Source organism: Puntigrus tetrazona, chromosome 5 (assembly GCF_018831695.1).
Source record: "Puntigrus tetrazona isolate hp1 chromosome 5, ASM1883169v1, whole genome shotgun sequence".
Taxonomy (NCBI): domain Eukaryota; kingdom Metazoa; phylum Chordata; class Actinopteri; order Cypriniformes; family Cyprinidae; genus Puntigrus; species Puntigrus tetrazona.
Genome location: NC_056703.1, coordinates 4461223 through 4593722, shown reverse-complemented (window position 1 = coordinate 4593722; position 132500 = coordinate 4461223). Strand labels below are relative to the sequence as shown.

The 132500-nt window shown below is 37.6% G+C and overlaps 2 protein-coding genes across 5 annotated transcripts in view; both read left to right on the top strand.

The window, feature by feature from the left end:
• The first annotated feature begins 35878 nt into the window (after nt 1–35878).
• Nucleotides 35879–105882, top strand: galnt9 (polypeptide N-acetylgalactosaminyltransferase 9). Of its 3 annotated transcripts, XM_043238165.1 has the most exons (11): nt 35880–36729; nt 46556–46736; nt 56297–56463; nt 62027–62201; nt 75059–75256; nt 80454–80571; nt 96810–96995; nt 99160–99297; nt 100322–100417; nt 103648–103815; nt 104961–105882. In XM_043238165.1, exons 1-11 carry the CDS (start codon nt 36489–36491, stop codon nt 105105–105107), a joined length of 1815 nt encoding a protein of 604 aa, XP_043094100.1. In that variant the 5' UTR covers nt 35880–36488; the 3' UTR covers nt 105108–105882. The 3 variants fall into 3 exon arrangements, with proteins under 3 accessions (XP_043094101.1, XP_043094100.1, XP_043094102.1); XM_043238166.1 differs by lacking the exon at nt 75059–75256 and having other exon boundaries at nt 35879–36729; XM_043238167.1 differs by lacking the exons at nt 35880–36729; nt 46556–46736; nt 56297–56463; nt 62027–62201 and adding an exon at nt 70889–71081.
• Nucleotides 105883–131305: 25423 nt separating this feature from the next.
• atad1a (ATPase family AAA domain containing 1a) overlaps nt 131306–132500 on the top strand; it is a 5599-nt gene continuing 4404 nt past the window's right edge. For both annotated transcript variants that reach the window (XM_043238426.1, XM_043238425.1), the window contains exons 1-4: nt 131306–131388; nt 131725–131953; nt 132087–132185; nt 132434–132500. The exon at nt 132434–132500 is cut by the window's right edge and continues 54 nt beyond it. In XM_043238426.1, coding sequence (XP_043094361.1) covers nt 131783–131953; nt 132087–132185; nt 132434–132500 — 337 coding nt within the window. In that variant the 5' untranslated portion in view covers nt 131306–131388; nt 131725–131782. The remainder of the gene's footprint in view (nt 131389–131724; nt 131954–132086; nt 132186–132433) is intronic.

Below are 132500 nucleotides of genomic sequence, written 5' to 3'. Positions count from 1 at the left end.
GTTTTAGCACACCTGGAGTCTTGTTAAGATAATAAGTTTGGAGGTGTGGACTACAGCTACTTTGACTGATAAAAACCCCTCAAACCTTTGGAGTTTGCTCTGCACAAGAAGAACATGATTATGTGAGCCATGCCTCGCCAAAAAGAGCTTTCAGAGGACCTACGATCAAGAATTGTTGATTTACATGAAGCTGGCAAGGGTTACAAAGTTATTTCAAAGACTTTAGAAATTCACCAGTCTACAGTTAGGCAAACAATCTACAAATGGAGACGATTTGGGACTGTTGCTACTCTACCTAGAAGTGGGCGCCCCGTCAAAATGACACCAAGAGCACAACGAACACTCATCAATGAGGTAAAGAAACAACCCCGAATGACAGCCAAAGAGTTGCAGGCATCATTGGAACTTGCTAACATATCTGTTCATGAGTCTACAATACGTAAAACACTGAACAAGCAGGGTATCCACGGCAGGACACCGCTGCTTACTAAAAAGAACATTGCTGCATGCCTTAAGTTTACTTAAGTTTACAAAGAGCACATTGACACTCCACAGCGGTATTGGCAAAATGTTTTGTGGACTGATGAAACTAAGATTGAACTATTTGGAAAAAACACACAGCACTACATCTGGCGTAGAAAGGGCACGGCATATCATCATGAAAACATCATCCCAACTGTAAAGTATGGTGGAGAAAGCATCATGATTTGGGCCTGCTTTGCTGCATCAGGGCCTGGCCAGCTTGCAATCATTGAGGGGAAGATGAACTCCCAACTATATCAGACAATTCTTCAGGATAATGTGAGAATGTCTGTACATCAGCTGAAACTGTGTAGAAAGTGGGTGATGCAACAGGACAACGACCCAAAACACCGGAGCAAGTCCACAACAGAATGGCTTCAGAAAAACAAAATCCGCCTTTTGGAGTGGCCAAGTCAGAGCCCAGACCTCAACCCAATAGAGATGCTATGGATTGACTTGAAGAGGGCCATACACATGAGACGTCCAAAGAATATGACAGAGCTAAAGCAGTTCTGCCAGGAAGAATGGCCTAAAATTCCTCCTTAGCGATGTGCAGGTCTGATCCACAGCTACAGGAAGCGCCTGGTTGAGGTTATTGCTGCCAGGGGGGGGTCAACCAGTTATTAATTCTAATGTTTCACTTACTTTTTCCACTTCTATTTTGAATGTTGAATGATTGTGTTCAATAAAGACAAGAAAGATCTGAATTTTTTTGTGTTATTATTTTTAGACACATTGTGTTTGTCAATACCAATGAATTAGATGAAGATCAGATAAAATTTTATGACACATTTATTCAGAAAACCATGAAATTCCAAAAGCTTCACATACTTTTTCTTGCCACTGTATATATATATATATATTTATTTTTATTTTTTATATACAGGCTTGAGGACAGATTGAAACAGACAGCACCCTGAAAAAAAAGATCCCTATTTTTGCGTTAAGAAAGTCCATTTAAACATGTGCAGACAGCCAGATAGAGATATTGTGTGGTAAGAGAGGGCCATGTCATCTCACGCCACTAACAACCGGCCTACCATTTCCCAAACAACACGCTGTCTGACTCAAACCCATAAAACTGTGCAGCCGCTCTGAACATGAGTAACAGGAACGGTTTCATGCTCATTTCCTCTCTGGTTATTTTCTTGTTCGAATCTTATTTTTGAAAGCAGTAATTGCATTACATTCCACTTCACCATATTCCTGTGCCTGCTTTCGTCTGCTCCGAGAGATGATGTTCATCTGATCACGTTCACGACACTGACGGCGCCAGAATCAGAAGCTAATGAAATAATGTCTGAGAAACGACTTCTATCGCTCAAAGGTCAAACTAATATTCTTAAAACACAGGAAGACCCAAAGGAGAGAAACCATAAACGACAACTGTTTAATATTTCAATCGCTCTTCCTTGACGGCAGTAGGATTGAGTTTTTCTCCTCATCTGCTTATTTTTTCAATAAAACGGACCCTCATAATCTCTCTCCTCTAAAATTTAGATACCAAAGTCAGACATTTCAATATGACCTCCAACATTTTTCAACAAAATCTTCCAAGACAAAATTATCGGAGCTATGCTCTTATTCACTTTACACGTCTTTTATCTCTGCAGAGGATAAAAATGATACTCAAAAATGTACGAAAGAGCAACCTCTCAGCAACAACACTTTTCTCTGCGGGGACGCTAAACCAGACCAAGGTGACAATTGCAACTACAGGATATTGAATGTAGTTTTAGAAACGGCAGAAAAGTTCACGCTTCTACTGCAGGAAAAGCACTGTAAAATGTAATTAGGTGTGATATTCCATGTCGTGGAGCATTATGGTTAAAAGCCAACGACTCTAACTGTAGACTTCTAGTGCCACCTGGTGGTTTACATGTTGAGCATTGACTGTTGCATAATATTATTGCATGATGATTGACTTTCGCAGTATATCCAGGATAAAATCAGGAAACTCATGTATTATGACATGTTGGGGATGTTCAAACCCACATACCTACAATGCATGCAAATATTTAAGGTTAAGAAGTACCGAAGAGACCCCTATTAAACAGCGGCTGGACTATGCTAATGTCTCTAAATGTTGGTAAATAACATGATAATGTTGTCTCACGAGAGCATCTCCTAAGCAGAGGCATCAGCCTGTAATTTATTTCCTGACACTGTGAGTGTCAGCTCTGAAGGTTACACCCCACACTCCCGTTAATGAAGGATTAGTGCTCTTTTGAAGTCTATGATTCAAATCCACGTGGGGCCAACGTGTTCCACAAAGACAAAGCTGTTGCCTGCATTTCCATAAAATCTGTGTTTGTTGTTAACCGGAGAGTCTCGGGAGAAGCTCTCAAATATTCAAAGCTAATGGTGGAGTGGTAGTGAAATATTTCAGGGACCCAAGAAGTACTTATCGGAGAGCGTGATTTCACCAAATTTCACCAAATACTACATGTTCCTGGATCAACATACCCATCAACCAATCACTACCGAGGGATGATGTTTTTAGGAAATATCTGTTTTAGGCTTATGATCAGAGTTAAGTGCTTCTATTCCCTTTTAAATCAGCTATCATTTATAATATCACCGATTTTAGGAATAATTTATGGGTAGGGTTAGGTTCAGGGGTAAGGATTGAGGATTGGGGTAAATCTATATTTTTTTGGATAGTAATTTTGGTCCAGAATCATCTGGCAAAATCTACTTATTAGAGAGCGGACTGCAATTTGTAAATCTGCTTTCTCTGCTTTGTTCTAGCATTGCATTCTGGCTTTAAGGCCTTCTACTAAGTTTACGTCCAAAAATGTGGATAAATAACCATTTTTTCTCCTCCAGGGTGAAGAACTGACTAAAAAGTCTCACCTCAGCTAATCAGGGGATTAGTTAAAAAAAAGTTGACGTTTCCTAATGACGTTTTCTGTCAAATTTTCCATCTCAATGCAAATTGTTTGGCCGGTCCACAAGAAACTATGTCTTCTCTGAGCTGTAAAGTGAAAGGCGGCTAGTTAATGTTACACACAGTGTATAGCCACCTGTTACGGCCTACAAAAATGCTATATTATCATACATATTTATTAACATGTTTTTTTTATATATATTAGCACTGAGGTGCATACACTTAGATCAATAAGCTTTAGAATCAAACAGCTCCAGAAAGAAACACATACTGGGTGCTAATGTAAAGAAAACAAGCTGACAAGCACAATTTCACCAAAGGGGACTTTTTAGTAAGCATCAAATGAAAATGTATTATTATATAATGCATAATGCATTTTACAAATTATACTGTTAACAATGTATCAATGTGTGTGTATATATATGATTTTTTTAGCAGTGTCTTACAACATTATTGTTTCTTGCTGACTAATACAGTACTGACATCTCTGCTTGATTTCCTTCCTGTGCACCTCTTACAACAAAATGTAGCATAACTAATTCATTTCCTTAAATAGCACTTCAATCACTCAAATCAAGCTGTTCAGGGTGCAGACCGCAGATTTCACAAAAAAAAAAAAAAAAAAAAAAAACTCATCTGGCAACAATATTTTACCACAGCTTGTGATTTCGCAATTACCTCGCAAAGAGAGTTTATGATCTCATTTGAGTTGCTAATGTACTCCCCCTCTCCTTCCCACCTCTTTCTGTTATCTCATGGGAAAAAAAAAAAAACATTTTGTACAGAGGCCAGTTATTATTCCGTATTTACAATGTTTAATTTGAATGCCAAGAGAAGTGTGGCAAGTTGAACCATATGTAGATTTAATTACACTCCTATCTCGGTAGCAGATCCCCTTCGCGCGGGATTATTAATAAACACGGTCGCCTGCTAATATCCACTCGTGAACATAGCAAAGGTCAAAAGAATGCTTGTTTCTTACAGTACTATGGCTTGATGGAAAATGAAATTGAGATTTATTCAGTTAAAGAGCTTTTATATCAATGTTGTTTAAATCAAATATTTTTATGATTAGTCGATTTGTACGTTCACATTTATTTTTGTCCCATTTAGCAATAAGATAATCAGCTTTCACTGCAAACTGTGAGACAATATAATGGAAACACTAACAAAAACGGAAGTTCTAGATATGCTGAAACAATCGCTTTGCACCTCAACTAAAAGACCAGCGATGAAACTATTAATACAAACGATGGCAAATCTTGCTATAGGGCCATGTTCCACGAGGAACATGAATTGCTGGGATCTCAATCAAAGCTCAAACGATCACGGCTTAGGTCTGAACCCTCAACCTTTCAAAGCTGCCATCCCACTGCGCCTCACCTCGTGTGTTTTCTGCATCTTACAGTGTGAATAAAAGGTGACAGAGTCATGACAACTGTTGCCCGTGAGCTATTAGATGAAGTAAACTGTTTGGGGTTTCTTTCCCCCTGTCCATCCGGTCCGCCGAGCTCGACTGGAACATTTCATCTCCACTCACCCGCAGCCATCCTCACATTAGCCAGCATCTGAGCTCCGAGGTCATTTGATTTGCAGTCCACTCTGGTGGAGCTAATGTTTTCTAGATGGCCTTATAAAACGCACATCGCTCCTGGCTCCGTTACCGTGGATACCCGCGGTCCCCGATATGCCACTCACTCCTGCTTCGGCTTCTCGGAGCGGCCTGACAAAACAACCTTTGGAAATGTCAACAAGTTAAAGCTGCACGGTTGTAGACGAGCAAGGCCAGGTGTGTCAAACACCATTAGCTTTGATCCTATGTGTGTGAATCTTCACTTGGAAGAACGCACATCCGTCTCAGCTCATCAGCTATGCTTTGTCCGCACAATCTCTTGTTTTCCAGGAGACCTTTTCTGTTGTCAAGAGGCAAAAACATCTTTGACTTGTCGAGCTCTGAAGAAGCTGGCATCAAAACGGGTAAAGGTTATATATCCTGCTAAAAAAATAACTCCTGTAGCTTGCATGGGAAACCTGTCTTGGCAAAGTTACCAACAAGGAGTAAAAAACCTCCTTGACCTTCTTCTCTTGCATATATATATTTATTGGATCTATTGCGATGCATTGCAAATCGAAACATGTTCCTTTCTTTTTCAGCAATTTATGCCTGTTTTGAAAGCTCTATTGAAAATCTCTCTGTAAAATCTTCTCATTCCAACTTTCAGTAAACGGGTAAAGCCTCAGCATCGAGAACAAACGGTGACTGCATGTTTGTGCTAGTTTATGAATAACAGGATTTCTCTATCAACATCCTCTTTGACTGCTCGCACAGCAGCCCACAGACTGTCTACGCCACTTCCTCCCTTAACTACAATAAAGAGATTACCACAACGGTTTCATTTCTCCTTCCTCGGGGGAGGTTGGTTTTCTCTGAGGATAAGTCGCTCTGGGGCCCCGGAGCCACAATATAGCTGCTAGTACATCAACAGAGAGATAGCAATGTTTGTGCATCCAGAGATGAGATATCCTTTTGATTACGCCGCTGCCTGTTTCGTGCATTTTGAACAACAAATGCTTGAGCGAGGTAGAAAGGAAAAAGTTTGTTCGGTTTTAATTGCCTAGATCAGACCTCTGAAAACAGGGTCCGAGACGCGCACTTTTTTTGCTCTTCCCCGAAGACACAGCCTCAGACTGCACAGATGTTCAGCTAAACGTTATAACACACGGAGGTGAATATGTGATGTTGCGGTTTGCACCCGCCTTTTGAGCGTTCGCCGCAGGGCCGCTTTCTGTAATGTGTGTGATCTGCACTAGCAGGACTGCATAACTAACAACTTCTCTAATTGCCCGTATCGAGAATAATCTTTCCCCCTTGTAGCGTGAGCACCAGATGGTTGTTTGAAGATCCACCCTACCAGAGAGAAGGGAGTTCAGACCTTTGGACCACGAGCATAGATTGAAGCACCTGGCGCTTATGCGTATGAAAATATGTTTTGGTGGATGCGGCCTACAGTAATGGGTGGGTAGCACAAAGGTCGCAGGTTTGATCCTGGGCTGAGGTGACTCATGAAATTGAGCTTTGCTTTGACGCCCCATCGCTGTTTGTAGCCTGGAGCAAAGCACTTAACCCAAGGTCACTTCACAGTGTATCAGCAATTAGTGTTTCGTGAGTCCTGCAATAAAAGAGGATGAACAAGCATCTGCAAGCTTATATTTCTTAAAGATTCTTAAAAATGCTGCAATTCACTCACCCTCATGTTAATCCACCTCCATTTAGCTTTCACAAAAACTTTAAGAATCTACAGGCAGTTTTCAAAATCTCTTTTTTCATACAACGAAAACGAAGGCTTACTTGAGCCAAAAAGCACCTTAAAAGTGTATATGGCTAATATGATAACTGTGTATGAGAAAATGACACCGAATGCATGTTGTTCCTGAAACTCATTCTCTCCATCATACCTTTAAACTCGCGTCTTGTGCTTTTCGTTGCAGGTTTCTTATTCACTACTGTTTTTGTTCGTTTGTTTTGTATAATGTCTTTAGACTGGAGTAACAGCTGCTGAAAATTCATATATGACTAACCCAAATCTTAGCAATTAAAAGTGCCACAACTTTCAAAGACCTGACTTATGCAAATTTGCATCAGAAACCTATTAAAAAGCAGCACGGTGGAACATTTTTGTGTGTGTCTGTGTACTGACCTTAAAAGTGTTTTATCTTATAGACGGTTTCGTCAGCCGCACGCGCACGCGCACGCGCACCAAGTTAACTTCCGGTCTGTGTTTGTTTATGGGTATGGCTAACGCCGCCGGCTACAAACTCAGCTAATGATGAGTAACGAAATTGGTCTCAGGTTATTTGTGCTGTGGGGTGTGTTTGCCAGACATTTATTTATATATAATTGTGGCGACCCGCCACGATATATATAAACCGTTTCCCCCCCAAAAAAATCTTTGTTGAATAAACATGAGCTCATAATGCACGTTTAAAAATCAAACCGAGGCGTGGGAGTTTTTACATGGCTGTATTTCTGAAGGAAGATTGTCTTTAGAAGATGTCTTTTTAATTTCATCCCGCGTGTAAGGAGCGTTTGTAAACTCAGGGCTGCTTTGTCTACGGCAGTTACCGCGAAACCTTAATTTCTCGTGCTTAAAGCACCTCCTGCTGGCAGAGAATTCATTTGCATTTTTAATAAATCCATCTGATTTACGCAGCAAACATAAGCTTGTTATCATAAGAAATAATCTACTCTAAAAGGACTTGTTCTTCTTATTGATTATAATGAGACATCTACCGGAAGTTATGTTAGGGCCACAAAAGCACGCATGCTCAGTAACGTTTGTTTATTTTGTCACGTAACCGTCTATAGGTATAGCATAGCCTTATCCTGTTAAATCTCAGTAAAGCCCCTAAAAGAATTTTAAACAGTTGTAAACCTTCATTTGAAATTCAATTTTCCTGTGCTGTTTTATACAGCTTTTATGGAAAGCTTGTAGTGTCATGCAAGATTACATGAAGTCTTTATTTAAGGTCAAAAAGATTTATACTGTTGTAGATCCCTATCACAATCTATGTTTCCATTCGGGCCGCGAGTCACTTTAATGGATGCTGAGATGAAAAACTGGGGATGGAAAACAAAACATGAGGGAAATGGTTATTATTATCAACTTAATGCTGACATGAGCCATTTTCCTTCAAAAACCAATAAAAAACATAACAACATACAATCTATCCTTAATAGACTCCGAATAATGGAATGAATTATACACTCACCTTGCAGCAGGGTAAATCAAATATGAAATAGCATATTTTCCTGCAAGTTAAACACATACTGATTGAAATGCAACACTTATGAATGCACTGCCTCACAAACTAATTTAAACACTGCGCAGGCATACTGTTGCCAGCATTGTCAGAATTCTGATGTACAATGTCTCTGCAACTCTCAGCGCTGAACACAGAATTGTTTATGCAAGCAATATGCAACCCATTTCTTCATATTGCAATATGTGCGCTGATTGCTGGAGTCAAAAGTATTTGTTAGATGTTGAATGTTGCATAAACACGAGCAAAAATTTACATATTCATTACAAAACGCCATGCCAATTACAGCGGCGCAGGAGGGAGCACTTTTGCTGCTTTTATGTTTTAAAATTCATTCTATTTAAATGTATGCAGACCCCACATTCCACAATTAATCTAATCATAAGTATAGCTTGTACTGTTTGACAGAGAGTGAACTCAAGGCTTAAGCCTAGCCCTAGTCATGTGAACCTGTGCTGTTTCCACCGAAAGAAACTTGCACTGACTGATCTCGAAACTTCTCAGTGCCTTTGTTTTAAGACGTACACCATTTCTTATTCTATGTTTATCTCTTTTTTTTTTCACGTTCTGTGTCAAGTTTCAGTTTAGCGTGCACCAATTTTAGGTACCGTGTAAGGAGCTTAGCTGTTAGCTGCATTCATTGCCATAGTAACTTAGACTGCACAGCGTATTATATGCAATTTTAGTTATTATGACTAAATGATTTAAAATGAACGTTAATATATAGCCTACAGCTCGTATGTAATAATACATAAGCTGTAGAATCAACAGACAACACTTTAAAAATGACTGTGACCTTACATGTTTCCGTCTCTATTGCTGTATATGTCACTTGTGACTGCAATAATAAAGCAAGAAAATGTGTTTGTCCTCTTTCACGAACAACTACTTTTTTCATTGCAAATGCAAATAAATTCTTCATATTCCTCAATCTCTTTTAACCAAGGCTTGTGACGTCACACATTCACGTGCACGCGCTCCACAAACTCGCGAGTTTGGTTCTGTTAACTCGAAACTAATCTTATAACTCTAAATTTGCTGAAGTCTCCTAGTTATGTGTTAGAAAACCGCTTCAGTCGATCGAGGGCGTGAGACAACTGTCCTAAAGATTCAAACCGAACTGTGAATTGATTCAGACCGTTTTGGACATTTCATTGAAAAGAACCTTCAAGTACTTGAGAATAAAGTCATTTATGTAGAATCACTCGTATGAAGGAATCAGAGGGAATCGCTACCCATTCTTTTTGACGCGTTAATTAAGGGCCATTTTGATCGATTCTTTGAAAAGAACTGATTCGCAAGACCGATTCACTCACGAATCGCTAGTTCGCTGATTCGTAAAGGCTGACATGGCGCCTTGAAGCGTTTAGATAGAAGATGTTTATATGAGTTTATACGGCAATCTCTTCCTTCAGATAATACTTTAGCAGTAAAATGTGGCTAGCGGCCCAGCTCGGCCCATAAGGCCATCTTTCTCCACTGAATCTGTGAATTCAGAAAGAAATAGTAACACTTCATTTTTAAAGCTATAACTGGGGACGAGAGTGTTCACTGAAGAAAAGTATTTATACCAATTGTAAGTCTACGTCTTTGATACACTGTACTGTATCTATAGGCCTATCTGTGTTGTGAAAATAAGTCAAGGATTTGTTATTATTTATGAACTTATGCATTTATTATGTTTATTTATATGAGATTATTCTGGTATTCTAATACATTCTGCAAAAATGCATTGCGTTGTTGTTTTTGAAGTATTGAATGTGTTTTTAATGATAAAGTTGAACAGCAGAGGGCAGCAAATACTTACACTCCATCTTAAACACTCCCTGGCCTAGCATGTCTTTAATTATCCCAGGATAAGACTCCTTTTAGCCACCAACGAGCCATTTTTAAATTATTTTTAATTAAATTTTAGAGAAATTACAGATTCGTCAAATGAGGTCAACATAAGCTGATTTTTCTGTTCTTATTCTTCATTCCGCCGTTGAAGGAGCTTCTTTTTGAACTTCCCCTGACAAGATGACTTTCCTTCAAGAAAATCTCATCAAAGCAGAGACCCCCACCCTCACACCAAGCTGTGAAATATGCTTGAAGACGAGCGAGTGTGCATATGCGTGTGTTGGTAAGATTAATCTCTTCTTTAGCGTCTTGAGTCATCTTCCCTGCCTCTCCGCTGTGAGATGCACTGACTTCACCCCGGATCAGATCGCACGAAGCCATACCTTTTCGTTAGTCATTTAGAAGATTCAAAGTAACATACGGTCCACTGGAACCGACCCGGGGTTCATTGAATTGCATGGGCTTTATGGAAAATCAGATATCTGCTGATCTTACGGCACACCATTGGAATATTATTTTTTCACTCATGCCAGAGTTAATGTGATGCATCCACCATCCTGAGTTCACGGTCACCTTTATGAAAAAAGCATGATTTTTACACTTTTGAACTCATGTTATCGCATTTGTGCACATGTTAAATTCATGTGTTTTTGCATGTGAACGCATCGAGGCTCGGAATTTAAAGGTGAAGTCACTCTTTATTGCGATAGACAGAATAAGTAATAAATATAAGCATTACTTGGTAATGTTACATATATAATATTTAATATACATTAATGGTAGAGGAGTAAAGGAACAATTAAGATTTCTAATGATCTTTTAAAAGCCTTATATTCTCAACATGACTGCATTTATTTGATTAAAATTTATTAAGATTTTGTGCTCAATCATCAAAGATGGACCATTTCTACATATAACATATCATTTTAGTGGAATTATGATACGATGAATCGAATTTTGAAAAGAACATTGTTCATTTGAAATAATTTTAGTGTTGTAAATGTCTTGCATATATATATATATATATATATATATATATATATATATATATATATATATATATATATATATATATATATATATATATATATATATATATATATATATATATATATATATATATATATATATATATATATATATGTGTGTGTGTGTGTGTGTGTGTATGGGTATTTGCAAAACATGCATATTCTAAAACCAAGACGTGCAACCGATGAGGCTGCTTCAGAAACGATCTTGTTTATTTCCCTCCAGTCGGAGGCAGGTGGTTTTTACCTCTACATCGCTTTCTTTACCTCAGTCACAGTAAAGAGCGGCATTCACTTGAGCCTCAGTCTCAGACAGGCTTGACAAGACCCCCAATGGGTGACTGACTGAATGAGTCAGCTCGGTTCGTATCAGGAGAAAGACGCTGAATGCATTTGCTGTCAGCATCCTTGCGGGAATGTGTGTGTCAAGATGTCAAAGCGTCCGTTTCTGGGTACTGCGTGTGCGTATGTGCGACTTTCCATGTGGCACGTATCTACGTGTCAAGGCTGTGCCTGTCGTATGTTATTTTTACGTGTCTGTGGAGCCCATTTACTTTTTGTGCGTGTTCCTGCATTGACATGGTGCATTGCAGTTTATGTGTGAATGGACATTGACAGCATGATGTACCGGCGCGTGTTTCTAAAGTACATACGCAACGCATGAAGGAGACTGTTAATGAGCAATGTACTTAGTCTTTATAAATGGAATAATGCTACTTTAATGCCATGCTTGTCATTTATTGATCCTCAGGATATTAATGGTGGAGCAATGTTAATTAGGAATTCCCACTAGGTGTGAATAAAAAGGTCTCGAGGCGGCCCCACAGCACTCCAGACATGTTTCATGCCAACAGGAGGTTTGATGGATGCAGGAAATGGACGTAAAGAAGGCCATTAAGAGGGTAGGAGATCCTGTTCAGTGTCTATACAGTCGAACACCATTAGCATGCAGCAGAATTATAATTGTATAAAATGAGCAATCTCACGGTTGACCAAGTTTGTTTATTATTGAAAGCGCAGCCATATATAAAACCACTGTTTTCACCATTAATAACTAAGGAATGTCATTTCAGCGCTAAATCAGCGTAAGACTGCAGTAAATGATGCTGAAAATTCTGCTTTGCTATCACAGGAATCAATAATAAATATATGTATGGTCAGTTTAAATATATTCCATCAGAAAAGTGTTATTTTGCTGTTATTTATGTAAAAAAATATTGACTATAATTCAGTTTGAAGTTTTTTTTATGTGCTGATAATGAAAGATACAGTAGCGATAAACCTTGCAAGAAGACTTATATCCATCTTTTTCTTTTTTTTTTTTGTAGGAGTATTTAAATTAATTTATACAGGCACCAGAAACCTTGATGCTATGAGCATGCAGAAAGGAAACAACTCTAGTTTTTCACCACTTCCTGCTTTGAATTGCACTAATTGATAGCTCCATTCTTTACACGGTGGAAACTCGATGCTTCAGAGTCTAATATTTCATTTTTGTCACATAAAACCGGCTTCAAAGATTAGTGCTGCTTTGTTGTTCCTGTCAACATTTCCATGTGACTCTGACATCAAAGCTAATTTTATTTGAAAAATCTGATTCGGAGTCTCGGGTCTTAACAGAGATTCAAAGAGATCGAAGGCTTTGAGTGAGACGCTACACGCTGATCCTGCTGTTGACTTGGATTTAATTTTAAATGAATGTTGTAGTGTCTTGTTAGTCAAAAGCAGAGATCACGGTGCTGTTTTGAGCGTACGCAGAGCTTTGGGGTGCCTCGTAACCTTTCGCAACCTCGTTCGATCGCATGTAGGACCCTGGATCTGGCAGCTGCATCCAAGAACGCTGCCTAATGGTGTGTGAATCCATACAGGGCATCAGGGGCAGGTGCTGACACAAGTCATCCTGAAACGGGTAACAAAAATCCCCTGTAGATACACAAAGAACCATAGATACTTAGGTTGCCGTTATATTTACCCCTTTTCTGGCTCTATGATTGAATCTGGACGAGGTTGGGTTTACAATCACAGTCGCCGTGGTTACGGAACGACTCTGACCCTCCTCTCTGCTGACAGGGATTGTAATGATATGCTGAAGCATTCTGGGTAATAGGAAGAGAGCCCTGTTAGAGAATGAGGTGCAACCTTGGGATTGAAAATCAAATTCTGTGCTGAACCCTTAAACAAATTGATTCCTTAACCTGGCTCACTTGCGAGATATGTCGTATTGAATAATAAAAGATCACTATCGCAGACTGACATTTTGGATAGAGGAAGCCGTCCGCTAAAAGCCATTGATGTTTTGCCGAAGTTACAATTGCAGTTTTTAATAGCAGCAAAACAGAAGTAAAAATGCATGAGCACGCGTTAAAGCTGTGCTAAAATCAAATACGGACATTTATAAATGTAGATGAGTGTGTTGCTTCATCAGAAACAGATTTGGAGAAATTTAGCATTCGCGCAGCAACGGATGCTTTGCATTGAATGGGTGCCGTCAGAATGAGAGTCCAAACAGCTGATAAAAACATAGCATTCCACGCGGTTCAAGGCTATTAGTTTACGTTTTGTTAAGAGAAAAGCTACATGTTTGTAATCCATCAAGACGTATTTAGCATCAGAGCTTTACAGTAACACTTTACAGTAACTTTACAGTTACATTTCTAGCTAAAATATGTCCTTTATCCATATTAATGTTTATTCTAGTTAGTAAGTGAAGTCGCATGCGCAGATCTAGTCAAGTCATCTGTATTTATACAGCGCTTAATACAATTCGAATGATGTCAAAGCAGCTTTACGGTAAAATAGGGTGTCGAAGGACAGTAACAAACACTCAAATTTCCATTTAAAGTCAGTTCATCGTTCATTCAGTGATGGTGTCATCCAGCCCAGTCCAGTCCAAATAGTATATATCCAATCAAGTCAGCAATGGAGCCAAAAAATTAAGTGCAAGTGATAACAGTCCAAAACAGTTGTAAACAAATGTACCGGTGTGAGAGGACAACGCAGGATGGGCTTTTTCACTGAAGAAAACATCATTATGGATTATGGAATCATATTTTGGCCAGAAGTCACGGTTTACCACAGTTAATCACATGTTTCTTACAAACATTTTGGGGTCAGCAACGCTTGAGTTCACATTTATGGCTCAGCTTAAAAATATAGAGAGTTCGGGGTAGCATTGCGTGAAGTCCGCATGGCGTATTTAATTCTGTATTTAGGTGTCTGTAGAGTTTCAAAAGAGCATGCAGGAAACGGGAAGATTTTAGTTCTAGAATACTACAATGGTTGACTCTTGATTCTTGTCAGTAATGCGGTAGAGAACATTACTTTCAAAGTGCTGAGGCTTTTCTTTTGCTTTTCCCTGTACACCTGGCCCAGTTTCATCTACAGATTACAGACAAATTAAAGCTCAATTCTCACACCGCACACAAACACGGGCGAAATTCCACATAATAAATTACCATTTCAATTAAAAGTGACGGTGTAGCTTATTTTAAACCGCAAAATGAACGGTAACCGGTTAGTGGAATTGGGGAATAAGCAAAGCTGCGGAACTGCAAATATAATTTTCACGCCATGAATAGTATGCAATGCCTCCGCCGATCATGACTTACATGCACAGTACTCATAAACAGATTTTGGTTGTACCTCAGAATTTTAGCATCACTTAGTTTTTACAAGAAATGGAGTGTTGTCCACTTTAACCTGCGACCCTGTTTTTTTTTCAAGATGAAATGATGAATCAAATTAATTGTCTTTAATTTAATGGGAAATTAATCAAATTAAAATTATCAAACTACAAACCAATATTTGGTTCCAAATTTGCTAGCTCATACTCATACTACTAAAATGCTTGTTACCAGTAAAATTTCTTCTTTAGTGTATTGTATTTATTTAGTCACATACACAAACTGGATGTACTAGTGCTGTTAATTGATTAATTGCCATTATTTTACACAAATATTTTACATGATATGTGTGTGTACTACGTCTGTAAATATATATATATATATATATATATATATATATATATATATATATATATATATATATATATATATATATATATACATAATAATTATACACAATACACACACATATATGAAATTAGAATTTAAATATTTATATTTAGTATAAAATGTATGTTTATTTGCAACAATAAAATGAACATCCCAGCTGAAGATAATGAGGAAATTACATCACTTCCGCAGACAAGTGCATTCCAGATTACTTCATAATGAAACGCACATGCTCAAGTCTCCACTAAAAAGGGAATAGGGATGATCACTTTAATGATTTAAAAGTTTGATTATTCGCTATTTGACAGTACTAGATGTTGCAAATTTAGTTTGACCTCCTGGGATCTACAAATCATAATGTTCTGATAAAGATTTCACTGAGCTTTTAATTAAAAAAGGCCCTATTTTGAGCCACTATTTCTTGTTACTTCTACTTAAATTCTGAGAAAGATCCTCTTAGTAAGTTAAGAGATGCCTGTACACATATGTCTTTGACATAAGCGGTCTCATCATGACAAATCTGCCACCTTAGATTCGTCATGTCAAGATAACACCAGCATCCCGTGGAGAAGTGTGATGATTCCTGATCGCTCTCTCAGCTTGGCTGGTGTTGGGATGGAACCAGGGTAGTCACACATGCAGCATGTCTTGCCAGCTCACATCACATGTCCCCGTTTGGCGTTGTCAAACAGCATGGCATATGTGACGTGGGGCTTTAGCTTCAAAATGTTAGTGAGATGTCTGTTTGATGAAATTAATCTGTATGCATTCGGGATGCGAAAGGAAAGGAACGGTCCAGATTCAATACAAGTCCACCTCTATTGATCACATCAGTGGCATGCTGCTGGTTACCAAAGGATGCAATTTCATCCCTTCCCTTTGTGAAACAAGTAAAAAGTCTTGTTTATGGTAAGTGGTAGACGGGGCAAGGCACTGCACTAGGATAAATGTAAAAACACAAGCTGGTTTTAGAATATAGTCATATCATCTTAAGCTCACAGAGGTTATTAAAAATACTGTACAGTAAAAGCAATAATATTATAAGCCATTGTTACAATACTTTCTGTCTACCTACATACCTTGCTGCAATTTTTAATGGGACATGAAATACATACCAGCAAGCACATATCACTGCAGTTTCCAAAAGAACTTAACACTAGAGGAAGTAAAACACCTTTTGGTCCTTTTCAAACCAATTTACAGGGTTTCGATTAATAAAGAGTAATTTTCGCACAATTACTTGAAGAACGTTATGTTATGACTTCAAAACAATGATAATATGCTAGGATATTTGAACTGATGCTTTTGAATGATCCAGCTTCATATCTATGTGTTTTCAAGATCACGGAGTACAGAGATGTTCTTGAGAGGCGAGAGCTCGGTTCAATACTGTTTAACTACGGTTTCGAAAAAACAGTTCAAATCTGCATAAAACGTAACTAAATGACACGGCTGCGTCAATAAATGTGTTTTTATGTGTTTTTTAACACTATTGCTTAGGTTTAGGGTTGGATTTGGTGCGGGGCATATTTCCAACATAACTTTTTGCAACAGTTCATACCTAAAACAACATAATAAAATTATACCAGGGTTCACGTATTGAACCTGTGTTTTGGACATTTCTCTTTGAAACTTGAAACTGCCTCAAAACGTGCAGTAAGGTACGTTAAAAAGGTGTTGCATTAAAAGTGCACGGAGGTACATATTTGTATGAGATCAGGTTGGTTTCTCTCATTTACTCACTTTTGTCACCGGCATGGCTTTATTCATTTTTATTAGTCAATTGAATGCAATGTTGTTAAATAATGCCTGGAATGCTATCAGAGTTTTCATTTGCATTGATACATGTTAAAGATTGAGAAACTACATCAGGTATATACTGAAGGAGCTGTGTCACAAAGAAATATAAGAAATGTTATCAAATCGCCAGGGAGGGAAAACACTTTACATGCACATCAAATGAAAGTTAGAACATGTAAACCAAATTGAATCCATCCCAGTACCAGCTTTACAGTTTTGTGGGCGGTCTCTCAAGAGAACTGTGTTATGTGAGAGATTAACCTGCCTTTGTCAATGTTTTCTCCAAGTGACAGTTAAATCACTTCGCACAAGTACGTTAAATGAAACATAATTTCATTTTCAGGCGGTAATGCTGAGGGAAGGTGGGCTGAAGTGGGATGGAGGGTAAAGTAATAAGATGAAGTATTAAAAAACTAATCTTCACATATTGAGTTCTCAGCTCATATGTGCAGAAAAATGTGACCCACAAGTGAGCGAATGTTTGTACGGTGACACATGCATTTTCTTTCTTGTCTACTCAATGCGATTCTCTTCTGCTGATGTGTGTGTGTGTGTGTGTGTGTGTGTGTGTGTTTGGTGCATGAGGGAGGGTCAGGCCTGTGTGAATATGTTCTGGTTTCTAAGTTTGAGTTCAGTTTAAGGTCTGTCCACTCCAGAACTCAGTGGAGCATATCTGACACTGACAAATACTCTCCTCCCATCCTCTAGAGAGTAACAGAGAGCCGATAAAGAAACTGGGCATGAGAACACAACAGTGTAGTTAGAGGTGAAATGATGAAACCAGAAAGGAATAATAAAGGAGTGTACACATAGAACAAAGATAGTTAGGAGAGTTGGAGAGAACCCTAACGTCTTTATCTCTGCTGATTTGATGCTCAAGAAATCTGTCAGAATGAAGTTCAGAATTGAACAAGAGCGGATTTTTCATATACCTTACTACACGTTTTGTTGCAGTTTTAAAGAGAAATGTGCACTGAGTGGTGTTAAAATACAGGTTCAATACGTGATACCCTGGCACATTTTGTTATATCAATATAGGTATGTATTCAGGTGGTTCAGAACTGAAATATCCGTGGACTCTCGCTGAACAAGTTAATGCTCTGTCAAGTTGGAAATTCAACCCTAAACATACCCAATAGTGTTAAAAAATGCAATGCTGATATAAAATGGCATTAGTTGATGCAACCGTGCCATTTCAGCTTCCTTTTACACGGATATGAAATGTTTTGTCGAACAGATTGAACCGGCGCTTCTCGTCTCTCAAGAACATCTCTTTACTCCACGAGCTGCTGAACAAACCCACTGTCTATGAAAACACGTAGATGTGAAGCTGGATATGTGTGATGCTAATGCTTAAAAGCAGCATTTTTTTTCCCCCTAGTATATTATATATTATTCATAACATCGTATTCTTCAAGTAATTGTGTGAAGACTACGCTTTATTAATCGAAAAAGTTAATTTGTGTGAAAAAAAATAAAAGGTGGCAGAGTTATATGGTGTTTATTTCTTTTGGAAATTGCAGTGATATGTACTTATTGGTAAATTCTTGCAGGTCAACTGTGTTTATTGTTGCAATCGGCTTTTTATTCATGGGTAACATCCCCAAGTCCAGTCAACAGCTGATGCATGTAACTGAGATACAGGGAAAAAAATGTCTATTTCAAGTATGTTCAGTGGCATACGTATGTTAAGCGGCTACCTGAGTGCATTTCTTCTTCATGTTTTATGGAAAGACTCTTATTCTGAATTCATGTTGATATGAAATCTCCATTTCTTGTCTCTGTGGCACAATAACTCCATGCCTTACATCCGTAAATGTCATGCCAAATAACAAGCTCAGGGTTTAGTTGTAGCCTCCAAAGTTCAAACAAGCTGTAAAATGATAACCAGTGTGGAATTATGGGAAACAAGCTTGAAATTACACCCTGGGCAACCTCTTATATTACATCCATTGTTATGACTCTGAGTGGTATGAATGTGCTAGTAGTATTTCAGCTGGATTTTAATCTGCTAGTGTCCAAGCACATACAGTACCTGGTGCTGTCCAGAAGCGCTGAACCTTTTACTGCCATCGCTGAATTTACTGCCAGTGAATTAACACCGCAATGCCACAGTTATTGCCTGCAGTAATGGAGCTATAAACTGAGGGGAAATTGTGAAAGCTCCGAGAAAGCCCTAGGCTAAGGATGCTAAAAACATTAGCGTCAGCTTCTGTAAAAGAGCCATAATACCTCTATAACGTGCTGCAGCGTAAATTGTTAGGACTTCCTAGCACTTCCTAGGTGAAGAATGTTTCGTCATTTATCGGAGGTTTGATTAATTGGAGGATTTTTAATTAGATTCATCCAAAAATAAACATTGGGATCTTCTTTGTGTTTTTGTCCAATGAAAGTCAAATGGGTCCAATGTTGTGATTTTATTCAAATGGTTGAATAAAGAGTTACATTGATCAAAATATCTTCTTTTTTGTTCCAAAGAAGAAGGTATGACTGTAAAAGGTTTTGTAAAGATCTCCAAATGCTACACTATTGAGCTTTTATTTTGGCGGAAAGGGAGCCCTTAAAGCAACACGTTATTACAAGCGCTGGATCATGACCTGCATACCTGAAAATGAACCCAGTGCAGCTCTTCACATATATTTAGTCTTTGCAATTTGGTAATCACACTTAGCCCTATAATATTTCTTCTTTCTAAGCTTAATATGTAGAGACAAGGATAAGCCATTAAACAGCAGAGCAACAGAGTGATTTTGAGACTGTATGTTTGACCAGTGGCAGACTGTGGGAGTGTTATTATAACATATATATAGTTAATTAGCTATTATTTTAGCATTTTTGTTTAGAGGTGCATACATTTAAATCCAGATTTAGACTACAGTAGGCCAAGTAATCTAACAGGCCGCTCATACATGTTTGAATACCTTTAAAAACATTAAATAAATGATTTCTTAAATCATTCATGTTGGGGCATCACCTGCAATAGAATTGATATCTTTTAGCTTTTTTCCCGCCATTTCTCCATTCACCTAGTATCATCTCATATTGATGAGTTTTATTCTCCCTACGAAAAACGTAGCGCATGTTGCATGCTTCTTTCAGCATTTTAAAACAATGCAGTTAAACTTTTCAAGCGTTCTTCCTTCATACGAGCAGCTGTGAAAACTCATACATGAGTCTTCTCATGGTGAGCGGCGTGAATTTATGCTGTATGGATAATCTGGGATTTTCAGAAACTCCAAGGCCAACTGCTTCCAGTTTCCATTGGACCCTACCAATCACGAGCCTGCCTTCCCCCTCTCGGTCTTCACTTCCCCACCCCCTCTCTTTCTTATATGCACACACATGCACACCTCATGCTTCAGCAGTGTCTTTTGTGCTATATTGATCCCCTTTCCTGGCAAGTAGCCTGATTTAGAGTCTATACACCTACAATTGCAGAGAAATCACGATCCAAATCTCTTCGATTCCAGCTCACAGATTTCTCCTTAAGTGCCCTAAACTGCACGCTAATAAGAGGTGGACTGTGCCGTTAAACACATACTGCGCTTTTAAGGCGCAAAGCAATCTGGTGTGCCAGCGTGATGCAGCCGCTCTAGATTGAGAAAGGTGGTTTTGGACAAAAAAAAATTTATGGGAAGAAACAGCACTGCAGGGGTTAAACAAACAATCTGGGCCATAAGCACTTAGCCTTTAAAATGAGTTCTTGTGATAACAGCAAATTGGAGTAGTTGAGAACATGGTGACTTGTCACAGCAACTCCACTGTGAACTTCTATTTGCAAGAAAATTAACATATTTTCACCAAGTATGAGAGCAGAATAAGACCCCCGCAGCCAATTGAAGACCCAGCAGGAGACGATGCCTCTCATTAAGAGATGTTTCCTCTTTTTATCAGTGGCGTGGGTTCCACTAGAACGTGTCTTTGCACCCCGACATTAGCTTCATTTTTGACAGAGACTCATTCGATCTGTTGTGCACGTGTGGGATATCTGGTCGTCGAAAGACATGTGCAAAGATTTGTTTCTACTTTGCACAGCTGCTAGAACAGGGGCATCGTTACAGGTTATCTCTGGATTATTCTAATTACTTACCTTCTTCCTTGTCTTCTAATAACTCAAAATTTGGACAAAAAACATGAACACTATGTTTGTAAATATTCTATGCTGTCTTATAATTTATGCTATTTAGTGTAGTATTTATTGCAGTTTATTAATTTGGGTATTTATTTCTATTTATTTTATTAGTTTTTTTTAAAGAACATCAATTTGATAAAAAAATATATATTGTGAAATATAAGATTAGAAAATGGATATATATATTTTTGAGGGCTAATAGAAAGTTCAAAAGGATATATATATATATATATATATATATATATATATATATATATATATATATATATATATATATATATATATATATATATATGTAAGTTTTAACTTTGAGGACATTTTTATCCCCATGAAGAAGCAAACTGAGCAAGTGGGAGGTAGGTTTAGGAATGTGTGTGTGTGTGTGTGTGTGTGTGTGTGTGTGTGTGTAAAGAGAGAGAATGCCCACATTAGCGTGGCTTGGTTATTGATTCTATGCATGTTCTCTTTACTAATTACAGAAACCTTGCACTTGTGCATCACATTTGGTTCTCAAACAAAAAAAAAACCCTCAAGTGTGTGCATGCCCTGTCTGGACTTGAGAACCCTCTACTAGGATGCTTGTTATGAATCATGAAGTAGTGCTATCTGATCATCCGGCTCTTCACCACAGACGATCCTGCACCGAAGTGTACAATAAGCATTTTCTCTTTTTTTCTTTGTAGATATACTCTCTCAAACAAGTGCCCGTTTCATCCCACTCGATTGCCCTATCAGTCGCCACGACTCAGTGATTTATTACATCAGAGATGTTCTGTGTGGTGGTGCAACCTAGGATAGGAAGAACTGTGAAATGCCTCATGACTGTGAATTGCTTTGGACCCAGACTTGCCGCATATGAAACATCAGCTGGGAGAGGTAGTATTTCATGCTTCGGGGAGACAGGGTCTTTGTCTCAGTAAATATACAGTTTCAGGTCAAAAGTCCAATGAGGCTAAATTAATTAATTTATTTTTGGCTCAGGGTTATAAAATTAATTTAATTATTTGATCAAATATGCAGTAAAACAGTGACATTGTTAAATATTTGGTTACACTTTATATTAGGTGGCCTTAATTACTATGTACTTTCATCCAAAAATGAAGTACAGTGTATTTGCAGTGTTCGTATTGTGTTGCAGTTGTTGGGTTAAGGTGTGAGGAATGGGTCAACAGTGTAATTAAAATCTAATTACAGAAATAAATTAGAAATGTATTTACATAGGTATTTTGTAAAGTACAATGTAAAGCATATATGTACACAATAAGTGCATTGTACCAAATGATTAATTTAAATGTAAGTACACAGTAGTGGTGCAAATATTTAAAAATTTGATTAAATAATTTGTGCAAACTCATGCAAAGCTGAATTTTCAGCAGCCTTTACTCTAGTCTTCAGCGTCACTTCAGAAACCCTTCTGATTTGGACTTTCAAAAAATAAATATTAAAGTGTGACCCCAGTCTTCTTTCAATTGTTTCGTACAGTAACAGTAGAAATAGACACACTGTGAGATCAATTCTCAGTTTGAAAGTGCAGTACCTTTCGTCGCACCTCATCATATGCTCTGAACGATCAGATCAGAGTCAGACCTCACCTGGTCTTCTGTGACAGGACAGGATTGATGACAGGGAGTTAATCTGGCTAAGAGACGCTGTGTACTGCACACCTCTCTGTGTGAAGAATCTATGAGATGAGATAGATTCAGACAGTTAATACTCACGCTGCCAAGTCACTGAGGGAGATTCACAATGACAGCTGCAGATAACAAGCTTTACCCAATCAGCTGGAGAAAAAGAAAAAATGAGAGAGACGTAGAGTGAATAGACTGCTGCTGTATTGGTAGCCTAGCTGTGTGTGTAGTTTGGTTAGCACAAATCTGTCCAGCAGTAACCAGTGCCGATTATTAATATTATTAATAAAAGTAGAATATTAAGTTCTGTCTGTGAAGATCTCGAAACTAGATGCAAAAAACCAGTCCAGCACTAACCCATTGCTGTTTAAACTACTGGATGTTGACGATGTTTTTCACGTTGCTAACAGTTGCAAAGCAGCTTTACAGAAAACGAACGTTTCCACATTATATTTATCAGCGTTGCCTTCTGATTGCGGATTTGTGATTTTAAAAAAGTGGAATGAGTGGAAAAACCTCAATCTAAGCTCAGATCGGTGACCTCGGAGACCGGTAAGTCATTAACCTTAAACTCATGAAGAGTTAATTAACCAGCACGGGCAGCGAGTCGGCTAAGCACAGCTGGAGGCGATGAGATCCAATTGCTTTATTAAAGGAGGCTGGGGCTCCTGTAGATCCTGGCATCAGCAAGGACAAGGTTATATGTTTGTTTCCTATATAACATGCATTTAATACTTGGGATTTATTAAGTGCTTCTATGCAAATTGGTGGAAAACAGAAAGAGTTGCTGAATGGGATTTGTGAGATCCAGGTGTCCTATCCAGTCTAGTTGTTTAATGATCTAGATCAAGGCTGTATTCACACAGTCCTGTTCACACCACAGCCTTCAATAGAGGCTTGAACACTCTCTGTCTGAACAATTCAACTGAAGTCAACCTCGATTTCTGTTTGTGAACTGTAACTAGCAACAGCGGCTAAAGGCGAATCAAAGATGTTCGGAACCGTAACGCTTTTCACCCGACAAAAGTTCAGCCGAGGCGCGGTTTCGTACGTCGAGATCTAATTAGAGAACGGCAGCTTTTAGGCCTCCGTAAAGAGCAATGCATTTGAGTCACACGCAGGCCGCAAAACTGTCTGGAGCAGCTCCGGTGGAATAGAGTGGCTGGATTTAACCCTTGTGTGTCAAAAAAAAAAAAAAAAAAAAGTTACACATAGGTCCGTAATAGAGAAAAATGTCAAAAGCACATTATTGTTGAAGTAAAAAAAGTTATAGAGCTCAGAATATATATATATATATATATATATATATATATATATATATATATATATATATATATATATATATAAATAATTGGTCATAATTCATTTATTTCATTTTACTTGATTGGATATATATATATATATATATATATATATATATATATATATATATATATATATATTTAATGAAACATGTTGGACAATAAGCCAAACCTGCTAGAAAATCAAAAAAAATTGGAGATTGATATCTCAAAAAATGAGCTTTCAGTAAGTTTTAGATTGGACGTAGTACCAAATTTTCCCGCTTAGATTCCAGCAGAACTCCTCTGGTGCACACATTGGTTAGATTTATGATTTGTAGTAGAGTTTATCTCAAATTTTACAAGAACACACATACATTATGACACACACACACACACACACACACACACACCACACTCAGACATCCATACCAACACACCCACACAACTATAGCTGAATTATTTATCCAACTGGCACTATATTATTGAAGCGAGAATGGCTTAATAGGCCAAACCTGATAAAATAGCACCATCTGGTAAAAAATTGAAAAAAGAAAAAAACATTTTGAAGCCTTCCCAACAGAATGAAATTGCAGTTTTGGGGACATGTTTATCCAAAAGGCTTGTTTTGTACCTGGTGCAAAATAGATTTATTAAAGGAAAGACTAAAAGGGCGGAATAGTAAAATTCCAATAAAAATACACACCTGTGCCAAAATGTATGACGTTGGCAGTAAGACAGATAAAATGATCCAAAAAAAAAAACTGAAAAGGAAAAAAATTTCCAAAAGGTCGCACAAAGGTTAAACTGTCAGATGAAACAAGACTCATATCTGCATCTTTGTAGGTTTTACATGTAATGTGACATGACAGACAACTGTTCTGAAGACCACAGGTCTTCTCTCACAATAGAGTTGTGAGTCTTGAAAATGTGTTTGCGTCTGAAAACTTCGCTGCTCTGTCAGGCGGTGCTGCTTATAAAATACATCAGACAAAGGCATCTCAGTCGACGGGATGTGACACATTAAATTCAGACATGCCTTGCTGGCTTCCTCCCTTTCTGTGCTGCCCATGGAGGCGGCATTTTTCAGCTGGTTTTAGTGCGTTTGATAAGGGTTGGAGCTTGACTTTTCCCGGAAACAGTGTAGAGCATGACTTCAACATTGGCTTAAAAACAGAGAGAGATTTTGAATAAAAAAAAAAAAAAAAAAAAGGTAAAACGCTCAAAAGGAGGTCAGAGTGGTAGCAAAAGATTGCACCACCTTATTAGTGGCTTTGTGAATTCCCTAGTGAGAAAAGTGCTCATTATGGAAAGCAGAAATTAAGAGACCGGCAAAATGAGCCTCCTGTTTTAGGATCATTTTAAATGTGCATACTGCATTTTTCTGTGGCACCTTTACATGGTTGATTTTCTGGAAATTGCATATTCGAATAGCAATACACAAGGTGCCTAGATGAGAAGAATGGAAGTGGTATTATCTTATTGATATTCAAAGACCACTATTCGTTATTTAGAAATATGTATCACGCAGATTGCATGCAAAAACATCAAAGAATATGTTCGAGTCGTGCTTTTAAAGTGCACGTTCATCACAGGCGAAGGTATTTTTTTCAGTATTACCGCAAATGCGTTATTTGCCATCTGCATATAATGGCACTATTTATATTGCAAAATTCTCTATGCATTCAACGTTTTAGCATTCAGAATTCTGTGCATTTTGTGCATTCACCAGCAGTCTGAGATTGTTTTTGAAAGTATAATCATAAACTTCTTACATAAAGTTGTGCCAGATAAATGCCATAAGCTTTTAAAAAGCCATAAAAGCAGGATTAAAGCAACCCTGATATTTATGAAACATCTTAGAGTACGCGTAGATGATCTGTACTTGATTGCAGATTTAATACAGAATCAGGAACTTTCTTGAAAATAGCTTTATGTCCATTTTTTTTTTTTTTTCGAATCGTGTAGAACGATATTTCCTGTGGTCCGTGTCCTTCTGATGAGATAATGGAACAATCAGGAGGGGCCACGTCAAGTGTATTGAAATTACCTTTCCATTTCTTCCAAAAGAGGAGCCCGCGTTGATAAATTGCTAGAGATCTAGTATCAAAATGATATTTTTCAGTGAACAAGATTGCATTTGATGAATGGCATAAAGGTTCTATTCGATTTCTCAACAGAGGGAAAGAAAAAAGAAAAGAAAAGAATAGAAAAAACAACCCAATTAGTTGTGAAGAACTTGAAGGACCACATTACTTATGAATCACGAAGATCCACCAATCAGAGAACTCTCTGTTACTATAGAAACGGAAATTGCCGGAAAAGATCTTAGTAAAGATGACTTCAAACTTCCATGAACATAAGCATTTATGTTCTCAGATCTGTCCATTCATATATGGATAGTTTCAAATGATATATATTGGAATATAATTCATATGATTCATATTACATAATATATAATATCACTGAAAAAAGAGTATATTTTGCTATACACTATTACTTTGAGTAATTGAATAACTTGGATGCAAGACAGCTAAAAATAAAAGTGGGCAGCTGCTCTTAATTAGTGACCCGCAGGTCCTGGTTCATCTTCATTCTTTTCTTCCCGTGACCTCAATAACCTCAACTTTTTCTCTAACTTTTTGTCTTTTTAAGCCATAACACCCTCTGTCGCTTTGCTTAATTATTTTTTTTTGTGCGGACTGCCATGCAATGCCTCTATCTTTAATTACAATCACATATGAAGACAGGGTGGGGGAGGATAAGGCAGAGGAAGTGAGAGAGGAGCTACAAACTACTTTGATCTTTCCTTTCTTCTGCATTGCCTCGTCTGTTGGAAGTGAAAAAGAATAGATTAGTGGTTGCTCAACGCTGCGCTTCTGTATATACACTATAGAAAAGCCAGGTTACTGGAACTGGTTCCATGATAGTATTCATCTGTGATAACTGACAGCTGCAACTGTAATGCTCTGATTGAGTGATATTGTAATGTTGTTAATGGGTGTTGCCACGCATGCGATTTTAAGACGATTTCGGGTGTTATATTTGACTGATGCTGGTGTTCGCTATTAAAAGAAATCCGTAAAAAGCTGTGGTTGCCAGAATTCTACCGTAAAAAAAAATATTGGGGGTTTTACAGTTTTACGTTAAATTTACAGTTAAATACCGTAATTTCGTTAACTGATATAATGTCAATATACCAACATATTAAAGTACTGAAATATGTTTTGTACCTTTAAAATACACTGATAACAACCAAATGCCAGAGAAAGTCACGTGATGAAGCACAGCACATCACAAGAAACAGTGTCGTTCACACAAACTAAACACTAAACGCCATAACCATTCATTTAACAACATTAAATGTAACATACAGCTTAACATAACTGATAAGAAAAACTAAGAAGAAACTTATAAAAAAAAAAAAAACCAAAACATCAAATTCGATCAAAATTTGAAATGCAATGCAGGGAATTCTGGAAACATTAATTCATGTTTTTTCGCTGTAGGTTTTACAGGAATTTACCGTAAACGGTTTAAGTGGTTTTTACTGTAGCATTTTCACAGTTTTTTTTGTTAAAATCACTGTCAGTGTGGGGCCAGTCGCATGGTAATATAAATGGTCCTAAGCTACAATACATGTACAACAAAATTTGACATACCATTGCACTTAGCATAGCACTTAGCATTATGTAAATACAGTCAGGAATAAAGGCCCGTTCACACCGAGCATGATAACTATAAAAATAACAATATTAGTGTCCACACCAGCGAACGGTACATCGTCTGTTAATTCAAAGCACTTTAAAATCTTGCGCTCGTGAGAACAGGACGTATTCTGATTGGCTGTCGATGCTTCTATCATTCGTCATCTGGAAAAAAATCGTTATGAACATAATTCCAACAACATTGCTTCTCTGTGCCTCTATATGACAATATGTCAATAAACTAGGGCTTTTTTGTGTGCTTGGCTCCATGCTTGCATATCAAATGAAATAAATATGTTTGTATTTGAAGGGTTCTATTGCATCATGGCATCATTTAGAGTAAACGTCGTATTATGAGACAAAGCATTGCTTAACGGAGAGCTTACAAACTATGTATTATGTCCTTCTGCCCGGTAATGTGTAGAATTAGTTACAAACTAGCCAGTAATTACTATACGTTACACTCTAGTAGTACTCCAGTTACTCTAGCCCAGTTCTGACTTAAGTGAATGGCTGGTGAATCCCTACCCTGGTGCAGAGAAGTCAAAATTGGATTATGCTTTGCATGATGATTGAATATTGTTAAAAATTGTATGTACGATGCAGTTATTCAACAATGTTGCTTGCGTGATTCTGGTGTACGATTATATAATGTTTGTTTCAATAAATGTATGACGATAATGTGTGATGCGGTAATTGTAGTGCTGTGATGTTTTATTTGGAATTGTCAGAATATAGTGATTTCTTGCTTTATAGTCATCGTGTGTGCCGACTGTGTGATGTGAATGAGCAATGCTATCTGTTGTTGTGATTGTGCGTTGCTGGGGTTGTTTTCTGGGATGCGGTGAATGCAATTATGCAATTAAATTGTGTGTAATAGCAATTTTTTATATCGCAGTGATTGTGTTGCGTGCTGATGAGAGTTGATCTGATGGGTGTGGCTCTTGGCTAGCTGCTCTGTTGTTCTCTAATATCCTGCATTTCATTCCCGCTGTTTGATATCTAGCTCCCAACTGTTCTCTCGGCTGAGGGTGTGTGGAGGGATTGGTGTGAGCGTGTGCGTGTGCTCATAACTGTCTTGCTAAAGGAATGATGAAGGGGATTTGACCATATGTGCATGTTTGTATGTATGGGTGTTATGTGTCTGTTCTGCTGTCTGTAGTAACATGATGTGTATGTAACACATCATAACCATCAAGACAACAACAGCTGGTCTGTAGATGACCACAGATGGACAGAGAGCACGCACGCCCCCGCCAAACACACACACACTCTCTCTTTCTCACACACACACACACATATACATATTGGCCTGTTTCCCTGGTGACTAGCAGGCAGGTGCAGCTTCTGCCGGTTTGAAACTTTTGCAGGGGTATTTCAGAAGAATTCCTTGTGTTTTTTTGCCAAACGCACAGCCAGACGCTACTGGTCCTTCTCAGTTAGTGAGCCATCTTAAGCTTCTAATTAAAAAATAACCATAATAATCACCATCGTAATCTTCATTAACTCCCTGTCTCTCATTAAATGACTTGTGTCCAGTGGCTAGTGGATGGCCTGTGTGTGTGGCTTAACATGAATATATAATATGAATGTATAGTATATATATATATATATATATATATATTTCTACATTCATTAGTAGATTATTCAGGGTGAACCCCTGAACCTTGAAAAGCATTTAATTCTACATTTTCCATTTCAAGTATTGAAGCATTGGAGTATTTCGAGTCTTGCCGTTGCACAACAGGAAATATAGACAGCAATATTAGACTTATGTCAAAAGCATAATTTGATTTTTCAGTCAGCGATTCAGATCTTTAATGCAATGCAACAGCTTGCATGTAAATCTGAAGGCACTAATGTTAATTATTCCGTTCTAGCCAGCAGACTGCAGCAGAAAGGACAGTTGCTTGAGAATAATTTGCATACAGTTAAGCTTTGCCCTATGCTCCTTAGTTGAGTCAGACCTTTACATTTGAAAACTGATAATTAATGAAGCTGTCTTGAGAGGAAGGTGAGTGTGAAGGTGTGATGGTGTGTCCACTGGAGCTGTCCTCAATCGATATACTGCTACCAGATGATCTGATTATGTCAATAAACTAATTCTTGTTTTTAGTGTAGTATATAATGCTTCTTGCATGTTTAATAAGCACAGTAATGTGAGCAGGCAGGGGTTGGGGTTGAATTGGTAGCTGCAGGCTAGCTGGAAGTGATAATGTACGACTCTGGCAGACTTCTAGACACTCCAGTGGATTTGTGTCATTATATTTTACACTAAAAAGTTCAGAATACAAGGTTTTTCTAGGCCACTAATATGGAGTGATATGGGTAGACTTGCATTGTGGTGAATATCTATCTATCTATCTATCTATCTATCTATCTATCTATCTATCTATCTATCTATCTATCTATCTATCCATCTTTCATCTATCTATCTATCCATCCATCCATCCATCCATCCATCCATCCATCCATCCATCTATCTATCTATCTATCTATCTATCTATCTATCTATCTATCTATCTATCTATCTATCTATCTATCTATCTATCTATCTATCTATCTATCTATCCATCTTTCTATCTATCTATCTATCCATCTTTCATCTATCTATCTATCCATCTTTCATCTATCTATCTATCCATCCATCTATCTATCTATCTATCTATCTATCTATCTATCTATCTATCCATCCATCCATCCATCCATCCATCCATCCATCCATCCATCCATCCATCCATCCATCTATCTATCTATCTATCTATCTATCTATCTATCTATCTATCTATCCATCTTTCATCTATCTATCTATCCATCCATCTATCTATCTATCTATCTATCTATCTATCTATCTATCTATCTATCTATCTATCTATCTATCCATCCATCCATCCATCCATCCATCCATCCATCCATCCATCCATCCATCCATCCATCCATCCATCCATCCATCCATCCATCTATCTATCTATCTATCTATCTATCTATCCATCCATCCATCCATCCATCCATCCATCCATCTTTTTAACTTATTCTATCACCTCAAACCGACTCACAGTCGACTCTAGCAGATGTTTAGTTACAAATTAAATTAGAATTGGTTAACATGTAGTTGCAAAGTTACTTATAGTTAATAGCATATCTAAAGCGGACTCTCAAAGTAATCTGTAGCCTAATATTATAATAGAATTTTATATGAATCAAACAATATGCATGTTAAACGTCCAAGAAATCATGCTATTACTATCCCTGTAAATGTGGCGTTTCTTAGTTATAAGCAAAAGCGTGTGTTTTTGTGAAGCAGATTGAATGCGGTATGTTTGGTTCAGTCACATAATTTCACTTCAGTTCATTCGAAAGGCATCCTCTGAAGCAGAACTAGAAACAAACCGATAAATAAAAGAATAAAGTGGCTTGCTGATTAAGCACCCTAAGTAACTGATAAGTAGCACTTACTCAGTTTGCTGATTAATGACATGCTTGTTAATTGGGAACGGCTGATGGTTGGAGAGGCCGGTGGTCTGAATTACAGCTGAGCTGCTGGGTAAAGACACATTACTTCAACTCTCCCTTAAGCACTCTTACTCTTTCTCACTCACTCTTTCTCTTCTTTTCAGTTCTGGTGAGATTGGTGTCTGGCAACTAGGTGCGCAAGGAAAGACTGGCTTCCCCTTGAACTAATACTGCTAAAAGCCTTGAAAGTCAAGGCATGGGCTCTCAGCTTCTGTGTGAAGTAAAAGCACAAATAAAGCATGTCACTGAGGATCAGCTCGGTGCGGCTAGATTTCCATTTTTTATCTCGGCGGTGTTGAAATTCTGCAAAACACAAACTTTAAGCGACAACAATCCCACAAAACGTAACTGAATTGGTCAATGGCTTTTATTCGCTTCATCCTTCTTATTATTTACGGAACGCCGCAATAATTATTATAAACGATTTGTGGACATTTGAGGTCATGTGCTCTCGACTGAAAAGAATAAACCTTTCAGCAAACCGACACTCGATTGCAGCACTTAACAATGGAGAAAAGACCTTGTACCTGTGAACAAAACTGTGGCTCAAAAAAAGGATGGGCGCTAATGTTTCTAAAAGTCCGATATTTTACCCGGTTCTTTCGAATTTGTTCAGGAACCGAAAACCGCTGTCAACGGTATCATTACTGCGGTAGCTGAAGTCGATCAACAGCAATCATGTTCTTTCTATTGTTTTGGAGAAAACGCAAGCATTTCTCAGTCCCATCTGTTTTAGCAGACGTCTTAACAAACCCAATCAGCATCTTCTGTAATGCAATTCACATTAGGCAGGAAAACTAATTAAATTCTGCAAAGACAGCCAGTTCTTGTCGTTCGGCGTATGAGAACAAATTACATACGTGTTGCAAGCTACAATAAGACGACGACATACACAACTTCATTTAAGAGTGCGTATTTTTATATAACACTTAAATGAGGTGAAATAATTCTATTTGGCTTTCTGTTCATGCAGAGTACTTAATGATACTCTACTGCTACGCTTTTCCTCCCAAATTTGAATGGAAACCATTTTCCAAATAACGTATAGCGACTTGGAAAGCCTGCAGTAATTATCTGTAATGTTTTCACGATGGATTTTGGCCTCATCCTGCTCGCACTCTTTTTATCTGAAGAATAAAGAAGAAAAAAACAGCACAGCACAACTAACATACTTATTAAAACTCCTGCAAGTAATGTGCAGTCTTATGCTTCAACTGCTAGACGGCCGAAAGTTACATAGTGTAGCTTTAATAAGGATTATGATATTTAAAACAGATTTTAGGTACATTTTTACGAGCTGAGCTGTGATTGACAGGAATCGATAAACACATTCCTCCTGTCTTTCATGTTGAACGCCGTTAGTTGTAGTTAGAGCACTGCTTTAGCTTTGAAGCAGGTGAAATGGAAATGAAAACGAAAATCTACAGGATTTTTTTTTTTTTTTTCGCGAAAGCATCATGGGAACCATTGTTTCAGTTTGCCTTTTGAAGTAAGCTCACGGGCGAACCCTCTCTAACAGCATGCGCATGCATTAGGATGTTTTTGACTGAATTCTCCAGAGTTTTCCTATCTTTATGTTTTTAATTATTTATTATTTTATTTTGAGGATGCCGTGTAACAGAGGCTGCTTTGAGAGGATTAAACTCCAACACCTCCGGGCGAGGTTTGCTCATCGTACAATTTGTGTGAGCGTTTGCAGCTTCCGTTTCACAGCCAGACTGGCTGAACAAATCAGGTTAACACAAACGGGGTGCAATGTTTTCCTCAAGAGGGTCTTTTTAACCATTTTTTGGGATTCCTCTTCACCTGCTTGACTCATGGCTTGTTTGATTAGTCTATCTAGTCCACGTGCTGTGTATTTGTTGACACTGTACTGTCTAAACAGTTTAAAGTGTGAAAATACCCACAAGACTGTAAAATGTCTCTTCGTCACTTCGTGCTTTTTAAATAATAGAGGTTTTCTCTGCATGCATGGAATTTTATTATAAGCTGTATGCATTTAAATGCAATTAACTGTGATCATTTCAAATTAAAAATTTGGCGGCCCATTTTACGGCGTCGCACAGAAACTGGTAATGTTTAGAGTCAAATTTTAGCTGCAGTGTTTTTTTTAGTATCATTAAGATACTGTTTTTGTTTTTATTCATATTTTAATTGTTTTTATTTTTATAGTTTCTGTTTTTATTTTAGTCATTTTATTGTGTTTTTGACATTTTGTTTTTCTTGTGATTATATATTTTTATTTATTTCTTATTTTAGCACACAAATTAAAAATAAAATTTTAAGGATTTTATAATTAAATTAATTTAAAATGAAATAATGCTAATTAACTGACAACATAAATATATATATATATATATATATATATATATATATATATATATATATATATATATATATATATATATATATATATATATATGTAAATATAAATATATATATATATATATTTATATATATATATATTTATATATATATATATATATATATATATATATATATATATATATATATATATATATATATATATATATATATATATATATATATATATACAATGTATGTAAAGCACATTCTGTGTGTGTGCGTGTATTTTCAGTCATGTTAAGTAACAAAAATGTTTAGTGTTGAATAGTAATGTGTGATATATACTGTATACATACTGTAGTGATGGTGAGACTAGTGTGATACTACTAGTCAAACTTAGCCAATCATATTAGAGTATATGCTACACAGTGGCATCTAAATTTAATCTAGGAACATGGTTATGTTTTATAATCCATTCTAATATGCTAATAACTGAAGAGACTGGTCACAGCGGATCATTTCTGGTACACTTTCCACACTATAAAGGAAAGTCGAGTTGCATAACTGGATTTTTATTGTGCATGCTTTTGTTGAATACTACATATTTTTGCACATGTAGTAAGTTATCTCATCTGTTTATCTTTGAATACCTTTGTGTGCAGTTTTCATAGTGCAAAAATAGTATGCATAGTATGTTGGTACGTTATAGCTGACATTGCCATTCTCTTCTCCTGTCTCTTTTTTTTCCCTCTCTCTGTCTCCATCTGTTCCCGCTGCAACTTACCGGATTCATTATTTAGATTGAATCACTGGTCAGGCAGTTCCCATGGCAAGCATTCAAGTAAGCGTAGTGCTAAAATTGCCTGCTGCTGTATACACGTGTCCAGTCTGCTCATGTGAATGAGACGGCTCGGTGTATTTAAAAGGTTAGCTTGTCCAATGCCATGCTGACCAATCTGCAATATTGACTGTTTTTGCTCAGGTTCGCTGTCCAAGTTTCAATCAAAGCTACAGGAGAACTGTCCTGCGTCTCCGGTGTTTCGGTACTGAAACCGAAGTAATACACGTTTTCAAATGAATCAAGTGTGTCAATGATTCACATTTAGGGCTTTTTTAAATAAATCAGCCGTTTGAATGAATGGCTAATGACTCGCTGATCTTTATCTATTGGTGATTTTTCCCAGTATTTTTAACTTGTTTGCTCAAAAATACTTAAAGCATTAATCACGCATTTGAAATTCTGTGGCATAAATGCATTTATGGCACCTCAGTCTGTGTAAAAACACCTAATGCCGCTTCAAATGCAGCCTTCACTATCAAGTGAAGTTTCTTGATAGCATGTACACTAATGTGAACATTAAAATTGCACGATTGCAGCACAATTGACACGGTAATCAAAACCAGAGGTGTCTGAGATACAAGCTTTAAAAGGCACAGCTCTATTCTGCAAAAGGGGCGGAGGGCAGCGGCTCATTTGCATTTAAAGAGACATGCATCAAAACAGCGCGTTTCTGCTTCCGCTCAAAATAGGCATTTTCAAAATGATCTGTGGAGTATTTCTATCTGAAACCTCGTAGATGCATTCTGGGGACCTCAGACTAATATAAAGTCTTGTAAAAAGGGACATAATAGGTGCCAGTTTGTTTACGGTTATGGTTACAATTATTACAAAAATAAACACAGTAGTGCAATATAAAGCATCTAGACTGTTTTGACAAGCCACAAATGACTGCACCTGCTCTTAACTTAAAAATAAGGTGGATAACGTTCTCGGATGAACTCTTTATGTGCATACACAGACTTTTTAATCTCGCTTTTGTGGTTACAGAAACATTTGAAAGTACTCTGAGGCTTTTCATTCACGGTAAACAAAAGGCACAAGGAACAAACTAATACTGGAGAAGGAAAGGTAAGGACGGAAATGAGGTGAAATGTGGCCAGGGATGGTGAACTGTATTTGTGATGTGTAGGTATAAACACACACACACACACACACACACACACACACCATGCAGTGGGAAGCCTTTTTTTGGTTGCTCGTATTGAAGGTGGAAGAGAGTATTGAAGGTGGTTGTTCACCTGCAATCTCTGCAGGTACCTAGACTAGAACCCGTGGCCTTTGAGTTGCAAGTCTGACTCTAATGGCAGGCTGTATTATCAAGGGGTATCAAGTAAGATAAGATAAGCCGGTCGCGCGCTATCCGTTTGAAACGGAGGGTGAAATCGCAAAACGTCATTCTTCTACAAACTCTCCGAGTTGTAATTCAATCGGCCAAATCTCCGCGAAAACGTTAGAACGCAATCCAACAGCTATCCTCATCATCTATCATATCCCAGCCTTTCATCCCCTCACACGGTCTGATGAATATTTATGAGTTTGCCGACGTCACCGGAGCGCTGAGCAGCGCGTGAAAAGCGGGATGAGAGGGAGGGAGCATGCGGGGAGCGCGAGAGAAGAACGCTGCCATGCAAAGCGTCGCCTGACGGCGTCTTTTTTCCGCTTCCACCTGCGTCCGTCGCGCGCGGATCGTGGATTTCATCTGAAATCGCGTCCCACTTCGATGCGCGAGCGCGACGCGTCTTTGCTTTTGAGTCCCGCGAAGGATGCCGCGCGCGGAGGATCGCTGCCTGACATGCGCTGACATTTAAAAATGAGCCTTCTGAACTGTGCACAGCTCGTGCTCCTCGACTCCTGAGTGCACGGCGTGATTAAACGCGTGCTTTTTTTTTTTAAATCGGAGCGTAATCTGCTCCGACACATTTCTAAACGTTTGCTATGGGGGTCAGCGCAGGAACCCGAGGCGGCGGGATTTGATTGCAATCTCAGCGAACGCGTTTTCGCTTATGTATCGCGTGTGCATCGTCGTTTGTGCCCGCTGATCAGCTGTTAGGCTTGAGAAACTGCGGCTCGCGCGGGTTGTCGTGCGCGGTGCTGAAAGGACAGCTCCCTCCACGGCGGATCGCATGGATCAATATTAGGGGTCTGACAGTGTCGCTCTCGGGCTTTAATGGCTGTGGCACGCAAGATCAAAACTCTGCTGACGGTCAACATTCTGGTGTTCGTCGGGATCATCTTGTTCTCCGTCTACTGCAGGATCCAGGACCGATCCGAAGAGCTCGTGCAGATCGGGAGGCTCTCGGATCAGAGACTGCGAGGCAGGAATGCCAAAGTTACGAACTCCATGGACAGACAGTCCATTCTCAAAAGGCTCGAGCGACTAGAAGATGTGGTCTATAACCAGTTAAATGGTATGTCGGCTTCATGCATCTTTGGCGTTCACGGGCGTTATATAATCGGCGTTTTACGGGCATTTACCTGTGATTTAATCTAGATTCACACTTTGGGTTTTATTGGGGTTGTCATCCTAATGCTTTAACCCACGACAAGTGATATAGGCTTGTCTATGATGCAATAAACGTGTCAAGAAGAGCAAGATGTACAATCCTAATTTGACCTATCAGAATATACCAATACCAAAGGGATTAAGATAATGATTAGTTAAGAGTTACATGCTTTCATTGATGAACTATAAAGTGCTGTCAGATCAATTAGAGGAAGGACAGAATAATAGCAAGGATTGTAATGCATTTGTCCTGGGTTTTTCGAACTTGAGGGTGTTGTTCTGGAAGTTGTCACGTTGTGAAAACGAAGCATGCATCCTCACGTGTTTTAATTCTTTGAGTCAAATTAATGTGCAATTCTGCATGCCTGTTTGAATCCTCGTGAACTTTTAGACACGATTGAATAAGTCGAAGAGATTCAACTTAAACTTAAATATATACTGCAAATGTTGCACATTTCCCACGGTGTTTGGTTGGAAAGAAAACGCTGTATTTACAGATACGCATGCTCACATAAAATGTTTACGTCCTGTCATTCAACAAACGTCAGTTTTCGACTAATTCGCTCACGCTTTCGGCTGCCATTACACGTAGTCCCAAAGATTTCACCTCGAGATCAGTGCAGAAAAGAACCAGCAGCTTCTATCCGGGCCTGTAAAAGGTAATTGTCCTGCTGCGATCTTGCTTCCCATGCGCTCGTCCTTGCTTTAACCACGCTTGCGCGTTCTTTTCATAGAATATCGTGGCTATACTTTACTATACCGTAGAACATTTTCATCTGGGAAACACGTGAAGGTCACGTGACGTGCTGTCTTTCCTTTAAACGTCTGTTGAAAGACCCCGTTTGCTTTTCTTAGTGCATCTGTTTGATCTGATTGTTATTCCGTAAGACCAGCACCATTTGTGTATGAAGGGGGTCACTCTGTCAGTTTGAATTATCCTTCTTGCATTTGGAAGAAAGCCAAGAGGCACTGCTTCACAAAAAAAGCCCTCTAATGTGCCCTACTGATTGAGAGGGCTTTCATTCTGCACAAGTGCCACCACATATTTCCCCCGGAGGCTTTTCCACTCGGTAGAAATCATCAGTCTGTCACAAATCTTCTCGATGTCGGGGCTGTTATACATTTTATTCCGACACATATTTATCCGATGTGCATAAAACTCGCTGATTGCGTGCGACACCGAGACCGGAATCGGATTTTCCTTTGAGGTTTTCACGTTTCTGTTGCCGGTTTTGCTTCCAACGGTGATTTGAGGTAATTGTCCATTTTTCAGATGTTTATTGTCCCGAGAACGAGGCCCAGAGGATTACGCTGAGGTCTGATTGCGTTTCCAGGACGCAGCGAGTTTTACAAGAAAGCGGTAATCGTTCGGCTGTCGATGGTGTCGTCGTCCCTGGAAAGATCCTGGCAAATATACTGTTAATGTTTGCGTGACCGTTACTGTGATGAGTAATTTCCCAGAGAAAATGTAAAACTTAATCGCACGCGGTGATTACGGTTGGGGATGGACAGATGTGTCATCAGTTCCCAGCCTCAACGTTCATTAAACGGGAATCGTAGCACGATCACAAACCGGGGTTTCGATGGTGGGCCTGGAAAAACTGCAGCCTGTGATCGTCATGCATTATGTATACGCAAGCATATGTGTGACCGAGCGAATGGACAATATTCGAAGAGTCAGTGATCTTTAACACATTGTTTTAAGTAAATAGCAGGCATTTTATTTATTCAATTAAAAGCTCATTCCACCCTGGTTTGAATAGGCTGTGTATAAACAACATTTAAAAGTCTTTTCCCAGTCATTTAGAATTGATATTTTTCTCTTAGTAGCAAAAATATAGTTATATAGTCTCTCGTTTACTGTGGATTTTCAGATTAGTTCACGGCCAGGTTGTATACGCAACGAGTTTGAGCATAGTTGAAAACTGGTTGAAAATGATGCCTCAGGCCATCCATAATGTAGATGAGTTTTTTTCCTAATTGCAACAGGTTTTAATAAATTTAGCATTATATCACTTGCTCACCAGTGGATCCTCTTACGTAAATGGGTGCCGTCAGAATGAGAATCGCAACAGATGATGAAAACATCGCAATAATCCACACATTATTGGTTTATCGTGATGTTTTCTTCAGCCGTTTGGACCCGTTCGCTGCAGAGGAGCACATTTCAGAAAGATCCAGTCAAGAAACAATCTCGTCTACATCTTGGACGGCCAGAGGGTTAGTATGTTTTCAGCAAATGTCCATTTTTGGGTGAACTATTAAGTTGTATTGTGACATTCTTCAAGGCAATTGTCAGTTCTTCTTCAGGATCGCATCACCCAGCTGAATCTGAATAGCTGTAAAGCCGAAACGTGAGAGGGAAGTTTAAAATGTCGCTATAAAACCCGAATAGTTTGGCAATCACTTCAATAATGCATAAAAATCGACTGCTTTGAGTAACAGGAGTCAAATGAATTTCCAGTGTGCAAAAGTAGCATAGATTAAGGTAATCAGTGCTAGTAGTGTAATGACATTTACCATTTGGACAAACAAAAAGTGCATTTAACAGCGAAAAGCGAAATGTAAAGAGCCATTCAGTGACAGACAGTGGGTCATCTCTGAAATGCTGGATTGTTGTGAAAAGCCCCTTTATCTAAATGCTATTAAAAATGCAGAGCTATGAGAATGTGCAATTAGCTCCCTGATTAGGCAGCAGATCTACCGTGAGCATTACCGCTAAACTGTGCTTAATTTCTACAGCTGTAGTTGGGGTTTATTTCCGCAAACACAGATGCAGTAGACCGAACAGATTCTTACCTTGGAAGCGACGTGAACAGAGAAGTCTGCATTACCAGTCAAAACTTTGAGTTAGGATACAATTAAAAAATTTAAAACAGTAATATTGCAAAACGTGGCAAAGCTGAATTTTCAGCAACATCACTCCAGTCTACATCTTTCTTCAGAAACCATTGTAAAATGCCGATTTGGTGTCCAAGAAAAATTTCATTTTAATATTCAATATCGAAAACAGCTGCGCTGCCTAATTTTGTGGATCTGTTTAATCAATTTTTTTAGAACAGCTTTTATTTGACAATATAATTTTTTATGTATTTACGGAAATATTAATGTGACAATGCAATACTGCTTTTTAACTTCTGCTCAATTTAATGCATCCCCGAAATTGTTTTTGTTTTCAAAAAATGTTATGGTTTTAATATTATGTTAAATATTATGTAATAAATTGAATACAATTACATCACAAACACACTGTTTGCTAAATTACATAACTGACTTTTAAAAAAAGTTTGTGAAATAAGTTCAAAACCCCATTTTTTTCAAACCTGTATTGCTTTCACAAATTAAAATTATTATTATTATTATTATTTTTTCGTGAACATCAGCCGGGCCCGATATCGTTTGTAACGTGTCTACTTTCGTTTTCTTCAGAAACCAATAAATGGCGCGAGGTGAGTAAATAATGAAAGGAATTGCGTTGTTGTGTAACTTTAAAATGAAAAAAAGCTTTATTTGCAAACATGTAAATGAAGTGAAAAAAAAAAAGACACCGCATGAGTTTGCCTCCCAGCGCTTGGCGCTTAGATGAAGCTTGAAAGTAGTGTTCAAAGACAAGTTTAGGCAGTATATATTTGGCTTATCACAGCACGCAGGAACCCCCTGCAGAGTGGAGGCTGTGTAGGTGTCCCGTTTGCCATACATCTATAAAAAGTACAACCGCCCCGACATTGTTCTGATACAGTGCTGCTACTATAGATAATGGCATTTCTCTGGTTCCAGTTATCCAGTGGAAGACATGAAATTCAGTAATTGCGATATCAATAATGGCTCCCAAATCAACGCATAGTAAAAATGTTACTATGTAATGCTTTTTATATATAATTTTTATGACCCACATGTTCCAACTCGGATACTTTGCTTGCTTCATGTACTTCGGTTATAAATCTTGCATCCGAGCAGGTATCTCACTACCATCAATGCTTTATGGCCCAGCGCATTTTAGCATCTAATGCCTTCACGGAGGATTCTAAGGGGACTAAGGGATCCTGCCGTTCGGTCCCCTTAACCGCATTTTCCTCATGAATATTGATGCTGCACTAGCATCGGTTTTGACGTGCGTTTTTATATTCATTCGGCCCCTAAATCACCTCGGAAAACAGTATCTCTTATCCCGCGATTCATAGCGGGTCAGCAAGAACATTTATTTTCTTTTCAAATCTCGTTACATAATTTAGAGCATTTCTGAGTGAAGTGCGGCGGGCCCCCGAATGCTGTCAGAGCACTTTGCGAGAAAATAAACATGACTCGCGGGGTCACGGATGGATCGGGAACGGATAGCCGAAAGACTATCACGAACACAGAGCGGATTAAAGCGTATCGGTCCAGGCAGCGGCTGAAGGGGTCGTGAACTGCGTCGGTTGCATAGACGTTTTTATAGTGTTTTGTTCGTACATGTTGTATGATAATTAAATGGATATGGCTGTATGTGAATACGTAAATATGGTTTTTTATAGACCTGATACTGTGCGATTGCTAGTTGAGGGTTCCAAGCCATCTTATATTTCCAGACGCAAATTAAAAATAACATGGCTTGAAAAATATAATGTGTTCTTATAAATGAATACATGGGGAAAAAATCCCTCCGTTCCAGCACATGCTCTCTGTCCCATGCGGTGCATATTCCTAATAATAGCTATTGCAGCAATTTAGCAAACATCAATTTAGGACATGCTTTTCTGAGGCGATAAATAACGGCAGTTCTCAAAACACGTTATTCGATTCATTTGAATGTCATTCGATTCCTTTGAACGCTCTCCTCCCGTACATCTTACAAATGCATATTTGATGAGGCCAGGCGCGAAAAACATTTTAACACCGAAAGCGCATGCTGTTGGTAAAACTGGCCCTTAAAGTTGAACTTAAACGGCAAAGTCTTGCGAGCTGTAAAACAGTAACCTCTAAGTTCCTCTGGGCTTGGGTCTGTAGCCTGGCTTTCAGGACTGTAATAGGTTTTCAGTGAAGCATCCGTGCTACTGAACTTCTTAAGTACGCATCCACGGCATGCGCTTCTAAAAGAAAGTGAGCTATCTGAATTCAAGCTATCTGTCAAGACAATCAAAGCTTTTGCAAAAAGTAGCTAACAGGATGTGTTCATAAGCCGCTTCTCAAAGACGGACTGCAGTGCAGCCTGTTAAAATAATGAGTCTGGAAAGGCCAGTCCATTACTGTAAAATAGAGATTGTCACAGAGAGAGAGAGAGAGAGTTACTCTGTCCCTCTAATCAGAGATCATGAATTTTAGACGCACACAAAAAAAATTTAATTCTGAGACCAATCCGTAAACGCCCGCTTTCTTTACTTTTTCACTTCGTTAATAGATAGTTTTTGTTGACTGCATGAAGCAGAAAGGACGTTTCCAGTGCTGATGTATTTCTGGGTCTTTTTTTGATGCATGAATTATTAAATTACAGGAAAAAGAACTGTTGTTCAAAACGGTCATAACGATGATTTCCGTGTTCTTTCGTTTTCTTAAAATGAGGTGTTTTCACCACAAGCAAAATGTCAAAGAAATAAGAAAGTCATGCAGAGTCATGTGAAAGGTTATGATTAAAGGTGATTTGGATGAATGTTGAGGCTCTCTTAGGATTTAGTTTACTAGTTCATCTTAAGTAGACATACATTTGTATAGATTTCTAAGGGCAAACCAAATTAGTTTTTTACTCCATTTTTCCATATAGTAAGGCTTTGAAATTTATATATGTCCCAAATTAATTTATTTTAAAGTTTAACCTTAAAAATATTTCATTATTATATCATGGGATCTTGTATAAATCTCCAAGTGGATACTTTGAATTCTGCTACTTCATTAAACAGCGTTACTTAATAGTTGTTGTTTTTTTTAGTGACCTGCATTTCATAAATTAATGTATTTATGTCAGTCTTCATGTACAGCGGAAAATACCGAACACTTCTAATGGTTTAGAGGCAGCTGCTGATTAGTTTATCTTATTACTGAGGATTTGTAAACTAGAAGCTTCCAAATCACCAGTCTCTATCACGCTCTTTTCATTTGGAGTCTGAAATAATGGCGAGAGAGCTGTAGATTCTTTTTTAAGGGAAGAAAACGGAGTAATTGCTCGTCCACAAACAGAGCCTGTTTCCTTTGGTCTTTGTAACTTAATTTCCTCAGCTCACTGTAATCACTGCTGTCTCTTTACAGCCTTCAAAGCGTGTTATTATCGGCGTGCACATGCATGCGCACGCACATTTACGTAGACGGAGATTAAGTAGCGACATTGAGCTGAACAGCGGGGTTAAAAAAAAATCTCTTTTAGCCATATTTATTAGCTGCCACTAAAATAATCAGAGGAAGGCAGTTAACTAGTTAGTTTAGAGCTTGAAAATCCCTAAATTTAGTTTTAAGCTATTTTTTGAAGAAGAAGAACATTTAAATGATCTAAATAACCATTTTCTTCTATAAAGAACCTTTTGTGCACGGAATGATTCGATGGATGCTAAAGGTTCTCCAGTAAAGTCTTCTTAAGATTGTAGAGGCTTTTATTATATTACTAGCGATGCTTAAACCAGCCATCTTAATTGGTTTGAGGTGGTTTAGATGGTCTCCCAGCCTGGATCAATTGGTGTTCAAATGGATGGAGTTTAGGGTTAGGGTTAGGCTTAGGAGGAGTTTTCAGATGGAGTTTAAGCTGTGTTCACAAGGTGTCATAATTAACAACTTTTGGGAGTTATTACGCATCTATGTGGCAAGGCATTCACATAGACATTGAACTTGTAATTACAGCTTACAGACGACTTAGACCAAGTGACCTTTGAACCACCTGACTGTCGCAGATTAATTTATGTGCCACCTAGGCTTTGATGGCACCATAGAAACCCAGTATTCTGAGTCTGAGGACTTGGACAGCTCCATCTAGAACATCACATGTTATCTCCAAATGACGGTAATTATGGCATGGCGTGAACCCCGGTTAAACCCACCTGAACCAGAGTTTAGCTCCAGCTCTAATGCAGTTTGTAGCTGGGGCTTAATTTCATAGTCTGCATCCTCCGGAGGTCACATCATACTCATATGATACTCGTGTACGTCATCGAGAATGCCTCATTTCAGAAAAATAATGTAAAATCTGCCGTCGTTTCATTTGAGGCATAAATTACTGTCATTTAGTGTTCATTTTGTTAACAAATACCATGATTAAAAATGTATGTTGATGAGCTTTTTTTTTCCTGACTTCGCATGACTACTCTAAACAAGACATCGGCGAGACGAAAATAAGGTCAACGAACTATTAACACGCAGTATTCGTAACGGTAAAAGACGAGGCTAAAATATCTAAAAAAAAATAAAATCTTTTTTTTCAGGAGAACTGAGGAGACTAAATACTATTGTTGACTGCTGTCCTCTACCGTGCCAGAATTTTTTTTTTATTGTGCATGTGCGGTTGCCAGATATCAATAGTTCAAATCCTCAAATCAGAGCTAGAATTCAAATGCGCACATGCAAAAAATTAAGAATGAAGAATTTCACTGTTGTAATGTTTTTTTTAAGTACGCAGAGAGAGTGTATAAGTCTTTGATATTGATTAAAATATGCAATATCCAACGGACACAGCCTACGGAGAATGAATGTACATACTCGGTTTAGAAAACCCAGCCACGTTGGTTTTCAGCTGGTTTAGTTGGTGGGCCAGAACCTGACTAAACCGTCTTAGGTCGTGTTTTTTGTTACATCATGAGATTATCGGCCAAAATGGTACTTGATAACTTTTCTGCGTGTTCATGATGATGATATGATGTCGCTCCTCAGCGTTCTGTGATGCATTAGCAGAACGCTGCATTAAGTCAGTGCGATATGCAGTTTCTCTCCGCCGCAGACAGCTGGCTCTTAGGGATTAGTGTCAAAATGCCAGGCCACTGTGTAATAGAATTCTCTCAAAACAGCCAACAGAGGCAGCCTTCGAGACAATGGCAATAACAATGACAGAGACAGAGACACAAACCCTACCGAGAGGCATTACCGTTTCAGCTCCGGCTTGCGAGAAAACCTCACGATCCAAGAACTCAGCCTCCAAGACGAGTCAACACTCTGGGAGGTCACGACTGCCAGCAGGAGAGGTGCAGCTCTGGGACGCTTTATGCAGATCGGCTGGGACCGAGCCATTCGTGATGCAAGTCTGCTTTATGGGGTTGAGGGTGGAATAGGCTTTAATGCTACACCAACTGCTGTTTGTGGAACCGAGCATGGTTTGGATTCCAAGACACAGTTTCTACATTTGGTTGCCAAGTGACTGAACTATATAAGCAGACCTTCTCGAAAACGCTAATTCTGTAGAGATTCGTATATATATTCCAAAAGTGTTTGTGAAAGGATAACCTCGTGATCCATGAGGCTCTTTGCCTGTTGGACTGGATGTGGTCTTCAAAGTCATGAGAGCAATAAATGAAATATAATTTCCCATTAAAAACTAAATTAGAAACTATTATTACTATATTTAACTGGTTTTGAATGTGTATACACACACACACACAAATAGTACTAAACATATATAGTATTTTTTTGCTATTTTAGTTGTAATATATATTCCGAAAATTAAATAAAAAATAAAATAAAATAAAATGTATTTATTAATTTAATTTAATTTAATTAAATTAATTTAATTTAATTTAATTTTATTTTATTTTATTTTATTTTATTTTGGGTAGTTCTAAACTTAATTTACTGTATGCATTCATGCACTGTACGCACCGTCTTTAAGAATACATTTATTGCTTATTAAATATGACAACAACGCAGCAACATTAACACAGAATATACGGTCTTACACTGTACATGCTTTTCTTGGCATCTTCAAACATACCGCATTGGAAATATTCTTAAATATTTTTTTAGCGCAGGTTGATGTTAGCTTATAAAAAAAGCAAGTCAAATATAGTCAACGACAGGGTGTTTCTGTCTTTTAATGCAGAACCATCCTTGAAGATAAACACTTTTGCAATTCAAGGCTTTCAAATGAACATCCTTGGATCATGCGCTTTTTTTCGAAATTTTAGAAACGTGATAGAAATTTGATGTAGCCATTAATAATGCAGTGAAACACATCATTTTGCTCTTTTAAATGTCAAAATGAAACGGCATCTTTAATAAGTCTGTTACGCTCGTTTCATCTCTTTTAAAGAGCACGGCTTTCAAATAACACGTCAATTATTCCGACCAAAAACCTCAGCCGTCCACGAATACCGAACAGATAGACTAACGACTGTAATTACGAACACCCATATGGTTCTCTCTATTGGATATAGTGGATTTATTCGTTTTTTCGTCATATTCTTTGCGCGTGAAGCCGCACAGCATTTGTCGAAACGACCTCCGCATCAGTCCCATTCTAATTAGCACGGAGCCAGAGAGCCAGAGACGTTTTAGGTGTATTTCCAAAGGGAAAGAAGTCTTGCTCTGTACTGACAACCCTTTAAACGCAGTTCATTGCTTTCCACCTTTCCCCCCCGGGAGGTCTGTATGAAAGAGGTGACAAAAGGCGAAGGTGGTGTCTTGGTGTCCAACATCCAATTATCGCTCTGTACTCTTGTTCGGCGGTTGCGATTTGCGTGTCACCGGTGGGTTCTGCTTCAGTAATGAACCCAGTTTCGCTTCACCGTTCTTATGGGATGTCCTGACCTTTGTCGTGTTAAATCTGTTTTTCCCCCCACGTTGCCTGGCAGGTCTAGCCAAGCCCATGGGTCTGGTGGAGGGTCCTGGAGGTCTGGGACAGGGCGGTGCGGCGGCCACGCTGGGAGAAGACAGCCGAGAGAGCGAGGGAAGGTACGAGGAGTACGGCTACAACGCCCAGCTGAGTGACCGCATCTCCCTGGACAGGAACATTCCGGACTACAGACCCAAAAAGTGAGTATGCTGCAGTGCCTTTAAACACAGAACATGCCCTTGGAGGTTGAGATAAGAATAGACGTTGAGCCGCAGTGTGCAAAGGCATGTGTTCTAGTCTCTCTCACACTCCTTTGTGGGGAAAAAAAACTGAGATTTAATGCACTTTAATTTGCCAGTCTTATTTTTCTCTATTATATTATATTATATTATATTATATTATATTATATTATATTATATTTTTTATTACATTGTCATATTATATTATTGCATTTATATATATAGAATTTTATATTTTATATATGTTATATATTTTTATATATGTTATATATATATATATATATATATATAATATAATATATAATAAATAATATATTATAATTTAATTTATATTAAAATTGTTTTGTTTTAATACGTTATAATAATTTTATTAAGCTGTAATTTTAATATATTTTAATATCATTATATAAGTATTATTTCAGCTTTAATTTATTCTTAAAGTTTGATGTTTTAGTTTTTTTTTCATATTATAGTATATTATATTATATTATCATTTAATTTTTTTTACATTTTAGTCATTTTTTTAATTAATCCAATAGCATAAAGGTTGTATATATATATATATAATTAATCATAATGCAATTAATCATATATTTTATTATGTGTTTATATGTTATATTATTTTATTAGCTGTATTATTATTTATTTTAATATTTTATATAATTTTGATTTCACTTTCAGAATTCTTAAAGTTTTTTGTTTTAGTATCTAAATTTATTATTTTATGCTATCAAAAAATTTTTTGTCATTTTACCATTTTTTAAAAATCCAAAAACAGAAACGTTGTACTTACATAATATAATTAATCAGTGTGCAATTAATCATGATAGTTATTATGTGTTTATATGGGATATTATTTAATTCTATTATTATCTCCAATTTTTAACATGATTCATGAGATACGTTGTTTTTGCTAGATGTATCTAAATTTATATATATATATATATTTATATAAATATATATACCATAAATATATATATATAATAATGTAAATCACGACATGATATTTAATTATTATCTATAGAATATATATTCATGAGATACTCTGTTGTTTTATATATATATATATATTCGACAAGCTGCGACCTTATTTTCTACTTTGATTTGTCCTGCCGTAAATGTCGTGGCCCTTTAAAACCAACTACACCGCAGGGTTGATTTTCAGATGGCGTTATACAAAGGAAAGAGGTTTATAAATAGCCCAGTGGCTGAATCACTTCCCACATTTTAGCATTACAACGCCCTTCAGGGGAGAATCACGTTAATAGAGTCAATAGCTAGCAGCGAAAAAGCATTGTGTTAGACAAAGAAAATATTACTGCGTGGAATAGCATCCTTGCCCACTAGGATAGTGTTAATGGTAGGAATGTTAATAATGCAGAAACGGTGCAGGGATGTTTTATACGGGCGAAAACGACCTTAGAAACAGCACTGGAATATTAATGGTCATTCATGGGAAGTTATATATTTAGAACGTGACCCAAAGCACAGATCCGGTGATCGAGACGAGATAAGCGTACCCGGCATTTCTTTTAAACTCAGCGTGGCTTGTCGCGGTTAATGGCGGTCGGCTGGCCCCAAAAAAATACAGTTAATGTATGAAAATTTGGAAACAGCCCGGAAAAACCTTGCTTTTTTCACACCGACCGGTCTAATTTTAGCCAGTTGTAGATGACGGAGGTCGTCTGGCTGTTGTTGTTCTGAAGCCGAGTGTAAATCACGAATCATTGTGTTTCTTTTGTCTTGGCAAGAATGCTTCCGCTCGCATCCCGATAAACACAATCATTCACGCTCCCGCACACAAACATGTGTTATCTAAGATATCTCCGTGCGACTCGCGCCATCCCAGGCATCGCAGGCTGAGCCTCACGCCGCACGAAGGTCCTGTCGTACGCCTCGTGTTATGAGAATGAAAAAAAAAAAACTGTAATGATTTCTTTTACACGTAGGCTAGAATCGAGGTAAATCATTTATAGGCTCCTCGTTCGGGAAGAAACATGAAAAATTGAAAAGAACATGCCTGCTTGCGTTCCTCGCCGTCGTAGTTTTGCTTTTAACACTGTGTAATGTGTTTGCCTCTTCTCTCGTACGGTGCAAAAATGCATATTTACGCTATCGATCGAAATTTGGTAGGATTTTGTTTTTGTTGGTGCCAAAAAAAAGGAAAAAAAATAAATCTTTCATTTGTTATGTTGTATGGTACTATTACTTTCAAATTCAATATTTATTTATTTTTAAAATGTCATTTATTTCTGTGTTCTGCAAAGCTTAGTTTTGGGATGCAATCATTCCCGACATTCCTTTAGAAATTATTCTAATATTTTTAAAAATATAATTTATTGCTGCGACGCCAAAGCTGACTTTTTAGCAGAGATGCTGGATATGTTTTGTGCAAACCTTTGGTTGGTTTCTGGATTTTTTGATGCAAGTTTGCGGATTTTTAAAAATCATTCGTAACATTATAAATGTTTTTACTGTCAATTTTGATTTCAAAAAAATATTTTATATTCCAAATAATTTTAATGGAGGCAACAATGTCTAACATGAAATTATTTTTGACTTACTTTTGACCCTTTAAATTGGGTCAAAAGTAAAAAAAAAGTGTGTTTCCATGAAAATATTCAGCACCAATAACTATTGTCAATGTTGATAATATGAATGAGAATACTAGAATGATTTATGACACTAAAGACTTTAAAACTAAAAATTCAGCTTTGCCATCAGAGGAATTAATTATGTTTTAAAATATAATTACATTTAAATTGAAATTCACAATAACATAACACTTCAGAATATATATATATATATATATATATATATATATATGTGTGTGTGTGTGTGTGTGTGTATGAAATCTTACTAATATGAAAGTTATAATTAAACTTCAGAGTTCAGAGTACTAATTGTCCACAATGCACGTTTTTTTAATATCAAGCCTAAAATGTTTTTAACGTCGCCGTTGATGAGGAGCGTGTGATCTTTGTATAAAATCAGTCTTTAAATAAAAGATATTTAAAGTGTACCTAAAGTATACTTGCAGTGGTTCCACTTTAGCGCAATTGAGTACACATCAGTACACACTTAAAGCAGTTATACCTCCACACAACCCAAGTGCATTTAATGCAAAGTTTAGTACGCTAAAAGTACAATTGCACGGTATTTTTACGAACCACGTACTTATGTAAATTTGTAGCGTACTTCTGGCAGTTTAGTTAATGTATCTTTGGTAAAAGCTTAAGACTTAAGACTTTACCACCTCTGAATGGTAGCGTCGTTTAGGTGGTTGCTGGGTGGCTTCGGTCCGTGGTGATGTTTGTGCCTCGGAGCCCGGGGTCCGTAGAGGACACAGTCACTTACACCGAGCCGGCGTCTGGCGCTGATGCCCTGCGAACAGTTGTTGATGTGTTTCTTGGCTAATTGAGGAGTCATTCTCCAAAGGTCTTTGATGTCCAGAAGGGGGACTGCATTGATGGCCGTTTCTCTTTAATGCATGTTTAATTGCAGATCTCCGGGATACCTGCTTCTTCAGTCGCTCCGGTCGAAGGCCTAATTGATGTGCTTTCTCAAACAAAAGGCAGCATATTTTAATGCAGCCGCAAGAAAAAGCGGCCTCTTTAAAAAGGTCACGCTGACCTTAGCTCAAAGTACTCGACGCAAATTAATTTACCACCAAGCGAAGAAAACAAATCGATATAACTACATCAAGGAGCCATTTTATTATCGACTCGGGAAAGGACGATGGAGGAAACTGTATGCAAAGCGGACGAAACGAATTGGCATCAGGAAAGTGTTTACGTTACGAGGCGGCGTGCAAAAGAATAGATGGGTTGCTTTTTCGCGAGCCGTTATTTAGTGGGAATGGGATCAAAAGGGTGTTGAGATCTATCAACGCTCCTTGAGATGTTTTCGATGCGGCGACGAGCCAAGTTATGATTTTTTTGGTGTTGTAGACCGGTACCAGAACGCAGAGGCGGTGTTAGAGGTTAACGCCAAGTCTTACAGAGAGAAACGATTGGCGGAGAGAGAGATGGGAATACGTCTTAATCTAAGTGTCTGTTTCTGTCATGCTTTGTTCCAGGTCAAATTATGATAACTGGACAGCCAGCTTTGGCTCTATTTCACACGGATGAGTCCATCTCTCATCCTGCTGCAGCATGCCCCCGTCCAGCCGAGCAAATTCAGACTTGAGCAATGGCCTAGATTGCAGGTAGTAACTAGAGCAATGAAAGTGTAAAATTACTTCTGGTCGTGAAGCTAAATGAATAGCTGGCACGCGCCGGCATCTCTGACATTTCGAATGCTCGCGCAGATCCTTTTGATAAATCAGCTGCAAATGAATATGAATATTGCATTAATAGTTGTTAGAGGACATAAAGTGATCATTTTGTATCGTGGCGGAAATGATTTAATGAAAAAAAAAATACTCTGGTCTGGACTAGATTTATTGAATCAAAAATGCAGTGGGATTGAATGAATGCATTCTGCGTTTATATAGTGCTTTATTATGTGCTACTGTACGCCCAAAGCGCTTTCAATCACATGAAGTGGTCTCTCGGATTGTGAAATGTTATTACGGTAAAAGAAATGATATCTGAATTTATTCGATGTAATTAATTCCTGCGATGGGAAAGCAGCCATCGCTCCAGTTTTCATGCAGTAATCCTTCAGAAACCATTCCAGTTTATGTAGTGTACGTTTAAAATAGTGTAATTAATAATATATGCATGTAGCGTTAATTTTAATGCGTAGCGTAAATAAACTCTATTGTTCATTTATTGGACGATAAATGCATTTGAGATGCTACAAATATGGTTTCATATTTAAGTGCTTAATGCAAAAATACTGGTGTACTTAAAGTCTGCTAGATTGGAACAATTAGTTTTGTGCTTAATGCGCTTTAATTGTGGAAGCAGTGCAGCTAAAGTGTATCTGAATGCGAATATACTTTAGTTACTTTAAATGTCTTGCATACTGAAATATCGTACATGAAACAAATCGATTTTAAATACATCACCTTTTTACTATTGTAAAGCTTATTGGGTGAAATTATCTGTATGAATATTTATAAAGACATTCAGAAAAGATTTGAAAAGCGCCTTGTTTTTCAGCGCTGACGTGGCGTTGCATTGTTGTCTTGGCTGTTTCACCTGAACGCAGCGGCGCTTTTCGCTCCTCTGATAACGCGTAGAATGATTTACTCGGATTTATTTTTATGTATTCATGCGCATTTCGTGGAAAAAATACCGCTGGTGACATCAGTTTCGTATTCACCGTGCTTTGCATGAGCGGTTGAGGAGGAAAAAAAAATAAGGGATTGGAAAAACAGCAACCTGCTGGGAAGCAAAGAAAAAATGCTTTAATGGCCTGATCAATCAAACCGTCCTTATGCTGCTATGGCTGCAGAACCGCGCGGTATTAGAGCGCCGTTATAAATAGCTTTGAATGATATTTGCACAGCTGTCACTGTTGAAACTATCATAATATTTTGTTTTTATGCACTGGATGTTAGCCATAGCTGTACGCTTGCTTTAGCACAGTCTAACCGATATAAGCAGTATTCCATAAATAAGCTCGCTTTCATTTTTTTCCCCCCTCCGTGGTCTATTGCTCACGATTTAGTCCTAGAATTGGTGAATTGGGTATATTTAGGCTTTTCTTTAGTTCGGATGAAAGCGCCTGCTTAATGAGCAAATGCTGTTTAAGGTGAAGGATAACCAGCGCTGTTTATATCAGCTTCGGTTTATTAAAGTGATTAGATTTCGTTTCGCGTAGCTCTCATGGTTTGCATGCACTTTTCAAGTCAAGTCAAGTCAAGTCAAGTGGCTCTTATTGTCATTTCAACTACATATAGCTGTGCAGTACATAGTGAAATGAGACAACGTTTCTCCAGGACCTGGTGCTACATGGAGTCACACTTACAACACAATACAAAAGAACTCACATATTGAGCTAAGACGGTGCAAAGTGTGCAGACTAGTGCAAACAGCAAGGGAGTAGAGTGCAAACCCAGTGTGCAAACTAGTGCAAAGACAAAATTGGTGCAATTTTGGGATTCGAGAAGGTTTTTAACACCTACCGTGAATTGTGTTTTGGTAGCGTTGCGCCATTTCGGACTGACTGTCCTCCACCTGCAGTTAACTAAAACACTAAACATCGCCGTTATGACTCACAAAGACTACAGTATGCGGCTCTTTCACACATGTGAGCCCGTACCGTGCTGAGATTTCATACAGGGAAAGCTCTTGCTCCAGATTGGGCGACTGAGCCATTAAATATTATTGACTGGCAGCGATGGGAACATGAACATTATCCATGTCTGAAAACGAACTTGAAAAATGACACGTATATTGTCTGTATATTTTTATATATAATAATATAATTCATTTTTATGCCCTCATTTGTGATGCAAGCCCGTAAATCCACTCTTGCATAAACTAGCTGGCATTTTATGTAAGAATGCTTTTTTTTTTACATCGATTTACGCTGAGCTCATTTTGCTGATTGAGGTCCTTAGATGATACCCAGCTATAGAGGGTCGTTTATAGCTGATGTAAACAATGTTAGCCTAATAGGCATCGTGCTAACTTCTCCATTAGACTGCTTCCCATCCCTTCAAGCGTATCCCAGCTCTCCAAATCTCCGTCCTTCAAAGACAATGCAGCAAAGCCCCGCGTGTAGCATGACTGACAGGCAGAGGCACGGCTCTAGGATTTCTGATGGGCTATAACACATCACGGTCAGATCCTTTTTGCTGTTTACAGAGCCTTGGGCTAAAACAGAGACTTGTGTGATTTCTCAGGACACCTGCAGTATTTCAGTGATGTCTATCAGATGGGGATTTTATGCTTGTTATTCCAAAAAAAAAAAGGAATTACCACATTTCAGGATTCGACATAAACCTCCGGTGTTTGCGTTAGCGTGATAGTATTATTGTTTTAGACTAGGCGCAATTACCCGCTCTCCTCGAATCGTTACAGAAAATAATTTATGGAGATTATAATGAAGGAAATGTCCGTGCATAAATTGCCACAGTCATTATTTTAGTGGACCATTAGTCATCTGTGATCAGTAATTGTTGTTTTTTGCGGTATGAATGAAAAAAGGTCCTCATTATTGGGTAAGACTGAATGCTGTTCATATACAGATAGTTCTGCTAATAAATAAATACAATAAACGATGGTTACGTCATTTAATATAAACGTATATATTTTGCATATTTGCAAGTTTTGCATTGTTTATTTTTTATCATGTTATCTGTATCTATTATATTCAAGATGTAAATAATTTTTTTTTTGCATTATTTTTAATTTAATTTTAAATTAGTTTAGCAAATTAGGAAACTGCTTAGGATTAGGGATGTTGAATACGGCCAATTTAAAAAAAAAAGGCATTAATGTGTTTAGTTAGTACTAATAAACGGCTAATATTCTATTAATATGCATGCTACCTTTTTTTAAAGACATCTTTTTTGCTTTTTTGCTTTGTAACAGGACTGCAGCACCCCTCGGCATATTCTTTATAATGAAATTAATATATTTATTATAACCAGTAAACCTTGTGTAAGGAATTGAACCGCAGTGTGCTCTTACTAAAGCGTTTCAGTTTCACCTTGTTTTCATCCTCAAATTGGGATTAGCTTGTTTTTTTTCCTTCTTGGATCCTGATTGAAGCACTTTCTGGGTCTGAATTTAATAGGAGACTGAGAAAAAATATCCATAAAATGGCAAAAATGTCCTTAAAATTGAAGTTATGAGGCAAAATATAGTTAAAGCGTTATCACACGAACACAAATACCAAATATCAGCTCCTTCAAAACTGTAATATTGCTTTTATAGAGTAGTAGGTCTACAAACAACAAGTTAGTAACCTACAAATAGTGCCTGTTTTTGCTCTTTCAATAAAAATAGTTACAGTTCTGTCCCAATCGCATATACTGTTACGGCTTCACTCTCCAGCTTAAAATGAGTTTTTATGCAATATCGATGCACATGTATATTCTCTTGGTCGTATATAATTTGATTACGTATTCGTCGAGTGTACCTTTTTTGTGAGCAGACGACTTTGGCGTTACTCAATAATGTGATTGCCTAGAGAATTTTAATCTGCTAAATGCCAGACCTAGTCTCTGTAATCGTATTTTATGAAATATAACCTATTCCTGAGCCCTATAATCCTCAGCCATATTAAAAGAGCTGAGAGTAAGTCCGTACGGGCAGGAGCCTCATGCTGTTTTCCCAGAGCTTAGGACGGCTGAGGGAGGGATTTCGCAGCGAGATGTTGATCAAGAACTTATGGTTGCCATGGTAACCAGTCAGCATTTACAATGTGCAATAAAGGCTATGCTGGCAGTCTTTAGTCTTCAGTTGACTAAAATAGGATGTCCTCTAGGGGTCCTAAATGTATTGAAATGCTTTATGTTTAGAAAATAGCTTTGCACCAGACTGTTTAGCTAATCGGTTATATTGCGGCTATAATATAACATCTCTGTACAATATAAATATTCATGCAAGTAATCCAGAATGGCGCTTTAACCAAATCTGAGTTTTCTCAGTAAGACTACCTGCCATGCATGATAACTGACAATAAAAGGGTACATATTCTTTCAAAAATCGGAGCATGCACAAAACAACTGTAATGAACAATATTGTTGGAGTCACTTTCAACATTTTTTTTTTCCTAACTGGCAAACAATAAAAGCATTGACTGCCAGTCAGAATCCATCTTTAAAAAGCTCTAGCGTTCTGTGCTTATGATAAAAAGCACGTCTCTGTGATTTCTATAGTCATGGGCCTTATGTCACGAAATTCTTCTGGTCATGACTGGAGCTAGATGATGAGTTAGTAAACGTAGTGTGGAGAAAAATGATGCCTCTCCATTAATGTGTGGCATTTTTCATTTTGGCATTTGCATTGCATTTCCTTTTTTAAGTCTTTCTCTGCCATCGACCGAATCTTCTGGCTTTCCGTGTTTCCATTGTTATATCTGGTGCGCGCTATCACGCGTCTTCTGAAAGGGTATGGAATCTCTGAAATATAAATCAAAACTGCTGAATGCAACTAAATGAATTGTCGACCCAGAAATCTGTATAGGACTGTGAAGCGGTGTGGATCTACTCCATCTGTTTTGGTCATCTGAATCTGGTCCCTGAATTCAATCTGGACATGGCTTTTCTCAGCTTTTGAGTAAAAATGTATGAAACTTGCCTGATATTCATGCGTTGATAAAAAAGAATGCATTAAGCTAGAATAAAACAGCTTTGGCTCAATTCTTTCTTTAGATATATTGCATATATATTTCTGAAAATGATCAAATGTGTTTGAGACTTTCTATTTTATTATTTAAACAATAAAATAATAATACCGTGCATAAATAATAATGATACAAATGCAAAAAAAAGCTGAATCATACACAATAAAAACTGCATAATATGCTACAAAAATGATGATTTTGTTATAATAAAAAAGTACATTTTCTGATTGTAAAGCTGCAAACTAATACACTGATGTCTGTTTTCCGTCCAGGTGTAAGCAGCTGACCTACCCTGATGACCTTCCTCAGATCTCTGTCGTCTTCATCTTTGTGAATGAAGCTCTGTCTGTGATCCTGCGGTCTGTACACAGCGTGGTCAACCATACCCCGGCACACCTGCTCAAAGAAATCATACTGGTGGACGACAACAGTGACAGTGGTAGGGAAACATGCCTTCGTGTTCCCTTTAAAGTGCCCTTATTAAGGGTTTTTGAAAATGGCGTGCGTAAGGCAGCTCTAAGTGAATGAAACCATCCTGCTGAGGGTAAAATCCGTTTCATGTAGACGGAGCAATGAAACATTAGCATATTTTATGGCTGCGTTGTTTCGCATTGGTCTGAATGAAAATGCTAATTCCTTCGTTGCCGCTAGGTGGTAAAACATATCGTGCACAAAGCATATCACAAACGCTGCTTTATCAGGCATTACAGGCATGATGAGATGAAAATGAGACCAATCGCCGCGGATTAGCGTCACTTTGGAAAAATAGTTTTGGAGTCGTTGAGCAAGTAAAAACAAATGCATATTATAATGTTTTTTAACACTGCCTGCATGTCAGCCTGAACCTTTCATAACCTACAATACATGCACTTTATTGATTCATTGCTTTATTTTAAGTGAAACGAATACAGCTGCCTAAAGTTTACCGGTTTCTCTTGTTGTAAAATCTGAAAGTGCAAAAATCGAGAAAGAATCAACTCTGAATCATTGAAACAAATCATTTTTAAAATGAATCCCAAGCCGTTTCATGTTAACGGAGCAATGAAACATTAGCATATTTTACGGCCATGTTTTTTTGCATTGGTCTGAATGAAAATGCTAATTCCTTCTTTGCCACTAGGTGGTAAAAAATAGCGTGCACAAAGCAGATCACAAACGCTGCTTTATCATTTTATTACAGGCATGATGAGATGAAAATGAGACCAATCGCCGCGGATTAGCGTCACTTAAAAGAAGGGGTTTGCAAAAATAGTTTTGGAGTCGTTGAGCAAGTAAAAATAAACGCATTTTATAATGTTTTTTAACATTGCCTGCATGTCAACCTGTTGTTGGAGACTCCCAAAAGCAAAATATGAACCTTTCATAACCTACAATAGAGGCACTTTATTGATTCATTGCTTTATTTTCAGTGAAACGAATACAGCTGCTTAAAGTTTACCGGTTTCTCTTGCTGCTCCAGACGTAAAAAGGCTTTGTAAAGAAAGCGTACACCAAATGCCACTTGAATAAACACAGCACGGCGTCCTCAGATAAAGCATGACTAACCTGTTTCCGAATGCCGTAACAGTCTGTGTTTTGTCTGAGCAAACAAACATATTTGTTGGTTGGTTAGAGACTGCGCTTAAAGACTAACAAAAAGAGGAAAAATAAACAGCGAGAGACAAACACCGCTAGAGTAGACCTTTAGGTGTGTGCTCTTGCGCATAGCTCAAGATTTATAAATAAGCTTTAAAAGAAAAGACAGATTGTTCATTTTTCTTTGAGACTTTATTTACAGTTCCCACCGACGCTGTATGTTTTGCAGTCGTTTTATCTGGTCAGACTGCGCTGAAGTATCGGAACAACTAAAAGCAGATGCTTCTAACTGAACGTTTTTCATTAGCGTGATAGCGGCAGCTCAGCTCTTCTCCAAATAGTGTAGCTTTTCTTCAGTAATGAACTTTTTTTGTTTTCTGTGTCACCTTATTTATCTCACGCCGCCTTAAAACCAAGCAAGGTGAAGCGATAATTAACCATTCTCTTCTGGAATGCTCTTCATCACTGCTGGGTTGAGGTCGTATGAGCGCAGGTTCGGCTCAGGATCGAGGACACGTAGAAACTGTTCATGAGCACCCTTCTGAAGCATGCAGTGATAAATGGGGCGACCCTACAGGTTCACGGGCCTCTCGGACATGTGCGAACGAAGGCCATTATAACGCGAGTCTGCTTTGACACGGGGCCACTATCTGAACACTTTTTGAGACATTTTAAAACATTAAAACAAGTCCTGCATTTAATCGATTTCCTAGAAATCATTGCATTTTCTTTTAGCCTTAAAAAATTGCATGTATTAAATAAAAAATGCAGTAAAAAACAGCAATATTGTAAATTATTATCATTTTAAATTTTAATATAATGACATTATTTATTATTTTAATTTATTTATTTATATTTATTTATATAGTATTTTTTCAAACACGTTACAAAATATATTAAGCTGCAAAAACGGTTTTAATATTGTTGATAATACTACTACTACTACTACTACTACTAATAATAATAATAATAATAATAATAACATTATCAATAATTGAGCACCAAAGCAGCATATTAGAATAATTTATGAAGGATCATGTGACAATGAAGATGGGAAAACACAGTAAAAAAAAAATTACTGTATGTTTTATCAAATAAATGCATTTTTTTTAAAGTAAATAAATAAAAAACAAGCCAAAACCTTCTTAATGATTCCAAACTTTTGACCAGTAGTGTATGTATTATTATTATTTTTAATTTTTTTAAACGTGACCCTTGAGCACAAAAACCTTAAGTTGCAGTTAAGTTGGTATATTTGTAGCGATAGCCAAAAATACAGTGTGCATTAAAATGATTGATTTTTCTTTTATGCCAAAATCATTAGGATATTAAATGAAGATCGTGTTTCATGAAGATATGATAGGAACGTCTTTCCTTAAATATTTTAGTTAAAAGTTCTCTTTTAGCAGATATGCTTCTCAATCTCGTTTCCGTGGAGACCAGACGCCATCTTCATAATTTCCTGTTATCTCACACACTCGGCTTCTCTGAACGCGGCGTTGACCGCTTCTAATTTCATATGCTAATTTCCTGCTGATGCCTTAGCTTTATCCAGCTGACATTAAACTGTTAACATGCAAAGGTTGCCTACTTGACCTTTTCTCAGCGCTGCAGCTTGTCGTCTCCGGTTTAGCGCTCGCGCCCAAAAACCTGCTGGAGGTAGAGGCGCCCTCGCCACTCGAATAATGAAGTGACCTTAGCGAGCGTCTCCCTGTCTCTCTAAGTCTTCTGTGCATCATGAAGACGTTTAATAGAGTGCCGTTCCCGTGTTACACTATTCACTGAAGCCAATAAGGTTTTTGTCCTCCTTTTCTGTCCCTCCATCATCTCTGTCTGTTTGGATTAATCTCAGCCGAATCCTGTTACGCGGGGTAGCATTCGTTCTCACCTTGTGAATAATATTAAGGGACGTTGCGTCTATTTTTCTCATCTCATCAGACACGGAGTGGTATCGCGCCCTTGAAATTCAATTCATTTAGACGTCGCTTGTAAACAGATAATAATGGGTTTCGGTCCAAATGAAAAGAAACGCAGGCCCTTTTAGATAAAGAGTTTGTTTAATGCTTTTCAAGGACGTTCTTTTTATTTGAGACTAAAGCTAGTAAATGACATCTGGCTTTATCCCCAAAAGCAAACGGCACAATTAAAATCCTCAGACATTAGGCCAAATACTGTGGATAAAATTAGTGCTCGTCCCAAAACAATCATCGTTTATTCACCCTCGTGTTGTTACAAACCCATTCGGCACAAATTGATTTTATTTGTACATTTGTGGATGATCCCTGTTTTACTGAAGCCCGGTGGCACACGCGTACGCAAGCGCATCCATGAGGAAAATGGCTTTCTTTAATTGCATTAATTGCTATTCCAGTGCCATATGCGGCCTTCGCTAGTTTTTGCGTAGGGCTGTATGTTCTTCTTGATGTATGCAGATGAAAAATGATAAGTCCTCTTTGTTGATTAAATAAAGCAAAGCAATCCCTTTGCTATGGCTCATCTATCAGGATCAGCATGCATTTCAAATATTTTCATAATGCTCAATTTTGATCTGCTGCGTTCCAGAACTTATTTCTGCTTTTCTTTTCGCCCGTATGATGGATGGATATTTGTTCTTCATTGATTGGCGAATGCTTATAAAATATTTCTGCCTCATGATTCTTAATTTCAAGCTCATTCAGAAGGCACCAGAGGGAATCCTATAACTTCTAACGGCACATTGTGTGTGTGTGTGTGTGTGTGTGTGTGTGTGTGTTTGACACACACTGAACTTTGTGTCCGCCCTAATATAATAACTGGAGCAGAGCTGACATTAAAAGCAGTCAGCGTGAATATAATTTATGAACATATTTATGTACTGCACTTTCACATTATATTTATTAATTTAGCAGACACTTGTATTGGACACTTGTATCGAATTTCACAAAAACGCTTAAGAAATGACCAAAACAATAAACAAAATTAGAATTTAAATAATGTGCATGTATCAGTATGCATCATTGTAATATTCATTGTACTAAAATGCATTTATGTTTATAATATTTGCTTATAATAGTAAAAACTATGTTTTTTTTAGGTTTAAGGTAACCAGCTTCAGGAGTTTTCTTAACTTCTTGTTTCCAGTTCATGCAACAAAACCTTTTAAAACTTTGACGTTTCCTCAACTTTATATATTTTTTCCATTGTGTACAGAACCGAGCGAGAGAAACCACAGTGTACATTCTAAATCATTAGTGTTGCCAGATCTTGCTTGGAAAACGACAACAAATAATAATAACAAGCCCATTTAAATCCAAATGCATTATTTTGGAAATAAGCCACATGCCAAAATATAGCGACTTGCATCTGGCTACTTTACGTACTCTTGAACTGGAGCCCACATAACAAGCCAAAAAGCGCTCGATAAGCATCGCTTAAAATAAGTGGACATGGCAACCCTACAAGTACACTCTGTGAGGTAGCCTTTAAATCGTGTTTTTTTTTTTATTATTATTTAAAAGCAGGTGTCCCTCCTGAAACTTTACAGTACGTATGTAGCCTGTGAGTCTTTATGGGCAAACATAAAACACCTCACCTTTTATGTAAAATAATTTGAAATCGCATTCTTGGGCGATTAAATCCGGCGCCAGGGTTTTCCATTGCGCCGAAACACTGAAATGTTAATCGTTCTTCTGAGCTGATGAATGAGAGGGGAGGTAGTTGTGTGCATCAGTGCCTTAAAGAGTGCTCTGTTCCTCCTTATTCCTCTCCCCATAGAAACTAGAGCACTCAGCAACCTGCAGGAAAGAGCCCAAACACTCATCTGTCTTCCTTGAGTGTGTGTATGTGTGTGTTTGTCTCTCTGAGTGTGTGCGTGTCCTCCTTGCACTCCATTTGTTTACCTCCCAGAGTTCTTATTGAATGAGGACAGATAGCTAACTCTGAGAGACTAAAGGAGTGGAGAGATTCAGGCAGATTTATTTACCATGTCATCTATAGTGCCGCTAAAACCTTCATTTTTTTCTTTTATGCTATTAAGTTTATCGTACAGAATTCAACGCAGGCTTCTTCCTTTAACCGGGATGCTTTTTATTCACTTATTTTCATGAGCGAAAGGGGATGCACTGTAAAAATGCAGGTCCTAGAAGACTAGACTAGAAGGAACTCTTTTTTGGTTCCACAAAGAACCGTAAAGATTCTAATTCTATACGTTCTACACATTCTGTGGGTTCATTTAGAATGTTAGATGATTTCTAAAACGCAACATCGTTTATACGATAAAAAATCCATTCAGAATCAGTGTCCTCACAACAAAACCCGTAAGAGGAACATTAATAAAACGTGGCATGAAAAAGGGTTTCCAAGACAGTGTGACCTTCACATAATAAAAAGACAATTGATGTAGGAGGTTTGGATTTCCTCCCTTCACATGCACTGTTTTTCTCTCCTAGTGGAGCTGAAGTTCAATCTGGATCATTACGTGAACAAGCGATATCCCGGCCTGGTGAAGATCGTGAGGAACAGTAAGCGAGAGGGACTCATACGGGCCAGGATTCACGGCTGGAACGCTGCCACCGCTCCTGTTGTGGGCTTCTTTGACGCCCACGTGGAGTTCAACACAGGCTGGTAAGTGGGATTCGGTCTTTTATTATTTTATAAGGCATTGTCTCGCCACTCAGAATATCGCTGGCGTGCTTCACATGACAAAGGCTTGATTTAGCAGAGAATATTCATCATGACATCAATGGTAGCTTACACTTCAGTGAGGAAAGCGGCCTGATGGATTTTTATCTAAAGCATCTGTCCAAAATGAACCGATAGATTAATGATCTCAGAAATGGATGAATGAGATGTGCCCCAAATCAAATAACCTTTTTTCTTCTCGGATGGTAATGGGCTTCCCTGGTGTTTTTTTTCGGTTAGAAGACCGTATAGAAGAATAAAGTCGTTGTTTGTTGCTGTACCCAATCCTTAAATGAACTCATGCACCCTTCATCTGTCACCTCCTTCAACTCAACAGCATTGAGTTCTCATTAAGACCTCCCATTGGAGTAGTATGACCTCCGTTTGGGAATTATGGATTAACCATTAATGAGCTTTTCCTCTTTGTTCCACAACATAAACATTTAATGGGGAGATGATCACTGAACGGGGCGCACCATGCCGGCTCTGCGGTCGGAAAAGACGGGGGATTCGCACCTCATTTTGGAGCCAAAATTAAATTAGAGTTTCGTTATTGCTTCCCTCGTGCAAAACTCGGATTGCCGTTTAATTTAAATGCGTTTTCCTTCTGTGTGAGTGCCACAACATTTCAAGGTGTGAAATGAAAGGGTTTGGAAAATGAAATGTATTTAAAAGGGGTCGTATCGCAACTCATTGTATTATGCATTCCCTAACATTAAAAGGTTTTTTTAATGTGAAAAACAGTCATTATTTTGTTTTTCGTGGCGATTTTCCACCCTCTCCTTTATGGCTCAGAATTCTGCTTTTGAGAAACTCCTTTTTTCACATGCGAAACAAGCAGAAGTTTCGCAATTAGCATATGTTTTCACAGCGCTCCAGTGTCTTGCATGTCAAAAAGATCAAGGAAAATGGGTTTTTCATCACCTCTTTAACATACCGTTAGCTCAAAAATAAAATATCTTCTGAAGCCTGATGAACTCCTCTCCACGTGTCAGCAGCGGCCCATTCCTTCACCCTCACTCTAATGTGGTCGGATTGATTTTTGCACTATATTCCAGTTCCCCCGTGTTTATTTTGTTAAAAAAAATGCACATTTGATGCATAGTCGAGAACTTTTTTTTTCTATTTATAGAAGCATGAAATGTCAAACTTTGAAGTAACTTGACATAACCGCACTTACGAGCGCGGCTTCAAAGGAAAGTTGATTTCATATTGGCAGTGCACTGTGCTGGAGGTTTGACAATTAGCACTTTGATATATTCGTTTCAAAGCAAATGGAGGCAACTAACAGAATTCCAAAGAGGCCAATTAGTCAATATACGAACTGCGAGAGCATCGGTCGCGCAGTGTTTCACATGTTAAGGACAACGGTTTTCAAAATGTAGGATAAATTCGCTAAACCGTGGACATTTTTGAGCAAACTGTCCCTTTAACTAGCTGCTTGTATAGTGTTGTGCCTTGAATGCAATGCTTAAATGCCATGCAGACTTTGTGGCTGTGTTTTGCTGTTACTTAGCAATTTCTTTATTTTAAAAAGAATTAAAACACAAGGATGAACAGCGCTCTCGGTAAGCACAGTTTATTCCCTGCTTTTGGGATTTTGCCTCTCCCAAGAGGAGTAGACGGATGTTTCACAGGACAGTTGCTAAGTGGCACGAAAGCAGCTCCTCAGATATGACCACAAACCTCAATTCTCTACGCTGGGAAAAAAAATATATAACGCTGTATGTCATGAGCTTCACAAAGCTCAGATTTATGGCGGGGCTGCTGTTTCGAATCCTCTTGTTTCCAAGGCCAACACACAAAGACATAACCTGGTGTACCGAGCGTAAAACCTGGACCCCTGGGCGAAGGAAAAGGTATTGTGCTCTGACGAGTTATCTTTCAACCTCGTGTCTGCCTCCCTAAAGGTTTGGCAAATCTTGTCAACTCAAATCACTGTCGCCACCTTTTATGCACATAGGGGATCGGTAATATTATATAGGCAGTCGTTTTATGGAAGTCATGTTGTGCATGGTACTGCAATGGCCAAGGGATATTTTTTGATGTAGTGTATATATTGAAAGAAGTCTCCCGTGCTCACAAAGGCTGCATTCATTTTTGCAAATACAGTAAAACCGCATTACCCTGCAATATTGTTGTATTTTTAAGTATGTGATTGATCCGTTATGACAGCTGATTTTCAGCAACCATTACTCAGTCCAGTCATGCATCAAGACAAGAGTAATGGCTTTTTCATTTTACACTGTAAAATATATATTTACTGTATAAATGCAGAGTGTATATTCAAACATAGTTATATAATTCTACACTTTCTGTGTTACATTTCATGCTTTTGATTATAGGAGATTTTGTATTTTACAGTCACTTCTCCACATAGCTACAGTTATTGTAATTTAGTTTGCCGTCTACATGCACTAGCTAGCGAATTATGTCATTTTCTAAAGGTGTTTCGGTCTTCAGTGTGAGTGACACTTGTGGACAGCACATAACAAATTATACCACAGCCTGTAATTCCACCCTAATTTGAGCTTGTCGGCCTGTCAGGCTCAAGATGTATTGTGTGTGTGTGTGTGTGTGTGTGTGGCATGAAGTTACAGTATACCACCAGTCCAGAGGGTCATAAATTGCGCCTACCGTGCCTTACACAAAACCTTTTCTTCAGCACAGAGCACAGTGTTCTAAACTCATTCATTATTCATGACTTGTTGAGGCAAAGCCGAATCGGAATGACAGCAATAAAACTGTGTAAAACTTTTCAAACAAGACATTGTCAAGCCAGCATTCGAAGTTTGCCTTGCCAAATGAGCCTTTCTAGTTAAAATGACAGTTTTATAGCATTTTACTGGAGGAGCGCGGAAGGCCCATCCATTGATCACTGGTTGAAAGATCTGTCACATTACAGTATATTGCATCGGAAAGAATAAGTGTAATATACTGTATAAAGGGCAAAGTGAAGGACTACCATAGACATAGCAATAAGAAAATAAGCAAATATTGGCACATGCAATGTTACTGGTATGTATGTATGTGTTATTTTGCATTTGAAAATATTGTTGATATGCTGTTTATACTTATAATAAATTACCTGTGTAATTAGATTTTCGGATGTGGGGGAAAGTATATATATTCACGCCATCGTCCCCTTTCTTTTAATAAAAATATCATTTTTTAATGATTCGTCATTTTTAATTGCACTTCCTTACCGTACGAATTACCGTTTTGAATCTTAGTCGATGCTTCGATGAAAATTCAGCTCTTCAATTCGCAATGTCACACCGCCTTGTTTCACGCACATTTTTGTGAATTTTAATTTGCATCTTGGAGTTTCACCCACCTTTGCATTCCTAGTCACAGTCGGTGTGTATTTCAGTATGCATTGTACGTACATGCCTGCATTAAAGTATCAGGCTCCTGACAGACTTTCATTATTTATAAAACAAGCTTAACCTTTATAGAGTGGCCCAGCACAGTGTTCGGTGGACTGGCAGAATTAGCTGTGATTGTATGAATACAGGAGAAGGCCTCTGGTGAGCATTATTGATTATTCATGACTCTGTCTTTTATCATCTGCTGCTGAATTCTACAATGCTTTGTGTGCGTGTGCGTGTCATTAGATGCTTGACTGATAATTGCCGTGCCCTCATCTATAGGCCATCTCTTGTTTTTTTGTTTTTCCCGAAAAATATGTCCAACATTCCCGTGCCGTAACCTTTTGCCCTGCGTCCTATTCTTCTGGTCTCCATCGTTCACGGTTGTGTTTGACATGCTGATTCTCTGATCTCTCATCTCTACGCCTCCATCGCTTGATCTCTATTTCTCACACCTTTTCTCTCTCTTTCAATTTCGTCTCTGCCTCAGGATCCCGAGGAGCTCTGTTTGATTTAAAGGGAGAAACGCAGCGATGCATTTGGAGGATCTGAAATTCATTTTAAATGTGGTTCTAGATTGACTCATAGACATCATAAAGTCCTGTAGGTCTATGTCCCACAACAATATGAACAAGCGTGCAGAAGTTGTTTATCAGCTTCTTCTGTGAGCGTGATGCTTTGATCTTTTGATGTGTTTTTAGAGCTGAAATGTGTAATCTTTTCAGTTTTAGAAATACTTTATGTCCCAGTTACTGTACGTAAGCAATTCTTAGGCTGACTTCTTGAAAACTGTAGACTCTGAAAGCTCGTTTTCACACGATGATGAGTTTTGAGTTTGAAGCAAGACCAAGGAGAGTTTGAAAAACCTATAAAAATATTTTTTTTCTCCTATCTTTGGTCCTATAAGTGGCACACATTCAGCTTTATCGATTTTGTCTTTTGCTCCGTGTGTCTGGAAGGTTTTGCCTACATTGTGAAGACCAAACCTCCCCAAGAGGAAGATACAATCTCAAATCATCTGTATTGTAGGAAACCCGGGTTTTAGGGGACAGAAAATATCACCTGTTCCTCACTAATATAGCTAAACCAATGTATGTGAACGTCCGCAGAAGTTATGGCAATTTAGGCTTTTAATTTCATCTTTCAAATTCCTTTTAACGATTTGCTGTCCTTTCATGTGCAAGAGCACCGAAGGCTCCCAGAGATTATTGCTGAATTGGATGTAAATCGTGTACAACAGGCCATTTGTATGCCTTCGTCTTTGCTTCAGTGGATGTGATAACTGAAGCCATAAATATATTCATAAACAAAGGTGCCAAAACATTCTATTCTTCATATTATGGCAATATAGGATGGCAGAAACTGATAACTGAGATGGATTATGCGGGCCAGAATGTGACCTTGTTTAAGTTGCTGGACTTGGCTGCACTTGCTCACAGTGAGTGAAAAAGTGTGTGTGTGTGTGTGTGTGTGTAGAGCTACAGCGTGAAATAGAAGTTCACTTAATTCATTTGCGTTTGGAACTGGATGAATCCTTTTTGTTGCATTATATTGTATAAGCAAAGGCAAAGTCCTGCTAGATTATATTTGACACTGTGCTGAAAAGTAGAGCTTATGGTTCGGTCGTAGGATGTTTTTTGTTGCTTTCCTCTGATAATGACTGGGAATGGACGAACTACTAAAATTAATATTAGTTTAAAAGCATGCCTTATAAAAATTCTGTTACGTGAAATTTACTCAAGGAAAATGTCATTTAATTAAACGTTTACAGTTTTTTTTTTGGTCCTAGCGTCCGTCCTAGACTCAATGACATGCTGGTGTTTAACACCGTGTTATGTTTTACAAAAAACAAACAACAAACAAAATAGCAAAGGTTTGAAATCTGGCGACGTACAGTTTTCAGTGTCCTTTTTTCTAATCTCGCATACTAGACTGAACAAATACAGCATGTGGATTGGGATTCAACCTAAACATTATGCAGAGAGACACAGATCAGTTTAAATCTACATCTGATTATTTAATTACTCTGAAATGCATTAACGGTGGTTACCATGGTGACGTTGTGAATGAGTGATTTCCGTAAGATAACATCCTACACGTACCACACAGCAGCTTATTGATCAGAAAAGCACTCTCAAAATCAGTAGGACAAAAATGTTTAAATTTGTGGTCAAATGAAATATGAACATAGACCGCATTTATTAAATAATGGGATTATCGTGAATAATGGGATTCGCGACGATTTCCAATGAATGTTGGAATTAAGTCTTTCTAGATAGACAGACAGACATAGATAGATAGATAGATAGATAGATAGATAGATAGATAGATAGATAGATAGATAGATAGTAATTACATTATTGAGTGGGGACTTCTATTCACTCAGACCTCAATGTCTCAATGAAAACATTAATCAATACACAGATTTCCCTGGGCTGATCTCTCCAGGAGATCTCTTGAACATTTCAAGCGAACCTCCAAGGCCTTTATCATTCAGTTACACTATTGGAATCACCTTTCGATTGGTTAATCAATACTTTTTCAGATGTTTACGTTAGCTCAGGAAGTGAATCTCAGGATAAAAATGATTTCAGATTTATCATCCGGCTGACACTTTTATCCCAAACAACTCACGGTACAGTTATTACATGAACAATGAGAGGTTAAGTGCCTTGCTGAGGGGCACGTGGTGATAGTTTATAGATTTCTCTTTGTGCGGGGTCAGGTCGGATCGAATCTCAAACCACTACGCTACATCGAATGTAAATTAATTTGTAAATAGTTTAATTTGTATCTGGAGCCAAAAGTCTGTAAATGTGTCTACAGGTAAGAGAATGAAAACCAATGGAAACATTGTAAATTGACATGTGCAGCATCTGTATGTGACAAAGTAAGAAACGTGAGGGTGTGATATTGGTAAAATATGTCAGTATGCTTTTACTGGTGGCTTTTTAGAGCCTTTGATGTGATATTGTCAGACCTGTGCAGTTTTAGATTAGTTTGCATGCACTGTTGAAGACTTTCCGGAGCTGCTTTGCATAATTGTTGATTCACCCTTTACCACACTAATCTGCTGAAACCTTATGAAGAATTTCAGAAGAAATATTTGAAGTGATTAGAGCTAATGAAGTATGAGGGATGAGCGTTTTTGAAATCAGTCAGTTGGAAGTACAAACACAGTAGGCTACTCGCAAAACGCAGCTAAAGGTTCGGTGCCAGGCCTCCTCTAGACGATCAATGATATCACTGTGCCGCAAAAACAAAAACCAGACAGTCGAACTTGGCACGGACGGTTATTTCAGGTTGTTTTTGCTCCCTATACACATTGTATAGTTATTGAATAAAATGAAACGTTAGTTCTGGTCAGTGGTTCTGATTGCTTGAGACATGTTCGAAGTCACTTCACTGGAGAAATATTGATTCATTTAAATAAACACGCAAGTCTCAAAGGGGTTTTCCACTCTGCCTTTGTTTCTTTTTAATGATAATTAGTGAACACATGCGATAAAAATATTGCAGAATGGCCTTACGACCGCATCAAGCGAGACATGTTTTAGACGCGTTTTAATCGGTTTTCAAAACTGTCTGGATCGGCCCAGCGCTGTCTCATTCGTCTAGCACGCTCGATTTAACCTGTCCGTTTGTTAAAATAGACTTTAAGATCCGAAGAGGGTCAGAGTTGAGAATAAATAAGCAGCTGCAGCTCTTAAAGAAATAGCACCCAACATAACCCATTTCCAGCTGCTGCGATGTCTATTAATCAAAGGACAATTGACGTTTTAGCTTTAAGGATTCATCTATATTTCATTTAGAACGTGTCTGATAGCTTCAATTTCACTTCTGTGCATTTCTGATGAAGCCTACAAGTAAATTTTATCGCGAAATCAGTATTTAATCGCTATTATAAGCTGTAACTAGGTATTTTAAATGTTAAAATCGATAGCTGGTCAATGATTAAAGCTACTTAGCGGGAAAAGTCACAAACAGTCACAAAATAACATGCCATTAAACAAATATTCATTAGCATTTATGTTGTTTGTAAATTAATTTAAAGATTGGATGTGAAAAAAGTATACTTAAAAACTTTACTGTTAGTTGAGATTAATCACAATTAATCGCGATTATTAGTTTTTTTTAATCAGTTGACAGCACTAATAATAATATAACATTTTATTATCGATATTATTCATGTAAAACCATTAGCCTATAATACCGATTAAATACTGATTCTCTATAAAAATATACTTGTACGCTTCATCAGGAATGTACAGAATTATCAGACACAAAATATAGAATAAATACATTTTCTTTGTCCTTTGGTTAATAGACAGCTACAAGATGCTGCAGATTTTCTCAGAACTGACTGTTTTTTTTTAATACAATGCAAATCAATTCATGCATTTTTAATTTGGGCTAATAATACTGTTGATTCTTTCCGTATTTCGGTCACATGGACCTATCGTATCGGCCAGCCTAAACGTTTGGACCCATAATCCTGGCTTAAATCGTTTTAATCATTAGTCAGAGACTTAAATGATGGACAAATACTGTTTGAATGGTGAGTGGGTTTAGTATCCGTCTGGGATATCACCCATTAGCGAGCTGCGATTTGAATATACCTTGACACTGAAGGAATTTAGACATGATTAGTTGTACGGGCTTCTCCAAAATGACATTAATTATTCATCGTATTTAGTAAGCGATTAGTCATTGTGTTTATGGTTGCATTAATATGAGTGGCGACGCAAGTGGGCAGGCTTCGACCTAATGTAACGAGTTTACTATTTAATTTGAGCTCGTGTATTTTTAGAGCGCGATTTTGCGGAATAAGATACCGTGATGTGATGGACTTGCTCCCGGGAACATTTTGTAAATATGTAAGAGGAAAAAAAAAGTAAAACATTTAACAGGATGAGGCTAACATAGCTTCACCGTGACGGGCTGCATCATGTCCAAAGGCGATAAATCTATCCCAGCTTCTAAGCTGCTCAACAGATCCATAATGTGCTTAAAAACAGCATGTAAAAAATTAAATCCTCCATCCTGCTACGGGAGGGGGGAAAAAATAAAGAAAGCAGCTTCGGGGAACGGTTTCGGCCCAGCCTAACCACGCACCGTTCGTGGGATCTTCACAGTGAACGAGGCCAGATTTCATTTTCTGATAGAGGTACATGAGAGAAAGTTTCCCGATTGGAGATGCGTCACACGTCGGGCCGCGGAGAACGGGGGGCTAATCTCCGAGGACTGCGTTTCCTGGCTATCTGTGAAAGGACGGAGACGGGGAGGATAGCGGGACTTACCTCCGTAAGATGACATGCCAAGTCAAGCACGGTGGCTGATAGAGATCCGTTTGCTCAGCAAACCGTCCGTGACTGCGCACGGGGTGCAGCGCTTTATTGTTTCGGCTAAGAGTATAAGTGATTTATGATGTACCCCATGGACTTCAGTCAAGGTAAGTGCCGTATTTCATTCGAGGGATGGACATACGGCGGGACTGTACTGTCTTAAATTAGTTTTCAGTGCGTCATCGTTGAGCAGATTGGCGCACTTTCGTTACCGCTGATATTTTGGTGTTATTTATATAGTATTATATTATAGTTTTTTTTAATAATATGCGTGCTTTCACTTTAATTCATCCATTTCACAATGCACTTATTTCAGTTCTTAAACGTATTTTTAAGCTTTTCAATGTTGAAGTTTGAACATTTTGTGTCAGCTCAGCATTAATCATATAAGATTTTGAATAGTTTTCATAAACAAAAGCAAAACTTACTACAACACGTAGAGTCCAAATATCTAAACGTTCTGTTATCCACTTTTTTATTTATATTTAGCACAGATCTTGATGAATTATATTATTGGCATAACAATTTGGATGAAAATTTGACCTGGAAAAGTAGTAATTATTATTAGTGTGATAATCCTGAAACTTACTTTTATATTTTTTGCATGTTTAAATCACATTTCCAGATTTCTTGGAGACTTCTGTACAGCTCTGTGTGTTTACTCCAAACTATATTTTGATCTTTTTTTTGATAAACAATCAATAAATGTGCAGGTATTTGACGTTTTCAAACGTGGTGGCCAGTCGAAGGCTGTAGCACAGCAGTAACCACCGAGACTTTCCCGTTGATCATTTCTGATTTTTTTCCTGGCCCTTTCATCAGACGCATTCTGTGGGTAAGGACTGATCGCTGTTGCCCTCCGCACGCCGTCTCATACACCGTAGAGAGTCCCTTTTGTAATTAATCCCAGTAATTCCTGGCAGACGTGTTAGTAATGGACATTCAGCTCGGAGCGGGCAGTGCAGCACTTTGCAGCATTTATTTTTACTTTTGCATTGCCGTGCTCCTGTCTATATTATTACGTTTCTGTCTTCTGTGGCACTCGATATGTTTGTTTGGTCGCTCTCCGGTGTGCGTCGAGATACTGTAAAGGTTTTTCATTTTTTTTGCCCCTCCCTCTTTCTTTTGTTTTTGTTCTCTTTGAGTAAATCAAGCGTGGGCTGTAACTTTTCTTTCATTGCACTAGTTTGACGGATACATATTCCCGCTCGCAGTGGCATTATTAGCGCTCGGTGATAACGTCAGACTGTAAAAAAGGCTCACAGAAGATACAACGAATGCAGCTGGGCATTTTCTCTTGTGTGCTCCCGATTAATTTATATGCTGTATTTCCTCATTACCATATTTAATGTGCTGCTGTTCACTTCGGCTGTAATGTAATTACCCAAAAACACTTTTTAATAGTTTTAGTTCCTGTACCTGCCACAGGATTGAACAATAAAAAAGGTAACAGTAGGAACAAACACTTTATTTTACGCTAAACCCATTAGTTCCTTATTATCATGCATATTACCAGAATACTAGCCATTTATTAACGCTAATCAAGCATATATTAATGCCTTATTCTACATCCCTAATACTCCCTGATGCCTAAATTTAACAACCATCTTAATAACTATTAATAAGCAGCAAATGAGGAATTTATTGAGGGAGAAGTCATAGTTAATAGTTAAAAAAGTGCACTGTATTCTGAAGTGTTACCCAAACTTTTAATCAATTCAGCCTTTTTTTTCATATTGCACAATTCTTCAGAATTGCAAAACATCTCTGAGTAAAAAAAAATATCTTCAGAACTGTAAGTTATTAACTTGCAACTGTGAGAAATAGATATCTTTTTTTTTAACTAAAGAAAAAATTAACTGTGAAAGTCAGCGAGTAGAAAAAAGCTTAGGATTTTCTTTTTTCTTTCCTCTCAGCTAAACCGTTTTTTACTACAGTATCTGAACCCTCTATGCGGTTGCTCTACTTATCAAGCGATCGGATTTGTTTTTCACCATCACAAGAAAGGGCGCCCAATAGAGCGTGCTGCACATGTTGAGTCTTGCAGTATCTGCACACCGCTGGTTTATTATAGCCCAGAATGGGCTCCTGTGGGATCTCACGTGTAGCTGGTCCAGGTTGTGACGCCAGCGGCCCAAGGACAGAGGAGATGAATAGAGGATTCACAAGAGGGACGGCGTATCAGTACATCCTCACATCCACACAGGACCAGCTTCTGAAGAAAGAGCGTGTGGTCTCACTCAGACTTCTGTAGAAGAATATTCAATATTATAGATGGCAGTTTGATGTGACAGGGCTTGGTTTCTGTTGTTTTTAACATAGTGTAGACTAAATAGTTTTTCTAGGATTTAAATAAAGACTCTGAAGTGTAGGGCTTTGGTATTTTGCACAAGTTTTGGTATTTTGTGACACAACCAGGGAGAAAAATATATTTTTTTATTTGTGTTTACTTTTTTGATAAAAATGTGTGTGTATATTTATTTATTATATATATATATATATATATATATATATATATATATATATATATATATATATATATATATATATATATGTATATATATATAATTTATTTGTATATATACATGCAAACACATGCATGTATTTAAGGAAAGATGTTATGTTTGTATATTAAATATATTTATATAGTGCATAAAATACAATAATATAAATGAATGTGTAAAATAAATCAGTAAGTGTATATACATTTAATAATAATACTAAATAATTCATATCATTATATTAAAATTGATTTCTGATAGATCACTGAAGACTGGATTAATGCCACTTGAGAACTTATTTATTAAAATATGTTTAAATAGAAAACATTATTTTTAAGTGTAACAACGTTTCACAATATTATTGTATTTACTGTGTTATCTAAAAAGATAAACGGTCTTGGTGAGCAAAAAACTATGAAAGTCTCACAGACTCAAACTGCATTGCTTTAAAGATGTCCCACAATCACTATCTATGGAAATCCTGCCAAAATATATTCTCTATATAAAAAAAACCCCTCTGTCCTCGATGACACCAGTATATAGCCTCTTTAAAACACTCTTTTTCTTGTTAATTGCACACTTGCATTAAGGAGCCTCTCAGCCGGCTATTTTTTTTTTCTAAAGGCCCCACTCACAGCCCTATTAAAAGTCACGTCTCAGTGTTGATTATTACCTTAATGTGATTGAGCTTTTTACGGATGACCTCGGAAAAACCAAGGACACCAAAGGAAGAGACACGGACGGAAAAAAGTAGTAGATTCGGGGGTCAAAGAATGACGCCAGACAAAAATGATTTGCGAGTTGGGAAAAAGGCACGAAAAAGGACATTGATGAGAGACTGATGGAACGTTTTTGCAGGTTTTCTTATATTTGCTTCTGCTGCAGATGTCAATATGTGATGATTACGCTGTCAGGCTTGATTGTTCTCCTTTTAAACCAACACCGGTTTCGATAATGGAATACAAGCTTATTTCCAAAAATGACAGAATCAATTTTCTGCCCGAGATTATTCTTGGAAACAGCCGCACGGATTTTAAAGTAAACACAGAAGCTGTACGCTAGGTGAGCGAATCGAACGAGAGAGTAGCATTTAATTTGTTTTGCTTATTTACGGTGTCAGCGTGCTAGAGACCTTTCCGCGTTACAATTAAGTGCGCGGGCCGTGTGATGTACAAATTGTATTACTTTTCACCGATTCGAAAAGGCGCGGCGAAAAATGCGAAAGCAGCACCTCGTCAACGACCTTAATTATTCATCAAAAGCAAAAAGAAACACTGAAAATGATATCTCATTAAATATTTGGTTTAGTTCGGTACGACGGGTGAAATCCGAGAAGGGCGCTATCATACGAAAATGTTTCCCGGTAGCAGAATTATGTAGCTGCAACCTCAAATATAGGCGTTTTTAATCAAATATTCTACAAACATTTCACATTGACATCCTAACGCTTGTTTTTACCTGTGCTGCTTTTTGTAGCAGGAATATAACAACCGCTATTTGAGTGAAAAAACGAATGTAAGAAAGGCTCGGTGTGTCTCGACTCCTGATCTTCTTTCTCTTTCTGATCTCTATCATTTATTCAGGGCTGATCCTATCCTCACCAGAGTGAAAGAAGATCACACCAGGATAATCCTCCCCGCGATAGATAATATCAAGTACAACACCTTTGAGGTGCAGCAATACGCTAATGCAGCTCACGGCTATAACTGGGGCCTCTGGTGCATGTACATCATCCCACCGCAGGATTGGCTGGACAGAGGCGATGAGACTGCCCCCATCAGGTAAGGGCATCCAGCGGGCCACTCCATAATGCATGAGGACATTCTCTGAAATATAAATGACCAGGGATATAACAGATGAATATTTCAGATGCGATAAGGTGGCGTCGGTTTCCTGGATGTGCAATAAATGCATTTGTGTTTTTGCATCCCTCAAGGATTCGTTTTTATACAGCGCAGAAAAGCGTTTCAGCCCACATTTTAGGGTTGCGTGGCCGGTACCAAAAAAAGACTCTCTTTACCACAGTTTGACATCATTGTTTGGATGTTTTGGATGTTTCTGACCTAAACGAATCAGAATTTCTTCTGACTAAGATCAGCGTGGGTAAGGTTTGATCCCTAGGGAGCTGATGAACTAATAAAATGCGACCCTAGACCACAAAGACCACAAAAAGCTTAAGTCTTAAGTGTCAATCTGTCAAAGTTGAGACTTATGCATCGCCTGAAAGCTGAATAAAAAAGCTTTCCATTGGAACAGTATTTCTAACAGATACTATATTGGAATATCTGAGAAAAAAAATCAAGTGCCATCATGTTATATGGAAAATATAACCAATAATAGCGATTCATACTAATCGATGATATATTTACAGTAGGAAACTTACTAAATATCTTCATGGAAGTTATCGAATAAATAATCACTTTTTGGTCACTCAGTTCAAGCCGTAGCATGACTGAGCTGAAATAGTAATAATATGTGTCTCAGTCTCAGGTCTAAAACTGTGAAAAATCCAATTTTTGCTCAAATATTACTTGCGGAAATGTGTTTAATTCATTAAATATCAAACTAATATGACAGTTTGAGTTTTGTGTTTTTCAAATTGTGTCCGGTTTCAATTGCAGTAGACGTTTTCTAGTTGTCAAACGTTGCGGAAGACGTTTATACTCGATGCTAGCCAAAACAAAGAGAAATATCAATCAGTATAGCGTTGTTACAGCTGAGAAAAAGCTTATTCGTTTGTAGACGCCACTGATCTAGTGCAATTAAAAAACATTTTTAGGTGCACTAATACTTAAGCTATTGCAGATAAGTGAGCATTATCATAACAAACAAACAAATTAATGCAAATTATTGGAAGATATCGCCTTAGTATTCATACCCTGGAGCAAAGGCTGGTGTCAGCTGCGGTTCTCAAATCGTGAACCTCTACAGTCAAATACTCATTTTATGCTTAAAACCAACTTGGTTAAATGAGCTTTGTTACAGCTCAGTCCTAAACCCCCGAGAGCAATGGATATACCCTGCCGGAGGAGAGTGGACTTTTTCATTTCGTATGAAATCTGGTCAAGGTCACTATTGTGTGAGAGTATCAGGACAGCAGAAATCCCATTCATTATTCATGCCTCTGACTGATAGCTATTTGGAGAGAGAAACTAGGCCTGTAGCCCAATATTACTGGAGCTGATCCCTGTGACGCCTCATACCGGCTTCCGAAAAGTTTTTGATTATTTTTTATTTGTATTTTTTCAGTGATATCTTATACCCTGAGAGCTCCCGACGTGCGATCTCATTTCTTTTCATTTATTTTATTACAGCTCATTCAGTTTTTGGTTGTCTTCTTAAAAAGCGTGGTTTTTATCATGTCATCGTGTTTTCATTTTTCGAACCTAGTCAAAAAAAGCAGCACATGCAGTCGGATTGAGATAAATGGAAATGCACAATAAAAACCCATGATTTCTACTCTCGTATGTATGAAACTCTTCACGTTTTAGGGAAATTTTTAGTTTTGGGTGTGTGTGAGCTGTCACGGATTTTTTTTTTTAACAATTAGGTAACGCACATACTGTATTGCAGACATTTTTATTGTCATTTGTTACAAATACAATGAAATCAACATAGGTTTTATGAGCTAAAACATCTTTTAAAGTCAAAGTACATTTTTTTGTTGTTGCTGCTGCTTAACGTCTTGGTTTTTTTTACGTTGGCAGATGCTTTTATCCAAAGCGCATTCAAGGTATGAATGTTTTATTAGCGAGTGTGTTTCCTGGGAATTGAACTCAGGACCTGCGTGTTGCTAGCGTCACGTCTCATCAGATTACCTAGCGCTTTAGGATCTTAATTAGTTAATCTTTCCAAACTAATTTAGCCTTTGCACTGTGCTTAAAGTCCTAATTTGGTGTTCTTAGTAAAAAAAAATGCATGTAAACCTTTTATTATTCTATATTGTCACCAAATCAAGTATTTTTTTTTTTCCGAGCTGATCGTGAGGCCTCATTGATTGCTTTATTTGCGGATTTATTTGCGGATAATTTAGAAAATCCTCTTCCGGATCACAACATGAGGGTTCGACTAAGACGATGAATCTCTCCGGATCGATTCCAACTGTACCTCAAACCTCAATTAAAAAAAAAAAATCAAATTACATATATGTGACCCGAGGTAACAGTATGAGTTAAACGTTTGAGCTAAATCTCATTACAGAAAAAGGCGGTAGACATTGTCCATGCAACCCTTTTCTCAAGTGCTGATATTGACAGGTTAAAATGGCCGCCCGCAGGCCTGCAGTGTGTCAAAGAGCTATTGGAAATCATTCCAGCTCCACTTCTCTCAAACCCTCGATGAATCCACTGCAGCTCGGCGAGCCTGTGGCTATCCAGCACCGAGGATCCCAATGCTCACAGCACACTGCGGCAGCGTTCATTTAAATGAGTCGTGTTTACTGTTAAATGAAGGACAGTCCGGTTCAAACGTCTGTAAATAAGCAATTAGTCGCTCTAAAGGGAGAACTGCTATATCCCACGTGAAAACGTTCCAGAAAGACCACCCTGGCAAGGCTGTGAAGATACGGCGCTTGTAAATAGTATCGGATGTTAGTATGTTTTGCACGTACTTTAAAATGAATAAAAACGATAAGTCTTATTACTAACTTAAGCTGTAATTAAATGCCTGCTGTTATTTGAAAAATGTTATTTTTCTGAAAAGGACAAACGTTAAACGTAGCAACAGACATTTATGCATCGTGCGGATGCTTTAAAAATTGAGGAGTAGTCTCACAAAATGGGATGAAAGCAAATTGGTGGTTCAGCGGTTTTAAAATAAAAAAACGAAGCATTCCAAGGGTGTGGATATTTTTTATTGGCACTGTACGTAATGAATGCACGTTTATGTCAGTATTGGCAAAAAGCATACCGTGCCACAAAGACTATCGTGCAATGAAAACATTTCTTTTCGAGTATGTGTGGTAATTGCGGTGTACTGAATCAATTAAATCAGTATTAAAATGAGCGAGATATTTTCCTGGAGACGGCAGTGTTTACACAAGGACTCTTAGATTAGATTTTTTTTTTCTCTGTTCTTTTTTATCTAAACAGTGGATCACAGTAGAACTGTTTGCGCATCTAGCATTCATTAGCCTCTCAAAGAGGCCCACCTGTGGTTAACCAACAAACAGCTCACTTTCAACCCACCAGCAAAGCACCAAACCAAAAATGACATTCAATGACCAACTCATCTTGAGATTGTGAAACACAACAGTTGTTCTGTCTGTGGAGAGCTGACAGGATCGTAGGGTCGGCTCGAAATCATCTCGCCCCCTCGCTGTGTTCAGTTTCAGAACAAGCACGAGTGAAAAGTAAACTCGGTAAGAAAACTTTTACAAACCTCCATATTGTAGTTTCTGTATGACCCCGACATACTGAGGCCAAAACAAAAGAAAGAAATGTTTTATTTAGCTACTTGCTTGCTATAAAATAACAACAAATTGCACACACACACACACACACACACACACATATATATATATATATATATATATATATATATATGTCTGTGTGTGCTTTCAAATGATCGTCATGATTAATCGAATCCAAAATAAAATATTTTCTTTACATAATATATATTATGTATATATTAAAACGCACATGCAGGATATATTTTGAAAGTATTTACATGTAAAATATATATATATATATATATATATATATAGTAACATTTTTGCATTGTCATGTCGCCAAGTCGCCAGGGTATATTATATGGGTCAAAATTATAGATTTTTATTTTATGCCAAAAATCATTAGTATATTAAGTGAAGATATTTTGTAAATGTCCTACTTTAAATATATTAAAACTTAATTTTTGACTAGTAACAGGCATTTCTAGGAACTTCGTTTGTACAACTTTAACGGCGATTTTCTCAGTATCTAGATTCTCTCGCACCCTCATATTCCAGCCAAATATCGTCCTACCCATCTTTCAGATGATATATAAATCTCATTAAAAAAACAAAACAAAACAACCCTTATGAATGGTTTAGTGGTCACAAGGAATTGTAAAGGATATCATTTATAACTACTTCAACACTTTAATCATTCCTGTTTCCAAGGTTGTCACGGAGACGATTTACTTTGAACTTCTTCTGAATTGAGCGCGTCTCTGACCCGAGAAACCAGGGACAACTGCCTTCTCAGCAAACTGCCATATGTGGAGCCGTTCTAATATTACACGCCGAAGAGCTAGTAACCAAGTGGGAATACAGGGAGAGTGGGAAGAAATAGAGTAGCACTTACAAAAACAAATAAACACTTTTCTCTGCTATATGCCTGATTACTCTGAGCGTGCGGTCCGTCAGCGGTGTGTATTTCTGTTTAAACACACACGCTTTCTACTTTACATATGACTTCTAGCTCATCTCACTCCCACTCAAGAGAAATTCTTCATGCTCTGTGAGAGGGCAGATTCTGCAACCTCTGATTCGTGAATGATTTCCAGCCGACTTAACCCTCTGAGGGTTATTAATTCATCAGCACTTCTTTCCCCAGCCATATTCAGAGTCATCTATCTGTCTGCTGTATCTGTCCGTCCATCTATTGCACTTTTAGTACGTATTTAAAGCCTGCTAAACTGAAACTAATTTCGTAACTGAGGCAGATCTGACGCACAATTAAAGATGCTTGGTATATTTTTTATTCTGTTAAAGCTGAACTATTGCAGGTGTACATCATGCACTATATTTTTGCGTTCAGTCTAATGTTATTCATGCAATCCACATGAAAAGTGACACCAGGCGTCTAAACACATTTTTAGATGTTATGTTAAGAAAAGTGCATTATATATATATATGAATATGTGCATTTAATATGTTTAATTCACATTTTTATATCAGTAAGACTCAATCTCTCAGTAAATATGTCAATAGATTTGAACTACGCTTATCTATCTAAAGTCTGAATATGAATGCTCGTGTATATTTCTTGCACGCAGGACACCTGCGATGATCGGCTGCTCCTTTGTGGTGGATCGCGAGTATTTTGGGGAAATCGGACTGCTCGACCCCGGCATGGAGGTTTACGGAGGAGAAAACATCGAACTCGGCATGAGGGTAAGTGCGATCTTTTTGTGATGAAAACATTTGCGCATAAAAACACGTAAAAGAGACAAATAAGCGTCTGCCTCGTTCGTTTCGTTCCCATTCACAGTCCAGTGTATTCGGGTAATTGGAATTCATTGAGCGTGGAGTTGTTTTTGCGTATGAGACCCTCTCAGAAATTACAATTCACTATTGTTGCCGCCCTCTAAATTCACAGGTGACGATGTAATTAACTCTATCTGCAAAGCTTCAGCATTTGACATTCGTTTAATTACATTTCTTCGTGCTTTCATGCCCCAGTCGTCGTGCTAGAGACCGTTTCGGGGGTAAATTGTGCCGATTCCCCCCTCCGTCATGAAGTAGATGCATTGCCCAAAGGAAGTGAAAGTACTCAGTGCCAAATTACACAAGCTCTGATGCTTTAAAGGCAATGGGGTACAAAGAAAGTAGATCCCTGCAGCTGCAGCCCTGAGAGAAATTTCATGGCCCGCATGGTCTGCGAGCCAACGGAGAATTGAACTTGTTTAAATTCAGAAGCAGTTCTTTCCGTGGGGCGTCGAATATCCTTGGAAGATTTGCATAATTTGGATAAAAATCCTTTAATTCGTTTTAAAGATTCATTGCCAGTGTTGTTTGACAGAAATGTTTTTTTTTTCCCAGCCTGATGATAGATGATAGAAGTATGGAGATGAATGGCGCTGTTTGAAACGCCTTGAAGATTGAAGACGGTTTCAATTGTGTGTTTGCTACGTCTCGGTGACAGCTGATACAAAAGCAGACCGAATCATTTCTGGATTTCTTTGCAAGTTGTTTCCTGGTATTTTGCACTTTGCGTTTTTGCGTGAATTCAGAATCAATATTTTTTATGCCGGTACTCGATTGTGGCGATTTTTGTTTGATTTCGTTTGATTTGCGTTCGCCGCACATCCCGGCTGATTTACACACAAGTTGTTCGCGTACAGCATTTACCAATATTTCACAGACGCGCTTTTGAGAAGATTCTCCCTGTTTTGCATTTGAACAGATTTTTTTTCTGAACCGATGGTCTAGTGGATTTAAAGGAATACCCGAAATGAAAATCGGCTGAAAATGTGCTCACCCTCAGGCCATCCAAAATTTGGAAAAATGCAGCATTACATCACTTGCTAGCCAATGGATCCTTTTCGGTGAATGGGTGCCGTCGGAACGAGAGTCCAAACAGCTGATGAAAACATCACAGCGGTCATAATGCACACCACTTCAGGCCATTACTTGTGAAGTAATGATAAATAAATATATACCATGGACCGCTTTTTCATTTTGGGCTGAACTATTCCTTTAAAGAAAACTTACAGGGATAGTTCAGCCAAAAGTCAAAATCATTTGCACTCATGTTAAATTAGATTCAACTATAATTTTAAGTAAAAAGCGGCACAGGCTTACTTCGCTGTAGTCTATATTAGTGTGAGCATGTTCAGCATTTCGTTTGTTCCTTCATTGCATGCTGCGGAAGGGTTCTTGTAACAAATGCGTCAAATTCCCAGCTTTGAAATAAACCAAATGCTCATTGGTGCTGAGCACAGTGATGGCACATATGATCCATCTCAGCCTCCGGTTAATCCTCCAAAGCTGATGCAGCTCATTCAGGAGGGATAACTTTGACTGACAGCTACATATTTAATAATTAACCTTATGCCACGGCAAACAGACAACCTTAGTTCGCTCTGTAAAGATATTCAGAGGACGGTGCGGAGCGCCAGGCTCGGATTGAATAGATATATACTAAAAACATTAGAAGAAATGCGCAGCAGTACGATGGGAGTTTAATTTGTGTGAAGTTGTACCCAAATGCCCACGAGGGAAATTAAAACTGCGGTAAAGTGGCTCGGAAAGAGCTGATTTGACACTTACGGCCCAAAACTAATTGCATTTAGTGTATATCAGTAAAATCTTATCCTAAAGTGACATTTTGCTGTTTTACCAATGCAAGCGGGAGCTCAGAGGCCGGGAGAGGCTGCCTTTTATAGCATGAGGTCTGTCAATAAACTGGTTTACTTTCTTTTCCGACTGCAGATTCTTTTCGACCTCTGGAGTTTTAGTTACGTTTATTCGTTTTGCAGATGCCGCTCTTTTAACAGCGTAGAACTTGCAGTGTATGAAGATACAAAAACTGCTAGTTAATTATGTTGTAGTCTAGTTTAAACGATAAATAATTGTAACAGCGATTTATTGTATCTCTAGTTGACCGATGATATCATTTCCAGTGCAGTCTTTAACTCCTTCAACATCTTGAGGTGCCTGATTAACTCATATCACATAAAAACTGCTAATTATTATTATTATTGTTATACATTATTCTCAAATGTTTTATGTTAACAACATCAGCATTGCGTGACTATGAGTAGAGTGTGTATTAGTGTGCAGATTAATTGTATATTAATTATTAATTTATTAATATTTTAATTCTTTTAACCCAAAAGGCAAACTATGCTCCCCTTGTTTGTAAAATACAAATCTTGCGTATATCTGTAACCAGAAGCACATTCAAAACTGGAATATAATTTAATTTCATTTACAGTACACGTGTTTCATAAACAGATAATCCTTTCTGGATTACAGACATTAAATAGATTTTTGAAATTCAATTATTGCAGATGCTGTGAGAATAGGCTGTAATTAAACAGGACCCGGTCTTTACATTTACAGATGTGATGCAACGATGATTAAATTTGCCTCGAAACCTACCCGTACCACTCAAATTAAAAAACATTTCTTTAATTTAACTGTTGGGAATCAGGCTAAAGTGAGGCTGTAAAGTAAGTACTTGTTTAAAATATTGATTTCTAACCCAAAAATGGTTTAAGAAAATGGTTGCGTCAAAAGCTTTGACTTTTACTGTAGAATATTGTGCGTAATAGCTATCCACTGGTTCACAGCAGACGAGCTGAAAATGCTAATTCATTCAGTAGGTGGGGTTTTGGAGCAGCAGAAATACAGTTTTCCAGGTTAAAGCTGTGCAAAATGCAGAGCTGCGCATATATACCCTATTTTATCAGGTATTGTATGCACACAAAATTAACTGAAAATGGCAGCGAAAGAAGTCTGTTCCGTACAGAAGATACGTTCGTGTAAAAAACACCTGCTCTGCATTTTTACTGCATGTTTATTCAGTAAAAAGCTCTAATCCAGCCATATTGCGATTCTTGTCTTTGAAGACCTCTTGAAATAATAATAAAGGCTTTTTTCAAAATAATTTTTATGTTCTTAAACTTGATGCACCAATTTTTGGGGGGTTTTTAAGGACCCTCGAGTTCTGATTATATTATTTTTACGCATACTGTTTTAGACCGTGTTCACACTTTGGTGGTTTGACGCAAGGAGCACTCGAGAAGACGGAAAAAAATATATATATATATATATATATATATATATATATATATATATATATATATATATATATATATACACAAGCAGGCAGGCAGGCAGAACATAAACCACGTATGGACATCGACGATCGGACAAACGTGAACTCAAAACACACAGGACTAAATACACAACGCAATTGACTAAACTAACGAGACACGGCTGAAGACGAATTATGCAATTAACTAGAACTAAAAGGCAGGGCACACAGAGCACATGACACGAGACAAAAACAATAATAAAGAGTCCAGAGACGTGACAGGCGTCTTTTCTGACAAGAAAAATTTGACAATTTTTTAGAAAAATAAAACACTGGCAGTGTGTGTTACTAAAAAAGCAGCCGACAGCAGGCAACAGCTGCAACGGTAGCCTAGATAAATGTCAGGAAAGCGTAAAAAGGTGACTCTTGCGTTGGCTTTTGAAATGAACGGGGAATTAACGGCAACTTTTTTTTTGTTGCTGTTACGGAAAAGACAGATCGCGCTACTAGCTTGGTCATTGGTCGACTGTTAAAAGGGCGCTTGACGTAAGGTGTTTTTTGTCCAAAAAGTTAAACATTTTTCAACTTGAAAAAGTTGCAGAAAAAGACAGCTCTGGTGGCCTTTATACACTTTCCCACTCAATTATGAATAGTGGTTGATAGGAGATTATTGGGGTTTGGGTGATATTATATGGGTTCCACAAGCTATATTTCTTAACGGCTTTCACAAAGTGATGCAATATAAATATTTTCTCATACTATTTTTTAGTACTGACTATATATATATATTTGCAGAAATATTGTACTAAAAAGTACTGCAATTTTATAAGATATAGTCATAATTTCATATCGTCTTTTTTTCCTGCTTTAATGGCACTGAACACTTTCAGCAGGTCTCAGTTGCTCAGATACAGACCTGATTCTGCAGAACCTTTTCTAATGACTCAAAGGACTTAATGAGATGGATTTCATGTAGAATCAGATGTAAAGCAAAACCCGAGCCAAGGCTAAAGCAGCACGTCAGATCTCCAGTGACTTTTGTCCTCGCTTCAAACCTTCCAAAAGGGAGCAATTTTTTCATTATGAACACAGGCGAGCGGGTCTTTTCCATCTGCGGTCGCTTCACTTCACACCCACACCACACGGACGCTCAAAGGCGAATACAAAACAAACCAGTGAAGGGAGAGAAGGAAGATGACCTTTGGATCATGTTGGCGAATTGTAAAGCTTTTAAATCTTTCTGAGCAGCGTCTTTGCTCGAGGTTGTACTGTACATTCACAATTGGTTTGCCCTTTGGTCAATCGAATGCAGCTTTAATGGACTCAAAGGCATGTGTTTTGTCCTGTTGAAATGCTCTGTGGGAAGCTGCTCGATTACTGAGCGTCTGCTTCTCTTTTGCTTTATGTAGATAGACGGAATTCATTTGCATAACTAACTAGTGACTAACCACATGGATCAGTGCAGCTTTTCTCTTTAATTGGGTTATTGAGGGAATATGTTTATTAGTTGCTTTGGAAAATTGGCTTAGACGCTGAGAGGGAAAGCTTTCTTTGGGTCTTCGTGGATCACGTTCAAGAAGATCAGCAGACTCTGAAATGTTTCTGTGTGAGAATCGCAGGCATTTCAAGGTAACGTCACAACCGATCTGATATAACCATCTGGGGAGGATAGAGAAAAGCACCCTAACTGGAACGAAGGCTAGTTCGTGAATCTTTTGAACGTAAACCATCAGAAACCAAGCTGCAAAAAAGGCTCAAAAAGTGCATCGATTTATGTTTTCATTTATTTATCTTATTTTTAACAAGTTCCTCAGCAGTATATTTTAGCTTTTTTTTGCAGCACACATTTTCTCACAACGTACTGTAAAGCAGCTTGGCAAGAAACCAACCAACACGTCTGTACAGATGTATCGTTTGCACAAATCCCTGAAATTCAACCCATCAAAGCGTATGCTACATTGGCTTTGTTTTATTATTAAAAAGAAATCAACAACGACGGTGTGACGTAAGCGGTTTTGCGGCTTATCACTGACAAAATGCGCTTTATTACCATGCATCCCAAGTATTAACATTGTGTTAATGAAGTAATTGTGTAAAAATTACGCGTTATTAATAAAACTGCCTCTAGTGTTCATTTCTTTTGGAAATTGCAGTGATATGTACTTGGTACACTCTAAAAAATGCATTATTGTATAAAATAAAATGCATAAAATGCAAAAAATTAAATATGGACGGAACCAGCAATTGTTTTGACTCAGTAGTTGGGTCAAATGTTTAAATTCTGGATAGTAACCCAACCAGTGGTCAAAAACAACCCAATTTCTGGTTTCGTCCATATTTTTCGCAGTGCTTGGTTGCACGTATTATTTCATGTCTCGTTACAAAGTGCACCAAGGTACATTTATGCCACGCGACCAGGTAGCTTTTATTACTTTCTTGAATGATCTTTTATTAATTTTATTTTTGTCACCAAGCCAGCAGAGGGAGCCCTTACCTCTGGATGACCTGTGATCACTTCCTCTTCTGCTACTTCCTGTTTTGAGGCTATAAATTCTGAAGCAGGCCCCTCACCTGCGTGTTGCATTGTTTGTTTGTAGTTAGCCTAGCCTTGTGTTTCCCTTGTTCTGGATGCTTTGGTTTTGACCCAGCCTGTCTTTGAATCTTTGATCGTTTGCTGCCTGACCCGACCTCTGCCTGTTTTTTGGATTCTGTTGTTGCCTTGCCTCTGATACTCCTGTTTGCTGTGTTTCGACGCCTGCCTGCTTTGACCATGCCTTCATCAAATAAAAGCCTGCTAATGGACCCCCTCAATCATGACAATTTGTACTTCTTGTTGTCGTTTCTGTGCATTGCTTGTGTGCATTTTCTGCGTGCATTGCGCCTCGTTTTCAAAACGAATTGACTTGGTTTAGCTCAACAGAAGAAAAAAAGCTAAAATCACACAAAGAAGATATTGCTCGACAGCTGACAAGATTAATAATACGGCACAGAATGCTTGTGAAAACCTGAGCCAAGGAGATGTTTGTTCCAATGTTTCCCTCAGTGTACTGTCTGAATTTATTTCCTCCTCTGAGCCAAAATGGAGTTTTATAATTTCCATTAGGCTTAGCTCGCCCCGCAGATCTGTAGTGTGCTCGTTTCACCTCTCCTGTTCTGTGTTTAGTGAAGAGAGAGGACAGGAGAGATGCAGGTGCTGTCGAGGGCTCTGTTGTGGCTCATAAGAAGTTTTTGATACATCCCACAGATCATGCCGTTTCATTGGAAAAGATGTGTGTGTGTGTGTGTGTGTGTGTACCGTACCTACCCATCATTGTACACGTGCACTGTAATTTTGTGCTTCAGTTGAGGCGCCAAGTTTTGACAATTTGTTAAAACGCAAGGAACGGATGGCCGTTCTTCTCTTCATGGTGGCTTTCTCTCGGCCTGGCTACTCTTGCAGCTGGCGCCGGGGATGGAGAGAGACTACAGCTTATCAAACACATATTAAAGGAAAAGAGCAAATGTCAAGAACGTCAGAATTTGAAGCAAGTGCTTGTAAAGTAAAGAAAAGAGCGTGAGACGAATTTTAAACATTTTCTTCTGGAACGCATGCCACTGTTCACATGCTGTAGAGGCTTAGCTATTAAATATCATGATGTGTTAATCATACGTAGTGCGAATGCAAATAGATAGTAATAGTATATAGATATAGTAAATATTAGTAGATATAGATTATATTTTTGTGTGCCAAGAATACTTATAATCTTATTTAATTGTTAATGTGGTGGTAACAAATGTCAGTACTCAAGGGGCAATTATTTGAAAGTTTATATACATACATATATATATATATATATATATATATATATATATATATATATATATATATATATATATATACACACACACACACACACACACACACATACATGTATATTTATAAAGGATATCCTTAAAAAGGATTTTAATACTGGGTGGTCCTCCCCGTCTGAAAGTTACTAACCCATTACAAAGAGAATTGGTCCTTAGTGTGCTTGTATTTGATGACCGTTTTAAGCCAAGCCTTGATTTATGAGATCTAACATCCCTGAGCTTAAACTTTGCATTAACCTTCAAACATCAGTGCATTATATATCATCACATGTGCTGCGTGAGAAGATCGTTTTCGCTCCAAGAACTGCATGAACAGCACGCCACCTTCCTATCAGTGGCTTAGAACTACATTTAGACATGTGATGTGAATAGGAGCGAACACTTGAACGAGAAATACAAGCCTTCATTTACTAAATAATTCTCATTAACTCGTATTTGAGCGCAGATGTGCGTTTAACATGTTTTAACATTATGTTTAACATGCAACATAAGTACGTACCGTCATCCGATTCCATTTCTTAAGTCATTTTCGTCTTCTTCATGTCTTTGCAAAAACTAGTGTATTACCATGCAACTCAATCCAAACAGTTTAAAGATCCTCAGCAAACACAGTTAGCGACGGCTGAGGGGGAAATGATAATTCATTTATTAAAGCTCACTGGCAGAAATGCGGCCCGTGCGTCTCATCCTGATTGTGAGTCCTGGGAGGGAAACTGAATATGTAATTGGAAATCTTAAAAAGATTTTTTTTTTTTTTTTTTTTTAGAATGTCCCCAAAGGGCACAAAGGAAAAGTCGATTATGTTCATTCGAGTGGCTCAGAGTGGACAGATGCTTTCAGGCTCAAGGTTTCTTTTCATAGTCCAAGAACCAAATCTAGACATGTTTAACCTGCCTGTACTAGTATAAACTCAAGCATCTTTTTGGATGTTGTTTAGTGATATGTAGAGATTTTAATTGTTGTACTTCAGTGATATTTCTATACTTTGATAGTAGGTATTAATACTTGAATTAGTTTTTTTGAATATTTTGTTTTATCGTAAAGTTTTAGTCTTTTAGCTAAGTGCTTTAGTCATTTTTATAACACCAAATTATATATATATATATATATATATATATATATATATATATATATATATATATATATATATATATATATATATACATATACATACATTATTTATTGATTATAATTAATCGCATCCAAAATATGTTTTTCTATATATTATATATATTGACATGTATTTATATTCATATAATGCATATTATATATATATGAATAAATTTAATATATAAACATAGCTTTATATTTAGATTTTTTTACATGTTATATTGTATTTTATAGCTTTATATATATATATATATATATATATATATATATATATATATATATATATATATATATATATATATATATATATATATATATATATTACAGTTTTTTGGGTCACTATTTCTTTTTTTTTTTACAGTTTTACTGTAACAATTGCAATAACCGTGGTATATTTTGGCGAGAACGTTAATGTTTGTTAGAGGATTCAGGTAAACCGTAATGAGCGGTAATGAGACTGGATGTCAAAATCGTTTTTAGTAGATTTTTTTAAATCTCAGCATGAATTACCTTGGCACTTTTATCTATCCGCTAGCGTGACAGCATTAAGTCACGGCCTTTTATTGCTATTTTTATCATTGTAATGATCATCAATAGCGGCTGATCATTGAAATATGACTCGGAGAGCACAGGCTGGCAAGAGGGTCCAATTAAATTAGCCAGTGCTTGATCTGAACCGTACATCACATAAAACCGTCTGGTATAATTAACGTGATTAAAATAATAGATGGCACAGCTTTGTCTGTTCCCTGTCATAGGAAGAATGGGAAAGAGAATATAATGCTCAGGGAGATAGAGAGAGGAACAGCAGACTTTTCTCCCAGGGTTGGGATGTGTCTCCGAGGATGAGATGATGTAACTTTTTAAAAACAAATGAAAGTACATCAGTCTGACACCGGCCAAACACGCTTGATTAAGAGTAAGAGGGAGGAGTGAATGAATTGCACCCGCTGATAGCGCCGTTCATTTGCATGCTCTGTTTGCAGTGTTTTAGCAGCCAGTTCACTAAAGGAATTATGCAAATGGCGTAACTGCAAATGCGGCCACAAAATCTGTGCTGCTGAGCGAATTTTTCGCTCACCACAACTGCCGGTCTTGGAGGTGGGATCTGATACCGCAGGTTGTGGAGAGGCCTGATTGAACAAGGATGCAGATGGTTTGTAAACAAGAAACGCAACGAACCAAAATGGTGCGACTGTTTGATGCAGTTTTCGAGTTCGGTGTTTTTAATCCAAGCACACGGCAGTTAATAAAAGAAATTAATACTGCTATTCGGCGAGGATTGAACTGATGAAAATGACGAAAGTACGGAAAAAAAGAACATCAAAGTGTGCTGAAAAGATTCATCAGTTTGCAAAAAAAACATTGAGCTGAATGCATTGATAAGAAGAGCTTCTTGAGCTTCATATCAGCATATTAGAATGATTTCTGAAGGATCATGTGACACTGAAGACTGTATCAAATCAGGAATAAATTAAAAAAAAAAAAAAAAAAAAAAAAAAAATATATATATATATATATATATATATATATATATATATATATATATATATACTATACGTATTAAGAGGCAATATTTTTGCATTATTGAGTTAAATCAAATTCTACAATTCTAACATAAAAATGTAAAAATACAAAGTAGAATAAAACAAAAATAATCAACACAATATTACACGTTAAGGCCAGTGCAAATATACGAAATATAAGAATATATATATATATATAATAAATATAAGAAATGCAATTAGCAATTTTAATATTTATATATTTATAAATATTTGCTATTCAGAATAAATTATAAATATATATATATATATATATATATATATATATATATATATATATATATATATATATATATATATATTAATTATTAAAATTGCTAATTGCATTTTTATTGTACTGCAGCTTTTAATCTACGTTGTGTTTTTACATTTTTATGTTAGAATTGTATTTTTGACTTAACTCAATAATGCAAAAATATCGCATCTTAATACAATAATGAAACAAACGTAGAAATCAAATCATATGTTTTTCATCATTTGAAAACTGACCTTTTCATTGACGCTTGTTAAATTGTTTGCTATGGCCCTAGTGACATATTAAGTCTGATTGATGATTGATGGATTGATCGATTGATTATACCAGATCAGATACCAAAGAAAAGTTGTGTCAGAGCGTGCTCCTAGCACTTCCACCTTCTTGTTTGCCATGAGTTTTTGACCTTGATGCCTCTTCTCCAGACCCCTTAATTACGTCTAGAAAAAAAGCGTATCTCAGTAATGACAATCCCTTCCTCTCAGCGTGAGGTAAATGTGTTTCTGTCGGTGCTCTTCAACAATCATCATTTCATCAACGTGGCTCCTGAGTCCGGAGAGAGAGTGATGTGTTTAACTAATGTTATGAAAGAAACCTGGAGAAACGTGACCTGCATGATGCTGACCCAGCGTCTCGTGAATCATACAGTACCACTCCCGCCTGTATGCAAAGAAGGTCAAACCAGAGACTATTTTTATACAGGACATCCTACATAGAGTATATGGAAATGTGGGCCTTTCAGAATATATTATGTCCCAGTGCATTCATATTTCTTCGCTGATTGCAAGTAGAAAGGCACAAGTTATTGCAGAATGTGAAAAGAAGCCACTGAAAAGCATTGCGACTACTCTCTTTAAACACTTACCTAAGAAATGGTCTATGTGAAAATTGTCAAACAGAAAATGCAAACTAATAGCAATGGCAAGTTACGCACACAATTAAACATGTAACTATTTTCTACTAATGCATACTCCAATACAGAGATGTACAGACAACGAGCTCCGGTTCAATCCTTTTTATATCAATTTGTTTACAAAATCATGTGCTTATTTACTAGTGCATTGTATTTTGATTGTTCCTCATCATCATGTAAAGAGATCGTGTGATATATGCTCGGGTTTTAATCGTCTTTGGTAACGCTAGCATTGTGTTCAACGCAGGCTCCTTCTCGGAGAGTGGGCAGTCTCTTTACTCAACTCTAATCCAAACACAGAGGGCTAACAAGTTAATTTGTTGTCTTTTGTCTGTTCCGTGACTGAAAGTAGGCTTTTATTGAGCCCGAACAAAGCACACAATGGAGTATTCACTGTGGAGTGAAAGAGCAGGAAAAAGGTAGACCTGCCGCATGTGTCGTCTGGCAGCGAGGCCATAACAGAACTCTGCTGCTCCGAGATTGATTCTGTACACCGAGGTTGCACTATGGATCAGCGGTGCTGAAGTTGAAAGTATTTTCACAGCTAATGAAAGTCAGTGAATGCATAGCTAGTTCCATTAATGTCACGGTTAGTGGAAGATAGAGGACCGCTAGATCTCAAAGCGAAGGTGTGCACTTCTGCTCGTAGCTCTGAAGTTCTGTATAAAGCCACCAAAGATGCACTTCAGTCAGCTTTCTTATTTTACTTCTTCTTCCTGTCTTGATTCATTCCAGGTTTTCCACGTTTTTCATTATTTCCTTTGTGTGTCTGTGCTTTTGAGCTTTCATTTTAGTTGCGTCTTTTAATTAAAAATTTTAGTTTGCAACAACATCTGGGGCCAGTTTACCAAATAATCCAATAATCAGTTAGTTTGATATATTACCAGTTGATCTGGTTCAAAATGAGTCAGACTAATAGGTTATTTGGTAAACTTGTTTTATGATACCAGATGTACTCGTTGTTCATTGAGAGAACTTTTCAAAGAACCTTTGGGGTCCGTAATATTGAATTTTCAGTGATGTCACATGATCCTTTAGAAATCATTCTGAAGTTATGATTCTTCCATATCCTGTTATCATGTTTCATTGGAATAACACAAAAAATATAAAATCTGATAAAATTCCACACAGAACCCAACAAAAATGCACTGGGCGAAATTATTGGCACCCATGACTTTATATTTGGTAGCACTCCCTTTGGGATAAAAAAAAAAAATACTGAAATCAACTACTACGAATGAGTTTCACCTCTCTCCTTGAAACTTTGGACTACTCTTCTTTGAGATCTGCCCTAGGTCATTCATATTTGAAGGAGCTGTTTTGAAATCTCTCTACAGGTATTCAATGGAATTCAGATCTGGACTCATTGCTGGCCATTTCAGAACTCTCCAGTGCTTTGTTTGTAATCATTTCTGAGTGCTTTTCGAAGTGTGTTTCAGTTCATTGTCGTGCTAGAAGACCCGAGTCGCCCCTTTCTCACACTGACAACGTTGAGCCCCAAAATTCTTTGATAATCATCAGACTTCATGATACCGTTCACACAGTCCAGGCGTCCAGTGCCAGAAGCAGCAAAGCAACCCCAAAACACCTTTGAACCTCCACCACGCTTGACTGTAGGGACTGCCTTCTTTTCTTTGAAGACCTCATTTTGTTTTCTTTAAAACAAAAAAACATCATTGCCATGATGGTCTCTACCAAAAACTCTCTACTTTTGTGTCATCTGTCTATGGTATATTCTACCAGAAAGAATGTGCATTGAAAAAACAGAAAAACTGGAAGTTGTGGTTTTGTTTTTTAAATACAGTTAAATACCGTAATTTCGTTAAGCGCTATACTGTTAATATACCAACCTATTAAAGTGCTGAAATCTGTTTTGTACCTTTGAAATACACCGATAAGCAGGTGCTGATGAGAAAGTCACGTGATAAACCAAAAGCAGCTTTCAAAAAGTAACATATATAGAAAATGCACAGGGTCATTCACACAAACACTGAACACCATCATGCTGAGACTCATTAAACTGAAATATGAAAAACACATAATATAACAACATTAAATGTAACATACAACACTAATAAACCTAACTGATGAGAAAAACTAAAGAAACAGTGATTTTAAAGAAAAAAACATCAAATTCAAACTAAATTTGAACCATTTAACAGGTTTTTACTGTAGTCTTTTCACAGTGTTTTTCTGTTTTTCTGTACAATGTTGTTTTGTCACATGAGTTTTGGCAAACTTCAGTCTTGCTTTTTCATGGCCTTGTATCAGCATTGGTGTCCTCCTGGGTCTCCTACCATAGCGTTCCTTTTCATTCGGTTGGCGACAGATAGCGCGAGCTGACACTGTTGTATAAAAACATAATAAAGCTAAAGGCTATATGAAAGAAATAAACAGGCCCATATGCCAAATATATTTTCGTAAACAAATAATTAACAAACGAAAGGAAAAAAGCAACAAGTAGCAGCCTATATGCAGAATTTCTGTTCATTTTTGTGACGCGCTCTTGAGATCCAATTTGTTTCCTTTATTCGCAAAATCACAAATGTGCACAGATAAAATCAATATTTATAATAGTTTTGAATAATCTCTTATTCTTGAACGAGTATTGTAAGCTGTTTCCACTTTTATGAGGGGGAAAAAAATCCAATGATCCTGCCGACTCCGAATGCAGTTACGTAACTCGACAATTTCATCTTCAGAACAAAATTAGGCCATTGCCTTAACTTTTAACGTTTAAAGCAACATCAAATTAAGATATGTACGTTGGAGAGGTAACTCGTATTTTTCTTATTATATTTACACTTTTAAACACAATAATTTATACTGTAGTATATATTGTATTTTTGCTATTTTGTACATTTTATATTTTGCATATTTGTATATAATTCTTTTTATTATCTGTCTTGTCTTGTCATCCCGTTGCACTGTGGAGCTTCTGTCACTAAAACAAATTCCTCGTATGTGTAAACATACCTGGCAATAAAGTTGATTCTGATTCTGATTCTAATATGAATATGATTTCATGCACTTTTAATGCAATGCAAGGCTAATTATGTCACGTGACGCCACCATTTATTTGCGTTACAGCCCCTTTTCTTTAAAACTCCATTCTTTCCAAACTATTTCTTACAACCTTTGGAAGTATTGATATAGAATTCCTGTGTTACAGCTAAACGACATAAACACATAAAATTTTTTATCGATAAATATCATTTCCATCAGCTATATCGGCAAACATTTTGCTGTGCTAAATCCTTTTTGGCAAAACAATCCTGGGATGCCGCAAGTGAGTCTAAATCCAAATTACAGCCAGGAGCATCACATGCTTAAAAAAAAAGCAATTATTTCTTACCATTCTGACAAGGTGCCAATACTTTTGTCCAATCCATGCTTGCGTTCTATGTGAAAGTTTTCTTTTTTTTGCATTGCAAACGAAAACAGTAAGCACGTGAATGCCAAAACGTTTGCAATTGGAACGACGCCCTGAGAGAATTATCTGACAGAATTGCCGATATTTTTAAACTGTCAAAAGAGCTGAATTAAATGAGCTCTTTTTGGCGCAAGAGTCTTCAGTTAAGTGCTAAAATATGTAGAATGTTGTCCTTTTTTTATCTGTCAGTGCTGCTATCGCTGTTCTCTTACATATTTCAAGGGTGCCATATTCAGTGTCATACATAATCTTTTGAAAGCTATCCACCTGTAATGTTAATAGCCGATTATTAATCTACATATGTTCATTTGTAAGTCTCTGGCCTTTCAGGTCAGTAGACCTTCTGTATCTATTTTCCCGCCGCCAAGCCATTTGAGTAAGATTTCCTTGAACTTTCTGGTGCCCCTGTCATCTCTGCAGCAGCAGGCCGGCTCTGCTTTATAATGGCATACACTCACTGCCTGTTTTTTTTCGTATACTTCTATGATGTGGAGGCAGACACACGGAGTCAGCATAATAGCGTGACTGGTGGCGGGTCTCAGGGGAAGAACATATTTGCTCTCGTTCTTCCACACATTCATTTATCATCCTCTGTTTCTCTCATCTCAGCACAAACTAATGGCCCTTAACACTTAATTGCTGTATCAGGCAAGCTCACACACTTTCTGTTATGAAAGGGGCAAACCTCAACGGGCGAGTTGAGGCGCCCTAAATAAAAAGCGGTTCATTTTTGAGCTCAGTCTGATGTTTGGTTGAGAATATTTAGATGGCAATACGTTTGACTGTAAATTGCACATAATTTGTTATCGTTAAATGCTTTCTCTCGCAGTCAGGACAGTCGGCATATCAAGGAATGAGCAAAAATAGGCATTAAAAGAATTCAAATTATATTTAACTACCTGAGTTATTTAACGATGGACATTTCTTTTAAATTGTAAAATTAATAAGCCCCAAATAGCCATGGTTTTATAAATTGGCTATTCCATATATGTAGCAAAATAAATTAAATTAATAAAAATATTATTCTTACGCCAAACAATTGGCGAATTCCAAATAGCTTTTTTGATTTCTCAAGGGTATTTCGGGAAGGGGGCGCCATTTGTAGGGATGCTCCAAATGAAAGTGAGCAGCTGAATCCCTTCATGAAGGGTTCTTCCAGAAGTCTGTTAGTGAAGGGAACATGCGATGGTCACTTCACAGAAGTGATTTTCGTCTGTGATCATGTGATCTTCAGTTAGGAGCTCTCGCGATGCATTTTAAAACTAATTTGCGATTAATTTCGACACACAGACATAAGTAGAATAGGCTGTTTTGTCTTTATTTTAATGTGATACAAAATACTTTTGTCAGTAACGGAAATATGATTTAAGACTGTATTGTAAGCAAGTTTAGTTGGAATTAATAGTAAATGACACAATATTTAGATAAATGAATAATAACGCTCAGCCTCGTCAAGGTAACGTTTGGACAGAAATGCCCTACACCCTTAAAAGAACACACTTTTAAGGGAGCAGGGCATAGGGATGCTCACTTCTTTTTGGAATTCATCCAGTGTAGTTCAATGCTTGTGGTTTCAACAAAGTGGTTTCCAGGTAACAAGCAAACGTAAACAAAAGCGTGCGTTCGTTTACGAATCGCGAACGTGGCTCAACCAATCAGAATAAAGGACCAGAACTGGATCTGTCGTATATATGTTTGTACAGTTTTATTTTGAACCGTTTCTTTACCGTCTCCGTCTGCAGGTGTGGCAGTGCGGAGGCAGCATGGAGGTTCTCCCGTGTGCTCGAGTGGCTCACATCGAACGCACAAAGAAACCGTACAACAACGACATCGACTACTACGCCAAGCGGAACGCTCTGCGGGCAGCAGAAGTTTGGATGGATGAGTTTAAGTCCCACGTTTACATGGCCTGGAACATCCCCATGAATGTGAGCGCAGGTTTTATCCATCAACCTCATCCTGTTTGAGTCCAGACAGCCAATGGTTAATGGAAAATGATTGCTGTGATTAATTTTGTCCTGATTAATTTGCTTGCGTGTCTTCCGCGCGAGGCACAATACACAGAACGAGGTTGTAGATTAAGTTTGGCAACTCGTCAGAGTCAGTTTTAATGTCACCCTCAACACACAATTACTACAGTCGTTGTCTTTACGTTAAGTGACACCAGGATACGCTCTAAATACATCATTTTTCTTTTACGAAGGGAGTTCTCGCGTATTGCGTTTTCGAGCATTATTATCAATAAAATATGCATTTCAAGAATCTTGGTATTTAAACATAAGACTTATTTTCTTCCTAAAACGAATAGCCGCGTATTGAAAGGTTAATTCAACAAAAGCCAGCACTTAAGTTATTAAAAGGCTTAATTGCACTGAAGTGTTTCAGGAATGGCCTTGGTCAATAAACGGAATGAGATACTTCACTTAAAAATTGTATCTCCACACCGTTTCAAAACGGAAAACAAGTTCATAATGGCCAAGTGTACGTTATTAATAGTTACGTATAAAGCGGAGTTTAATTACACACATACTATTACAAACGTTTTCTCTCTGTGCTTGTAAACGCTCTTGCGGTGCTCAGTAATGATAGCGATGATTACTTATGAAACAAAGCAGTGGCATAACTGCAAAAATAGTCTTTTACGCTGACAGTATTACTGTTGCATATCCAAACATGCAGAAAATAAAGCAAATTCTTCTACACTACAAATCTATTCTGAATATTTCATTATTAGACATCTGTTGATCAAAGGCATTGCTAATAAATATTATTATATAAGTGAAATATTTAGTTTATTTTATAACAACTAGGATGTGCACTGTAAAATTATTTATCCGCTATTATTAAAGTGTATATTCAGTTTTTTACTTATTTAGCAATTATTTTAAATTACTATATGATTTTATGATTGATTTTCCCTGTGCATACTCCCAGTGTGCTTGCGGCTATAAATACAGCTTCATTTCTTGACTAAATTAAGTGCTACAATGCATGTAAAATACGACTCTTTTTTTTTGTTGTTTGCCGACATACGACTTCATTGCATCTGCTGTAAACATAAATGAATTTTAATGTCATAATAAATTGTTACACCTCATTAAACACATATCAATTTAGCTTCTGCTTAGACAAATTAAAACATTAGAGAATTGTTGCTGTATATAAATATTTCGAGTCGATCGGGCTCCCGTTGGAAAAGTGCCTTTGTATTTGAGATGCTTTAATTAGCAGAGCAGCAAACCCAGTGAAAAATATGGATAAATATTGAAGCGTTCCCGACTGTTTGGGCACAAGTTTCTCAGATATGGGACAAACTGAATTCTGTATAAATTGAACGCGGTCTCGTTCCCTGAAAAACACATTTTTTTGTATATTAGGATGCTTGGCAAACCTATTCCAACTAGTACTGGCTCTGAGCATCAGAGACCGAGTTTTAGATTCAGATCGTGTTAGCAGAGAGTTTCTGAATACCATTAGAAGTTCTTTGCTTCAATCCACTGAGCACTTCTCCATGCTTACTTGAGCCCACTCGCTAGCGCTGGTAATTAAACAGATGATTAGCATGTTAGCGGCTCCTAATGAAAGAACAATTGCAGTCTCCCATGACTGACATAAATGCAAACACGCACTCCTCCTGTTCTCCCTGACAATTTTCAGACGGATTAGGGCTCTTTTGTTTATGAGCGATGGTCTGATGATGGAACATGGTGAATATGAAATTCAAAATGACTAATACGAAGTACACGAACAGACAGTTCTACATGCATAACTATATATTAAATTAGCAGCAGGTTAAGCGGCACCAGAATTAATAAATAAACTGTTCTAGGGGGCTAAATTCATAACACCTATTATTATTAATGTAACAATAAATCCCAAAATTTTGGGGTAGTTGGTTTAACTTAAATTAAATAATTATATGTATGTGTGTGTGTATATATATATATATATATGTATACTATTATTATTAACTGGTCAGTATAGTATAGATACTTGTGGCTTGTGATATTTGTTTTTTGCTTCTGTAATTTGTTTTTTTTTTGCACAAAACATCGCCTGCCAAATGACTGCAGACTCTTTGTGTTGTTCCAGAACCCGGGAGTGGATTTTGGAGACGTGTCAGAGCGAGTAGCACTGAGGAAGAAAATGAACTGCAGGAACTTTCGCTGGTACCTTGAGCATGTCTATCCCGAGATGAGGATTTACAATAACACCATCACTTATGGAGAGGTAATAAAGACAAACCAACCTCTTATGCACCTTTTAAACCAACAAAAGCTTTCATAGAAAGGCATGCCCTTTCACACGCTGTTAGTTTAATGTCTTTATAATCCTGTGAAGAATCTATCATTCTATTACAGGGGTTTGGCGGATATTAAATTAATAATTCACTTTAACAGCTTTCTGAAGATTCTAAGTACTGTATATACTATCCGTGTGTGTGTGTGTGTGTGTGTGTGTGTGTGTGTTTGTGTGTTTGTGCGTGTATATAATGGTTAATTTAAGAATAACAATTAAAGTGCTAAATTTAAAGTGAATGTTTATTTTTTTCATTTATCAGGTTATCTATTTATTCATTTATTGCTGATTCTTGCTAAGGTCACTAATGAAAACTTTTTTCTTTGAGCGTACAGTAATTTCCATGTGATCGCATTTAAGCACTGCGGTTTGCATTTTTGCACCGAATGGTAAAAACGGCAGTAACACAGGAGAAATGTAAAGATAATTGGTTTCCATAGCAACAGTGTAGCAAGCATTGGGATTATCTCCAATTGCCTCGTAATGAGATTTAATGAGGCCCTTATTAACTTTGGAGTGTGTGTGGGTACGAGGATGAGTGTGTGTGTGTGTGTGTGTGTGTGCGCTCACGCTATAACATGCCTAAATCTCAGTAGAAGAGGAATCTTACAGTATTTTCAATTTGTCGAAGGAGAAAAAATGAGACCTGCATTTCTACATTGATCTCTGGAACTGCAGGGGCGGAAAATCTATAGCTATACTGGAATAGTTTGTCTCTGAAAATATGCCTGCTAGGCCACAGATTCCACATATCTCATCCTCTGTCCTGCATTAGGTTTTATGGACGGTCAGTGTTGTCATCTATCAAACGGATTGGACAGAGCATGTGTGCATGCGTTTATGTTCGCACTAATGCTATAAGCTAAACTGGGCAACTTAATAGTACACAGTGTGCTTACTCTTCGTGCGTCATGATTCGCCTGCCTGTGTTTATTAACGTTTACTTCTTTTTTAGGTGCGAAACAGTAAAGCCAGCGGATACTGCCTTGATCAGGGGTCAGAGGAGGACGACAGGGCTATTCTCTACCCATGTCACGGCATGTCATCACAGGTTAGTGTGTGTTTTCTTATTCTAGCGTTTCTAGCTTTTTATTAGTATGATTACATCACAGGTTTGGGGACAGTAAGTTTGTTTTTCTATATGTTTATGCTTATTAATTTCATTTAAAGGGGTCGTGTGGGTTTATATTGTGCAATGCAATGCGTTTACATGGTTCAAGTTTAAAAAAGCACGTTATTTTTACACGCCGTGCATTATTGTTCCTCTTCCCTGCCCGGCATTTCTGAAACGCACAGATTTTCGCAAAGCTCGCCGTTCTGAAAAGTTAGGCCAGCTCTGATTGGCCAGCTGTCCAGTGTGTTGTGATTGGCCGAACCTTGTGTTACAGAAAAGTTATGCCCTTACCGTATTTGGAAACACACAGCGTCTCCATGACAACAGTACTACAGCCAGTAGTTTCTTTGCATTTAGATTTGGGCGGTTTTATGCAAATCTTCCAACTTTGGACGACGTGGACGAGTTGAATTTTCAATTAAGCGAAGAGCATTAAAAAAAAAAAACAAATATATTAAGCAGCACAGCTCTCTTTATCAATGATTGGTATGATACTAAATATTTAATGACCGCCAAATCAGCATATTACAGTGATTTGTAATGGATCACGTGACACTGCAGTAATGATGCTGAAAATTTATCTTCAGCATTACAGGAGAAAACAAATATATTTCAACATTTCGCTAGAACGCACACACACACACACACACACACATAGATAAACGCCTCTCAATCTTGTTCTCAATCTTCTTGTGGTTACATCATTGCATTTACATTACATTTGTACCCCGAGCAGACAGCAAAAATCTTGTTACTCGCAAATGCAAGGACAGCGAGCCAAGAATATGCCACGTTCGCCGAGATAAATGGCCCTTTCGAGAGTGACGTACGCAGCGGTCTGGAGGAGAAAAAAATATTTCACAAGCGCATATTGATGCGAATTGCGAGAATTAAATTAGATACGTAATTGAAACACATGTTGTCGACCTCAGTGTACGCATACTTTCGCATCGCCTGGAGACAGAGAGTTCAAATTACCTGTAGATTGTATCTCAGGATCTGCGTCCTCTCCTTTCATAACTGCCTCCCTTGCAGAATAGTGGCTATAAGTCATCGGTTTATGTGACTTTGACATCTGACATTTTTATACATTCGGATTAAACGGATGTGGAATAATCAAACAGTTATCCTAGCGGACTGTGTGACCTTCGACGGCGTGATCTGACCTTTTCCTTGTCATTCCTACGCAATAGAGACATGATCCTTTGAACAGTTTAAAATGCAGCCTCTCCCTCCGCCTCGTTCTCTCTTCCTCCCTCCTAAATCTTGTAAGGGAAGGACAGCCTTAGTCCGTAATCCAGGCCTAAGGGAAATAAAGCAATTGAAGTATATTCCCATTGTATCATCAAATTACAATAAAAGCTGGTTTTACATGATACAGCTAAGCTTCATTTTCCCCCTCACATTTCCTCGTCGCCCCGCGTAACCTCAAATTAAAAACGGGAATGATTCACGGCCGCTGTGTCATTGAAGCCTTGGTAATAATCAACCAACGCATTGATTTATTTTCATGCATTTATTTCTTCGAATTAATGTTTGTAGCCTTGCAAATTCACGAATGCCAAAAAAACGATGCATAGCATCCTTGAATGTTGGTTTTATTGAGTTTGATTGCCGTGCATTCGCACCGTGAGCCCGCCTGCCGTTGTTTTACTGAAAAATCCTTTGTTGCCTGTGTGGTACATCGTCTTAGTGAATGCATGGCCGCTACGAGAGCGGGAATCAGGTTACAGTACGCATGAAGATGAGCTCACGCTATTGTCCTCCTGCTGTTTTCACCTTGGTCGCTGGACAATTACCCTCGGTTCTATAGATTAACTTTACTCAGTAGAGCGAGCTTGATTTTCATTGAATGTCAGCTTGTACTTCATTGTGATGTGCCGACCTTGGGATCTGATATCTAAGAGATTGACTTTCAGCTGAATTATTGACCTGTGTTATTCAGTGCCGTGTACTTACCGTAATAGATAGCTGCTATCTAGACTTGCATCTCTCTCTGAGGTTTGTATACTCTTCAGCCTCATGGTGCTCTTAATCATACAGCTAAGTGCTGTATATTTGTCGGAGCGTTCTTAAAGGAGCAGGTCATCGGAAATTAGATGTAGATGAGTTCGTTTCTTTATCAGATTCGGAGAAATTTGTTCGGTCATGGATGCTCTGCAGTGAATAGGTGCCACCAAAAAGAAAGTCCAATCAGCTACAGTAAACTAAGTAATCCACAGTTAAACCATAATATAGATTTCGTCTTTTCTGTATCAGATATTTTCACAGATTTATCGCATACAAGTTAAAACCTTCCAAAGCAGTTTTAAACAAAGTTGCTGATGGGTCGTGATATGATAGGACAACAGAGGATCGGGATTTTATTGGAGTAACTGTTATGGATTATTATGGACTGGATTTTTGTCCGTAGAATTAAAGGAGCGTCTATTTACACTAACTCCGCCCACCAATGTGTGATTGGGCTAGTCGTCATTACAAAAGATGGCCTTTGTGGTCTCCCGATGGTAAAACGCATGATGATTGTATTTTGACACGATCGACGTGGGTTCTGGCGATTTTTTTTTTCTCCCTTTTTCATCAGAATAGCATTTATTTTCAATGAAAAGGAAGGAAATCATCGGAAAGTTGATAACAAAGTTAGGGTTAGGGTAGGAGGGCTTTATTGTCTAGATAAGGTAGCATCTATTTAATAATTTGAATTAAAATGAACATTTGCAATCAATAAGTGGCCGTTTTATAATGTGCTTTAATACTGAGGTGCAGATAACTGCCACTTGCAATAAGTAGTATATGCTATTTGCGCTTAAATAATACAGCAATTTTCAATTAGTGTAAATAGAATCCATTGCTATTTTTACTGAATGTAAATAGCATCTAATTGCCGCGTGCAGTTAAAGCCACCGGGGTCCAAAACACTATCGGACCTCATTGACTTTTATTGCATGGACTAAAACGCACTAAGGCAAATTGTAAATATATTCTTTTCTGCTGCACAGGAGAAAGAAAGTCATACCGGTGGAATAACATCAGGGTGTGAAAACGATAATGGCATTTTCATTTATGGGAGGACTATGCCTATAAGCTATATTTCTAAGACTTTCCATTTCATTTTATATATCACATATTTTTTTTTTCTTACATTGTAACTCTGTGCTTTATTTCAGCTGGCGAGGTACACCACCGAGGGCTTATTGCAGTTAGGACCCCTAGGGTCGACCACGTTTCTGCCTGACACAAAATGCCTGGTGGATGATGGAAGAGGAAGGACTCCGAGCTTGAAAAAATGCGATGCCATCACCAGGTCCTCCCAGAGGCTCTGGGATTTTACTCAGGTAAGTGAATGCGCTCAGACTAAACTATTTATTTATCTGCTTGCTAATCGCTTCGTATTAATATTTCATTCTCCACTAGAGGCGATTACTTTGAAAAATAAACATCAGATATTTGAAATTGGATTCTTTTTTCACAAAAGCGCTCTTAAGACATAATGTACACCAGATTATCTTAACACTTGTTAACATTAGGTCATTTATAACACTGTTTATTAATATTTGGCAATGACGGTCAATGAAAATACAGTTGCTCATTTATTCATGTTAGCTCACAGTGCATTTGCTAAACGCAGTTTTGTCCTTTAAATAATGCATTAGTAAATGCTGAAATTAACATGAACTAATAATAATAAATGCTGTAGCTCTAAGCTCATGTTTACTAATGTTGTTAACCATTGTTAACTAATGAGCCTCATCGTAAAGTGTTACCAAGAGTATTTATTTATTCATTTTTTGCTTTTTTGTTCATTTATTTAGTTTCTTTTTCTTACCGAGGCTGCAGGTATTTGATCAAAACATACTGTGATTTACTTTGGGATATTCTTTCATGAATATAAACTTACAAAGAACAGCATTTACTTGAAATAGTCTTACTGGCACTTAATGTAACAATTTAATGCACACTTAATTTTTTATATATTTGGTAGAGCTTCACTAGATAATATTAGTTAACATGAACTAAGAATAAACAATACAATACATAATTTAATAATCTTCGTTATTGCTAATTTCAGCATTTGCAAGTTGTGTTTGTTAACATTTTTAGTTCCTGTAAGCTAACGTGAACTAACAATGAATGTATTTTTATCAACTAATGTTAACAAAGATGAATAAATACTGTATTGTTCGCTGTTTGATCATGTTAGTTAACTAGTGTTATAGATTTTGTAAAGTATTACCCTTTATTTTACCGTGTCCTTGTTACATGCGAGCACATGCGAGGACAGCATAAAATTATAATACGTAATTATAATAACAATAAATGATGCATAAGCCTAAAATAAGTAACCCATAACCCTATAGTAAGTGCATTAAGTTAATTATTATCACTGTAACAATGATACCGAGTATAAATTATAACCAATAATATATTTAGGTAGTGAGTGAAGCCAAGTGTATTCATAGTGTATTTTTTTTTTTCTTAGAATGGACCTATTATAAGTCGAGACACAGGACGTTGTTTGGAGGTTGAAATGTCAAAAGATGCGAACTTTGGCCTGCGGCTGGTCGTCCAGCGCTGCTCGGGGCAGAAGTGGATGATTCGAAACTGGATAAAACACCCCAGACACTGAGGAACGTCCATAGCTGAAGAATCACCTCCCCGAGCTGGAGAGCAGCCATAGACACAAACCCCTGAGACAGATGAGAAGAACCCTCTTTCGGGGTGAAACGCTTTCAATATAGACGTCTGAAGGTGATATATTGTCTTTGGACGCATTTACTGTTGAGTGAGCAGATGAAGCAGAAGTCCTCTGTACAGGCTCCCAGTTTCCCGCAGCGGACTCGCGTTTCCCGAGTGGGTTCTGATGAGCCGTCTCGGTGAAATATCAAGAGAAATATTCAAAAGAGTTGCGGATAAACAGAGAGAGAGGAAGCGAAAAGTTGCAAACCCCTCTGAGCAAAGTCTCGAGTTTTACTTCTTATCGATTGCCATATCAACACTCGTTTCTTCAGGCTGTGAATTGCTTTGGATAACCCGAATATCAACTTTAAACGTTCAGTGGGTATCCCAAGTGCTACACAACAACAAGGGAAAAAAAAGAAAGTAGTGTAGACTTTAATCTGACACAATAGTTTCAGCTCTTTTTCTTTCTTTGGTTTACAGACTTAATTGCTAATGCACAACAAAACCATGTGTTCAGTCAAGAACTCATGTGCCTTTCTCCATCTTTATGCCATCAGACCAGGGAATGTTCCTCCCTAAGCATGTACAAATATTTGATTTTAAATTAATTAAAATATGAATATAATGTTAAGGTCTTATTGTAGAAACACGTTGTAAAATACTCAAAACATGATAATCCAGGAAGATCGAAACAATAAAAACTAGTTTTCTTTTCTTTTGTACAATGTTGCGTGATTTATTTTACGTGAAAATAAGTGCAGTAAAATGATCTGCGTCCGTGTATGTTGTACGTTTGACGGCATCTCAAGCAGTTAGGATGAAAGGTGACATTTTCTAGCAAAGTCAAGGGCAATCATTTCAATAATTTGATTTTGTAAAGAGAACTTGATGTTATGAATTGGAACAATTTTGGAAACCATTCTATGAACAGTTTCCATTATTTTAAGAATTGGAAGAACTTTTTTAATGGATGTTGAAAAGCATCTCATTGCATTATTTCTCCTCCAGTGGATGCTCTGCAGTGAATGGGTGCCGTCAGAATGAGAGCTGATTAAAGCATCACAATAATTCACAAGTGATTCATATGATTTCAGTCCATTGATAAGCGAAAAGTTGCATGTTTGTCATTTTTAAAAAATCCATCATTAAGAGGATTTTAATCTCAAAACCATTGCTTCTGGCCAAAATATGATTATCTATCTATAATATTGCTTTCTCCAGTAAAAAAAAAGTCAACTGATTTGAATCCGGACAGTTTTAGACAATAAATATGACTTGGCCTGTGTATATTTAAGATATAACATCTAGATTTGTTTCTTAAAAACTGAGCTTTTCACACGATGGCAATCGCTGGACTGGTTACTTATGGACCATTGTGATGTTTTTATCTGCTATTTGGACTCTCGTTCTGACGGCACCCATTCACTGCAGAGCATCCATTGGTGAGCAAATGACAGAATGCAACATTTCTAGAAATTTTAAGTTTTAAGAGTTTAAGATGGATCGTGGGTAAAAGAGGGACTACGCAAAAAGCAAGTTTTTATGAAAAATTATTTTGAAACACTGGGCTTTGCACTGTAAAGTAAGACCATTAATATATTCCAAAAACAAAATAGAAAATAGAAAATAGTTTGATTTCCTGTTAACCTTTTTTGCCTCCACAGGTTATTTTCTGAAGCTCTATGACTGGCTTTCCGAGAAACGAGTCGAGAAAAATAAAACTACAACAAGAGTTAAGCGTTGCATTTCCGCACGCGGTCTCCGCAGGATGTACAATCTAATCATTACAAACCACACAACTCATCGCTAGAGCGCCAAACGCTTCTCAAAGCGATCAAACTCAGCGGGCTGCTCCTCTTTTCTTTGAAGCAGACCCAAAATCTCACAACTCTCGAAAAAATAAACGCTACTGCGTCCCGCTCGCCTTTTTCCTCCACTCCAAAGCCACTCCATTTCTTTCCTCTCAAGTGTTCACTGCTCATGTAGTCCTGAGAGAAAGACAGAAACGCTTGGAAGAGCGTCTTATATGACCACCTGTGTTTTCTCAAGGCATTTTTTAATTTGTTTTCCGGTGCGTTTACTAAGAGAGATTGCCGAAGTCTGCTCAGCCAGGCTTCAGCTGTTCAGCTCCGACGGTTTCATAAACAAGCGTCTTCTCCCTCCGCTCATCTACTAGCGGAAGATCTTATTTACAGCCGCGCAGGGGACCCAACGAACGCTGTCGCTGCAAATTCACCCGTAGCAGGCATGTGGGGCGATGAAACAAATAGGAGGAATGTATTAGCAGGCTGGGGTGCTCGTGTTTTTGCTTATGCTTTTTTTGCACATGATGTGGTTCAGCGATGAAGTCATGAGAGGAAACGCACGGCGAGCGCATCTATGAATCATTCCACAATCTGCTTCCTCCAAGACGACCAGCTAATGCAGTAAACCTGCTGAGCTGGGGATGCTCAGGATTTTGTAGTTAACTAAATAGGCTATAACGGATGAAATTAGCGCTTCTAGCTTAATTATACTTGGATGTTTTTTTGTTGTATTGTATGCAGCGTTAAAAGGACCATGTAATATTTGCATATTTACTCTCAGAATTGATATAGGGTCACACTTCATATTAACTACTATTGCAATATTGCATTGCAAAAAACTTACTTGGTTTGTTAGTACGGTTAGGATTGAGGGATGGGTCAACGGTGTAATTATAAATGCAACTAATTACATGTGCAATTACATATACAAATACGATGTAAAAACATGTGCACGGTATCAATTTAAATGCAAGACCACCTAATATAAAGTGGGACCGAATATGGTTTGCATAATTTTGTCACTTTATTCACACTTTTTCTGCATGTTATTGTTTGCAAAAAAGTCATACGCGCACATCCAAGAAAGGCAGGTGCTCGACCACGTGTCAGTGAACAAAAACTTGGTTAATCCAATGTTGAATGTTGCAGTTCAAACCCAAAGACCGACGATTAGCGAACAGATGGAATGGTAATTGTATGAGAATGAATGAATAAATAAGATCGCTTTCAAATAGGTGTCCAAAGCACTCCTATGCTGTCCGCAGTAATGTGAAAAAAAGCTAATATTAAACTCCCTTCATTGGCAGATTCATGAGTCGACGCGGAAAAGCAGCAAACAAGCACAGCATGTTTTGAAAGCTCTGCGGAGTCACAGTGTTTACAGTCTTCGGGGAAATCAGCCTACCAAAGGCTTACTAAGACTTGTCTCTGCACATTAAACTGTGATAGGAAAAGCCATTTAATAGGTGCTTTTTTTGAATACCATGCATAAAATGTTCCTGCTACCTGACAGGTATCACTGAAATAGGCGTCTTGAGAATTCCCCGTCTCTGTGACAGCCATAGTGTCTATAAACAACAAAGAGTTGGGTGGCCAGCATACCTATTTATTTTTTTCTTCTACTTTTTCACCCCCTAGCCAATTAAAAACTCATCCACACTCTTCTTTGTCTGCCTTCAGGTTTGTATAGTTTGTAAGACTATCTACATTATGGTTTCAAAAGGCCTATTTCTCCATACTGTAGATGCTTATTCAGAAATACTTGTGACGTTTTTTTGATATCTCACAAATCTTTTTATTATATCGAAGTAGATATAATCAATGAATTATAAAAATATGCATTATATAAATGTTATAGTGTGTATATATATATATATATATATATATATATATATATATATATATATATATATATATATATATATATATATATATATTATGTGTATATATATGTATCCTATATATATATATTATATATATATATATATATATATATATATATATATATATATATATATATATATATATTTATTTACTTATTTATATTAGATGTAAAAATAGGTTTTACCGATGATCATTTATTTATTTGTTATTTTAAATATTTAATATTTTATATAAAAATGTATATAAAAAGCAGTCATGCTAATTCAAGAATATATTTTTATAATAGTCAATATAATATTTATTTATTTATTTATTAAAAAGTTTTACCAGTAATCAATCATTAATTTATTTAAAAAAATATTTATACATTTTTAATATTTGACATTTTTATTCAAACTATTCATTTAAAAATTATTTAATGCATAGGGTTAAAGCCAACTTTAAACCGAGACGGCTCTGAAAGACCATCCCGGTAACAAGCTCGCAAGGGACCAACATGTCTGCGTAATTGCGATAACAATGATTCATTAATCAAATTCAAAAAAATGTCACATTAAGTCTCGTTGCGTCTAAAACAAAGCAAAACAAATGCCTCTGCTTTCATCTGGACTCTGTCAGACAAGGTATGCGTACCTCGTGACCGCGACCGTCTTTAGACAGCTAGTGCCTCCATAGCAACATCTCTTTCATGTTAAAGAAAAAGCAAAAACAAATACGTTGTGTGGTCTGGCCTTGCAGGATAAAAGTAGAAGTTGTAAAACGTTAACGTTTTCGCTCCCAGAGTTGTTAAACAGCCGGAGGACGCGAGAGGAGAGAGACAGCTTTCAATTTAGCCGAAGAGGACAGTTACAGGTTCACGTCTTTGACAAGGGCAGCCCCCCTCGCCAAACAGGAAAGTGGAAACTGATGTATGACTCGCATTAGCCCTTCCATTCTTTCCTCTGACACTCAGGATGGATGGTGGGATGGAGTAAATGGGGAGCTTTGAAGAGCGAGGCAGGACGGGAATGAGAAGAAGTAGAGAAGCGGGTCACGAGGACACCTTCCCGAGAATACTTTTTCCTGAGGTACCGACCGCAAGATAAAAAGCGTGTAGCTGAACCCACGTTTTTTACTTTTTCCTTTGTTGCTAGGTCAGTGATGTGTTGTGTTATCCAGAAATGTAGCTTATATATATCATCTACAACAATAAGTGTTGGCTTTCGGGAATAAAACAGGAGGGAGATGACGGAATAGGAAGCGAATCAAGAGAAAACGTCCTGGCTGCAGATACATAGTTGTGAATATAATAAGATATAGGTTAGGACGCGCCTCTACGCTCTGATCTCCACTGAGCACTTTCAACATAATTTTAGACGCTCTAGGTGGTCGAGCGCAACTGTTCTCAGATCAGTGAGCAAAGCCGTGTTATGATGATGAGCATGTGCGACGACTGCCGAGGACGAACAGCTTGCACAAACCGTAATGAGATCTCCAGAGGAGAGAGAGAGAGATACGCCGCTCCAAGACACAATTAAAACCAGACCCTGCGTGACTGTATTTGTATGCAAATACACCTGAAAAAACATTGACAATTATAATAAAGTAGAGACGGCAATCATTTATTTTTAAAAGTGTTTACCGCGTGGATATATTAGAAATCATATCTAAGAGATTCGTGAGGTAAACACTGTAAATTACAGATGAACTATATTATCATTTTTACAAATGTTATTGAAATAAGTATCTCGTGCCTGGCATGCGTTCATTTAATCGAAATACAATGAAATACAGAAGGCTGAAATTTCAGCTTTGCGTCACAGGAATAAATTACGTTTTAAAATATATAAAAATTAACAATATTATAATAATTAAAAAGTTACAATATTTCACAATGTTGCCACTTTTACTGTGTTTTTATCAGAAAGAAATGCAGCCTTGGTGCCTATAGGTAAGCTTAAAAAAAAAAAACTTTGTTAAACATTACTAACATGAACAAACAATGAACAATGCGTTTAACAAGGTATTTATTTAATTTGGTTAATGTTAGTTAATAAAAAATACAATCATTCATTGTTAGTTCACAGTGCATCAACTAAGGCTAACAAACACAACTTGTGTTTTTAATAATGCATTAAATGCTGAAATAGTATCAACTAAGATCAATAAATGCAGTAGAAGTTTTATTTCACGGTTGCACCTATTAGGTACTTATTAGCATGCATGTTACTACAATATTAGCCATTTATTAGTGCTGTAATTAAGCACATATTAATGCCTTATTCTACATCCCTCATCCTACCCAATACCTTAACAATTACCTTACTATTAAAAGTCATAGTTAATAGTTAACAAGTGTTACCTATTCTAAAGCGTTAGTACATATTAACTAATGTTGTTAACGAAGGTTAATTATTAAACCTTATTGTAAAGTGTTACCGTTATTCCAAACTTTTGACTGCTATTTTATATACTGAAATTATACAAATTTTACTCTGCTATCAATGGCTCAATCAATGTTGTGCATTTGGGGTGTGGCTATCGGTTTCACTGGCCAATGGCAACGAGGGGCGTGTTCAGAAATGTTGTCAGGTGTGTTTAAGACGCTACACATTAGATGGTGCAGGGATTGTGACCGGTCTTATCAAATCATAGTGCCAATCACTCCATTAACTATTAACACATTTGGCAACTGCAGTGATGATTTGACTCTGCCACAACCTTCTATGTTAGAAAAGCAATTGCACAAACAATTACAGCACTAGTACAGTAACACAGGAAAAGTTATGCTTTTAATTTCGAAGTGAAGGCTTATAATAGACCCTACTCTTAAAGGAACACTGTCTCTCTGTCTCTCAGAGTTGCTATCAGTCCTGAACCACTTTAACGTGAACACTCCTAGTTAGATATTTTAAAGCGAAATTAGCTCAGTTTTGACTGAATCTACACAGAGAATAAAACTGCTTGACGTGCATTGAACACTAGTGTATTTTCACACATCACATCTCTGTATGGCTCTGCCAGGATATATTTCAAGACACTCTGTGGTCTTTGGGGCGGTGAATGACCTGGTCATACAAACCATACACGCCAGCTGAGCCGCCTTTGGCCGGATGTGACTGGTAATGCCTCTCAAAAGAAAGAGTTGACTCTGAATCACTAAAATGAGTCGTAACAAACCCCTAGCATATTGCTCTTTTGCCCACTTGTTGGTCTTTTCCCGTTGGTTCTGACCTTCCATAATCCACAATTTTAGCATGTCAAACCATTGGATGAAAGACCATTTAATCTGATGTGTTTTCTTACAAGTAAGTTTCAGAATAAAGCTGCTGCAGATGATTGATTTTTAATTGAAAGAATGCCATCTTCGTATCGATTTCTGAATGAAATCAATGAAAGCGTATAAAGTTTCAGTTGATGCATTGCCCTGTAACTGACCGGTCTTATTGCAGCTTTTGATTTAGACGTGTGCAAATATATTCCTATCAGTGTGTCCTTACACACACGCTGCCTCCTGCCTGCCGGTCACAGCAGGCCACTGCTCTCACATCTGTGTTTTTTTTTTTTTTGGATATCAGGGACTCTTTGGCTGAGACGTCAAGGTCATTGACTGAGAGATTGGGGCTGAATTGCAGCACGTCTGGGTCATCTCTAAGTGAGATGCTGTCTATTTAAGAGCCCTCCTATATTATTCTGAACCTCTGCACTCCTCATTTTTCCAATAATTCTCTAGCACTCCTTCTCTAAAGTGATCTTTTGCAAGGTCTTGTATTTTTATTTCAGGCTTTCAAATGGTTGTCGTTGATTTCTATTGATCCGCACAGCTCTGCCTTAAGTGTATGTCAGGGGAACAATTTTAAAATCATTCAAAATTGGTCACTGCTTTAAACCATATCTGCCAGGTTTTTTTTTTCTTAGTCCAATTAAGCTGGATTGTTTTGTTGGGTTTAAAGGGTTTCTTGTACTTTTAAGACCAATTAAATTCAAGGCCACAACCATGTCTTGAACATGGTCTCCTCGTGTGTGTGTGTGTGTGTGTGTGTGTGTGTGTGTGTTAGGGTGACCATCGCAAATGTAATGTTCATTTTATTTAAGGGGATTAAAGAAATAATGCATTTAAAGGGAATAAAGAAGCAAAGCAGTAACCAGAAGCTATAAGTATTACATCTGAACTAAAAATCAGCATATTCCAAATAAATACCATATTTTTCATGTTCACTCTTAGTCATGTGTTCAATATGCAAAATGGTTTTGTTAAAGTTTCTTGTCTCTCACATTCATTTAAGACTTACTTTACATAAATTTACATCAAAATTGGTTTTAAAAAGTATAGCTAGCAATCACTGGATTAGACTGGACTACTTATTGTTACTAAGTTTCTGACATTAAAAAAACTGTCGAATATTAAATTCTTACATTTCACCCCAAACGCTTTTGCTGTTGAAATACATTTTTACGGTGAACAGTAAATGATCTTTCTTTGATCTGACTGGCTCTATTATTTTTTATGCAATTTTTCTGATTACCTGATTTGCTTATTTCATAATAAGCCAATTTATATGACATAAGCTCTTATAAATGCGTATTTAGACGCCCAACAAATGGAGGCAAACTTAAAATAATGGATTCAGAGATGCATAAAATGCGAGTTTAAATGGCAAATCTCCTAAACTCTTGCTGCTCATATATCAGATGCACTGGATTCAGCAGTGACTGAAAATCATGCGAAAAGTTCACACTTAAAGCCTGAGAAAATGAAACGTCTTCTTTTTTTACTAAAGCACATTTGCCAAGCTCTCTTGATAAAATGTCAATTTAAATGTAAATCTCTATTGTAGGAATGCAGGGCCGTGATTGGACCAAGATTGAAAAGCTAATTAAAAAGCCACTGCAATTACTTTAAAGAATGGACTATCACACCTAATCACAGAAAAGTTAGACATCCTCTGTAAATGTGAGATTTACGTGAAAGTTAAGAACACAACCCATGAGAAATGTAAAAAACCGATGCTATATACCACTAACTAATAATGTATCATACCTTTTGATATACTTATATCATAACTTTCGATATATTAAAACTGATCTGAGCAGTGATGAACAGCTTTCAGTTCAACGCCTATAAATCTATATACTTATATACATATTTCTGTTTTCCAAAAACTTCAGATGCAATGTTTTGGTTATCATGAAAATCTAAATGCAAATGCAGTTATCTTTCCGTCTTCCTCTCTTTCTCTGTTTGCGGTCACAAACACATTAATGAGCTTGCATGAAGCTACGCAGCAACATAGACAATACTCAAACAATTACGCCGCGCCATCTCTTCTACGTTTAAGGATCAATAAAAAACGAATTCGCCGCATGAGATCAGCATCAGCGAGCACTCCGCAAAGTCATAAGTGTAGACTCTATTTATAATGAACTGCAGATCTCATAATATCCCAATCTCTCTAGAAAATGGCTAATGCCGCCTGTATCTTGTAATGTTTGTATTTCCGAGAGGAAAAGTGTGTGGGTTTTTATTTTTTTCAGAACGCAAGCTGCATTTTCATGCCTTAACTGAGAATGGCACACTGGCAGGGCGGCGGGGTGCTGAGGGTTATGCAAATTAGTTCTGCCAAGGTCATCCAATCGGCTCAGAGTCCTTTATGCATCATGAGAAGTGACAGTTATAATGGGTGCCTCTTAGAAGGCTAAAAAAACAGTAGAGCTCTCTGATGTGACCCTGGAGAATGTGATTCCCATACTTTATATGAAAGTGCATTTGAGGTCCCTCTCTGGAAGTTATACCTTTTTTGGACCATGTTTGAGATGCACGCTGGCAGAAAGTCTGGCCTACAATACGGAAATAAATTCTTAAAACGTAGGACACTATATTATATAAAACTATGTTTTATATATGAAATTAAAATATCAGTAAATATAACAAACTAAATTTGAGTACAATGCATTAAAATTTTCCAATAAACAATTGCACTTGCGTTCTGACTTCCATAGTGTTTTTTAATATGAAAGTCAATGGTAACCCAAAACAGACTGAACCATATTTCAAAATATCTTCCTTGTGTTCGACAGAACAAAGAAATTAATTCAGGTTTGGAACTACTTGAGGCTGAATAAATGATGACAGATTGAAAATTTTGGGGTCAACTATTCCTTTAACTTACAGTGCAATGCAGTGTATGGATTGTTTTTGTGAAAAATCTGAACATTTCAAGGAAATAGTGAATAATACGGAAAAGCAATATTGATATGATCCACCTTCACACTTATAAAACTTTCAGAAATTATTAATAAAAAGTTTTTTAAAAAAAAGTTACGCTGAGCGATTCGTAAATGTTTCAATGAATCAGTTTATTTCCTGAACGAATCTGCATTTTTGGCTCAGTCAGAAAGAATCCTGTGCTGCCACCCACTGGTATATTATTATTTAAAAAAACAAAAAGTCACATTTACACGAAAAACCCGTGCTACAAAATCGCTATTAAATACTTGATCTGAAATTATTTGTTTAGCAAAACAAATGTAAGTAAAACGGCCTTTACTAGGGTGAGAAGTGCACCTGAGCACAGCTGCTAAAAAAGCACAGAGGCATCGTCATTCTGCCTCCAGCAGCAGTAGAACAATTTGCTAATGAAGTCAGAAATACACTGGTAATTTAGCACTTGAGGCAAGTCCCTCTCTGCCTGGGACAATTAGCAGAAAAGCACCTCATTTCACAATTAAGCTGTACTGCACACGCTCCAGTGCCACGAAAAAAAGCTCTCCCAAAAAAGAACAGTCCGTTCTTTCTAGTAAAAATTAAATGAGTACATCATACCATGCGTCTTATTTCACAGTACATATGGATTTCTTCTCAGCTCACTGCCTTCTATTAGTACCTTTCTAGTTAGTCTGATGAATAGCTGCTCGAGCAGCCTAAATGGATTTTAACTCTCTAACACAAATGACACCATCATTTTGTTGCAGCCTCAGTGCGGACAAGCGGGTCACCTGGGCTTGGTGTGGCCGCTGGATGATTTAATTGAATTGTCAGAGTTGGCATCCCCTCGTTGGGCATCGTCCAAGCCCTGCGATGATACATTGCGCAGTGCTCCATCTTCCCCCGACATCAGCGGCGAAATGAAATGCGTTTTGTGACGGAGTCTGAAATTACCCGGCGCTCTCTCAATGATAGACTCATAAACAAAAATTGGAGAGGACAATTTAGCTTTAGTAAAGACTGGATAAATGTACTGGATTATTGTCAGAGAGGATGTCAAACAATATAAATGAAGGAGCGGGCGCTGCGCAGGACCTCGCTAAAATACTTTCATGGTACAGAAACGGTAGCACAGTTGTAGTTTAGGCTGATGCAACGGTAAACTTTCCACGGTCTCACGTGTAGCCAATCGGTTTTGTTTTGAACGGATATGAAGCATTAAGGGGGTCTTGAACTCAGAAACTGGTCAAAAACAGCCTGTAGATGGCTGTCTTTAGTCTTAAAAACAGCTTGTGAAGTCAGTTTGCTTCTACATCGCTGCCTATTTCGCCCCTCCCACCAATTCTACATCACTGCCCGTTTAGCCCCGCCCACCGATTATACATCACTGCCCGTTTAGCCCCACCCACCAATTCGGGCCAAATGATGAAGATGCTCTTAACAGCTAAGTTGTGGGAAACTATCTTTGCATTGCCTTCCTTCCGATTCCAATGAATGCACATTATTTTAATAAAAGCACAGATCTCGTCAGTAAGATCTTGGTCTCTTGTTAATTTCAGAAAGATCTAAACTAAAAGACAACTATACTGGATATGGCGGTAATGTCGCAGCACACAATTTAAACTGTTGTAATTACATGATTAGTAATGCTTCGTCTGATAAACAGATCATATGGTATGCATTTTTTACCTAAATCATAGCAGTGCCTGTCTATGAAGGATGTAGACTGTCGTTCATACACAACTACATCATTCATCATATCAGCGGTTGTTTACTGTTTATCTGCCTCATCTATTCAAACAGAGCGTTCTGTTTAGGAGGTTAAAACAGGACAGAAAATAACCTATTACTTCTGAATTATGTTGTTATTTTTTACCTGAAAATCTTGATAACATTATAAGTGGACCTCGGAGAGCAGTACAAAAATAGAGGCAGTTCGTGACCCCTTTAAAGTCATGAATGATTGAATTTATGAGTTGAACGCCACACAAATGGGTTTTGAGTAGTGTGAGAAATGTGTGCAATGCAACAGATGCAGCGTCTATATTGGTGGAGTTGTTTGCTTATTTGTAAGTATAGCGTGATGGGAAAGTGACGTCGCTACATTTCACGGTAACTGTAAATTCTGATTAGTGGACGCAAAGAGGACATCTTTCCAGCGTTATCGCTGCCTTCAGTGCATCTGGGGAAATTGTTGTGCTCAGTCGAGCCTTCTGGTGCATTCGGGTCCTCCTGGGAAGTTTGTTTTTACTAGGGTGCAGTAACACTTTAGATTAGGAAACACACAATGTGTGACCCTGGACCAAAAATACAGTGTTACTGGGATTTCAGATACAACTATTTGAAAATCTGGAATCTTAGTGTACAATATATACATATATTTATATATTGCCATATATATCTGTGCTACTTAAGACTGCTGCTTTTGTGTTCCAGGGTCACATTATTATCTAAGAGTTTTAACCTCAATAAACTCATCAGTAGCTGCTTATTAGTTAAGGTAGTTGCAGGGACCTAGAATTTTGTCGTGCAGAATGAGTAATAAACAGGCAACATGTTAATAATAAGCATGCTAGTAAGAAACTAGTTAATAGTGAGGACTGGTCCATAAGATAATGTAATGTCAGGCGTGTTCACGTCACTCTGGTTGGAGCAAGATATGGCAATTTTTGCCAAGAATCCAGCTAGCTTTTTAACTCTCTGCTTTTACAAATATTATTTTTATTTTAATATTATATGCTATTAATGCATATCGGGTTTGTTTTAACGTTTTTATTCAATTGCTAAAAGTGCTGTAAATTTATGAAATAAATGTTTTATTGTAATTCTACAATACTATCTTATTTCATACGTACAAACAGCATTATTGTACGTGATAAATAATGTTATTTATTACAATACATTTCCCAGATGCTGCACCCTCCATATTTTCTCAGTGACGCAATTTGGAAAACTTCAGCAAATAAGTGCGTCTGGATTCAAAGCAACGGAAATTTCTTTCACTTATTTATGCTATTAATAATAGCATATTACTAATGCTATTCCCTACAGACCGTCTTACTGACATGCCCGCCGATCTCTATATAAAAATATACATTGTTAAAGAAGTTTATCTACCATGTTTCAGTTCAGCATGTCCTTTCTAACATCACAACTTGACAACTCATATGTCAGCTAGAATTTTCACACTAGTAAAAACTTCTCAAAACTTCTAATTACGATATTTCTGACTCCAGTTGAAGGGCGCGCAGAAACTGAAGAACTGCACTACCTATAAACCTGATGAGACAGTAGAGCATTTCATTACGAAGAAGTGGCTTGAAGCAAAATCGCAAATTCCTATTTTGTCATCTAGTTAAAAAGCAATAAGGTCATTTATTACACAGAATGCAGACCCTATCACCCCTGAAACATAGAGGATATTGCTTTCAGATGGCTCGTTTTATCAGTCCTCGACTGATTTCAGGGATACAGGGATGTAAAATCTCATCTCCTGCTCCACTGATGGAAAATCAACATTTAATCACCATTTCCAGACTTCTCGAAGAAGAAGATTATCATCAATATAAAAAGTGGTTCAACACATGAGAAGGACTTGAGGCTAATGTGTGCAAATTCATTTTTTGCTAATATGGCAAGAAATAGTCGAGCACTCGCGGAGAATACGCAATAAAATCAGTCACGGTCTACTGGATTACCAGAAATAGCTTTAGTCAAATATGAGCAAATGAGTTAGCCGAATGTCGCATTGGGTTACGTTAACTGAAGCGCTGAGAATGGAAAGTGGAATGCTGATGTTCACAATAGTAAAAAGAAAGAAAGGAGGACGGCAAGCGAGAAAGAAAGAAGACTACATCCACTGTCCTTCTGTAGTAATGAGTTGAAATTATCCGTATTCTCTTGAACCAAATGTGTAGTAAATGGCAGCACAATCCCTCAGTCAGAGCTGGTTTTTCTTCGTTAGAGAACCTTTGATGGAGAGGCTTTATTGCCGTGTAAAGCGCTGCGAATTCATTCTTTTCCATTCATTCCATAAAGCCCTCTTGTCTCTATAGATCAAGGCACGTTTGTCCTTAGAAAACATCAATAGAGAAAAGTTGTGGGCTCTTTTCCATCATACAGAAATTACTTTTCAACAAAAACCTGGAACATCTTCTGAAAACCGTTTGTCAAACAAGTTGGTGCACTCTTTTGTTACTGAAAATTGAAATGTCAGGTAGAAACTTCTGTGAAAACGCACTGTAGACCAACTCTTTGAAGACTAAGACACTCCAGCACGAATAAAAGGCGTGCATTTTTTGCATTCCCAATGCTTTTCTATGGCGAAGCAGTTTATTTTGAACATGACGATCTGGATACCTAAAATTAATGGTCTGTTTGTGATGCAACATCTTATCCAGCGGTTTGAAACAGATCAGAAAAACACGGGAAGGGAAACGAATGGTAGTCTAATTTAAATCACTATTATTTTACGTATTACTTTTAAACGGGAGCTCAACAGAACGTTACGTGTGTCTGGATGACAAGAGGAAAAATCTCAGTTCCCGAGTTTCTTGAAAAGGTTATTTGGAGAAAGCGTCAGTCGTCTGCTTGACTAGTCGTGTCTTCTGGAGGCGTCTGTGCTGAACGCTATGCAACATTCTCTATTGACAGGCATTAAATTGTTTTCTGAGTTTGATTGATGACACAGATAAAGTGTCCCGCCCTCCAGCTTTATAAGGTCATATTTCCTCGCTTAGAAAAACAGCTTTGAGTGAACATCAAAATCTCTAAACTGTCTTCAGGGTTTTGCTTCACATTTATTGTTTTTCCTCTGTCTGAAGTTAAAAGCGAAGCTCAAAACTTCAATCTGTTCTTTCAGTTTATAAAATTTTCACTTTGTTCTGTACACAAGTTCTGCTGGCCTGTAGCAGGGGCAACGTAAAGGGAAATGGGTTTTTGTTTAGAAATGATAGCCCTTTCAACTTAATTCCAGTCTCATGAAATAAGCGTTAATCGTGGCTTTCTCTTTTTTGAAAGCGTACTGATTTTCTTCCTAAAAATTATGTATGTTTTGAAAGTTTGTGCAGTTGTGGAAAATGATTCATTCTAATACCTTTAAACAGTGCGTGCCATTAGTGTTATATTTAGTTTAGTTAGTCTAAACTAAGGTCTGTTTTTTAATGAATCGGTGTGATTGAAGGAACCGGTTAAATGAATCTATGCAACCTGCATAACAAGTTAGTTAAAAAACCTCATCACTAATGCACATACATTAATATTAGATGTTATGCTTGTTACGATTCTTTACTTGGCAGAAATGCTAACAATAATGCTATGTATCATTTATCGTGGCTTTCCGCCATACTGATGAATTAATTCAGCTTTCAAACCTTTCCGGTCATGCTGGTGCACTTTTCATTAAATTGGCCTTTGTTTGTTTGCTTTCTGAAAAGCAGAGTTTAACTCTTCAGCGGTGACAGCTTCAGCGATGGCTGAATGACACGAGGGCAAGCCGATCTGTTTCCGAACGCGGCGTTTCCCCAGATGCATAACAAGCAAAAGTCAAAACTCCTGGGGCCAGGACACATTAATCATAATCAAACTATTTGCATTCAGAGATAAAAGCAGTATTCTGTACCTGATGCCAGACTCTTGTAATCACTTACTGCTTGTCAAATGATTTTGTACTACAACAACTTTTAAAGTGATACGCCAACGTACGTTCGTTAATCTTTCCTGCAGCATTACAACTGTAGTACTTGCATTTCACTGTACTAAAATATCTACTGCATTTTGTTCATACACGTCAGTATGCCTGCTCATTTTAAGGTGCCAGTCCTAGTGAATAATAAATATACCTAAATGTATTAGAAATGCATTTATTTTATGCTGCGTATACCACAGATACTTTTTCATATTTATATACTTAATTGTCCTTTTCCTGTAATTGTCTTTTTAGTATACTATATGAGTATAATTTAGTATAGTATAATTTTGTACGTATTGCACTTTAACTTTAACTACTGCAAGTATATTTCAGGTACACTTTAATATTTTTGCATTTAAAGTCCGATATTATTTAAAGCTCGTCAAAAGGGACGTTGAACGCATTTTAGGCTTAACATTGTTGTGCACAAGTAGTATGCCGAGTTTAACAAGTCTTGAGTTGTTTAGATATAGATTTAACCTGCATTAGTATGAAATAAATGTATTTTTTATATATTAAATTTTTACTAGAGGACGTGATCGTTTCATGACGATTTTTTTCATCCCATACATCCTAAAAAAGAAGTTTGAGGAATCATATTTACAAAGTTATTTTGTTATTATTAGATTTATTCACTAAGGCTAAAATTGCCAGCCTCCATTTGAGGAAAAGCTAAAGTCGACCTCCTGTTGTTCGAGAACAATATCACATCTCAAATCCTCACAGGAAGTGAACCGAACCCTTTAGTTCTTTTCGCAGTCAAACCAAACAAACAAAACCTTGACTTCCCATCCGGGATGCCTTCATCCAGTTTCTTTGCAAAGTGACCTTGATAGTCTGGAGAGAGGCTAAACTGTTTATTCATTCACTGTTGTACATATACTGCTTTAAATCTTAATTTCATTTCTTTTAAATTATTAATTATTCCGAATATTAAAATACTAAATATCTTCTGATTACATTCAATGGTAATATGCATATATATTATGCATGTTATTTTCATGTTGACATTGCGGATTAGAGATATTTAACTTGTACTCTTTTGTAACATAAAATGCGACCTTGTTGACATGTTTTCAATCAAAACGGCTTCTATAGAATCATAGGCTGCGATAGCCGAGGTAGCTGAACAATTTATGTCTATTGCAGTGAGCAACTTGCTTACCCTCGCCGTGAACCCTGTGTTTGTAGTGCATCATAACCCATAAATGTGACAGCAATCAGGATGTATTATTCATCAGTCTGATACTGATATTCTCCCACTGAACCAGAGCGCTGAGTGAGGACGTTAAGGGGTTGCGTAACCTCGTGTGGAGCATCATAAGGGTAACTAAACCTCATTCTTTCCTGACAAAAGAAAAAAATATCAGCGAGCGCGCATCAGAAGGAAGACGGAAAGAAAGAAAATGGCAAAAGGGAAATGCACCATTGACGGTTAATTTGGTTTTACGCGAAGTGGGCCGGTTGGTCTGACATAGATTAAAATACGATAACAGGTTTGCGTGAAAATAGTCGCGCAGCCTGTAATTAAGCAATATCACGAGAAAGAGCCCTGTTCTGAATTTCAGCGCAGGTAATCATAGCGGTGCGAGTTAAACAGCTGATTGCAAATGCGATTGATTTTATACAGCGGTTCAGCAGGAGATGCTAATTTTGAGTAACTTCTACTTTAGGTGCTCAATTACCAGCGCTTTTTTTTTGCAAGGCTCCAAACAAAGCCACAGAAAATGTACTGTTGCATAGCCAAGCGGCGCACGTGTTTCATTCACAAATTAGCCTTTTTGTTTAATTTTTTGTACAAATTAGACAGTCACAGACATTAGCGGGGTATGCAATGCTTGTTTTTTAACAGACGAGGCTGTGAGGGATAGAAATACGGCGTGATCAATGGAGTGCACTTCTGTTTTTTTAAAAGCATACTGATTTTCTTCCTAAAATGGAAAAGAAAAAATTAGGTATGTTTTGAAAGTTTGTGAGTTGGGGAAAATGATTCATTCTAATACCTTTAAACAGTGCGTGCTATTAGTGTTGCATTTAGTTTAGTTAGTCTAAACTAAGGTCTGTTTTTTAATGAATCGTTGTGATTGAAGGAACCGGTTAAATGAATCTTAGTTAAAAACCTCATCACTAATGCACATACATTAATATTATGCTTGTTATGATTCTTTACTTAGCAGAAATACTAACAATAATGCTATACAATGAACTATTTTGCGGGCCATCTGTTTCTGAAAAGACTAGGAAGAACAAGGGTAACAAAATGAATTCAGGAGTCGACGAGGAAGGAGGCTTGAGAAAGACGAAGAGGGGTCAGAGCTGGGAGGATGAGGCTTTTGATGAGAGAGAAGAGGGAAAATATAGGGCAATGTGAAGGTCTGACGGAGAGAGATGAAGAAGTAGAGAAAAGACCTGCTGCCGCAAGGTGTGCATCCAGTCCCTCATTCATATCGCCGAACGTCTTCACAATATCTCTTTGAGCTACAATGCAGAAATCATTTCTGTGGTAGGCGCAAGTCTTGCATCAGAGCAGAAAGTTGCCATGGGCCTACAGGTCCTTCAGTGCATTGTGAGACAGAGATGGTGCCAGGAATATATTCAAAGGATCGTATTAGCAGACCAGCAAACACATCACTGAAGGTGACCTGCGTGTTACTTCTGAAAGTGCGAACGGGAGACCGGGGCTAGTTGTCACGAAGGGAAAAAGCTCGAAATATTGATTAATTTTATGAATCCAATTTACTTTGCAGTTCGGATTATGTTTTATAGAAGACTTTATGTTCAAAAGTGTTTAAAAAGCTTAATAATTACGCTATTGTCTTCTTTCGAGCTGCTTTATAGCTAAATCGAACCGTTCTATAATTGACCAGTTTTGCAATATTATTGAACTGAACCGAATTTGGATTTGCCTTATGTTTAATGAAGTTTTATTGTATTTACGGTGTGACTGTGGCCTGCTGGTGGGGCACGTTGTCACGGAGGGTAAAAATTTGATAAATATAATCTGCACCTTTCTACGTAAATGTTTAATATCTTTCATTTTACTACTCTGTTTCCTTATACGGAAGAAAGAAAATATACTCTTAAGTAAAAAAGTGTCAACTCACCAGATGCCTTTGTTATTAGATGCCCACATCTATATTTAGCATCCTTGCCTTAATGCTCTGAATCAGCATTTAAACATTAAATTGTCGTTTTATCCAGAACAGTTTAACGGGAACAGTCCAAACTGGGTAACGATTATAACAAGCCTAGATGTCACAGCATTTAGTCTGAAATCCATTTTGTTCTTGTGAGGTCAGTAACAAATCTATGTAATGAATTCGGACGCTGTATCTGTCATACTGTGGCAGAATAGCGTCAGTGGATCCCGCCGCATGATTTAGAGCCCTGTTATCCTGTCCAACATAACTCAACACAACAACAACGCTGGCTTTCATTTCTCACAGCAATATATAAAGTCACACTTCATAAAACCAATTGTTTTTTCTTCTCATCGCGCTCCACGTATTGCAGATCTGCTTTGTGGTTTTTTTTACACCTGTGGCACCGAAGACATATGTATTGCTTTATCAAAAAAGCCAGCCTTTGCAAACCTTAGCTAAAACGTGTCACTTCAGGCACCGTTTCAATGAAAAGACTGGCTTCTTATACAAACATCCACTGCATGCTGTAAAGCTGTTCAGCGGAGCGGGCCTGATGAGGGAATCATTGCTTGACAGCTCCATTTGACTCAAGCTGACAAGCACAGTGTTTCATAATGGATAGAAAATTGATATTTTTATAGACAGGGTGAGTACGTACTGCAAAAAAAGCCAGAAACTTTGTGGCAGATTTTTTTAAGGAGCAGTGTTATTTATTGGTCAAAAAAGCTTTTCCAGTTACTGTGGGCTTTAACAAGATATCGTCATGGATTGTCTTTATGACGACAGATAACCAAAAAACAAACGCAGTGCTATTTACAGCATGCCACTAAACAACAGGCACCGGTCATTAAGCGTTTAACATATCTTTCGCTAAATGCATCCGATGCTAATAACATGCCAAAAATGAGAAATGGTGTTTTAATGTTGGATATCCCCTACCAATTTGTGCGCAATAAATCTTTGTGATTTACATCTTCCGAGTGACCTTTTAATGGTTTGAATTAGCCTGGATTATAATACTGTGAAAATTTAATTAAAACGGTCAGACTGGAGTTCAATGTCAAGGAGCCATCTGAATGAATAAGATAATCTGGAGGTGAGCTGTACAGACCGTCCTCATCATCGCGTTCAGTAACTGGTTCAGTGCACGCTCTGAAGAGCTGGACCGCACATTTGAATCAGCCTCGCTGGGAAATGAACAATGCGTTTGGGTGTAATACCAAGGACGTGCGGCGATGGTCTGGTGTCAATAGAAAGTCAATATTAATTTTCTCTGGGCCAAAAACCCATTTAAGAGCTTTGGAGAGGGACCGGCCATTGAAGATAAGAAAAGTAATAGAAACTCAACCCTGTTTCACAGTTCAGAGCCACTCCGGGGATTCTAACAAGCACCCGTACCGAGTTATCCAGATATAGAGATCATTACTAGAGTAAAGCTATCTAGAACACTTACGCTTTTTTTTTTTGTCAGTAATTAGTAGTGATTAGGCTAAATCATCCTCTTGAATTTCCAGTTCTGCAACCAAATGATTCTCGTGAGATTCCAGCATAGGATCAGTGACTCTCTATGAATCAAAAACAGAAACGACAATCGTCTAATTCCTAAATGATTCACTCTTATCCTCTTAATATATCTTGTAAGTGCGGGGTAAAACGAAACAAAACAGCTTGTTTTGCTGCTTGATATTTTTTGTAATGTATCATCGTAATTTTGAACACAATGTCTATTTTGCACACCGATAAAAAGTCGACTCTGAATCATCGAAACGAGTCGGCGTTAAAACGAATCCCAAGCCATTTCATGTTGACGTCAACATACAGCATGACCAGAGTAATCCAGTAACTGCATGAATGACTCTCGTTAGATGATTCTTTTTAATGAATCATAAACAGTACAACTAGTTCGATCTCATTCCCAAATGTCAGTTAGTTCTTCTTAGAGAATCGTAAACCCGTGACCAGCGTAATGTGATTCCCAAGGGATTGAATCATACGAGCCAACTCTTTTAAGTGAATCAAAAGACCAATTAATAAGTCTAAGCATAAACTAAAAGTGATAAGCATGGAGACGTTAGAATTGGTCATGGGTAATACGTCATGGGTAACACCAATAATGCAGAGATGTACGAAGCACTAGTTACCTTCAAACCAAGCACCTCGCTGTTGGTTAACACACACTATTTCTATTTTAATGACTGGATTTCGTGGCTGAAATTTCTGCAAGCAATGGCAAATGTGTGCATTTATCCTATCATCTGCTGACAAGCGGAGAGAGTTGTACATTTTCCTCATCCTTGTAAGATTGACACCCAAATGCATGTAGGTCACCACTAATAGAAAGTAGGCTATTGAGAGTTTCTACGAGGAGGAAAGTTTTCTAAGGAATGAAAGAGTGACCATTGCCGACGGCATCTGAGTTATCTTGACATCTCTTAAATCCATTACAAATATTGTTGTCTTTCCGGACCTGAGAGACCCGGAGGTATGACAGTGATGTGTTGGGTTGCATTAGCAGCGGCGCCTTGAGGGGGAACTGGGGACCTTTACTTTGATGGAATCTCCTTGTTTGAGACCCTTCCCCCTTCTCAAAGCCACAGAAACATCAGTCTCCCGTGGAAAGAGAAATATGATGTGGAAAATGGCCATTGGGTGATGGAGATTGATTCAGAGGAAACATGAACAGTGATCAATACGGCGGCTTGTTCGCAGGAGAGATACACTTATTGGTGTTAGTTCAGCCACCTGGTGGATTCTGGGAGGAGAGCGGTCGACAGGGAAGCCTAGGCGTGTAATTTATGATGGAAGTGTCAGTCCAAGATTGATGCCGTACGGATGAAGGATCCAAGGAGATAATGAAAAGAACTTTTTGTGGGACCAAAAAGAGGACAGCCAAAAAATGAAATAAATGCAGCATGACATGGAATTTAATTCAGGTGAGGAATCAATTCGAAGATACATTTCACCTAGAAAACCCGTTCTCATCTGTTCGTCAAGCGCTTTTAATGCTTTTCAGTCTTAGGGAACAGAAGGTGAAATTTGAGAAGGCGCGGAGCAGTCGGACTAAATCAGACCACCACCCAGCAATGCCCAGCGGATTCATTTTTCATCAATATGTACAATGTTGATGTTGACCAATCCCCCGTTTGCCACGAATACGTCATTTCTATGGGTTGCTATGGCAACAGAATTCTGGGCGGCACAGGGGCGACGTGATAATCAATAAAACAATGGATGGAGGTCAGAGCTCAAGAGGCAAACCGGCACAGTGTGAAAAGGTATTTTTGGCAACTCAAAAATAAAGTCCTTCTTACTATTTCAAGTTTTCTGTGGGTGATGCGCTTAGAAAACTATTTTTAGTGTCGGCAGTGCTCTAAATCCCCTGGGTGAAATTATAACTAAAATTTTGTTTAGATTTATATAATAAAAGCCAATTGTCTTGTTTTCAAAAAACAAAACAAAAAATAAAATTTCATAATATAATGCGTACTATTTGAATAAAATAAAAAAAAACAAGTTTCTTTTCTAACGAGTAGGGGGTGAAGGCAGGTGTTTTTTAGTTATGAAAAATGCATATATATTTTAAATTCTCTTCGTAATTTATGGGGGTCTTTGAAAACCTTTTTTTAATAATTATTTTATTTGGAGATTTTTTTAAACTGATGTTTTTCAAGCCAAAGCATCACTATAGACAGTCCGCCAAATATGTTCTGTCATCCTGGCATCAGAGTTGCCTCCATGCGCCAGGAATAATCTGCAACCTAAATGTGTTCTCTCTATTTATCCATTCATTTCCACCAGACATGCACTGTCACACTGACGAATGGGGAAATGCTGGAAAGAGCCAATTGTATTTGTTCAGAAAAGGGCCTTGATTCCCTTGAAACCCGAATGTCCCTCACAAAGAAAGCGATAACCCTCTCCCGACATTACCATAAGTCTCTAAAGAAACTCATCTGGGAAATCAGATGTTTATTACCGGATTCTTGCATGAGAAGTCAAATCAGCTACGCCATTATGTTCTTGATTGGGCTGCTCACTTACCGGCTTGCTTTGTGCACATCTGTCTGGCAAGAACATTATTCTGCAAATTTGTTTCCAGTTGCACTAATAGACAATTCTATCTCTTCATCAAACAGAAATGAGTTTTCATAAGATATCTGCATTAAAAAAAAAGGCTGAGGCTAGTGGCTTGCTCATGAATATCAAGTATCGTGATTAACGCAGGCGGATGGAGTCGTCACACTGGAGAAATTCCAGCAGCAAAACTAAAACAAGAGCTTCTGGCTTAACGTACAAGTGACGATTAAAAACCGAGATGGGTGACGGGTTCCGTCCGTTTTCGCACTCAACGCGCGCTCACAAGGGTCCATTTGCAGAAAATGCCTAAAATAGTTTGTTTGTTCATTCGAACGGATTTGCAGAGATTTAGTATTATATCACTGGCTCACGAGCGGATGCTATGCAGTGAATGGGTGCCGTCAGAATGAGAGTCCAAACAGATGATAAAAACATCACAATAATAACACCACTCCAATCCATCGATTAATGTGAAGCGCAAGGTTAAATAAATTACATTATATAGCTTTCTCCAGTTGCACTTCTTCTTTATATATTTTTTATATTTTATATTTTATATTTTATATATATATATATATATATATATATATATATATATATATATATATATATATATATATATATATTTATATATATATATATATATATATATTTTTTTTTTTTTTTTTTTTTTTTTTTTATATACTCTTTTATATATTTCTTAAAAAGTTGTCTCCTATTCCTTCAATTTTTAACTTGTAATTTTTATCTCTTATTTATAATGCCTGCACTTTTTCTTCTTTCTTTTCCTTTTTCCTTTCTTAAGTTTTTAGACGCTGGGCGGCATTTCACTGCATGTCGTACCACGTATGTATGTGTATGTGACAAAATTTGAATTTCTCTTATCTGAAAAAATGTAATCCAATCAAATGGTACACCCACAGAAAAAAAGGGTAGCACTAGGTGTCCTTGTTAATTATGCACATAAGCCAATCTAACCACATAGCACACTTGGTTAATTACTCAGCACTAACATCATAAAATAAAGTGTACTTTTTGTCTGAGAGCATACAAACGATGGGCAATTGTTATCGATACTCCTTTTATCCGGTCCATTCCACCTCTGTCCTCATTGTGACAGATTTATTTTCATTTTTTTATCTTGAGTGAAAACGTAACAAGATCACGTCGCGTTTACGCCACGCTCCGCAGCGTGCAGCAAAGTACAGGAGTTCTTCTTCCCGAAGACGGAACGAGTCGAATGCAGCCAGGCGCGTGGTCAAGCCTTGACACTTGCACACACACAAAGGACGAATTTCTGAGAAAAAGTCCTGGCAGCGTTGCATCATGTGAAGTGCTTGGTGGACAGGGTTGTCACTGACAACCAGGAACTTCATTTACGCGAACAATAGAAACACAGCAGGCAGAAAGAACAGGCTGATATAGAGCACGTGTTTCTTTCTTTTTTCGATTCTCAGCTTTTTATTGAACGGTTGTCTATTTTTTTCTCCCCCAAATTTTGATGCCACGACATCTTCTGCATGGTCTGAACGAAATTAATTGAATTAAGGTGAGGGTGCATTTATGCATGCAAGAGAAACAACCCTTGGATGGAGGTGGATTCATCTCTGCACCACTTTTCTCAACGTGCAGTTTGATTGGCTTTTTTTAATTACAGTGGCGATGCAAAAAAAGTTGGCCTCAATCCTCGGCATAATAAAAGATTAGATTTTGGGTGCTCGGGGAATCCGGTTCTCTCTAAAGTGTACACCGCTGTCATTGCTTGTGTTGCTATCAACAGAGGGCCAGAGAGGTGACAGGAACAATCACCATAAAAATTACCCACAGGAACTATGTGATCCTTTTAAGTCACGTACAATGCGATGCTGACTTGAAGTCGGGGAAGGAGAGAGACTTTTATTCTCGGAGGAGCGGGAGGTGTTGAGCTAAGATGATAGAGGTTGCTGAGCAGGTCTCTTGTTGCACTTTTAGTGCTAGTGCACTTCACTGCCAGACACATTATTAAGGCGGCTGCTGTTTTTCTGAATCAGCTGTAAACATCGTCTCGTTGAATATCCATTTCGATGCATTTTAAGTGGGTAGCAAACACCGCTGTCTTAAAAAAAATTCATTCAGACTTCATTAAAAGAATAGTTCACTCCAAAAAAAGTAAAAATGCTACTCCCGCCGTTCACTGCAGACAAGTTTGGTTCTTTTTTTGAGAAATCTAGCATCACAGTGAATGGGTGCCGTGAGAATGAGTTCAAAAAACTCCACGACAATCGACTCCGGACCAACAATTATAGTGAAAAGCTGTTAATAACAATAAGCCCATCCTTAAAATGTTCACAGCGTATCAACTTCACGTGCATAATCACGCAAATAGAGTCTATTTCTTTAATAAAGAACGCTCACTTCCTTTTCTGACAAAGCTATCGCTCGATTTAAAAGGGAGTCGTTTTAAATATAAAATTTCCGAATAGCAGCCAATAGAGCTCTAGCAGGAATGTGCAAAAAAATTTAAATATTAGATCAGATTAATAACAGAATTCTCTTTTGCTGCATTATCTAAGTGCACACTGTTTCCTCCGCTAATTGAAAGATTGAAGAAATTAGATGAATGCATCTCCCGGTTTGCATCCATCACAGGAAGATGCGAGCACCATGGCAACCAATCAAACACAGCGATGTTTAGTTTAGTCTCTGGCTTGCAGCCAGTTCCTGTTCTTGAAGATAATGACTCCCTGATGCCAGCAAGCATCCATTCTCCAGTTTAATTAACCTTCAATATATTACATGCATCCATGTTTCTGGCTTATTATGGAGGCAGATACAATCTCAAGTGTTCCTGTTTGCTTTCTTGCGCTGGTTTATTTGAACATGCCAAGTCTGCCCTCACGTGGTATGAGAAGAAACTGAGGGCTGGATATGCAAATCGATAAGATTATGTTAATTAATGTCCGTCAGAACCAACAGGGGGGTGCAGAACGCCAATAAAACAAACCTAATGTTGTTGATGATGATGATGATGATGATGATGATGATGATGATGAAGGACAGAAATGATGTGCGCAGATCAAATAGCTACGCTAGATTTTAGAGCTATTTCGTCTTCCATTTTTTTTTACTTTTAATTGTATTTTTTGTATTGTTTTTTTAATTAACAGATGTGTTTAAAAAAAAAAAAGACCCCTGTGTGTTCCAAAGCAACATCTGTCGTTTAGATTAAGAGACAACAATATGAAAGCAGTCAAATTTATTTATTTATTTATTTATTTGCGTATTTATTATAGCAGTCCATTTCTACTAACAGTTATTTATTCATCTAATCGATCGTTTATATTGTTTAAAAACAACAAAACTCAGGGCGGACGTAGGAACCTATGTTTGTAGAGATTTTTTCCGCACGGTGCGTGTAGCGCGGTGACACAAGTCGATGTATGTGGATGACAGTGATGCTGTGAAATGTAAGTAAATGTCATAAAAATGTACTGTGTTTTAATTTTTATGAGACTGCTCTTGGCACTCGCCTGTGATTTGCGCAATTAGAGTAAATCAGTTAATCAAATTCTATATATTTTAGGTCCCACCGGAAGATATGCCTCTGTCTTTTTATGCATCGCAGTTAAAATATATGTTAACATGCGCCGATATTATTTGCTGGCGTCGTTATTATGCAGTTTATTGTACTGAATAACACTATTGTTTATTGTAAAATATCTTTCACGCGTAACTAAATATGAAATTGTTATTAATTGTTATTAATTCACTTGCTGTGAATGTGTCTACCTGCTCTGTTCTAGATTTACACACCCAGATAGTTTTTCTCGGCCAATGGGCTGACGGCGTGGGCGGAGCAAGATGTTGAGTGACATTCCTCGAGATGCCCTCCTCCGCCCCCTCACCCGGAATGAGGTGGTGGGGATGCTGGTGAGACTCACCGTCTTCGGAGCGGCAACCTATTACAGCATCAAATGGGTGGTGGAGGCCTTGGACCCGACACAGAAGCAAAAATCCCAAGCCAAGAAGCGGGTAAAGACACTGTACACTTAAAGTAACCGTAATAACACACTGAAAGCGATTAATGGGAGTTTGATTGGTGTTGTTGTTATTATTTCTCGTGTATTTCTGTAAATGATTCGCTGTGTTCCCTGACTCTCTCCAGGCCGAGCGGTTGATGAAGCAGATCGGCGTCGAGGGCGTCGGTCTGACCGAGTACGAAATGAACATCGCAACTCATCTCGTCGACCCCCGCGGCATCAAAGTAACCACCGGTTTTCTTGCAATCAGTGCGAAGCGTTCATCAAACCGCCCTGTGCCTGTTACAGTTTACAAAACAACGGGCACAGGCACTTGTTAGTGAAGACGTGATTTATGCACGTCATCGGTTGCCACTGATTTCCAGTTAAATTGTGTTGGCAGATTGGAAGCCGTTGGATTTGGTGAGACCTGTAATCATTGTAACCGCTGGTTACTGATTAGCAGCTTATATCTTCTTCCTTTCTTTGTAAGGTGACCTGGAGAGATGTCGCCGGACTAGATGAAATCATCTCAGAGCTGCAAGACACCGTCATCTTGC

What these genes read in the sequence shown, in the direction of transcription:
- galnt9 (XM_043238165.1), top strand. Translation starts at nt 36,489, where the DNA reads ATGGCTGTGGCACGCAAGATCAAAACTCTGCTGACGGTCAACATTCTG. An exon ending in GTGGAGTTCAACACAGGCTG is followed by an intron (nt 62,202 to 75,058) that starts GTAAGTGGGATT and finishes TCATTTATTCAG; the next exon opens with GGCTGATCCTATCCTCACCA. An exon ending in ACACCATCACTTATGGAGAG is followed by an intron (nt 99,298 to 100,321) that starts GTAATAAAGACA and finishes CTTCTTTTTTAG; the next exon opens with GTGCGAAACAGTAAAGCCAG.